This window comes from Rhipicephalus microplus, chromosome 3, assembly GCF_043290135.1.
Source record: "Rhipicephalus microplus isolate Deutch F79 chromosome 3, USDA_Rmic, whole genome shotgun sequence".
In the NCBI taxonomy this organism is placed as follows: domain Eukaryota; kingdom Metazoa; phylum Arthropoda; class Arachnida; order Ixodida; family Ixodidae; genus Rhipicephalus; species Rhipicephalus microplus.
Genome location: NC_134702.1, coordinates 121,663,470 through 121,807,648, shown reverse-complemented (window position 1 = coordinate 121,807,648; position 144,179 = coordinate 121,663,470). Strand labels below are relative to the sequence as shown.

The following is a 144,179-nucleotide window of genomic DNA, read 5'->3' as shown; positions in this document are numbered from 1 at the left end:
CATATACCTTTACACCCTGCAATGTTCGTTGGTAGGGAACCGCTTTTTTGTCATAAATCATTGTTAGCGTTTTTAAAAGAAATTAATAATTTTCATATCATACACCCGGGCATTCCGTAGCACGACCTCTCCGGAGAGGTTTTTGCTGCGGCGGTTACACAAGAAAGCAGTTGCCTCACGGCCCTTGGACGCAAGGGTATGAACGAGTGAGGCACTTGTGCTAATGCCATTCATATCCACCATCGTTTTTTATAATCACCAACTCTTGTCATCTATCCTCACCTCACACACCTTTCACGGCATGGTCATGATTTTATTACTTGTATGTTTTTACCCGCCTTACCGCGAGGAATTTTATGGCCTCTATACAGCCGCTTATCACAACCATTGTCCATATTCTTAGTAACATGAACTGGCGCTCTTTGGCCGTGAAATGGCCCTTGCGCCACAAAACTTCAAACATCATCATCAGCCTGTCGAAGTGCACTTAACCCAACAACCTGCTCATCAAAAAAGATCTCTTCGGTAAGCGACACCGATGTGATTTTGTTATAATAAGAGTGTCGGGCAATTACGTGAGCAAATGACCGCTCAAATATTTGCTCTTATTCCGGGACCTATTCATTCCTGTACTCAACATGAAAAAACCCTAAACGAATAAGTTATCCAGTGTCTGAATTCCTGAATGTTTACTTGCATATTTATTCCGGAACGCTTTTCTGTACGCCTGCTGCCTTATCTCTCATATATTCATTTACGTCGAAGACAAATACATCTCCATGTAGTGTGTTTTAGGTTGGCAAGCTATGTATTTTAATACCTGTATTCGGGAATACTTTTGGGAGTATGGTTGGCCAGCTTTGTCATCTGTATTGATATAAACTTCTACCACGTGTAAACTAGGAAAAGTCTTAAACTACGGGCAACTTGTGGTTTCTGAAAACTATGTATGTCATATAAAAATTGGCGCGCTACAACTTCGTAAGAAACACTTGTTCTCAAGTCAATAATTAAAAGGGTATTTAATAAATTATTAGGTATTTGCAACAGTGCAATTCTAACTGCAGCACTGTGTTCCCACCTGGACGTGGAAATCGTGTGCGAAAATGACAAGAGCTTCGCTGCGACATGATTTTCATTGATTGGTTTACTTACTCAAATTTCACTTATTCCCAGCAGTCTAACCATCTCGCTCTAGCAAAACTGTACCGACACCTGGGTGTTCTCATCAACAGCAAACTAACATAACTGATCATATCGCACAGCTTACGGCCGATGCATCCAAAACATTAGGTTTCAACGGAAGATCCCTGTCCTGCTCACCGGCGTCAGTTCATAAACTCGCCTACAAAACTTACGTCCGTAGTAAACTCGAGTATGTCTTTCCAATTTGGAAATCCACACCAATCTTATTTGTTAGACACCCTTGAAGCCAATCAAAATTGCGCGGCTCGTTTTATAACCTCCACTTACAATTTCCGCTCAAGTGTTACTACTATAAAATCATCACTGTCTCTCATCTCTCTTGATCTTAGACGAAAAATAACACGCCTTTGTTTCTTTCACTAACTGTATTTCAATTATTCTTACTTACATGGCTCCCTGCTTCTCCCACCAATTCGAACTTCGCGCCGTCTTTTCAATTGTCTGAGTGTCCAAAGTTTGAAAAATTCAACCAACGCTTTTAACAAATCTTTCCTCCCATTAAGAATTGAGGATTAGAATCGGCTTCCATATGCAATAGCTAACGAACGAAATACTGTGAAGTGTAAAACCTTATTCGAAACTCATTTTACAGCCGCCCCGTCGAAACTACTGTGTAGCCAGTTGCCTTTTTCACATTTTTTATTCATGCTATTAGTTGCATAACGAGTTTTGTTTTTATGATTTCCCTGAATTTCTAATTCTTGAGTTTTAACCTGCTTTATGTTCTTGGTCTGGAATCGCCATTGTATATACTTGTTCGACCCCCCCCCCCCATGTAACACCCCGTCAGGGGCCCTTAAGAGAAAATAAAAGGTGAAATGATGATGATGATGATTGATATGTGGGGTTTAACGTCCCAAAACCACCATAAGATTATGAGAGACGCCATAGCGGTGGGTTCCGGAAATTTAGACTACCTGATGATCTTTAACGTGCACCCAAATCTGAGCACACGGGACTACAGCATTTTCACCTCCACCGAAAATGCAGCAGCCGTAGCCGGGATTCGAGAGTACGCCACACTCGCCTCGATGGCTACAGCTGGCGCTGACTGATACTCCCACGTTTAAAATTCACATATAGAAAACCCAATAAAACAGTGGCTAGGGAAATAGCCGCCGTGGAAGCTCAGTGGTACAGCATCGAACGCGTTATTCGAAGGTCGTAGGTTCGGTTCCTGCCCATGGCAAGTTATATTTTCGCTCACTTTTCTCTCTTCAAGTTTACATTACAATTCGTGTAATACTTTCCCTTATACATTTCTTGGCAATATTATCTGTTAGATATCATTAGTATTGTGTCAAAACACGGACAAACGAGCCCTTAAGTTAAAGTATAAATTTCTTTCCCTTATATATATATATATATATATATATATAGGGAGTAATAATTCAATGGGCCAGTTAGTCTTCGTGAAGGTATGGGATATGGCACAACGGGAGCGTTGTCAACAAGGCTAAATATATTTATTTCCCAACAGTTTCGGGAGGGGTCCTCCCTTCATCAGGGAGGACCCCTCCCGTGATGAGCTTCCAAACTTCGTTGCTGAGCTTCCAAACTTCGTTGCTGCCGCGTCCCTCCCGCCTTGAAAGACGTTTGCTAAAGTGAGAGGGAACTAGAAAAAAAGGGGGGGGGGGAGAAAAAAGACGAAAAAAAAGAAAGAAAAGAAAGAAAGTAAAAAAGAGGAAGAACCACTGTCGACACTGAGAACTTTTTCTTTTTTCGTCTTTTTTCTCTCCCCCCTTTTTCTTCTAGTTCCCTCTCACTCTCGCAAACGTCTTTGAAGGCGAGAGGGACGCGCCAGCAACGAAGTTTGGAAGCTCATGTCAGTATAACTCATCCTCTGATGAAGGGAGGACCCCTCCCGAAACTGTTGGGAAATAAATATATTTATCCTTGTTGACAACGCTCCCGTTGTGCCATATCCCATACCTATATATATATATATATATATATATATATATATATATATATATATATATATATATATATATATATATATATATATATATATATATTGTGCTACGCGTGTATATCTGTTAGTGTATGGTGTGTGTGGACAAAGCTAACAGGGTGGGGGCTATACTCACGACAGATCTATGAGAGTTCCGCAAGCACACTGCCCGTTTTGTATATTCCTTTAACAATGCTTCCTTGTCTGGCAGTTGGTCGAATTCGGAGGATTGTATACCTTGTACATCAAACGCGTGCATAAGCTCGTGGCCGATGGTTTGCAATGAGAAGTAAATATTCATCAGAAGATCGACGACATCAATTTGCCCAGTGCCATGCCAAGAAAACCGACAATAGAAAAGGTTGTTGTCGCCTTTTTGGCCAGGCATTAGGTTTTGCAACTGTTTCCAGAATCTCACCCAAGATTTCTGTGTTGTTTCTTTTTTGTTTCTTGTGTGATCAGTGAAATTAATATCAAACACGCATAGCGATACTCTCACTTATGGGTGGGCTAGGTGCATACGGAAGCCTTAAACTGCTGTTGATATCACGGCTGCGCTGGAGCAGTAGCAGCGTTGTAAACACTACTACTGCACGCGGAAAACATGGTAGCGTTAGTATCACTGCAGTGCAGCTGTATCTCTGGCTCCTCATCATTCACACCAACTCGTGTGGTCAACCAGTGAGTTTCTTCTAATGCCTACTTTGACGATCTTCCGCTTCTCCTAATAATTTGATTATCGTTTCAACGCATTTGCTCAACTTCCATGAAATATAGTTGTAAAAACTTGGGTGCTTAGTGAACGATTCACGTGACTACTCTCCAAACAGAATAGTCCGGGTTAAACCCTTGACTGAGTAAGCAAACTTCTTATAGTTGAGTCTTTATTCACCTTCCATCTTTCCATAGCACGCTGCTTTATAAGATATGGTCTCTTTTTCTTTACTTTATAAGGGGGCTCTTGTATTGCCCCTTGTCAGGCTACGTGAGTCAACCAACGCCAATAAAACCGACAAAACGTACGCAAGAGCTCCTTTATTTTGTTATTGGTATGTGTAAATTTTATAACTCCCCTACAAGAGCGCTAATATTTTTGATCTAATAGATAGACAGATGAATAGATGGTTGTTTGTTTGTTTGTATGTATGTGTGTATGTATGTATGTATGTATGTATGTATGTATGTATGTACGGACGGATGGACCAATGGATGGATGGATGGATGGATGGATGGATGGACGTACGTACGTACGTACGTACGGACGGACCGATGGATGGATGAATGGACGTACGTACGTACGGACGGACGGACGGGTGGACGGACCGACGGATGGATGGGTGGATGGATTGATGGATGTACGTACGTACGTACGGACGGACGGACCGATGGATGGATGGATGGATGGATGTACAAATGGACGGACGGACGGATGGACGGACCGGTGGATGGATGGATGGATGTACGTACGTACGTACGGACGGACGGACCTATGGATGGATGGATGGATGTACGGACGGACGGATGGACGGATGGACGGACGGACGGATGGACGGATGGACGGACGGACGGACGGACCCATGGGTGGATGGATGGATGGATGGATGTACGGACGGACGGACGGACGGACCGATGGATGGATGGATGGATGGATGGATGTACGGACGGACGAACGGATGGATGGATGGATGTACGTACGTACGCATGGACGGACTGACGGACCGATGGATGAATGGATGGATGGATGTATGGATGTATGTACATACGTACCGATGGACCGACCGATGGATGGATGGACGTACGTACGTACGTACGGACGGACGGACGGACGGACCGACGGATGGATGGATGGATGGATGGATGTACGGACGGACGGATGGACGGAGGGACCGATGGATGGACTGATGGATGGATGGATGATTTTCTGTGGCGTTGGTTTATTGACTGAGCCTCGTTTTAAATGCGAAGGCTCAGAAAAGCAGTTGTTGCCCTGAGGAAGGCACGCCTCCTCTTCAATAGAGGCTGTGTCTGGCATCATTATATGTTCGGAAACTTGTGTTCATTTTGTTGAAGGCACTATTTGGATATAACACCATGCTTCTATTACATGCACGGCATCTAACAATTATCTGATCTTAAAACTTCGAACGCGTTGTTTGCCGGCAGTGTTCTCTAACCTTCATTTGGATTGCATATTTCAGTTATCGTACGAAAGCTACGCACTCCTGCTGTACCTGAACTTCTGCTTGGCTGTTGATGTATCCTCATGTTTTCTTTCTAGTTTTGAGCGTCAATAGCCTCTGCTCTAACTTGCACGGAAACTGCCACAATCCAGCCCCCCTCCCCCCCAAAGTTTAATATTCCTTTTGATATGTGGTTTGTACTGTCTGTAGTGAAGTTTTTTTTGTGAATCCTGAAAACAATCTTTCAGTCTCTTTTGATCCGATGACGAAGTTTCTCGTAGATAACTTACAATTTTGTAATCGATACATTCGCTCAATGTTGTTATCCGGTAATTACGCGGCACTGAGCTGCTGGAGGGATTGCGTGGAAGATATTTCTCAAGTTGAACAAGATTTTCATGCGAGCGTCCATGCATATGGGAAATGCAAGTAAAAAGTTTTACATACCATACCGACCCCAGCATAGTTGAGTGCGGTCGGCCCGATTGCATACACAAATGAACGAAGCATACCAACATTCACTATAGTGAAGTCATTGTGCGCACATGAACCGTAAGAGCTGTAAGTGTGCTCTCCGAAGAGTGGCGTAGTCTGGTCACTCCAAATGTAGTGTGACGATAAAGAGAGGGCCTTTATCCATGTCGGGAACAGTATGTCAAGTGGCGCATCGAGGCAAGGTTGTGTGGATGGCGATAAAGAATGTATTGTCACCCAATGATGGCTCTGTTGCTATATACACACTTGACAATAAATAAAGAGCCATGTTCGTCGCCTGTTGAAATGAATGATGACAACAACAAAAGTCGCAGAAGTTTTGAAACAGTTTGGCAGTTGAGGAAATTTAACTTGACTACACTCCCAGAACGACGTTAAAAGACGGCATTATGGAATGGTGAATGTACTATACAAAATAACAACAAGATTCTTGGATTGGTATGTAGAAAAGAGAAATAGACATCAATACCTAAGCAAGCATCTCAGGCAGAGTGTGCCTGCTTGAAGGCACTATTCGCTTCATCCTTGCACAACGTTGACATGACTCGCTTATTGCTGAACGCGGGTTATGAAGGTATTGTTTGCACACGGATCAACATTTCCAACGGTTCAGGATGTACGTCTTACGCAACTTAAGAGGCACTTAAGCAACCCTCGGGGTTTGCTGAAAAAAACACATTCTGCAGAAAGTATTGGCCGCGAGGGCCTCCACTAGAGAGGCCAGCACTGCGACCGTTTTGACGTCACAGATAAGTACAGTAACTGTGAAATACGGCAGCTTTGCTTTCGCGACACCACTTGCATCGTTACCCATGGCTGCGCTGGCTCTTATTCGCAGTTTTACGATGCAAATTAGACACGAGAGTGCCACCATGGGCATCGATTCACAGTTTGCTTGCCCCTATTATTAGTTCTTACCGCTTTATTAAGCACTGAGTTTCAAAACAAAAAGAAGCACAGGCGGTGTCCCCAGCAAAAGCGCAGAAAATGCGGTGTTCTAGCAGACAACACAACCCGGCATTCTATGAGTGACGTCATCACGTAGGTGGTGTCATTGTATGTCCTCGAGGCCAATAGGAAACCGAAGCTCAAGTTTTCCGAGCGACGATAACGCCGCGCCTGGCTCTGGCGGTGAGCTCCGGAACTCTTGAGGAGAGACGCGGGAGAGGTTGCGAGTCGGTGTGTTTCGCCGAAACGAGTACGCGTGCGACATGCGCGCAAAGCGTTTTGCAGTCGGTGCGGGTACCTTGGCATCGTGCCGTCAGCTCGCCGTGCTAAAACGAGACGCTCGCTGTGGGAAGTTTCCTTTGAAAGAAAAAGCGGCCCCACAAAAGCGTCAGTGAGGTCTGATGTATTGTTGTGTTGTGGGCTGCCACAGCAATCCAGACAACACCAATGAACGCCCTCCACGTGTAGAGCTGTATCAGTTTTTCAGCAAGTCAGAGCCGGTGAACACAGCCGCGTTCGCGAAAGATAGAGCAAGCATGACACGAGAGCCGAATAAAAAAAATGAGGCGAGCACTTCAACTTGACTTGTTGTGGTTAAACATCAGCTTGCTCGTTCGCGGTAATAATAACGGGTCATACTCCCATCGCACGGCGGACATATTTCTAAATTTTCTAAGAAATTTTAATGCTATGACCGTGTAAATTTATTTTTCTATTGTTTAGCACGGCGCAAACGTTTGCACATAAAAGTACATGGCTGCTACTGCTAAATACCACATCAAAAACACAATTATATAGTTTTGATTGATATTGATCGATATGTGGGTTTCAACGTCCCAAAACAGCCATATGATTGTGAGAGACGCCGTAGTGGAGGAAACAAATATATGGTTTCTATAAGCGTTGACACAGCACATCGATAGAGTGAGCGGCTTCATGTCGGCAGAATGAGACTTATCCCGAGGCATTCGACGTACACGGTATTATCCCGGAGGACCCGAGAAATATATTTCGCAGTGACATGAGTGTTCTAGTGTTCTGTCGTCTGCTCCAAACCAAACTTGACCAACGAGCTTTACTCCTTTTGTAGAATTCGCTTCTCGTAAGTGCCTCTCCAGTTGAGAGGTCATAATGAAGTCACACTGCAGGCGGTACATTGGGAGGTGACTCAAACGCAGCGCGCGTTCCCTGCACGAGCACGGAAACGAGCGGCAGCGCATTGGAGGGAAGTGAAAACGCTCGCTATACTATACATCCACTGGTTTCTACTTGCCTACCAAAGATGGCGCTGCCTGTTCACAGTCGCAGCGCCACCATGCGTTTCTTCGGCTTTCTATAGGCACAGTTATGAAATACTCAACCAAATATTGCAGTCGTGCACCCCACGTGATGGTTACATGTCGAGCACAAAGTTATGGTTTTGCTCCCGTGCCTAAATAAAGAGATGTTATTAATCTTGTCGTAGGCGGGCACCTGTCACTCGACGTCACGTTTCTGTTACTCTACGTCATTAAAGAGGTAACATTCTTATTGGCCTACACAATTGAAGAGAGGAGTTTGGTTCAGGTGCGCCTGTTCCCATTGACGCTGTCAATAGTATATACCCTCAACTCTTGAACATATTAATTGCATCCTTTCTTTTTATATTTGCCATTAGGCTACGCAGTATACAAAGGTTAGCTTTCGTGGAGTACATGCAGAAGCGAAGTAAGAAAGGGCTTGCTTGGCCTTCATAGCCTGCGTTGTGCTGCCACAAAAAGTTGTCGCCGAGTATACTCACTCTTCTTATTTAACTCTCATGGTTTAGGTCCACGGTCATCTGTACCAAGCAGGGTATTCCTCTACAAATGCCTGTCTCTCACGTATCGCAAATCGCAATTCTCTGCCTAAACTCTTGCACACTGCTTTAAACGTAAATGAAGGACGACGAAGTTAGCGATGGAAAGGTAAATGAGAGTTGTAATTTACAGTTTCAGGAGGAGAGTAGATAGGGCCACGGAAAAAACCGGGGTTTAGGACATCGGAGTTGAAAATAAGAAGAATGTAATTCACGTGGGCTGGGTAATTAGCGCATAGGGAGGAAAAACGGCCAGACGTGAGTGCATGTGCATATGTTTGTATGTTTGTGTTTGTGTGTGTGTGTGCCTGGCTCTACAGTGAATGTAGAGTGGAATACAATATATTGGTAACACTGCGCGAATCATTGTGCATCGTGCTTCTTAGTTTTCGTTTTCGGCTTTATTTTGCAACGCTGTTAGTATTTACTGTTTATGTTCTGTCAATACTGCAGTACAGGTGTATATGTGGTGGGAGGGCGCACTGTCAAGCCATGATCCAGGGACAATCTTTTTTTTTCCTGTTTTTGTGAGCAATCTACTCGAGCATGCATGCCAGGAACGGAAATTCAAACTGACATAGTACAGAAAGATGTATTAGCCCCGAACGATGTACTGTACTTGCAACAAAATGTGTAGAAGTATTTCTCCCAGGGGAGAGAATACAGAAGTTTTCATCGGATTTCATTTCAGTAGATACTGAAGAGCCGCATTTCTTTCACATTCCTATTCAATGTGGCTCGAAATCTTCTGTTGTCTTTTGTAAAAGTATCTGCAGTTAAACATGTTACCTGTAAAGTGGCAATCGATAATATAATACTTATAACGTTTGGGGTGATTAGAAACGTGATAGCGGACGGCTCTGGGAATTCCGACCATCTGGTATTATTGAACGTGCACCTAAATCTAAGTACACAGGTGTGAAGCACTTTCGCCTCCATAAAAATGTAAATGTCACGTCCAGAATTTGTTTCCATCACCTGCGGGTTGCAGCTCAATACTCTATCCACCAGATCACAGCGACGAGTGAATTGATTTTGAAATAACTGCGGAGACAAAGCACTAGTTTAATCTCTAGTTCGGACGCACACGTGGCGATCACCGGTGGTTTGTGTGGGATAGCCCCCTCAGCGAAGAGCGACATCGGCTTTGTTTCTCAGCGTGTTTTCTTGACACAGCTGGCATCTTGCGCACACCCGTGGACGCTACAATCATCGCAGCTCCACTAAATGACGCCACCACATCGGTGACGTCAGGCATCACCAGTATAAAAACCTGGTCATTCGCACATCTCGGCAGTGGGCAATGCAGCAGCAGTAGCAGCCTCGGCATGTTGCCTAAATGCATCTTCTTGTTTGCACAACTCCTGAATTTTATTGCCGGCCTCGCCGCTCGTGTCCCGTGCCCAGTAATTTCTAGTTCGGACGCACACGTGGTGATCACCGGTGGTTTGCTGTGAGATAGCCCCCTCAGCGAAGAGCGACATCGGCTTTGTTTCTCAGCGTGTTTGCTTAACACAGCTGGCATCTTGCGCACACCCGTGGACGCTACAATCATCGCAGCTCCGCTAAGTGACGCCACCACATCGGTGAAGTCGGGCATCACCAGTATAAAAGCCCAGTCATTCGCGCATGTCGGCAGTGGGCAATGCAGCAGCAACAGCAGCAGCAGCAGCAGCCTCGGCATTTTGCCGAAATGCATCTTGTTTGCACAGGTATGTTACCTCGACAACTCGTGCTGTATCCGGTCTGATGATCGATTCTTGCTGCTGCTGTGTTGCCCACATGGTTATTCGCGTATTGGTCTTTTGTGCTACTGTTCCCATGTCGTTGATTGCCTCAGTCGCCTACTCCTGTGCGGGGACGTTGAGCTTAACCCAGGCGCAAAGAAAGTGGCTGCTTCAAAATTGAGTAAACCTGACGAGTCACGTGAATATTCTCTAAGCGCTCTTGAGTCGTCGGTTGAGCTGGCAGTGTCAGTTTGTGATAACCCTTCCCTCGTGAAGGTTCTTTCCGATTTAGTTACTTGCCAGAAAAATTTATTGCAGGACATAAGCGAAATAAAAAATACTCTGAAGACACGTTTTGACGCCTTGGAACTGCGTGTGACTGCTCTCGAAAACACATGCTCCAAAGCTCTGACTGAGCAAGATTCCGAGCAGCTTCGTTCCGAACTTGTGTGCTTAAAACGCACAGTGGCTGACATAACGGCTAAGTTTGATGATCTTGAAAACCGTTCGCGAAAGAACAACATCATTATTCATGGTATACCAGAAGATAAGGATGAGAATCGTGACACACTGCATTTCAAGGTAGGGAACGTGTTCAACAGGCTTGCCGTTGATTGTCCACGTGTTGAACGTTCCCATAGGTTAGGTAGAACACGTCCTGGACGTTCTCGGCCTGTCATTTTGAAATTGCTAGATTTCAATGACAAACTATTACTGCTAAAGAATGCTTACAAGTTCAAAAATTTTGATATAAAACTGCCCGAAGACTTTTCCTCGAAAGTACGCGCCATACGTAAAAAGCTATGGGACGCTTCAGCTGAGCATCGTAATAACAGACCAATTGTCAAGATGAGGTTTGATAATTTATTTATTGATAACGTTCGGTATAATCGGGATGGCCCCTCAAACAGACTAATAATAGCTCGTGGTTCTGACAGCAATGCCAGAACGACTAACGCATCTGCATCACTGCCTTGACCGTCCTATCAACCCACCTCCGATCTTGCGTTTTTGAACGTTAATGCCAGAAGCATTACTAAGAAATTTCTCCAATTATTTTCGCTACTTCATTCATGTTCTCCTTATGTTATATGCATCACGGAAACATGGCTTCACGATGAAATTCACGATTCTGAATTCACGCCTCCTGGTTACCTTGCTCTCCGTTGTGATCGCCAGAATAGAAAAGGGGGTGGTGTCGCCTTGCTTTTACACTCAGATTTTAGTTTTAAGGCTCTTTCTGGTCCCCCTAACATTGAATCAGTTTGGTTCAAGCTAAAAATAAATTAGCAGAATTTAACCATATGTGGCATTTATCGCCCTCCTGATGGCCCTAACGATCTGTTTGACGATCTCTCACATTTCGTACATTAGCATCACCTGGATAGTTCGAAATTGATACTTCTAGGGGACTTCAACACCACCGGCATTCACTGGCCTTCACTTACGTATTCCACTTCTAGTACACCTGTCTGTAGGGATCTCGTTACATTTTCCTTGTCACATAACCTAATACAACTAGTTCATGAAAATACTCAGCAGAACTCCATTCTTGATTTAGTGTTTGTTAGTAACAGTCTTGCTCACTTAGGTGTCACATACGAGATCTTAGAAGATATCTCAGATCATAATGCAGTCCCCGTGCACATTAACTGTCCCATTCCACAAGAACGTTTCAGCTGTACGACATATGATTTTTCTAAAGCTGATGATACGGTTATTGTTGACGCCCTGGCAGATAATCTTGATCATTTTGTGTCGCTCAGTACCGAGTGTCATGTTGACGTGCTTGTCGATTACTTTGAGTCGCTAGTGAGGTCATGCATAACTAGCCACGTTCCAATGAAAACAAAAAAGATAAACAATAAGCTTCCTTGGATTAACCGCGATATCTTGCACCTATCCAGACGTGTTAGCAGGCTGCGTAAAATTAAACAATCTAATCCCGAGGCTCGCGTCTCCTTTGAAAAAGATAAGGATGAACTTCGCACTATTACTAAAAATGCTAAAGATTTCTATTTTTTCAATGCAACTTTCTCAACTTTTAAAATCAAATCCTTGAAAGTTCTGGACGTCAGTATCGCCCAGTACGACTGGCAGTACCTGTTTTAAGATTAACGATGCTATAACCAATGACCCTGATGTCATTTCGAATGCTTTCAACTCATACTTCCAATCTGTTTTCACCCTTAATAACCATGCAGTTCCGGAGTTAAGGTATGTTGCTCAGAATGATAAACTAGAAAATATCGCAATTAGTTGTGATGGTGTCTTAAATCTTATCCTGAAACTTGATACTAAAAATGTACCGGTGCTGATGGCATTCCTAATTCTTTTCTCTCACGATACTCTTTATGGACAGCAAAATACCTTACCTTAATTTTTCAGAAATCCTTGGACTCTGGTGTAGTACCACGATCATGGAAATCTGCCAAAGTACTTCCCTTCCATAAATCAGGTGATAAACTTCTTTCTAATTACAGACCAATATCTCTTACACCTTATTTTTGCAAGATCTTAGAACACATCATTCACAAACTTATAATCAAATTCCTTGACTCTAATAATATCCTAGTATCAGCTCAACAAGGTTTCCGTCGCGGATATAGTACTGTAACACAATTAGTCAATTTCATGCATGACGTTGCTTCTAACTTAGACCTAGGTAACCAAATAGATGCCATTTTCATTGATTTCTCCAAAAGTTTTGATTCCGTCATTCATTTTATGCTATTGTTAAAACTAAACCTCATTCTCGATAACCCTCGAACTGTTTCTTGGATAGAAACAATTCATTCGCGCTCACAATTTCTTCATTCGCGCTCACAATTTGTTTCTTTCAGCTCAACAGATTCATCTGCCATTGACGTCACATTCGGTGTTCCTCAGAGATTTGTTCTAGGCCCTTTATTATTTTTACTTTTAAGTAATGACTTACCTCATATCGTCTCATCTAAAATAAGACTCTACGCACACGATTGCGTCCTCTATGAAACTATTAACTCCATTGACGATCATTACCATCTCTCGCAATCACTCACGTCTTTCAGCAACTGGTGTGACACGTGGAAAATGAACGTTAACTGCACTAAAACAGTCGTAATGTCTTTTACCAATAGGTGCAACCCCTTCTCTTTTGACTATTTTCTAGGTGGCACCCAGCTCAATAGAGTTTCACAGTACAAATATTTAGGAGTAATTCTAACCGAACACCTTTCATGGACTAGCCAAATTGATCATGTAAAGCGCTAAAAAAATTAGGTTATTTGCGCCGCACTTTACCTAACGCCCCTCGAGATACTAAACTGCTTTTATATAAATCACTCATTTGCCCTGTTCTCAAATATGCATCCATAGTTTGGTTCCCTTACAAACACTGTGAAATAAGCTTGCTAGATAACATTCGGCGAAAATCTATCCGTTTCATTTTTCATATTTATAGCCGCAACTTCTCACCGACCACAGCCCTGCAATCATTAAACTTCCCATCACAACTATCGCGATATACCAAAACGAAGCTTTAAATTTTTTATACGGAATTATTAACTCTTTCTCCGGCCTTGGTCAAGGTAACCTCACTACAGTTACTGATGATAGTTGTACCCGCAGTTCCCACGCTTTGAATGTAACACCTTTCTTTGCTCGTACTAATACCTTTAAATACAGTTTTTTTCCGCGTGCAATAGAACTGTGGAATTCCCTTCCTGGTAGCATTCGCTCCTTACCACTAACCGACTTCATTGTTGCTGTCGATGAATATATTACTGACCCATAATTAACTTCATTTTTACTTTTGCTTTGTTACGAGTGTACTTGCTTCACAATTTGTATTATTTTTCTGTATTTTTTCTCTGTTGCCTAGTATTATATTGTCACGGGGTCGTGACGTGGCCGAAGACAGGAGACTTCGTGTTGGGATTTAACTGTTTATTTGGGCGAACCTGTGCCCGGTAAACGGAAAGTCCAATTACAGCAGCAGTCTCGCACAGATAGCAGTCTCGGACTGATACAAAGAAAAGTTTGTTAACTCCAAACTAAAAAAAAAACTATTTACATCATTTATTCATATAGTGCTCGTTTAGACACCCCTCTTGTGTACTATGGGGCATACAAACTCCATTATCCATAGAGGAAACTAGCGGCACATACACAGATCTATACATATATATATATATACATACATACATATATACACATATATACATACACATATACATATACACACACACACATATATATATATAAATATATATATATATATATATATATATATACATACACACACACATACATACACATACATGTACACATACATACATACAAGTTCGTGCTAAACTACGCATACATTCGTAAAGAAACCACAAATATATATTTACAATCACATATACATATATTTACAACAGATCGTGAACATGGGTAGGCATATTTACAATACTTCGACTGGCGCTATACATACACTTGTAACACAATGTTTTGGGGAGAAGGGGTTAGTAGGAGATTAGGGGGGTACGGAGTTTCGCACCTCTGACGAAAAAAAAAACTTTGTGTGCCAGCGGCGAAGGAACTGGTCCTCCCCGCCAGCTTCCAGTTGCTTGGCCAAGTACTGCACTATTTTCTGCCTGATCATGGCTAGTGCTGGATAGGCCGCTCTCACTGGAGTGTTCTTTACCTCAGCAAGGCACCGGCGTTTCCAAATAACAAAGAGTGTGATGGAAATCACCAGCCTTGCGAAGCAGCCCCTATTCCTTTCGAGGGCCGGGGGAGGGCGGATGCTGAAGCACCTCGCAACCAGGCGCCATACCCACTTGGCCGCCCCGCATTCTAACAACGCGTGGGAGATCGTTTCCTCAGCGCGGCAATCAGGACACTGGCTATTCGGCGTGATGCCGAAACGGTGCAGGCGATGTCTCGTGGGCAAAACTTGCCACTTGCGCTTCCACTCGAAGTCATGTACTTCGCGCGGTCGGTACTTATTGATATTTTGTTTGCACAGTCCTAGGCTTTTGATGTGCTCCTTTTCTTCTTCGGACAACTGGTTTTCTGTTATCGCTTCGACAATTCGGGCGCGTGGGTCCTTGTCAATGTCGCAGTTCGGGGCTTCTTTTTCTATGATCTTTGTCGTAGTTGCCGCCATCCTGTAAAAGTGTGAGGGCGCTTCCGCGCGCGGGCCAGTGTGTTTGTGGTTTTCCAGATAGTGCGTGATGGTGCTTGTCCAGTAGTTGATTAGATTCTTCCCAACGTAACTCGCTGCGTAATAAAGCATGCGGGTAATCTTGAGGGCCAGTATCTGGCTAGTCATTTGTACGTGTGGGAGGCCGAGGCCACCTTTGTCCTCGGGTAGTTGAAGGAGGTGTCGCTTGACTGGTGCTGGTTTCCCTTCCCATAGCAAATCGGTGATCACGGCATTCAGTTGGCTCGCGGTTTTCCTAGGGATCACCGCTACCCTACTGGCGTAGAACGCAAACGCGCAAACGGTGGTCCTTGCTGCCAGCGCTTTTTCACGTAACGTAAGGTTTAGGAGGCGAATGCGGGCAGCTGCCTGCTTTGCCCTCTCGAGGGCTCTCTGCCACGTGGCTGGTGCCACCCCTTCACTGGAGAAGTAGATTCCCAGTACTTTAACGATGGACACCACTTCGATGTTTCCTAGGGCTTCTCTAGGGAAAGTTCCAAATAGCATCGCCTTGCTCTTGTCCGCATTTATCGCCGCTCCGGATGCCTGCGCGTATCTTGTGAACGTCGCACTGAAGGCTTGAAGGCTGCTTTCATCCCGAACAAACAGGGAAATGTCGTCCGCGTATGCCAGCACTTTCACCTGCTCCTGGCCCGTCAGTGGGAAGCCCCGAATGCCTTCATGCGCAATAACACTTGTGATCAGCGGCTCGCACGACATGACAAAAAAGGTCGGGCCCAATGGGCATCCTTGCCTTATGCCTCTGCTATACTTGAATGCCGGCGTTGCGACTCCGTTTATCAGAACGGTGCAGGTTAGGTCCTCGTATAAAGTTTTTGCCAGTTTTATAAAACTTGCCGGTAAGCCAAACTCCTGCATCACGTCGAAGAGGTAATGGTGTCGTACCCTGTCAAAAGCTTTAGCTTGGTCTAGGGAAATGAAAACACCATTGAAACCTCTTGTCGTCGCGTATTCGAAAGAGTCACGGATCACTGTAAGGTTCGCCAAAAGCGACCTTCCTGGAATCGCGCACGTTTGGTACGGGCTAATGATGTCCGGTAACAGGAGCTTTAGCCTGTTGTTCAGTATAGTGGCTACCAGCTTGTAATCGGTGTTCAAAAGCGTGATTGGACGCCACGCCGTGGGCTCATTTGGTTGTGCACCCTCTTTGTGTAGTAGGACAATTTCACCCACTCCGAAGGAGTCGGGTTTCTTAAAGGACCTGAAGATCACATTTACCATCGCGAGCAAGGGTTCTTCGAGAACTTCGAGAAAAGTCACATAGAAGGCTGCAGTCAGGCCATCAGCGCCTGGGGCAGAATTGGGGGTCATGCTTCTTATGGCTTCGCGAAGCTCTGCAGGGGAGACTTCAGCGCTAAGGGTTGCTGGCTCCTCCTCCTCCTTAATTCGCTGCAGATGTTTGCAAAGTTCTTTGACATGGTCGGGTCCCCGATTGGTGTCTATTGGTTCGGTGTCTTGGAACTGTATGCTGAAGTACTCTCAGAAGATGTTCTCAATTTCTGCTGGGTCGTCGGTTACAGGTCTAAGCGCTTTGCCTCTGTAATTCGCAAACAGCCATTTCCACGTACTTCCCTCACATCAACTCCGGTCGCCGTGCCCAACAGTTCATGCTCCCTTCTGAGGAGTTGATTGTATTGCTCCTCGAGCGAGGTCAGGTACTCTGTTGTACATGAGGTCAACGTGTCGGCTGCCTTGATGATCTGCATTCGGCGAAGAAGTTCTTTCATCTTTTGTGTATGACGTCCTTTTCTGGCTTTGCCTTCTTTTTGTAACAGGGCCTTCCATTCTTCCTTAAGTTTATCCCACAGAGGGGGGGTAATATGTCCGGCATTTTCTTCTGATACGCTGATGGCAGCTTTCAAGTTTTCTACGCAAGCCTCATCTCTCAGCAGCTCTGCGTCTATTCTCCAGCTATTGTTATCAGAGTGCGGGCCGGGGGATCCCTTTACCATCGTGACAAGCGGGGCATGATCCGTCTTCTCTTTCAGGTTGGCCGGGAGCGTGAGTACTTCGCATCCTTCAACCAAAGGGAGGAGGAGGTCCGGAAAGTACATCCGGTCTATTCTACTTCCTGCTGATCTAGAGGTACGGGTTGCTACGAAGCGGTCTTTATAGAGGTGTACCCATATGTCCGAGAGGTTTAGGTGCCGAAGCGTTTTCACCAACTCTTTGCATTGTAGGTTGATCTTCCTTGGCTTGGTCCCCTCACGTCCCGGTTAGAATCTACCACGCAATTAAAATCACCGACCAGTACGTGGGGAATGGGCTCTAGGAGGAGTTCGTGCATCTCTTGAAAGAACTTATTCGTATGTTTTCTTGTCACGGGGGCATAGACGTTCACAATGCGAATCTTTTTGCCTTCGATGAAAATGTCAATCATTATGTACCGACCATTTGCCCCGAAAATACAATGGGATTTTGATCGAAATCTGCCTGATACAAATATTACTCCGACCCCGCATGCTCTCGTGGTCGCCAGAGAGAAAGGCGTCGGTCTGATGATCTCTGCGGAAATTCACCACATCCAGCGGCGTTCGGAAATTCGCCTCTTGAATAAAGAGGAGGTCTATGTTCTGGTTCCTAGCGAAACCTAGGATGGCTGCTTGTTTCGCCCTATCTCTAAACCCTCGGATATTCCACGTAGCCAATTTCAAAAAGGCCATCAAAAACCCTAAAAAGAAGAAAACAAAATGCGGGAAGTATCGAGGCTAGCAAGCAGCGTGGCCGTCATCCGCCGATTGGGCACGATGCCAAGCGCTGGAGGGGAGCAGGAAAGAGGGGTGAGCGAATGCACCGAGTAAGATAACCGACAGCCGCGTGCCGACAGAAAGGGGCGAGGAGGGCGCTGCACAAGAAGGAGAAGGAAAGGCAAGTGGGACATAGTGCGGCCAGAGCGAACGAGAGGAAGGGAAAAGGGCCGTGAAGCCGACAGGGCAGGCGCGCCGCTTCAGTGACTTGCGTCTCGGGGCTTGGGGGGTGGTTCCCCTTTGCCTACACAGTGTTTCTCGAGCTTCTGAGCCTTCGCGTGTGGTGGAGCGTCGCTATCACTGCTTTGGCCTGCTGGCCCGTGTCTACGCTGCCGGGCCTCCTTGCTGGCTGCCCTCTCACCCAGATACCGCTTATCGTCATCAGGGCGTATACGTGAGCGCGAGCGAGCTCTCTGCTCTAGCCCAGTGGCCATCTGTCCAGTTTTCGTGTCCGATTTCCGACTTGGGCGTGCCGAATGGGAGGCGGGGGAGGAAGTCAGTGCAGCATGGTCGCATTCGCTGTCGCCGGGTAGAAAGTAATACCCTTTACTTTTTATGGGGGCGTCGTCGCCGGCTGGGTCTCGGTTGCCGGCCTCCAAGGCCGGGCTGGTGACTGGGGCCCGGACGTTGACGGGTGTGTTTGATAAAGCAAGGAGGGCCTCTCCCTGCTCGTTGGACTAGGGGGTTGCTTCAGCCGCGGTCAGCGAATTCCCGCTGTCATCCCGGCTCGCCGACGGGGGAGGCGGCTTAGGGGGGGACGATTGCGCCGAACCCGTCTCGATATCGCTAGACTCTGTTTCAGTCGACCTGGTGGTAGCCTCGTCAAAACTCCCGGGCCTCTCCCCCTCACTGGCGGAAGGATCGCCCATGCCACTGCCTGAAGTCAGATCGGAGTCAAAGTCGCGGTCCCCGGAAGGGGATCCCCTCTCGGTTGTGCGGGATGCGGACCTGGACGTAAGGACCTGCATACGCGGCGAGTTATTTGCTCGGGCAGAGGCAGGGCCGCTCGACTGAGAGTGCGACGAAGCGGATTCAGATAGCGAGGGAAAGCCGCGGGTGGCCGAAGCGTATGAGCGCTTACGAAAGCAGTCGCGTGTTCCGTAGTGACCCCCGCAACGTTTACAGTCTGCCGAGCAGCCCTCAGTATCGTGGCCGAAGGTGCCGCACCGCTTACAGTACGCCGTGGTGCACGCAGTCGCCATATGCCCGACTTCACCACAACGCGCGCACACCCGGCGCATGCCTCTGTATTCGCACATGACTTTGTGCCCCGCAATAGTGATGAAGTTGGGGACTGGGCGGCACATCTCAATTTTAACCACACGTACCCCGTTTAACTTGGTCTGGCGAGTGGCTAGGGTGGCGAAGGAAATGCCCTTCACTTTACCAAACTGGGATAAGGCGTTGCTAAGGGCCTCGTCTGATAGAAAAGCGGGGTAACGGTAAACGTTCACATATGTAACCGGCGGCCCGACTGCCTCTACTGGCACCCTCGCCCCTTTCACTTCAAATCCTTCCGCCACCATTAGCTTCGTCGCCTGGCCAGCATTGCGGGTGCATACAAGAAATTTTGCGCCCCCCATATGTTGCAGTACTATTACGCTGTCGTCACCAGCTGTCTCTTCAATTGCGTCAATTAACTCATCGACGGAGATATCGCCCTCGGGCGCGGAAAACATGAAACAATTCTCCCTCACCGGGAGTTCAAATGGCGTGGCCATTCTGGTGGGTGTACCCCGCAAGCCGCTGGTTGGGCGTGGCTCGTGGGTGACTTGTAACGTGCAGTCGAGCTGCACTCTGGTAGGAAGCGGCTCAGCCGAGGCGAGTGCCGCGCAGGTCTTGGTGGTACCAGGTGGACCGCAGGGGGACTCCGGGATGGCGGGCGTGAACCGGGGACCTTGCACCTCCTCCTGGCATGGGGTACGCGGGCTCCACGCAGCAAGGCCCGAGACCCAGGGGCGGCGGTCGCGCGTACAAGACGCCGGTGCCGCGTAGACTTCTTTTGCCGACTTGAAACCCTGGGGTCGACGTCCGCGTGACGTGACCCCGGGTCTCGCTTGAGGACTCGAGAAGAGACAGCTAGACCGGCGAACGGAGCGTCGGCCTTCGATCAACAACTGACAAGCGGCGAACCGCGCCGGCATTTATACTCTTGCCGTCGAATGTTCTAGCGTTATCGCTGGCGTATAGGTTCCAGAACAATCTGTACCGTTCGCACAGTGGGCGTGATCTTATCGAAATGATCTACTATAGTCCAGAACCTTCTCGAAAACTGCAGGCGCGGTTTGCGCTGAGAATCGTGTGGCGTTTTGGAACGATAACAAAAACTTCGGAAATGGAACGTGGCATTGCCCCCCTCTGAAAAAAGGCATCGTCCCGATGCTTTAACTCAAGATGAAGGTACAACAATAATGCAAGAAAGTACAATGAATAAATTACGGTACAACAATATTACAAAAAAAAACATTGTTCCAGTTTGTTAACGCGCATAAAACGGCTTGAGGCGCGCGACATGGACGACTTCAGGTCGCGATCGGCGTCGTTGAGAGTTCATGATGCCGTCGGGGACAACCTCGTAATCAAGTGGGCCGAGACGTCGAACCACCCTGTACGGTCCGAAGTACCATCGCAGAAGCTTTTCACTTAGTCTACGTCGGCGTATCGGCGTCCACACCCAAACACGTTCACCGGGCTGGTATTCCACACAGCGTCGTCGAAGATTGTAACGGTGGCTGTCGGTCGTCTGTTGATTCTTGATACGGAGACGCGCAAGTTGTCGGGCTTCTTTGGCGCGTTGAAGGTACTCGCTCACATCGAGGGTTTCTTCGTCGGTGACGTTGGGTAACGTGGCATCGAGCGTCGTTGCCGGGCTCCTTCCGTAGACCAATTTGTATGGAGATATCTGCGTCGTCTCCTGCACCGCCATGTTGTATGCGAAGGTCACATACGGAAGAATGGCGTCCCATGTCTTGTGTTCGACATCGACGCACATTGACAGCATGTCGGTGATCGTCTTGTTAAGCCGCTCGGCGAGGCCGTTGGTCTGTGGGTGGTACGCTGTTTTGATGCATGACCATCGTGGGCTGGGACGCTGCGGTTGTCATTGTCGCTGCAGTCGCGATCATGGCCTTGGTCTTCCGCGCCTTGTCTTGTAGAAGCCCGTACTCCGGTGGTAGCCCTTGCTGTCGGCGGCTTGTTCGCTGCTCCTGGTTGGTGTCGGTGTCTTCTCCGCAACGTGTGCTGGGTTCACGGCTTGACGGGGGCGTCCGGTACATGAACGAAGCAGCACCTCCACCAGATGTCATGGGGTCGTGACGTGGCCGAAGACAGGAGACTTCGTGTTGGGATTTACCTGTTTATTTGGGCGTACCTGTGCCCGGTAAACGGAAAGTCCAATGACAGCAGCAGTCTCGCACAGATAGCAGTCTCGGACTGATAGCGGTGAACGGAGCGTCGGCCTTCGATCAACAACTGACAAGCGGCGAAGCGCGTCGGCATTTATACTCCTGCCGTCGAATGTTCTAGCGTTATCGCTGGCGGTGGCGTAGGTTCCAGAACAATCTGTACCGTTCGCACAGGGGGCGTGATCTTATCGAAATGATCTACTACAGTCCGGAACCTTCTCGAAAACTGCAGGCGCGGTTTGCGCTGAGAATCGTGTGGTGTTTTGGAACGATAACAAAAACTTGGGAAATGGAACATGGCAATATAACGTCCCATTCCTGCGATAGCCTTGAATAGGGCTGCAGCATGTATAAATAAATAAAATAATTAAATAAAGAAAGAAGTTGTGATCATATGCGTTGTTGCGCCGCACACGCTCAACAAGCTAAGCCATTTCCGTGCGTTGGCCATGTTATATATCAGTCCAAAAAGCTTTGGCGACAAAATACGTCGAGTCGTTTTTATATAAAAAAGACGTCTGTTGTTGTCACCAACATGTCGAGAAAGTTGAGTAGGCAAGCTGGCAAGAAAGTTACTGTAACGCGCTTACATGATCCATCACATGGGCAGTGTTGCTTGAAGTGTATCAACACGTTCAAGTTATTGCACCATCAATGTGCTGAATAAAACAATATGGGTAAAATATGTGTTCATAAACACTCGTAGACTTACATTACTTCAAGCCCAACGGATAGCGGGCGCGTATAAAGCCAGCCTGATCCGAACCTACTATTTTCCGGGTTACACAGCGTAATCGTAGCATGAAAGTACTACATAATAAGTGACTGTCGTTCTAATAAACCAGTGAAGCAACGTTTGAACTACTAGTCGAAATTTCCATTGTGCCCGTGTGCTCAGATTTGGGTGCACGTTAAAGAACCCCAGGTGGTCGAAATTTCCGGAGCCCTCCACTACGGCGTCTCTCATAATCATATGGTGGTTTTGGGACGTTAAACCCCACATATCAATCAATCAAATTTCCATTGTAGTTACAGTAATAACTAAAAACCTCTTTAGAATCAACATGACTGTTTAAATGATATAACAAATCAAAGCAGCTCAAAAAAAAATAACATAGGATCATTATATTGACACGCCCGTGTATTGCTTCTTTTTGATGCATTCTAATTTGAGCCTCGCAAAAAAAAATATAAACAACGCTTCGCGTAGACCAAAGCTCAATGTTTCTAACACTTCGCGTTTCTTTGAGCTCAGTCAGTGATGATTATACAGAGAAAGATAATTGTTGCGTTTATTTGAGTGGTCACGCGAGCACTAGAAACCATTATGTTTGGTCTGACGCCTTCTGTATTGAAGAGGCTGTGATGCACCGGTGATTAGATAACACAATGGCAGATCGTTGTTCTGGCTCTCGAGTGCGAGGCGCGTAGCGCTGGCATTTTGAGTTTTCCTTTTTAAATTTCCGTGCACTTGTTAACGCATATAAAGAGTTCCATAGATATAATTTTCGCTGCAGCCTTCGTGGGCATTACAACGAGGCAACAACTTTAGAAAGATGTGTCAAAACAATCGATACTGGTTGTGTTAAGTTTCATCTGCTACAATGTAAGAATAAAAATGATTCTGAGAAATGCATTTTGTTCGCTACAAATCTGACTCTAGCTACCACTTCTGAATTTCCAACAGCTGATTACATCAACAATTTCTTCGTGCGAAGTGTGAAGTAACATTTTCATCTGTCTTTTTTTGTACTACACAAAATCAAATAGGGTTTATGATTGCGTGGGCTATCTCTGGCCCCTAGCGTCCGAAGGAATCTTGAGGCATCGACAGCCATTCACTACGCGAGGCACGAGCGTAGTAAAAAATACTTACTGTAAACCGCTTCGACATACTCGGGGTCTAGTTGCTTGCCGGGGCTTCCTACGTAAGCTGTTATGTTGTTTAACTTGCCGCTTCACGAAAATCACGGCCAATCCAGGTTGAGGATTCGAAAGCTTTCTGGAATGTGCGACGAATATTGGACACCATATCCTCCGCTTTTCTTAGCAAGTCCAGTGGAATCTCCGTTCAGTTAATAATCATGTAGGCATTCTGTTTTAATGAAATCCATTTACAGCATACCGTTACAAAACACTACATAAAGATGATAAGGCAGTTTTTGCTGTCGTCTGTCGTCATTTGCGTATTTTGCGCGCTCAGGTGGTTTCAGCGTCCTTACTACAAAGTGTAGAGGAAAAACGTTTTATGACAATATAAGATTCAGTAGGGTTGAGAGCTGGGCTAGTTGGTGAGACATCATTTAACCATATGGTGTATTAGCGCAAATTCACGGGGACGAAAAGGACAAGAAAACGCGAGTGTCGTGTAGCGAGTGTCGTGTTTTCTTGTCCGTTTCGTCCCCGTGAATTTGCGCTACTACACCATATGGTTAGACAATATAAGAATGGCGTCATGATACCTTGAACAGCATAATTGGTTTTATTACCGTCATTATGTTAAGGCTAACGCAGAACCTGAGCATACGAAGTGTAACAGGTGCTACACGTTACTATAACCTCTTACTACAGTACCAGAAAAAAATCATTATTGTGGCAACATTTGTTGAATATGTATATATGTTTACATGTAATGTTCGTTAACTTTTCAGACAAATATGGGTTTGTGCATTTTTATGCGCGAATAAATAACTTCTTCCGTCATTCAAAATTGTTGGACGTGCGATATTTATCGCGTAAATTTTTCTGCGTGTGCGGTTTATCACTGTACTGTGCTTTTTGAAAAGTAGTAAAGAAGAGTACACAAAGTAGGAGTTATTTTTTATGTCTAGCTGGCAATAAACACTATCACACTTAAAACCAGAGATGCATCGCACATCCACAACACTCGGTAAGTAAAAACTAAAGTGAGAATGAAGTGATTGCAAAGCATCCAGGCTTGCGAGGTAGTCTAAAAAGATTTCGTTCAAACATTGTTTCATGCCCAACAATTACTATTGCTGTTGAATTCAGTGAGTTCGACTCTTTGGAAGATGGTGTTTGTAAATTTTAAATGTTATGTGTGAATTCAGGACCACATTGTAACCCCTCGCTCATTTCTGAACCAAAGTTTGGTATCTTTTTGCCGTTTCTTTTACAGTTGCGCTGCCGATGAAATAAAAAGAAAATGACCAAGTCGATGGCATTTAGCTAAAAAGACAAAAGAAACGGAGAAGGAAGAGAGCACACACATGCCGTTTTTTTCGCGCAAAACGTTGTGAACATTGAAATATTACCTCGCGCAACATTCGGTTTTTTAGAATGACCTGGCGGAAGAATGACGGCAGACAAATTTCCTTAATGAATGTTCTATTGAAACTAAACGATTGCGTCAGACACCCTATCTTATACATGCTGGGGCCAATGAATATTTCACTTACACCAACGGCTAAGTTCAGTTGTATCCGAAGTGCCTACGTACACGCGTGATTGTTATTAAAGTATCTGTTACGAGGAAACTGTGAAATGTCTCGCAAATAAATAATCTACCATCCCACAATGATGTGAATACAAAGAGTACAAAATGTACCGTTAGTACGTAAAACACATCACACCACTACGTCATGCGCTGAGGTCTTAAGAGGCAGGGATGGTTGCTTGCTGGGCAAGTTGGCTCATTTCGATGTATATGTAAGAGCGCGCAAAGCTAGAAAAGACGGTATGGAGAAGGTAAAGAGCGCAGACTTCCAACTGTTTTATTCCACTGATGATAGCAGGTATCAATACGTGCGGAGAGCTAGACGCTAAAAAGAAGAAATAAGGCAAGAGAAAAGCAATTAGCTTGTAGAGCACTGGGTGACATCGACAAGTCTTGATCACCAAGTTTCTAAAAGCCCTAGTTCATCCTTGGTTATTGCAAGTGGTGGTGTGCGCAGGAGATGGATGGTTCAGCATGCAACCACTTTTATTGACCGAAGATGAACTAAGGTTTTTAGAAACTTGGTGATCAAGACCTCTCGTTGTCACCCACTGCGTTACTTGCTCATTTATTTTTCTTTGCCTTATTTCTTTACTTTTGACATTGGCCCAGCACATGCATTCATACCTGGTATCAGCAGCACAATAAAACAATTGGAATCCTGCGCTATTTACTCTATGTATGTGCCGTCTTTTCTAGATTAACGCGCTATTACAAACGTTTTTCAGAAGCGCGATTTCGTGAAGTTGTCAGATGACGTTGTCGCGTTGCTAAAAGACGGCTAATCCAGGGAGGATGTGCGATAGCAATTAACGTGCCGAAGGATTCTTGGTGCGTGAGAAGGGAAATTGCAGTCGTCTAAAACTATGGCACCCGCACTGACCGAATATCTGCTCAACCTCAGATAAAGGAATCGCAACGTTTCTACTCTCAAAGCAACGATACAATGACTACGGGTTTCATAATACCATAGAATTTCTCATGGATACACTTACCAGACTGAAAGATGGGCTGGTGACTGCCAAATTCATGACTTTTTTGACGTGATCGTAACAGGCGTCGGTTGCAGTCCGACCACGAAGTAACATTTGTGGGTCAGTGAACTCGACTAGCTGCCTGTAGAGTATCCACGCGACTAGGTATTGTAGCCCTTTCCTGCCAACAGCCTTATTGTTGAACAGTTTCACGAGCGTCCTGGTAATATGCGGTTGATACAAGATTTGGTCCGATCCCCCATAGGTCCCGTTGGTGTACTTGGAAAAATAAGTCTCCTACTCATCTCGCGAAAACAGAGAAGCAGACAAGAACCGAAGTTACTATCCTCGCAATGCTACACTTCAGTATTCGATTTCGCGTGTGATAAACTACCTTAAGACGGGGAGATATATATAATTCATGTAAAAAGAGCACCCCTTCATTTCTTCAGCTACATAAACTCTTAATTTAGACATGTGTACCAGACGAAACAAATAAACGCCAGGCCTGCGCGGAAAACGCAGCACTGTCCATGCAAAATGTGGAAGAGCGGTCTTTCACAGCCGTTTTAACACTTTTTGTAGCTGCTGCAAGCACACTTGCAGGGTGCCCACAACACCATAAATCATTGTGAAGAATGCAATCATTCACTGCGTCATCATCCGTATTTCGTTGGAGAAGCGCAGTACCCACTGCTTATTTGCAAAAAAAAATTGCGCTTCCTTTTTTTGTGCTGTCGCTGACGACAATGAAGAATTACGCCAGAAGCTTTTGTAATCCACACAATGGATATGTGGCACAGTTAACAGGTGAACAAGATCAAGCTTTTGTAAAGGATTGAAGAATTTGACGACCCACTCATTTCGCAATTCGCATTAAGTGGCACCTGATTGTTCCTCTGTGGTTCTAAAACACTTTATTACTCAAATTACATGTAAGTATTTTCCCGACATCAAGCCTGCCTAAGCCAAGTTTGCAAAGGGGTTTCAGTTACAGGCATGACGCAGTGATTGAATTCTGGGCTGGCACGCAGGACACTCGTGTTTGAATCCCATTTTGTTATTAGTGATTTCATTTACTTTGTTTTTCTTATTTCATGCGATTGTGGTTACGGACATTGGCGGTGGCGGACAATTACGGCGAGCATGCGAATGTTAAATCTTTTGACCACATCTATCTATCTATCTATCTATCTATCTATCTATCTATCTATCTATCTATCTATCTATCTATCTATCTATCTATCTATCTATCTATCTATCTATCTATCTATCTATCTATCTATCTATCTATCTATCTATCTATCTATCTATCTATCTATCTGTCTATCTATCTATCTATCTATCTATCTATCTATCTATCTATCTATCTATCTATCTATCTATCTATCTATCTATCTATCTATCTATCTATCTATCTATCTATCTATCTATCTATCTATCTATCTATCTATCTATCTATCTATCTATCTGTCAATTTAGCCGCCTGTGTCTTGGTGTTCCCATAATCACCTCCCTCAATTAGGGCAGACAGAAATTTGTACAGAAGGGTAAAAGGGTTAAACGATTATGTATGTTTAGTCATGACAATAATAGTGTGGAAATCCCTTCACGTACGAAGTGAAAACTTTTCCTCTAGACACGCGTACACTTGTACACACGTTGACACATCGGTAATTCAGATGTTAGGGCGTAAGAAAAAGCGACTTCTGAGGTGCTGACCCAAAAAATGCAAGGAATATATTTTAAGCATTCAGAAGACCTCGACTATAAGATTCTGCGTGGTAATCAAGTATTCTCTCACAGAGCTATATTAGGTCAATGAACTCTTTTGGAAAAAGAGCGTATAATGGATTATGTTGGTGAAACATCATTTGCCGTGCCAGTGTTGCCCATCTAATTTTATGAGCATTGCATATGTTTCATAAGCTTTGCATATGTCGGGTTAGTATCAATTGTAGTAAAGTGCCTTCCTCTGAAGTTTGTCTACGAAGGACTATCCTGGGCTACTATCCCCGCTTGCACAAGCTCTACACTTCAGCTTACCTGTTCGGTGCTGGTAATGCCCATGTAGATCTTGGCATCATTACGCAAGCGAAGACAACTCGTTATATAACACGTATGCGACTTCTCAACGTACATGTTTCTGCGTATGATATTTGTACATATGTTCATCATGATTTCTTAATCTTTCGCTCAACAAAGAAAAAGACCACAGCCACATTCCCTCCGCGGAAATCGCGTGACATTGACTTGCAAGGTAAGCGGGATGTACATGTTTGAACATTGGAGTAGAGAGGCACAGTCACTGACTAAAGCAGCGCTAAAACACAAAGGCTGCAAACAAACCGCACAGGATAAGTGCTGTTTTACTTTCTGGCCATGCTCGCGTCAGTAATATTTACACGGCTGCACTTTTCAACTTCACTCTTGAATTGGTTGACTTGAACATTAAGAACGTCGTCGTATATGCCACCATCACGACGTAACTGTGACTTTCAGTAACATACAATTATTTCATCATGTCATAACAGCGCATCGTTCAATTGATTTGATTGAAATGTGGGGTTTACCGCCCCAAAACCACCATATGATTTTGAGAGACGCTGTAGTGGAGGGCTCCGGAAATTTCGACCACCTGGGGTTCTTTAACGTGCATCCAAATCTGAGCACACGGGCCTACAACATTTCCGCCTCCGTCGGAAATGCAGCCGCTGCAGCCGGGATTCGATCCCACGACCTGCTGGTCAGCCGCCGAGTACCTTAGCCACTAGACCACCGCGGCGGGGCAGCGCATCGTACCGTGATGATATGTTGTGAGAGCACGGAGACAGTGCAAAAGCACGGGAGATATAACTGGTGAGGGGGGCATTGCGAGACCACGCGGGTGCAGAGAACCTTTAAGGGTGGCTGGAGAAGGTCTCAGCATTGACTAAGAAGAAATAGAAGATGTCGTCCGCCAGCAGGTCATCTTATGCGAATAAATAAGAGACAATGCGAGATTTTCGTTCACTTTGGTCTGGAAGCCCGGATGTTCTTGTTTAATTTTTCGCAAATATACTAGCACGATTTCACATATTCAGTACAATCAATTATTACCATGTTCTAAGTGTTAGATTATTCTTCAACTATTTCTTACGTGCGAGTAGACAGACGCAGGCACTATGCGCGCAGAGCATGCCAGGTTGTAGTTACATAGAGGCCATACTGGCACAACGCTTCCGTTCCTGTCATCTAGCTTGACCTTCTAGAGGCAAGAAAAATTCTCGCACCATCATCGCGAAAGACCACCCTTACGTTAAACAACCGTGTAGTTTAAGGATGTTATAGGAAAGATAACGAAACAGGCACACATTCTTCTCATACATGCTGTAACGTATGGTGTTGTCTGTTCGCCAAGCTTAGATATAGGAATGAAAACCCGAAATTCACCGAAGGAAAATGAGGCTCTTTCAGTGTCATCCACTGCAGAAAAAACAGCAAGAAACAATATAATAAATCCCAGCAATCTTCAGTTGAACCATCAAATTTGTATGCAGACGACACAGAAAATTACATAACTAAAAGCATGGTAACCCTCCCCCTAAGAAGCTGTACAAACACGAAAGCGACACGTCTAAATACAGAAGTATATTATGGTCATTGTACATTGGTATAGGACCCCTTATAAAAGGTCTTACAGTGTTTGACAGCGAAAGCGCCTTGTATCGTAGATGCATCAACGTTGACGCTTAGGAATACATCTTCATTACGATATATAACGCTCATGAATAATGACTGATTATTCATTAGGCATCTCATTGTGGTCATAGATGTATGTGGTAGAAGTAGAAGTTAACGGGCAGAGCGGAGCCAAAGAAGTGGTGCGACGCCAAAAGAAAGCGTGACTGATTGCCCACCGTACTTGGGCCAAGGTCGTTTACTGACGATATGATAAATTTATTGAACGTCACAGCCCGATTAGAGGGAAAGGCGACGCGCTTTGTATCTTCTCTGTTGGCCGACCATGGTTTTCGGGGGGGGGGGGGGGCATAATTGGGGAAGGCGGAGTTACGTCCGTGGGATGCAGATGCGTTGAAGAGCCATTCTTTTTTTTTTTTCAAATTGGTGGATACTATGACCCACACCCACGATCTCGGGTAATGTCGCCACATGGCGATGTGTTAAGGCACTCACACAATAGCACTTTTTTCGTAAACACGCCGAATTAGACGGATGCTTAGAACTAAACAATGCGTTGCAGGAATTAGGTCAAGGTGCACTACGATACTTTTCCAACATCATTGTGAGGACAAAGTGGTACATTTAGAAAGACAATTTTACAGCCTACGAAACATTTGACAGTGGCGAAGTGGACAGCACACCTGGCACATGTCACAGGCCAAGAAGTCGCGGGCTGAACTCATGTTCACGAATCTCTCTTTGTGCTCAGATCGTGGGCATTTTTCCAACGTCATTTTAAATGCGAAGAATATCATAGCGACTTCGGCGACATTGATCGTATCTATCTATCTATCTATCTATCTATCTATCTATCTATCTATCTATCTATCTATCTATCTATCTATCTATCTATCTATCTATCTATCTATCTATCTATCTATCTATCTATCTATCTATCTATCTATCTATCTATCTATCTATCTATCTATCTATCTATCTAGCCGCCTACGACTTTTAGTTTTCCTGGCCGTTTCGATGACGGTATCGATACCAAACTTGGTATGACATAACATGACTCTATGAAGAACATGTTTGACTAGTCCTAACATGAAAATCATCACATGTATGTCATGAAAGTCAGGATTTACATTTTACGGTCTTGCAGCTCTTGCGGTGCTTTAGTTCATATGGCATGTTGCCAACCTGGCATGGTAAGACATGATTGCATGGCGAACACAAGCGACAGACCCTAACATGAAAATCATTACATGCGTATCATGTAACAACATGACTGTATGCCACGCGTATGATGCGCTCACGGCCATTTTGCTAGCGTTACATATATCAAACTTGCTATTACGGTACGTGAATGGATGACGAAGGTATGGACTGGTGCAAACATGATAATAATGAGATGCCGTGTCATGTAATAGCATGCCTACATGCTACGTTCGTGATGCGCTCGCGGCCGTTTCGCTAGCTTCACGTGTACAAAACTCGGTATTACAGGACGTCAATGGATGACGAAGGTATGCGATTTGTGCGAACATGATAACCATGAGATGCGTGTCAAGTGAGAACACGACTACAAGCCACAGTCAAGGCGCCAATACATTTCGACGTGAAGTGGTGCACGTGCTCACCGGCATTCATTTCAACGAGTCATGCCGGTTTTGCGACGCCAGAAGCCGGTTCTGCCATACATATAGTTTACTAAAATTACCTAGAGGGGACTCTGGCGCTGCGATCGTTCAGTGACCATGCAAATGACGGGTAGTTCACACATTTGCCTAGTCTTCGTACTTGCGGGCGGCGAATCGTACTTGTGACTTCATTTATTGCTGGTTAGCGTTTTGTTTTGAAGGAAAGACCGAACCCTTTTGAACTTTGTGACTTGATTTGAAACGGTAAGCCTAAAAGAATAAGATTGTGAAGCGCAAACGCTGAACCTTTGCTGATTTTTTTCGTGAAAAAACAGCTCCAAGCCACACGAACTCACACGGAGCCAGAAGCAGGTTAGAAGTACAAAAATTAGACAAATGTGTGCACTACCCATCATTCCCATGCTCGCTGAAGCGCCCTGCGTTGCAGCTCCCATAGACACTACTACTGACAAATGTTCCTTTTAGTGCATAGGAGGAGGAGGAAGAAACTTTATTCAGAAAAAAAAAATTTGAAATGCAGGCAGTTTGGTCGGGCCCTCAGTCCAGGGCTCCGCTGGCACGAGCGGCTCGCTGGACCTGGTCAAGCAAAGCTATTTGGCTCTGCTTGTCCTCGTCCGCAAGCCATGCCTCCCACTGCCTGTGAAGCATGTGTGGTTGCTTCGTGATGTGTGGGCTGTCGATGTGTGTGGGCCTCTGGGTGCACTCCCATGTTATGTGGCTGAGTGTTGGTACTTGTGAACACCACGGACAGGTGTCTTTATATCTTGCGGGATATATTCTACTTAGATGGTACAAATTGGGAAAGCTATTGGTTTGTATTCGTCTCCAATCCCTGCTTTGCTGGCTATCCAAGTCCTTATGTGGAAGCCCATATTCCTTTCGTTGTTTTCTTTGTTGGAGGAGGATGTCACGCGAATTGGAAAGAGGTTCAACGTCGTGGCCTGCCGTCGCTCGGTTGGTGATGCCTCGAGCTATACGGTCTGCCACGACGTTCCCCTCCAAACCTTCGTGAGCAGGACACCATACAATGTGATGGTCTCCTGTTATGGGTTTATTCAAAAATTTATACGCTATTTTAGGTAGCGTTCCTCGGAGAAACATTCGGCATGCCGCCTGTGAATCGGAGAGCACAACCACTGATTCTCCCCTGATTTCTGCGTTGGATATGGCTATGGCTATTGCTGCCGCCTCTGCCACTCGTGTGAAACAAGTTTTAACCGACGCCATTGTGGTGTGATTTTGTGCTACAATTGCCACTACATGTGACCCTCTGCTCGCTTTACTTACGTCTGTAAAGACGGCTTCTGAGCTATTCTGAAATGCTTTGCGTAAGGAGTCTGCTCTCGCTTTCCTCCTTCCTGCGTGATACGTCGGATGCATATTTCTGGGAATAGGCGCTACAGTTAAATGTGTGCGTTTTTCCGCATCTATTAGCACCGTTTCCTCGTCACAATATAACGGTCGCAATGTATATCCCATCTTTTCCAGAATTCTTCTCCCATGATAGCTTGAATTGAGCCTTTCCTTTTGAGATAAAAGCACCGCATTCGCATACTCCTCAAAGGTATTGTATATGCCCAATTTCTCTACCCTCTCGGTTTTGGCATTTTCCGGAATCCCCAATGCTGCTTTGAATGCTTTCCTTATTATTGTGTTTATTTGCTTTGTCTCCTGGTTTGTCATTGTCTGGTACGGTAGCGCGTACGTAACTCGGCTGATCACAAATGCATGAACGAGTGCAATGGTTTCTTTCTCCTCTAGTCCCATTTCGCTATTTGCTATCCGCCTGATCATCCGGGCCACATTCGCCGTGGTTCCCCGTAGCCTTTGTAGTGTGTGTGACGTTCCCGAATTTCCTTGTATCCACATGCCAAGCACGCGTATTACATCTACCTCCCTGATTTGTCTCCCATCCAGCAGTACTGCTACCGGTATTAAGTCCTTTTTCTTTGCGTATCTTGCCCTAATTCTAACCATTTCAGTTTTTTCCGGCGAGCATTGCATTCCTGCAGCTGTCACGAAAGCTTGTATTTTATCTACTGCCTCCTGGAGGGCGTTTTCTTTGTCCGCATAAGAGCCACCCTTTGTCCATAAGGTGACATCGTCTGCGTAAAGAGCTGCTCCTAGACCTTTTATATTTTCCAGCTCACATGCGAGCTTTCTCAGGCCGATATTAAATAGTATCGGGGATAGCATGGCTCCCTGGGGGGTGCCTCTATTTGGGTAGTCGAAGGTTTCAGATGTAACCGAGCCAAAAGAAATGGTAGCTTTCCTGCTTGTCAGAAATGACCGGACATACTCATATATTCGTTGGCCGCAGTTAATCGATTCGAGGCCTTCCATTATCACCTTGTGTGATATTGTATCGAATGCTTTCTTGATATCTAGTGCTAGTACGAATTCGTCGCTTGAACCTCTGTTTGGGTTCATGACGTCATTTTGCAACAGCAAGAAAACATCCTGGGCCGATACATGTGGTCGGAAACCGAACATATTCACCGGTAGCAGACCCTCTCTCTCTACATAGTCTGTCAATATAGTCAATATTGTTTTTTCAAAAAGCTTACCCAAGCATGAGGTAAGGGAGATTGGTCGGAGGTTCTTAATATCTCTTGGTTTCCCTGGTTTTGGTATTAACATGATGTTTGAGTCCTTCCATTCTACTGGAAGGTTTCCTCCATCTACCCATACCTTTTCATTAAAGAAATCCGTGATTCGTCGAAGGGCCGCATCACTCAAATTTCTAAGCATAGAGTTTGTTATTTTGTCTCGTCCTGGGGCGGTATTCTTTTTGAAAGACTGGGCCGCCGCATAAACCTCTTCAAATGTTATGGGAGCGTCTAACTCTGGTTGTTCTTTTCCTGCATATTTGCCATGTACCACTTCACATGCGTCTTGTCCGACATATAATTTCTTGACTTCGTAGATAAGTGCGTCATCGTTACCTTTAAATTCATTCTCCAGAATTCTTAAAGCCCTGTTCGTCATTGTTTTTGTTGCCCCTGGATCGATCATACTCCTCAGGATGTGCCAGGTCTTTTTGGTTCCTAACGTCCCTCTAAGTGAGTTACTAAATTGCCTCCAGTTACTTTTATTTAGTTGACGTGCGTAGTGATTGGCTTCCTGTGACAACTGAGCTATCCTTATCTTCAATTTGCGATTAAGCTTTTGCTTCCGCCATCGCTTTGTGAGGCTTCTCCGCGCGTCCCACAAATGTAGCAGGTGCTTGTCGACTGCTGGTATTTCCACGCTTGTTTCTATTTCCTTTGTCACTTTCCTGTGTGCCTCCTTTATCTGTGTCACCCAGTTACCTAGATCTATTATTTCCCCTTGGTCTCCTACGTTCTCCCTAAATTTGTTCCAATCAGATATTGTCGCTTTCCCCATTCTTCTTGTCGTGGCGGCATTAATAGTTATTCCGAGAATGTAGTGGTCGCTTCCCAAGTTTTCTCCGAGGTGCGCCCATGAGACGTTTCCTTCAGAATTTGTAAACGTTAAGTCCGGTGACGTGTCTCTTGTTAAGCTATTCCCGACCCGTGTCGGTAGGTCTGGTTGTGTAAGTTGGCAGAGATCATACCGTTCAACAAGGTCTACAAGGAGTTTGCCCTTAGGGCTGTCCTGCTTATATCCCCAATTTCTGTGTGGCGCATTAAAATCCCCCATGATAACTAACCTGTCTTTCTCTTTCAATAAACCCATCGCATGTGCTATAATGTTCTCAAAGTCGGTTCGTCTCTCCTTAGGTGGGCTATATATATTGACCCCCACTGTTTTTGGTCCTCCACGTTTTTTGGGCCACACTGTTATTATCTGGTGTTGCACTGCCTCATTGCTCACGTAGCTGACACTCAATGCGATATCTTTTTTGGTAAATGTCGCCACTTGTGGGTACTTTGGGTTAACATGTCTTATGTACCCTCTCAGATTTATCTGAAATTTGCCTACTTCCTGAAGGCAGATTATATCAGGAGGGATTGGAGATGCTCCAATAAATTGTTTGAAATTTTCAAGTTTTGTTCTCAATGAGCAGCAGTTCCACTGCCATATTTCCGTTTGCTCGGTCTTTTTATTGTTACGGTGTCTAGCCATGATTGGTATTCTCGGAATCTGTTATTCCACTTTCTTTAGGTTGTCTGGTGGGGGCACCCGGGCTCTGACAAGATCTCTTGCGAGGATTCTGCGCCTGACTCAAGTCGCTTATGGTGCGTTCCATCTGGCCTAGTTTGGCAAAAACAAGTTGAATTTGTTGAACTAGGAACGCTATCGGCGGTGTTTGTGGTGGTTGCGTTGCCACGGGCTGCGCAACGGGCTGCGAGACAACAGGTGTGCTCGCCGGGCTTTGTGTGTTGCTCGACTGGTTTAGTAGTGACTCCAGGCGCGCCATTCGAGACTTAACCTCCTGTAGTTCTGTTCTAAGTTGTCTGTTTTCAGCTACTACCCGCTTGTATTCTGGGTGTTCTGTGATCGTTGGTGTAACGGGTTTATGTTTGGTAGTGGGAGATACGGCTTGCGCATAGCTTACCGCGTCCGCCTGTGGGTTGCTATGTGCAGGACACGCCCCCGGTGGCTTGCTTCTCGGAAGGGCTTGCGCGTTCGGATTGTCCTGGGAGATTGCTCTCGGCGTCGAAGTCGACTTCGGATGCCGCTGTCCTGGTTGTCCTGTCTCCACGGCACGGTTTTTCGACGGCGTGCGGGTTCTGGAACGGCTCTTTCGGGTCCCGCCTCGTCCGTACTCCCATTCTGATTCCTCTTCCTCCGACTGAAACCAGCGAGGGGCTGGCTTGTGTGGTTTTTTGGGTGGTTTCGCTGCTTGCTTGCGAATAGGCTTGAGGCGTTTCAGACAACTGCGGTCTCCAGTGATATGGTTTCCCGTGCAAATTGCGCATGTCGGAGTGCAATTATGGTTTACTTCGGGGTTGCGCATTCCACAGGTATGGCACACGGGTGAGTCTGGCTGCGGACACACGTCGGTGCGGTGGCCAACCGCCCCACACGCTCGGCAGAATTGGACGGTGTTACGAAAAGGAATACACTCCTTCTCACCTCCTCTGTAGTAAACATATCTTGGTAGAATGTCCCCGAAGAAAGTCAAGACGGCACTCTGAGAGTCTCCCAACATCCGAGCGTCGACCAGCGTCACGCTCTGGGTGCGAAAACGGATGCTCGCTTTGATGGTCTCAGACGGGGTGTGCGGCTCTATACCGTGAATAACACCTTTTTTGGTTCCTTCACCTGCCGTAACGTAGACGTTGACCGGGTGTGGTCTTCCGTTGATATTCAAAGACGTGACGCCTCTCATCGCCATCGCGACGGTCGTGTCTGGAGTCGACGCTAGCGCAATGTTGGACCCCGGTCGGATGCGGAGAATAAACTGATCCCACCTGACTTTTCCTTGGCAAGCCTCCACTATAGCGTCGGAGATCGCTTGGGTGGTCACATTCTTCAGAAGCAGTCCCTGGTGAGGTCGGAAGACTACTTTCAGATCGTCCTTGGGTAGTGCTGGGGGCCTCCGTCTTGTAGGTCGACCCCGGCGCTTTGGCTGGTTGTCCGTCGTAGGTATGCTGCCTGCGGAGAAGTCCCCTCCTTGTTGAAATTTCCGCTCCTTCGCCTGTTTCTTCTTCGCTCTGAGCGATTGGGATATTTGCCATCCCTCCTCTGTGCGGTCGGTCTCCGTTGGGGCGGAAAAATCTGCGGCGGCGTGCGTGGACGCCGCGTTGCAGTTCCCAGGCAGTGCTGCTTCATCCCGGTTTTGCGCGGCAAAGTCCATGACTTCTTCACCCAAACCTGGTTCGGATTGTCGTACGGACGCTGTTTGCGACTCCCCAGTCGAGTCCATAGCCGTCAGCAACCGCGGCAACGCCGTGGTTGTCGTCTTCGGGCGAGCGTCTCCCGGCGTCGCGCCGCCGCTCCTCTACTGGACGCTAGAGGTAGCGAAGGCTCCACATGGGCGAACGAAGAAGTGGCCGTAAAAACAAGAAAAATGGTCCGATTTCAGTGAAACTGGAGTCCACCGATACCGCAGCATCTCCCCTACACGCCTGTGGCAATTTCTGGACGATTCAAGGGTTGAACCATACAGAAAAGACAAGAACATACGGAGCTCGATGTGCACGCGTCTGCACTCATCGGCATCCCAGCAGCGTCTCCTTTTAGTGCATAATAAAAACTCTATGCTGCCATATACTCTCAGGTGCGTTCCGCGCTGCGTTGCTTTGACGCATGCGCGTTTCAGCGCGTCCAGCGTCACTCCGTTAAGAAAATAGGGAGACGCAGCGTTGTCTGGGTAACACATCGGCGCAAAATGCAGCAAGTCGCATTTCTCGCAGGTTGTCGTGGGGCCGCGCCGACGGGCGCTGGTCACGCCGGTCCCACCTGGCGTCAAATTATAGAGTGTTCGTGTTTTGCTAACGTAATGTCGCTGTGCCCAGCGTGCGCGAGCGTCGGCACTACATATGAGTATATTGAGCCTTTATTGATGCGCTCGTGGCCATTTTGCTAGCTCTACATCTACGAAATTAGATGTTACGTGACGTCAATGAATGAAACAATATATGACAATGGTTGACAGCTATATGACAATGGATGACAAATATATATATATAGGCATTATTTACCTCCCCCTCCCTACGTTGCGCTGGTTTCAAAGTGATATATTAATGTTTCTCATTCGTGCTTCGCTTATCATCGATTCCCGCTGTACGTGGGATCTGCCAATTTTTTTTTTTTTTGTGGTGCAAATACGTCACCAGGGTATTTGTGGACCCTCGCATTAAATACTTTGTGTCAAAATTAACGCGAACGTATGCTGAACACGCCGAATAAAGCATCCCAAAATTGAAGCCGATAAAGTAGGGCATAATAGTATTGCGAGGTTATTACAAGACCTACCTTATAAACTGGGGCACCTATTACCTATCACTCATTGACAACCAAGCATCCCGAATTCCACTGTATATTTGGGCCTCAGGTTTATCTCACATACCGTTATGCGTTCCACAGTATTGCAGCCACGGTGTTAAAGCCACCTCTGCGCTGAAAGTACGGAATCCTAGTCGGCGTTCATTAATAACCTGATGCATTACTCGTGGCTTTATATATTGGCTTCGGCAAAGCATCGTCGCTCATACATGAAGAGTCATTTAAATCACACAGGAAAGGCGTCCTCAAAGAAAGCCAGAAGAGCATTACTGATTGGACACTGAGCTTCGGTCACGCTAACCGCGGCTTTCGTCAAGAATCTGACCCCAAGTATTTCTAAAGTAACAAAAAGGTCACATAATGAGGGTTCCAGAAATTGGGCGGGAAACGCAACGTGAGTCTTGTCGCCCGTCTATAGCAGACTAGCCTGACTGATATTTCGCATGGTACGAGTGGGGAACGTGCTGTGACAGCAAAGTGAGCGTCGCATGAATTGATCTCCAGAGCTAGGCTTTGCCTGAAGCTGCTTCCTCACGGCGTCTTGAAGCGGTAAAAAATTACACTTTTTTATGAAATGTGCCGACTGGGAGAACCGTATAGCAGTGGCACGCTTCCGCATATCTTGGCATTTCGGCACGTCGCCAATATGTGACGATGATACGCAGAGCATGCGAGATAAAAGCTGTGTTCATAAAGTTTCGTATGCTTTGACAGTGGTACCATGACTAAAGCGCCACCTTGTTCTCGTCACAACCCGGTAATTTGTGAGTTCAACTGCTTTCAACGGAACATTTTTTTTCTGTCATCTGATCGTGTATATTTTGCTGACGTACCTAGTGACTGAAACGCACCATAAAGCTCTTGGTGGACGTCCACATGAAACACTTTCAAGTTAAAAAAACACATGTCTTTTAGAGGTGGTCTAGAGTTTGCAAAGTTCAGAACGTCACCGCTGGGCACAAACATTGTCAAATGTACCATACCTCTTAAAAGAAACTCAAGCTGAGCAAAAGCGAGTTCATCTCACGTTGTTGTTCGTATGCTTTTATCTTCGAAGCCAGTTGCTCAGCCACAGGCACCCTCACACTATACATTGTCAACAAATTAGTGTAGTCTTGCACTCCGTGATTCTGGCCTCGCCATGTAATTTGTTCGTCACTGTAGCCTAACTGTAAAGGAATATGAAGGGATATTTAGTCGTGGATATTTTCAGGCCTCCAATAGATGTTCAGGCGCTTTTCATTTCTGCGGGTGTATCTAGAACATCACACAGCGCAAGCATGCAACGACGAAAAAGCGAACCAAATGAAGATTTTGTTCTATCATTTGCCAGCATATAACGGGAGATTTTTGTTTGTAGGTAGAATAAGACAAGTGTGCTTTCGAGCGATATTGTGAGGCAAGTGTTCTCAAATTGGGGGGATGACGGCCTTCGGCACAGAACACGGCCTTCAACTATGGTTCATCGTAGTTGAAAAATGGCAAAATTGTATTGAGTGGAAAGCAACATGACCCAGCATAAACTAGTGTGGAGGGACTGTAGGAGGTAGTTTATGCTGTGCATTGGGATTGTAATAGGTCATGAAAGGAACAATGGTGCATATGTTCTTGTGATAAGACGTGACATCCATCGGAAAAATGTTCATGAGAGTACTGCTATAGGGTTTCATAAACAATTTGTTATTGTTGGGTATGGCCTAGAACATCTAAAATTTGTTGCACGTAAATGAAGTAACCGAATTGGTTCAAGCACACAATCAGCGCACTGACGCCCACAAACGCTCATAACGACTCTGCAACACGCGTGCAGGAGAATGACAAAGTGTAGCATGAAGAGAGAAATTTTATGTTCAGTCACCGAAAGATTAGCAGTAGTTAGAGTAGCCTGAAAGTTCTCTGAAGAACACCAGCAGTTAATCAAGTCAATTCAGGTATAGAGGGTGCTAACTGTGTTGTTTTATGTGCATTCTAATAATTGCCACAGAGATCTTCAGAAAGTAATGTGGATGAAATACAACTTGCCACCGGAAGGAACTGAATCTTCTAAATTCGGGTAACGATGCCGATGCTTACTAACTTGGCTATGCTGGTGGCCATTACGCCGACCACTTATCGTGTTTTCGTTTACATATAAACCTAGGAGTGTTAGTCAACGGCACCCACAGCCATGACTAGGAGTCGCGGCTCCACTGCTTAAAGTGGCGCTGGCAACATATGACTTCGATCACATGCTGTATTCACTAAGATGTTCTATTTCGATTGTACCCATTCCAATTAGACCGTTTTCATTTCTTTCACGTTTTCTGATGAAGTATAGATGCGTACAGTTTAAAGTTTAAGTTGGCTGAACATTCTCAATAACCGTAAAATGGAGCTTTGGAAATAGTATACACACTTCAAATTGAACTGGATATTCTATATCTATCTACAAAGCTCTATGGTGGTCTTGGCTACCCACGTATAGCTATTAATAAATGCACTAGTACTGGTTGATGTTCTATTAGAGAAACAGAAATGAAGCATCTATTGCGCACTTATCAGTATTACTTGCTAAAACTAAAATTGTGAAGGAAGGAAGGAAATTACTCAAGAAGGAAGGAAGGAAAATAGAGGGAAAAGAAAGGCAGGGAGGTTAACCAGCCTATAGGAAGCCGGTTTGCTACCCACAAACCGACACAAGAAAATTACGTTTATAGTAATACACCATCAAACCTGCAAAAGACGAAAACAGTTTTGCTTGTAATTGCCACAAATCCTGATGTATTCTCATTACTTCAGCTATGTGGTGAGAAGGAAAAAGTATTTGTGCACCTGAATCAGCCTTTTTCTATTCCGAAAGTACTTTTCGGCGATAACGATTGAAATCAAGACGTGGACTCCGAGGTCAAGAGAACCGCGCACCATATTATCAACCGGGTCGACTGCCGCCGATTTTGTGCTGTTCATGAGGTCCAGGTTCAATGACCTCATCCACTTGACGAGGTACTGGGTCTGCAAAGAAATCATTTCAAGACATTAAAAAAACTTTGTAGTCGTGCATTTGTAGTCGGCTCAAGGAATCCCGACTATGGGCAAGTAACACTAATAAACGTAGAGAGGATTGATGAAGGATAACTTTTCTCTTTCATTAGGAATAATCGTCCGAATTACTGCGCATGCAGTATCAACTATGCGTTTCTGTACCAAGTAAATATGTGTTACTTTTACTAAATATGACAAGCTGGCGTCCTATGGTGTCGAATGACAAGCCTGTGCGAGCGCATTTCATTAAAAGATGCAAGCGTATTTAAAAGCATAAATGGTGATTCAAGTGGTTAAGTAATATACACTGTTACCGCCGACGTGCAACGGCGTTCAACGATGACAGCCAATTGGAATCACTTACGCTGTGAAGCTTTGTTAAGCAATTTTTCAGGGAGCTCTCAACTTTATTAGCGGTTATAACAATGCGTACACGATGTGGCAAGTATTGTTGCTCTATTTGCAGTAAACATATTTATTTACTCTGTTTTATTGTTCATCGACAAAAACTTGTATCTGGCTTTTTTCAGGCTAACAGCTCAATACTCCGTGATTTGCCTAGCTTTTCGCAGTTTTTCGTATTCATAACTGAAACACACCAGTAGACCTTAATGACTCTTAGTTCAAAACACCTAAAAAGCAATGCAATATGTAAAAAAGCAATATATCATATGCAATAACGCAATATCGAATATGCAAGATTAGCTATTAAGTATATGACGTCAGCAAACAGGACACACATCAGTTACTCAAAGTTGCCTAACTACGGTGTCATTAACTCGTGATATCCATCACTCTTGCGAAATTTTGTGATGAATATGACGAGTAACGCCCTTCATTGTCACACACCATCGCAAACGGTTGAAGCAAATGTCTTCTTATATTTATTCAACGTTTCACGTAGTCGACCATTTCCATATTAGTTTTTGGCCTGTGACTTTCAAAAGACGAACTATTTTATTGCGACAAAGTGTTTTCACTAAAACGCATTTCGTACTTGTACTTTAGGGCTTCGTTTTGTATAAACGGTGTTCAAAAACAGCCTGTCTAGAGAAATTTGTTTCGTGTCCAAGAAGGACTTGGCTATTTGCATCTATTGAGCAAACTTGCCGTCCAAATTAAGTTAGGTTGGACGTTCACCTCCGGTTCATGAGACGATGCAAAATTCAAACAGGCGTGGTACATCCCAGTTGCTTTCTGCCACGAAACTTGATTATATTCTGGTATAAACGGTACGAGGAGACGTAATTCGGAGAACAAGCGAACTACCTCATGAATCTGAAAAAAAAAAAACGAAACCTGATATAAGCAATTTACAGAGGCTTAGCTTCAAAATGAAACCATGCGTATTTACACATGTTTTTTTTTTAAGAAATCGATGATCCAATGCTGCTACATCAAAATTTTCAACATTCTATTCGCAAGAAAAAAAAAAAGATTGGTGCGAAAATGCACTTGGAAATCTTGCCTCGTGTTTAGAAAAAGAGTTTCAGCCACCCTTGTCAAGCTCCGCTGGAGGAAATGCATGTCAGTGTGATCTGTGAAATTTTCTAGAATGCAGTTGGTACAATTTAGTTGAGTTTGCTTCAAGGACTATTTGATAGTTTTGGCAAGATTGAAATTTGGGACTCTTTGTGGGAACAAGAGCTTGTAGACAGAGAGGACCAAGTAAAGATGATGCAACACAAGCGCTGACTCTCACCTCGTGAGTTATTAGAATTTTGTGATCACTCAAGTAGGCACGATAAATATCATGCACTAATGCAGAGAAACTGGTGAGGGATCGTAACAATACTTAGACAAAAACTTAAGTCTGAGAAATCTACGCAGGTGCGAGAAACGGTCAAGTCAGAGAGACACACTGCTGGATATATTTTCTTCTTTTTTATGCTATGAAACTGATTTTGGCCAATGCGTCGACCTCTTTTTTTTTTGATGTGAAAAGCTTGCAGAGTTTTCTGTCCTCTCATGTAGTTTCTAAAAAGCACTGTCTTAGGCAAACAATATTTTTTGGACGAAAAAGAAGAAAACTTTGCTGGTAGTTTGGGAAAATTATTTCAACTACAACTAAAGTAAAGTACGCCAGAATGCTTAAGAAGCCGACGCTTCGGAACCGACTTGATTCTTGCTTTGGGGGGGGGAAGGGGGGACTGTGGCTAAGTTGCAGTGGCGTTTCGTAGGCACTCGTGAGGTGGTTGATTACCCATCCGTTTTGAAGCAAAGCTTAGTCGATGTCCATACATCGGAGAAAAGTTTCCAAGAGAGTTTCCAGATACCTTACTTTGACTGGAGTTGAAATAGATTTCCCAGTTTACCTACCCAACCAGAGAGACATCTGTTGAGTGTTTATATTCTCCGGTATAGTATTTCTGTTTGACTTGATCTCTTGTCTAACTTGAGAAGTTTCCTCAGCTTCAGTTTTTTTATTAGCATCGTTTCCATTTCTTGCAAGTTCCTTAGCGCTTGTAAAATATTTTTCTCTCAAGTATTTAAACAGGCTGTGCATTCCTATGAATCCTAGGTTCTGTCAGTGCTTGCAATTTTTATGCTATTTTGTCTTTGTCCACTGAATTGCACAATGTTTTTGCCCATAAAGATTTGACAATAAAGCCTTATTCTTGTTTTCAAGAGACTTCGCACTTCCAGGCTTGCCAAATACTATGGAAATTGTGCCAGGAAAATGACAAGACTGCATACTTGCCCGTTTACGCTTACATAAGCTATAATAGTACGTACGCATACATGGTCAATTATGAATAAACAGTAACACAACAGCCACTCACTTTGCCCTCTCTTCAAAAGCATAAACCAAGCGGTTCTTGCTCACAAAATACAAATGAATCTCTTAGCTGGCATAGTGTAAAAATAAACGCTGGTGGTGTCCCTAAAAAGGCAGAGCATGAATTAACCTATTCATATTTTGCAGAAACTACTTTTCAAGTACGGTGAAATGCGTCAGAGTGAAAACAAAAATTAGGATGTACTCAGTTCTGTGGGTTATTGCTACCTTAACCATTCAACTTGTTTCTTCTCCCACCGCTGCAACATAAGACATGCATGAGCATGCTCACGCACGTACATTTGTCTTCGTATATGTCTTAAAGAATGCACTACCACCCCCAGTGTGCCAAAAAACAGGCATTGCTTTACATTTGCTGTGTAATATAATGAAACTGCTCTTCTGGTCTCTTCATTCTTATGATGAAAAGTTATCAATTGTATCTTGCTTCAATTGTTTAATTGCGATAGCAATTATATAAACAGTCTCCGCTGGATTTTGCCGCCGGCGTCGACGTCAAGATCGGCGCCGCCGTCACTCACTTCATATGTCTACGTATCGTTACATATGTGAGCCAGAAAAAAAACCTAATCGCGAAAAAGCTCCGGCACGTGGAATCGAACGTGGGACCTCTCAATCGTGAATGCGAGGTGGTAACCACTGCGTCATAGAGGAGCTTTTTTTTTTCCTTTGTTGCCTTCTTGACTACAGGTCAAGCTAATATGACAATCACTATCACACGTGTTTCATGCGTGATAACGCATCAAACAAATATATTACATCTTCAACACAGTCGGTAGTCTTATACACATCTCGCACTTTTATAACAGCTTCCACGAAACACTCATTAACGGATAGAACTCTCACATCACAGTGTCTGTACCATAGCATACTACGCCAAACCGAATGAAGACCAAGTAAAAATATAACATCCAAATTTTGCACAGAATTATCACAAGGCGAAAAAACGAATTCCATTTGAAGTAAGAGGTAAATCTTTTTTAAAGTCCTCTGTAAAATGTCCCAAAAGAAAATGGCGTTCTTACAATCAATAAACACATGTTCAATGGTCTCAGGTTTGTTGCACAGGAGACAGCTGCTTCCCCATGGTACATACATCCCTCTCTATTCAAGCCATGTTTTTACTGGCAAGGTTCCCGTATGACTGCGCCATGGAGGAGCACCTCCTTAAGTGTTTGAACTGCAAGCCATTTATATCTACCAATAACCGCTGTTGACGGGCGTCGCGGAGGAGGCCATTGTGTTTTCGGCATTATAAGCAAGATGGCTCAATGAGCGCGCGTCGCCACATCGTCACGACGCGGTGGAGCGAGCTCTTCGCGTAATTTGCTCCGTGGAGAGGAGAGGATGGACGCTTACTCTCGCGCCCTTATCTCGCGGTGGGGAAGGTCGTACGTCTTGGCTGTCTTCTGGCTTTCACTGAAACAATTATCTTGTAGTTACCGGGTGCACAAAATTCACTGCAATTGTTGCACATGCTCCGTTTCCAAAAAGGTAGTGATTCACAGACACAGCAAAGTAACAACCGAGACGCTTAATCGCGTTCTTGTGCAGTTGCGAGTACGTTTTGTGCGTAGTTTGTGCGTGAAAAATGTAGGGCACGTTTTGATCAGCTTGCCATTCTGCACGTGGCCTTTTAATTTGTTGCTATATCGCGTTCATTGCTTCGTCTTTGCGGCAAAGTTGCGATTTTTCTGAAATCAAGATTGAATTAACATTCATGGACTGATTCTGCCATGTTACTGGTGGTATTGCATTTGTTATTTCTTTGACAGTGCACTCTCTACAGAGAAAGGCAGATTTCGAAAGGTGTGCTCAGGGGCATTCAACTCGTGTTTGCATGGATTGTGAGAGAGACCTTGTTCTTTTCCTTTTAGGGAGATCGACAAAGACAAAGGGGTTGAGCTTAGCTACAAGTTTACATGTACCTGGCTTTTCTTTGTTATATCACTAGCAAAATGCTCGGTTATGCTACAATAATATTTGGTTTCCGTACACCTTTGTTTTTACACTTGTGAAACCTTGCACAATACAAAAATTGCTAAGCGCCTATCAATAAAATTGTAACAAGAAGAAAGCTAAAAAGCGCGATAACAACAGCTTTTTATGCTATGGTAGTGCTACGTAAAAAAAAACACATTGTTCGATGTACTCTGTAGCCATAATTGCTTTTTTGCAAAGATCATTTTGACATAGATGTTTTTTTATATATATTAACGGTGTTTCACTGACTAGAGGTGCTCCCTCTAACACCTGGTTGAAACCACGCTTTGTGATGCCTAGAAATGCAGTCTTGTTCACGTTTGTTCTAACCCGAAAATGCGTAACAGGCAAAGTGCAGTGCCTTCTAGACCACACACGATCGCTAACGATTGTTTTCGAATTTATCGTTTTTCAAATAAAGATATCTGACATGCTTGTGACAAACAACATAATATCGTTGTCGATGCCTGTTAGACTTGGAGGCCTTAGCGAACATGCTTGCCATTGTCAAAGTAGCGTCAGCACTGCTATTTCTAGTCACCGGTGCACAAAATAATCTGTTCAGTGTTACGTTTTTTTATTTCTGAGCTCTTTACTGTCAAATCTACGCGACAATATACAACCATGTCACAATAAAGGGCACACCAATCAACTCTTCTCCAATGAACGCCCGTGCTATTTTCCAAAGTATCCAACATTACAAATGACGCAGGTACAATTTTCCAAAGTGCAAGTAACTCAGCACCAAGCATTACCCTCATTAAATTGAGTCGTACTCGCAATAAAACTGCCAACTAAACGTGTCAAAACTTTCACACAATGACTAAACTAAAGGTACGAAAACTGCTGTTTCACCTTTCTCAAAACAATGTCAAACAACAGATTGAAAGTAGCTTTAACTATGCTCACGTACATGAGTAAACTCGTCCTTGCCTCTGAAGGTGCTGCAGACGTGCGGGTAGAAGTCCTTACACGGATCAACACTGTAGTCTAGTATGGCCGTTATCCATTGCCCTAATGAACGGCAGGAACAGCTTGTGCATTCATTGTTCATTGAAAGATAGGACGGAAGTATATGACGCATTCCGGGTGATGATGTCGTTGAGGTAATCACTCGAGGTCCTTGCGATGGCCATGTTACGCCGAGGTAGGAACCATTGGGAACATAAAGTGGCGGTAATGTGTCCACCTGGTTGCAATAGCAGAAAGCGAATGAATAGTCATAGGCCATCAATCTATTGTTGCAACACGCTGGACAGTCTTACCACAACTCTGAACATGCTCGCTAAATCGCATGCACTACCACATGAACGAGCTCCTTGTGACGGGAAATATACTTGAACGAAGCAAGGTTGTGTTTTCAACAGTTGGTTAAGATGATGACATCGTTACCGAAGGAGTATGTGTTTTTTTAGCATATTCGAGAAATCACATGGCTGCGTCAATGCTAAAAAGACGTTTATATTTTCCTTTCATTATGAAGGACAGGTCCTACATTGTTTTTTTAGAAACACACATAACATCACAACATCTCTTGTATCTCCAAAAACCCGCATAACGTCGCCGGATTGAATACTAGCTGTGGTGACGTTTTCGAGGAAGGCAAAGTCTTAAGGTCCGAGTATTTCGATTCAGGCGCGCGATGAAGTACACCGTATGACCAATATTTCCGTGACACGCCCCTAAGGAGTCTCTCATATTCATACCATTGCTAGGCGGTGTAAAAGCTCAATAATTACTATATACAGACCTCTTTGGTTATACAAGAACAATAATGTAATTTGGGGCGTTCATAGACATTTCGTACATAGATGGATATCTTCATTTAAAGGAGCAATGTGTTTCCTAATAATGCTTCTTTAGAGGTTTCTTAAGACGTTAAAGAAACGTTGTGATAACGCTGCAGTCTTTCCACCATCGTCATCACAAGTGTTTCCGTATGAAGCCAAAAGTGGGATAACATTGAGTTGGGCGTTCTATGTTCAATGTGTCATGTAGGAAAGCGAGCAAGCGCTGCTTGAAATTACGGCGCAAGTGCTGATGAAAGGCATCAACTGTCCTAGGGGAGGTGAATTCACAACCGAACTGGTTTAGGTGAGCGAGGGGGGTCGGTTGCATGGCTCTATCGAAAACGTAATTTCTTGAGAAGCTGGAAGCGGTTGCGCCTGCCTCAATCTTGACAGAAGTTGGAAGATGGCTCATGCGGTTGTGTCTGCTGTGCTTTAACAGCACAATTGGCGCTGTAGCAATAGCCACGTGAAGGCCGCTTTTCTAATTGCTGAGAGTCAGAAAGACTGATGTAAATAAAAAAGTGACAGTCATTCAACTCTCATTTTTTATAAGAAATGTTGGATTTCCACGTGCGTGGTTCTCCAGAGGTACGTTAACTGTCTAGAAAGATTATGGTACTCTCCTCGGAGAGTCGTCAGAAGCACAAAAGAGTAATGAGTATCTTAGATGAAAGTCATATAAGCGACAAATAAGGACTTACTGAAACTAGCTGAACATTAAATTTCACACCCTGCTGAAAAATCGCGTTACAACGCGGGTATCTTTTCTCACAGCTCCCGTAATTTGGTAAGTTTAATTTCAGGTTTCACCAGATTTCCACTTTGGTGATCAGTTTTGAAGCATTTAAAACCTTGCATGATGTAAATATTGACGCAAGGTAGGCTGGCAACTATAGTAGCCAGCCTCTGAAGAGGACAACGAAGTAGTTCTATGTGCGCGTGCTCTGGTGTTCGCATTTCTGGCCCTTGGGTTGCGAAGTAAACGCCCTATTTTGCACCTGCGTGCCTGTGTCTTTGTGACATCTTCTGGTGGAAGTGCTGGATACGGTAGATGATACAGTCCCCTGAGAGCACCCTTGACGCAAGTCCATCGAGTATCTCAGCCGAGCTTACCCCTGTGCACGTACGTTCCAGCCGTCGTCTCCAGGGACTTGAGCCACAGCACGGTTTGCTGCCTGAACGTCAGAGGACTATGAATCAAACACCGCCTAACGTCACCGCGCCAGCACCAGCGCACCTGGTTATCAACCAGCCCAAGACGCCGAAGACATTTCACGGAGCTGCTTTTGAAGATGCCGACGACTGGCTCGAGCATTTCAATCGGGTCGTCGTCATCAACGATTGGACCCCAAAGCGTACGCTACGCTATGTGTACTGCTTCCTAGAGGACTCCACGAAAACGTGGTTTGAGAACCATGAAGCAGCTCTTACGTCGTGGGATGAGTTTCAATGGCAGTTCTTCAAGGCATTTCCCCGAGAGGACAGGAAAGAGAAGTGACTAAGCGTCAAGTTCAAGAAATGCTGAATGATGACGTCATCCAACCCTCGACAAGTCCGTGGGCGTCACCTGTTGTCTTAGTAAAGAAAAAAGACAACACACTACGCTTCTGCGTCGACTATCGACGGCTTAACAAAGTCACGAAACGCGACGTTTACCCCCTGCCACGGATTGATGACGCCTTAGACCGTCAACGCCACGCCCAGTTCTTCACATCACTAGATCTCAAGTCAGGGTACTGGCAAATTGAAGTTGACGAGGGCGACCGTGAGAAAACCGCCTTCGTGACGCCTGAAGGGCTCTACGAATTTAAAGTGCTGCCTTTCGGTCTCTGTTCCGCTCCCGCCACGTTTCAACGCATGATGGATACTGTACTAGCTGGACTAAAGTGGCAGACGTGTCTAGTATACTTGGATGATGTCGTTGTGTTTTCAACCACATTTGACGAGCATCTTTCAAGGCTAAAAAGTGTCCTCACTGCAATAAGGAGAGCGAACCTTACCATCAAGCCCGAAAAGTGCTACTTCGGCTATGAGTAACTCAAGTTTCTCGGCCACGTGGTTAGCCCGGGAGGTGTTCGACCAGATCCGGAGAAGTTGGCTGCCGTTGCCGATTTCCCTCGTCCTGGAGACAAAAAGGCTGTTCAGCGATTCCTCGGACCCTGTGCGTACTACCGCCGTTTTGTCGAAGGATTTTCGAAAATTGCGGAACCTCTTATAAGACTGACACGGCCAGATCTACCTTTCGTATGGACGGAAGAACAACAACAAGCCTTCGTAGAGCAGCGCAATCGACTGCAGACAGCTCCAGTGCTGGCACATTTCGACGACACTGCCGACACCGAGATCCACACAGACGCCAGCAACGTGGGAATCGGAGCCATTCTAGTTCAATGGCAGAACGGCGCAGAGCGTGTGATCGCTTACGCGAGCCGCAGTCTCACAAAAAAAGCAGAGGCTAATTACTCTACCACCGAAAAAGAGTGCCTAGCAGTCGTTTGGGCCATTAGCAAGTTTCAACCCAACCTATACGGCCGGCCATTTCGAGCGGTAAGTGACCACCATTCGCTCTGTTGGCTTGCCAATCTACGGGATCCATTAGGCCGCCTCGCCCGCTGGTGCCTCCGCCTTCAAGAGTACGACATAACGGTGGTCCACCGATCAGGACATAAGCATACAGATGCTGACTGCCTGTCTCGTGCTCGTATTTCCCCGACGTCATCTGACACTGAACAAGATTTACCGTTTCTTGGTATTGTCGATGTGGTGCGGATGGCTGAGCTTCAACGTGAGGACACTGAGCTACTTCCTGTCATCCAGCATATTCAAGGAGAAGACGTTATCGTCCCACGCCGACTCTCGTGTGGTTTGACTACGTATTGCCTGCGGAACAATGTTCTCTACAAGAGAAATCTTGAGAGCAGCCAGGAAACTTTCCTCCTCGCCGTTACAATGGCACTGCGTGAGGAAGTTTTGCAGGCGTGCCAAGACGATCCTTCGGCCGGTCACTTAGGCTTTGCTAGGATATTAGCACGCATCCGACAGAAGTACTACTGGCCACAGATGTATTCGTCCGTTCAGCGCTATGTCCGCACCTGCCGTGACTGTCAGAGGCGTAAAGTTCCACCCGCAAAACCCGCCGGTTTCCTCCAACCTTTAGATCCACCTCGAGCACCATTTCAGCAAGTAGGAATGGATCTTCTTTGTCTCTTCCCTACGTCATCCTCAGAAAATAAGTGGATAATTGTCGCGACCGACTATCTGACTCGCTATGCAGAAACCAAAGCTGTGCCTAAGGGAACTGCAGTTGAAGTCGCCAGATTCTTTGTCCAAGACATTGTTCTGCGCCATGGTGCACCTGCTGTTCTCATAACTGATCACAGAGCAGCATTTACGGCAGAGTTATTGCAACAAGTCACCAAGCTGACGCACACCAACCACCGGAAAACAACAGCTTATCATCCCCAAACGAACGGCTTGACGGAGAGGTTAAACAAAACATTGGCCAACATGCTATCTATGTATGTTGATGTAGAGCACAAAACGTGGGATGAAATTTTGCCGTACGTCACGTTTGCTTATAACACCGCTGTGCAAGAGACCACAGACCTAACACCAATCGAGCTTGTTTATGGCCGTCGCGTCACAACACCGTTAGACACTATGCTCCCCGTAGACCAGGACAACAGCGGAAATGACAGCGTTGACGACTTCGTTGAGAAAGCCGAGGGAGCCCGCTAGCTTGCCTGGAACCAAATTCGCGCGCAGCAAGACATCGACGCTCGCCGTTACAACCAAGGCCGAAGGAGCGTCCACTATCAACCAGGTGACTATGTATGCGGTTATGAGCTTTCCTGAATATTTCAGTGACTTTTTTTCTATACTGCTCATAGCTATTTTTGCTTAAAAGCGCTCCGCTAAACAGTCCATAGCATTTTTTGTCTTCGGGGTAGCTGACCGTTAGAGGAAAACGCTGAAATATTTCGATGCCCACAGTTTCTGCTGTAAAAAAAAAAAAACATGTGCTGCGAGCCAAACATGCGGAGTGCCTTAGTTTCTTCCTGCCAGTGCCTAGCATGTGAGTTTTATGTGAATTCTGCGCAAAACTCTCATCACGCACAGCATCGGAAGGCAGTCCAAAATACTTATCCATCGCCTCTCAGCAAAAAAGTAAAAAAAAAGCAGGCTGCTGCAAAGGTTTGCTTGTTGCTCTACGGACGTATTGTGGGCTCTCTACTAAATTCACTAAAAGAATACTTGTGACCTAGTGATCACTTCTGAAATGTATTAAAATGTTATCCTATGGTAGTTAAGACGGGCAATGTTGTATACATTGTTGTGACTGGCGCCGAAGCTGCCGAAAGAGCGGCGCTCTTTGGATCTTCAATCAAGTAGCTGACCGGCCGGCTGCCTATGTTCGCCAGGCATTGTCCGTCCTAGATGGAGGGTGAGATGTCGTGTCGCCACGACGCCGTAAGCCATTCGAGAGAGGACAACAACTACAGCATCTTCCTTGGAAGCGACCGCCGCAGCCGCAAATCGGCCCGCTAATTAGGTGAGTGGTTCGGCGGACCCTTTGATGTATGCTGTCAGGATTTTGGGACCCCTCGACCAGCGGCACACACACGACGAGAAACAGCCCCGCTGGCGCCACCTTGGATTGCTGTGATCACGGCTCAATATTGGACGTTCACGTGGGCCGTGCATGCTCTTCACCCTAGCCGGCTGTGTGTGATCTGTGATTGGATAGTAACCACTGCACGTGTTCCCTGATCTAGGCATCTGGGGAGAACATACCCTTTATAACGAGCCACCCAGCTCACTCGAAGAAGTGCCATGTAGAGGAACGCCAGATTCGAGAGCTTGCCATGTAAGAAAGAGCTCGTCATGTACGAGAGCTCACCATGTACATAATATAAATAAACATTCAAGTCTCTCTTGCTCCTGCCTCGACAACTTCATCCTGGACCTCCGGCGCCTGCAAACCCTGGTCGCAACAACATGAACATTCGACTTCTTGCGCTACTGCTGATGCATCTACAGGGAACCAAACGAAGTCTAGTTATTTAGTAGGGAATGGGGCTCGTTTACATTATGGCGTTCTCTTTTCTAAGGCGAAGTTTAAGGGTAGTCCAAGTTTTTCATCTCTCAGTCTGAACTGATTCAATCCGCTTTTGTAGTTGATGATATAGGTTGCACAATCTGCCACGTGCGACCTCAGTGCTCTCAGACGACCGCAAGACCTCTCGTTTAGCCATTAACAGCGGCTTTTTTTGGCCATGGCCTCTAACCAGCTTCTACGCAGCTTTCTTTGTTGCACTTCAAACCGGAACTTTTCACATTGGTGCGTCGAAGCACTGCAATTTTTTCATGTGCATGTTAAATGACTTTGATGTGAAATGAGAATAAACACTTTAACTCAGTTTAAAATAGCTCACCTTTAAGTTCAAATCTAATCTATTGATCATATAGAACTACAAAACGAGTCACAACGAACCTGACCTCTACTTTTCAAATGACGAAAGTTACATGCTGTACAATATCTGAGTTGTCTGATGTTTTACCAGCCATTCTTTCTTACAACATGGTGTAAGATGAGGGTTTCTTTGGGAATTTGTGAGCGATAGAAATTCAGCAGTTACACAGGTGTGTTTAGTAATATTCTGTGCTTCTATGTTGCTTACCGTCGTAGGGACGTCTTGCGACTGAATGGACATCATAAATTTGGTTATCAATGAGCAGCAAATTACTCCCAGCACAACAGCAAACAAGGAGACCAAGTACAGGTTGATAGCGTGGCACAGCTGTCCCTTCTCAGTTTCATCTTCTTGTAGCTGCTCCTTGAGTACGATGTACCTTTCTGGATTCTAGATTGTTGGCGAAAGTGGCCAAAGATAGCTCGTTGTTGCATTCCAAAAAGTACTTATGTAGTTCTTAGGTGTTCGAAGTTTTCCTTTACTTCGAGAACAGACAGAGTGAAAACCGAGCGGATTAGTGTAGATCATACATGCAGTTAGGCACAAGGACGAGAATGATGGCCTTTGTGCTAATATTTATTCATTACGAATCACCATTATATACATTCTTCATTGCATTAATATCGATTTTAATATTTTCATCCGATGAACGCAAACACATATTTCAGAGGTATTACACTGAAGTAGGCGTAGAAGGTCTACAAAAGTACAAAGAGACGATACATTGTCAGCCCTACCACAAATCGAAAACAGTAGGCAATATAGGATTTATCTTACGTTTCCTTCTGATGTCTTATTTAGGCAACTGCGCTCAAGAAAAAGTAAACAAAACGGGGCTCATTTCTAAATGGCACGACTCAGTATAACATGAAAGTGAAACATGTCTTCGTGAAAGTATTTTTTATTGCGTGGCCATATGTGAACTCTTGCGCAAAATTTATTGATGGTTGGCCGCTACCGTTTGGCGTGAACATATCTAAGCATAGGCATAGTGGCACATCTCAATCGCAACGGCTAACATTCGTGATCACTACTGAACTTTTGTGGTAGCTAAAGTTGACAACATATGCCTGCAAAGAGCATATCGCTATCACTACGCAAATATGACATCAAAAAGTTGGTAGATCCCACGTACACTGGCAATCGTTGATATGCGAAGCACGAATGAGAAAGGTTAATATGTCATATTTAATTCAGCCCAAGGTTAAGAGGTGGAGGTAAATGATGCCGTACTTGACTTCCGTGTCACGATTATCTTGTTTGAATGTGTTGTTTATTTTCGTCATGCATTCACGCTGCCTGATAAAAATTTAGTATATGTGGAGCTAGCGAAACGACCACGCGCACGCTATGAGCATGGTAGGTTGTGTTCTTACATGACACGCATGTTTGGATTATCATGTTTGCACCAGTAATACGCTTTTTTCTTCCACTGACGTCACTTAACACAAAATTTGGTGTATATTGAGCTAGCAAAACGGCCGCGGGTGAATCATGAAGGACCCATTATAGTCCTATGTAGCTCATGACTTCCGTGTCACGATTATCTTGTTTGAATGTGTTGTTTATTTTCGTCATGTATTCACGCTGCGTGATAAAAATTTAGTATATGTGGAGCTAGCGAAAGACCGCAAGCACGCTATGAGCATGGTAGGTTGTGTTCTTACATGACACGCATGTTTGCATTATCATGTTTGCACCAGTAATACGCTTTTTTCTTCCACTGACGTCACTTAACACAAAATTTGGTGTATTTTGAGCTAGCAAAACGGCCGCGAGTGAATCATGAAGGACCCATTATAGTCCTATGTAGCGTTGACGCGCACACACGCTGGGCACAACGTCGCTACGTTAGCAGAACGCGCGCACTCCTGGCGCGACCGGCGCGACCAGCGTCCATCGGCGCGGCCCGACGGCAACCGGAATGAAATACAACATGCTGCGTTTCACGTCGATGCGTTACCCAGACAACGTTGCGTCTCCCTTTTTAGATGCGGAGCATCTAATACTCGAGGCTTGTAGTGTGGCGCCGTCCGCAAGCTTCCTCCTCCTTCTTCCACCATCTGTGCATCCCTTCCCCCTCTACACACCGCGTGCGCCTCACTCCTCCAACATCTGTGCACCCTTCCTCCTCTACACACCGCGTGCGCTTCTCCTCTTCACGAACATTCGCTAGCTGTATAATAAAGCGCGCATGCGCCGTCACGCTTCCAGAACATCGGCAGCTGACGCGCGCGCATGCGCCGTCGCGCTTCGAGAACATCGGCAGCTGACGCGCGCGCATGCGCCGTTGCGCTTCTCCCCCTTCTCGAACATTCGACAGCTGACAGTGCATGCGCTGTCGCGCTGTATATATACTCAAGGTCGGCTCTCGCTCGCTCAGTTGCCGCTCGTCGGTTGGTTTGTACGGCGCGTTGACGTCCAAGGTCGCGGTGAAATGAATTCCAACGAATCCACAAACACAATGATCGACGTCCCTTCGACCAGCGCCGCCCTTTCGCATACGTGTGTACGTGTTCACTCATTTAACACCCCCTCCTACAACCACGTTAACCAATTTAGCCATCGACCCAAGTAAGTCGCAATTTAACACCCCATTTCACAACCACGTTAACCAATTTAGCCATCGACACAAGTAAGTCGCACTTTAACACCCCGTTAACCAATTATATGCTCCGCATCCTCCTCAGTGTTCCCCCGAGGGAAGCTGCGGGCAATTTTTTTTTTCGTAATGAAGGGACACCGGACGCACTAAAACGCGCATGTGTCAAAGAAACGCAGCGTGGCGCCCACCTGCGAGAAACACCGGCGTGACGCGTTGAAATGAACGCCGGCGAGTACGTTAGTTAGCAAAACGCGAGAACTCTAAAGTCTCACGCCAGACGCGACCAGCGTCCTTTGGCGCGGCCCGATGGTAAACGGCAAGAAATGTAACATGCTGCATTTCGCGCCGATGCGTTACTCAGACACCACTGCGTCTCCCTCTTTTTGTGATGGAAGGACGCCGGATGCGCTGAAACGCGCATGCGTCAAAGTAACGCAGCGTTGCGCGCGCCTTCGAGTATATGGCAGGTACGGCGCCTTGCGGGGCAACGCCGGCGTGACGCGATGAAATGAACGCCCGCGAGCACGCGCACCGCGTCACGTTGAACTGTATTGGCACCTTGACTGTGGCATGCAGTCATGTTCTCACATGACTCACATCTGATAGTATCATGTTTGCAGCAGTCACATACCTTCGTCATCCATTGACGTCACGTAATACTAAATTTGGCATGTTTGAAGCTATCGAAACGGCCACAATAACATCTTGAGTGTGGCATGTAGTCATGTTGTTACATGATAAGCATGTCGTCATTATCATGTTTGTTTTTGTCATTTACCTATGTCATCCGTTCGCGTCCGCATAATACCGACTTTGGTACATGTGAAGCTAGCGCAACGGCAGGAGCGCATCATGAGCTTAGCATGTAGTCATGTTCTCTAATAACACGCATCTCATGATTATCTTGTTTGCACCAGTATCATGCCTGCGTCATCTGTTCTCCTCACGTAATACCAAATTTGGTATAGGTGAAGCTAGCGAAACGGCCGCGAGCGCATCATGAGCTTGGCATGTAGTCATGTTGTAACATGACACGCATGTCACGATTTTCATGTTATGGTATGTCACTTGTGTTTGCCATTCAATCATGTCATACCATACTAGTTTTGCAACATGCTATGTGAAAGAAACCACCGCAAGACCTGCAGGACCATGAAGTGTAAATCATGACATTCAAGACATCCAAGACATGATTTTCATGTTATGACTACTCAAATATGTTCTTCATACAGCCATCTTATGCCATACCACGTTTGGTATTGATACCATTATCGAAACGGCCAGGAAAGCTAAAAGTCGTCGGCAGCTAGATAGATAGTTAGTTAGATAGATAGATAGATAGATAGATAGATAGATAGATAGATAGATAGATAGATAGATAGATAGATAGATATATAGATAAATAGATAGATAGATAGATAGATAGATACGCTCAAAGTCGCTCTCGATAGATAGATAGATAGATAGATAGATAGATAGATAGATAGATAGATAGATAGATAGATAGATACGCTCAAAGTCGCCGAACTTCACTAAGAAATCCTTCGCATTTAAAAGCGCGCACGAAACACTGGTACTCGGGGTGCGCGCCTTTGAAGAGTTCTCAGTAAAGAGAAACGGCAGAATGTACTGTGCTGAGTAATACCATAGCCGCTGGATGTCGCCGTGGTATTAAAAAAGAATGGTAATAAAAAAGAATGTGGCCGTGACACTAGCTTGGTGAGGCACATCGGCAGCTTTCGGTTTTCTATGTTTTGCGTGTGCCGCGGGACGCTTCGAGTGGCTTGGACTTTGCCACACCTTTATCACACTATGAGTGCGGATGTCAACCGCTTTGTTCCCAAGAATGGTTCTAGCAGCAAAGAAGAACGGCTATTTGTGCTAGTTGGTTGAATTTTATGTTAGAACAATTGTAGGCAAAAAGGGACAACATGAGTGGTTGTGTTGCCTTTGTTTACATTCCATTCCCAGCTTTCCAAGATGTTTTGAGTCACCATTTTCGCGCTTGCGCTGCAACCTCTATTTAGTTCTGGAAGGTAGTCTTAGCAAAGTCTGTCTTGTATCTCAAAAGCGTAGTGTAGAACGAAAGAACGTGTCATCAAGCCGGCGCCTGAATAAATTACGCCGACTCTCGCAGATTAGAAAAAAAAACTATATAAAGCGTAATGTGTGCCCTCTGACAATTTGGAAGCGGCCATTGTTCCTTGCTAAGCCTACAACCACGAACAATTGATAGAGGCTCACAAAAGAATGTCAAAGCCATCATAATACTGTGTTGCCCATGCTTAGAGACATAGATCAAAAGTCAGTAGAAGGAAGGAAGGAAGGAAGGAAGGAAGGAAAGAAGGAAGGAAGGAAGGAAGGAAGGAAAGAAGGAAGGAAGGAAGGAAAATAGAGGGAAAAGAAAGGCAAGGAGGTTAACCAGCCTATAGGCAGCCGGTTTGCTACCCTGCGCATGGGAGAGGGATGGGGGAGATGAAAGAGAGCAGAGAGGGAAGATAGAAACAGCACATTCGGCAGCATAGTTGAAGCATCACTTTGGATCTCACAAGCTACAGAGCACACAGCGACTCTTTGATGAATTACAAATTGGCGAAGACTGCTTCCGGCAGTGTTTTCATGTTTTTCAGACCCAGTGCATGTGCCTCCACGCCGCTGCGGCGTGCATGGCTGTGCCGACTACATGTACAATTTTAAAAGATGTCTCACCGATAGTATTTTTGAAGTGAAAACTGAATGCATATTTGAGATAGTTGTGTTTTCTTCCATTTGCATGTTAGAGCACTAACAAATGAGAAGTCTTTCTGTTGTATCACAGAGTCACACAAATTGTTTCTATGCAAAATGGGGCAAAATTATCACTCAGATTGCATGCAGCAACGTACCGGGATCAGAACATGTATGCTACATGCTGATTTGGAAGAAATGTGCGCTCGAATACTGCGTAAATTTGCCTTCGCTACACGGAATCCTTGAAATAGAGTATAGTTAGCGGCGAAACACTATTGGTGCATGTGGAAGCTTCACCATTCCGCCAATGAGCTGTCACACGCTATCCCAAAGCTAAAAGCAAAGAAAATTGATGTGTCGGTGACTGGGTGATTCTCTCGTCACTAGGGTTTTTTACTGAATTCGAGAACGTCTAACAATGTCCTCTGAGATTTCACATCGACGTGAAATCTCGGACGCCATGCTTTAACTGCGTCGTTCAAAAATCGTTTTATTGCGATAACAATTATATGGACACTCTCAGCTGGATTTCACCACCTGTGTCGGCGTGGGCATCTCCGTCGGCTTCCATGTCATGCACCGTACTTGTATACGTACCTATATATATGAAAACGCAAGAAAGAAAAAAATCCAGAAAAAGATTCCCGCGCGCGGAATCGAATGCGGGACCTCCGCGTCGTGAATGCGAGGCGTCATTGTAATCACTGAGCCACCGAGGGGTACGTCTTTCAATCGTTCAAACAGCAAGCTATTTGTATCTGCCACTAGCCGCTGTAGGCGGGCATCTGGGGAAGGGAAAAGGTTACTATTGAGTTTTCAGCATTATCAGCAAGATAGGGTAGTGAGCGCGCAGCGGCTCTCATTTCTGACGCATAATTTGACCCGCGTAGAGAATAAGAAGGTGTATGCTCAATCGCGTGCTCTTATTTTGCAGTTGGGAGAATCGTACGTTTTCACTGGCCTTTGAGTTTCGTCGGAACGATTCTGCTGTAGTTACCGGGCGCACAAATATTAGTGCAATCGTTGCACAGCTGCCGTTATCGAAAAGACCACACTTTTCAGATACATCGAAGTAACAACTCAGACGTTTATTCACGTTATTTTATACCTGTGAGTACGCTTCGTACGTCCTTTGTATGTGACCAAGGCGGGGGACATTTCAATCTGCTTGCCATTCTGCGTATGACCTTCCAATTTGTTGTATCACGTTCATTCTATCGCCTTTGCAACAAAGCTGTAACTTTTTTTCTATAGGTGGTGGTAAGTACCACACTGCCCTAATATCTTCACCACTCACAGACAATGGAGCCACGCAGCCTCACAACGCAGAACGCGGTGCGAGACGGAATGAGTGAGAGATATGACATGTTTTCAAGGATACGCGTATCTAGACAGCAGTCTACGAGAGTGAACACAAACAGTGGGAGCCAACTAGTGGCTGCACATGCGAGACCATGTAGCCATGCGGAAGCTACAAGGGCATCTCTTGCAGCTCACTAAAAAGCACGCGTTCATTGACAATTAGGTAAACATTGGTTAAAATGTGACACAATTACCTTATCAGCACGAATACCTAGAAAAGAATGCAGTGTTGTCTTGTTTATATAAAAAAAGCGCCAGCAGGTAAGACTTCCCACATAAGACTGAAAGACCTGCTTTACTGTTTGCCTTCTTACACGAGCTGGCGACAGACGTGCTTAGTTTGCATGCCAAGTGGAGAGGGAAACCTTGCAAAGCAGTCAGCATAAGTGGGAGAATACTTATGTTCATAAGACGAGGCAGCATCGACCACTATGGATATCGCAGATTACTCCGTTGAGGAGATAGGGTGGTAACATCGGTTCTTTCACTCTCAGGATCACTCTGTAGAGATTTTCGGGTGGTAACATTTGTTCTCGCGCAGCCAGATAACCTGACAAGACATTATCTTAGCAAGGCCTATCAGAGAGTTATCGCACTTGAACCTGCGTGGTTATTATCACTGCGCTACACCAAACTGACGTGAATCTCTGTCATGAAGCTCCCGTATATTCAAGTTGGCGCATGACCATTTCAGTGTATAACGATCGCTATCCACAGGTCATGACAGAAGTGTCGCTACGCGATGGCATACTAATTGCCAGTGACCTGCACCTCAGAAGCGCATGCGTGTAGCGCATACCCATGGCAAGGGTCCCAGTTGATTCATTTCGTGTATCAACTCAAACTTTCAAAATGATAAAGCGATAGCGTGCAGAAGCTAGTGGCATCGTTGTCGATAATTGAAATATCTAAATAGAAGCAAATATAAAAATCACTGAGGCCGGAATAAAACCATAGCATCCTGCGAGTCAGAGAAGCTTTTCACTATGGAGCCACCCGGTGCTTCGCAAGAACAGTTCGCCTTACCGAATGAGCACTAATATGTGGCTTAGTAAAATGGTTACAAATTGATTGTTGTACGCGTTTTTGCGATAATGCAAGCAAAATGAGATCAGGATTCATTCTACAAGTCGTCTTACAGCATCCAGTCCTCTACCGAGTGGCTTTTCTTAGTGTGAATAACTTTGTCAGGAAACAATTCACATCACCATGCTTCAGCTTTGTCCGTGTGGACCATCCAGGAGCCAAGAAGGTGATCGCAGGTGCGTTGTCCTTCGTTGCCGCAAAGTCCAACGGCGTGTTTCCCTACAGTAGATCGACCATGAAACGAGGGAACAATGATGATGATGATGATGATGATGATGATGAAAGTGATGATGATGATGATGATGCTGCTGCTGATGGTGATGATGATTATATGTGTCTGTCTCAAACCCTAACTGACCAAGAAAGAAATAATTAGATAGAATGTATCACAAACAAACTGTATATCCAACGCAACATAAAGGGTTCGAATAAATTATTTTACTGAATTAGAGGTTTCCATTCAAAATTGTGCTGATTGAATTAAAAATCTTTCCACAGTGGAACCGGTGCTCCGGTGACGACGATCTATTGGGGAGGCTTCCATGCCAGAAAAAAATATTATAAACAACGAAATTCAATGTAACTTTTTTCAAGGACGCTTGAGGAATGTTTATTTCTCGGTAAGTTGGTGCAGTCACACGATAAAAGTATTGATTCGTTGCTTCATCCTGTGTGTTTAGAAAAAGTAGGTAACAATTTAGAGCACCGTGCCTATCTACCCCTAGCTCTGCAACGGGACAATTTCCGGCACCATCGACAATTTTTGGTTGTATGCCATTGATTATGGGTGTGGTCTTTCATTGTTTCACGCTGTTCGAGGTGCTTCATCCTTGTTAGAAAACTAGCAAAGTGTAAAGTAGCCGGAGTGGCTCTGTGGCGATATCTTGTTCTGGTCCACAATCTACCCTGGCTCAAACACACAGTGGGATTTAGCGGAGAATTGAGTAGTCTCGTGAAATATTGTGGAACATTAAATATGGTTGTTATAGATGCTCACTCAAATATAGAAAATATAGTGCTTTTATCATACTAACACATAATATTTTGAGTTGACGTATTAAATCATGTGACCAGGGGGGAGTGATTTAGCTTATGATGATGATTGTCCTACAATGTCACCGATACCCACTGGAAGAAGGGTCCCTTAAGAGGTCGCTAGTGTAGGAAGCAAATATTCAGAGTTATAACGCAATCGCGTGAGAGAGGCTGTTTCGCTTAAACCCTGTTGCTTGTGGGGGCGTTGCCACTGCAGGTTGTGATCGTAAAATCAGTTTTCATGAAAGAAAGCTCGAGATAGACTGAAATAAATAAATATTCTAAACATTACGTCGGAGTGAAGTATAGCTAAAACGTCATTTTCTGCTCGACGAAGCACGGCATGCATGATATACCTGAGCCATTTCATAGATCAGTGAATAGAGCAGCTGCTGCTACATTCCCGCTACCACAAGCCGACACCAGAAAATCTGTCAAATGATTGAGGCTATGACGCTGAAATAAAGAAATCTGCTTGTGTTGCTACATCTTAGCTCATAGCGGGTTACAAGATCACCCGATGGTCACAAAGGGATGCTTCTCCGCGGGAGACGTGCAAGTTTGAATCGTTTCAGCCCCAACTATAGCTTTCAGACAGATTTTTTTGGATTTATTTGACTTAATTACCAACTGAAGAGCCCGAAAATTGCGTTTATTGAGCAATTCGTCAGCAAAGCAATGCAGACGACACCATGTCTTACATACATGGCCTAAAGACAATAAAAAGTGAACACGGTCAATATAAACAGTTCTTTCTATATTTACTCTGTTAAACTGTGCAATCTCTGTGAAGCTAGCACGTATGAACCGTCTAATATTATGAGCATCTTGATGTTCGAAAGCAAGTGTTTTTCTTCGGGACACACCTATCTTCATGTCACTTCAATGTACATCTTCCAAATAATAAACACTTTTCAAGATTTAGCTTCATACATGCATGTTGGCCGAATCCTCGTTCACTGCAGCAAAGCATCCTTCACTCATGCTCCCCCTTCATTTCCTTTTATCTCCGTCGCACATCAATCATATAGTTCCAAAAAGTATTACAGTGCCTAAAAAAATCTCGTTCCTGGAGGCTTCTCACAGATGAGCTAAAAAATCGAGGCGGGTTTTCAGAGCATTGTAGCAAGGCGTGCGGCCCTTCGTTTCCCACATTTTCTTTTATCGCTGGTCTGGCGTGGACGTCCGCTGACGCTGTCCTTATTGCTGGCGTCTTCTTTTCTCGTGCTGGCTCGAATGCGCGGAGCAGCTGCGTACAACTGCTCCTTCTTTCCCGATGCGCTGACGGCTTGCCATAGGCACCCGACAGTGAACCAGAGAGCGCGACGAAGCTTTCTGGGCCGCCTGATCATTCTTGGTACGGACCGCGATGGATACCAAGAAAAGGAAACTCTCGCTGAACACATTGAGACGCTCAAGTTTCAGTGCCCTTTTTAGCACGTTTTCAAAGAACGCTTCTTAGGCGCTTACGTACTCCTCGAAACCCACTACCCAATTCTCTACACATTAATAGTAAGGAGCAGTGGGAGGCTGCTATGTGCAGCTCGGCGCCCGAAGTTCAGGACCAGATCTTGGATTGGGCCAAGAGGGTAGCGGAGACCTACGCTGGGTAGGCTCCTCTGGCACTCCACCACCGCACCTTTCCCTCTTGGAATGAATAAAGTTTTTCTCCTTCTCCTTACATACTCAGCCGTGAGCCGCCTGCTCACAACTAAAAAAAGAAAGTAAAATGCGGGGGCAAGCCTGGTTTTGCAGCGTCTACTCGCTAGGCTACGCATTGGAAGACTCGGTTTTGCTGCGCCAATTCGCTATCATCAAGTGTTTAGGCGCTACCATCAAGTTTGGAAAACTGCTTTACGGGATGCCTACAGGCTAATAACACGAAATAAGTAGCTGACTCCGATTATAGGTCTGTGGATTAGGGTGCAATGCATTCAGATATATGAGCCACTCAGTTAGAGAAACAGAGAAAGAGATAGCACGTGCACACACGGACACAAGAGGGAGGTCAGGACACCACCAAAGTTTGTGGTGTTCAAGTACGAAGTAAAGACTCGTCTCGCTCACTGTATTTTGTGTAGACTGGTTGTGTCCAAGCAATCTCCGACGACAGCACAGCTCTGGCTGACTGGGCTCCCCCTACGCCATCGCCTGCCGCCGACAAGAGCTCTCGCTGAGTGGTGCCCCGTCCTCGGACTCCTGCGACAGTTTCCATCTTTCCTGCCTCCTCTTTACTTCCGTCGCTCGTTGTCCCGGTGATTCACTCTCTCCTTCCTCTCCCTATGTATAAATTTTAATCCTATCCTTTTAATGCCTCCTTACTTCCATTCCGTGAGAGCTACTGTTGAGGTGTCACACTCTGATACAGACTGTTGCGGAGTTCACTTTTCTCTTTTTTTCTTTTAACAATCACATAAGAATTAAAGACTCTATAGTAGTTTTCGGTGTCCTGAATTTTTAGTCGTTAACGTGTTTGCATTACCTTTTTTAGAATAGTCTTGGTGCCAGGTATTTGGAACGTGAAGATAGCGCATAGCTTAGGGTGACACATGAATGGTAGGCAAGACCCACTTTGTAAATAATTAGTTGAAAGTTTTTGTTACGAAAAAAGTATGACAGCTGCCACGATAATATTTAGTCAGTAAAGTTGCATCAACTATATGGTGTCGGCGTTGTCTTTTTCTCATTTGCTATTTAATACAACTAAATATATTCGACCGACTAGCAGTTGTAAGGCACCAGCAATAGATAGATAGCCATGAACGACAAGGCCCTACGAGAGCCCAGAACGAACCGAGTCATTATGATTCGAACGTACCATTCACCAAATCCCAGACATGACTAACGACACTCGTGAGAAGAGCACCGCGCGAGGGCGCTGCTTTTCAGTTAATAACTAGAGTGCCTTGATTCTTATTAACTGCTGTGACAGCCATCTTGCTATGCACTTAGAAAAGCTCCGAGCTGCTCTATCTTAGATACTTCCCCCACTTCTCTGACAGTCTGAATTATTTCTGTCACAGCCTGTAGCTGCACTTCGTGTGTTTTTATAGGACCCGGGGGTCTAAGAGGTAAGATCCATCATTTATTACTGTCAAATCTGTTGCCCTGTTTGTGGTGTTGATTGGTTGATATGTGGGGTTTCACGTCGCAAATTCAGTATACCATTTTGGGATACGCTGTAGTAGAGGGCTCTGGAAATTTTGACTACCTGAATTCTTTAACAATCACCCAAATCTGAGGATTTAGAACTACAACATTTTCGCCTCTATCGAAACTGCAGCCGCCACAGCCGGGATTTGAATCCGCGACCTGCGGCTCAGCAGCCGTGTACCTTAGCGACTAAACCACCGCGGTGGGGCTGTTTGTGGTGAAGATGTGTGGCACTACAATCAAACGCAGTCATCATCTTTAAATGCTCGCGCTCTGCGTCGCGTGCGTTCCACTGTTCGTCGAATCTGGTCGGCTTGATAGGCTTCGTAATTTTGCATCGAGAAACCACATCGGTTTTCAGTCTGCGTGACCTCTCCTTCTGTACCACGCAGGTTGACGGGCAGTCTTGTAGAACATGGTGAGTTAATTTAATTTTTGCACTAACATTTGGCTGAAAAATAACGTCTCCAAACAACGCAGTCTCGATGAGCTCCACCGCAACAGATACTTTTTTTTATTCGCTCGGAACAACCGAAATTATGGAAAGGCCAGAGCACTTAAACCACATGAGTATGCACGATAAATTGCGGCGAAACCTTGAAAATGTTCGGATGATACACGTGCAGATCTGAAATGCACCGCTCTTAAATTTGGTAATTTAGGCTTCGCGAATTCTTCTGCATTTACTTGGTATAAATGCTCATATAACAAGTGTATTATAGCAGCCATGTGCTGCTTGCTGACCTATTCGTGACGCCGTTTCGTATAGTTGTACCTAGGTGCGCGAGGAAACGATGACTGTTGATCCCGTACCTGCTGCATAATAATGTCATCTTCGTCATATAATAGCCCTATGTACATCGTCGAGTCTTCACCACATATACAATATAGCTCCACAGTCGCCACCAAGAAGAGCAGTGGCACTGACTAGCAATTCATAATATTCAAGCGTATAAATACCCGATAAAATGGCGTGAGTGACAGGCGACGCCTAAACACAAAAACTCCCAAGCATTTCCCCGAGGTTGAACATGGTTAAGTGCGAATACACAGGGTGATGCTATGAGGGGTATTTATTAATTCGCACTATTATATTTATTAATCACACTATGGTGCCTTTATGGTGTAATGGTTCCTGGGAATCGCAATTTTATCACACGGGGGAGTTTACATTAACTCACTGGGGAATGCCAACGGATTTTAACTTTACTCCCCCTCACGACCCGCTCTCGACGGGAGACTGAGAAAGAAGGCGGGCGCGCGAGAGAGAGGGGTGCGCGCGCAGCTGCAGCGAGCGAGGAGAGCGGAGGAGCGAGCGAAGTGGGAGGGGGTATAAGGCGCGTTACTGACACCGATATCAGCGTCGCGTCCGTAGCTTATTCGGTAGAGCGTCGCGCTGCGGCCCGCCAAGTCCTCTTTCTTTTAAAGATAGAGAGAAGACTGCGGGCGCCGCCGACGGCGGTGGATGGTTTGGGGTCACTTATAAAGTGTATTCACACTTAAAAAGAAGGCGTCTGGTGCGCTATCCAAACGTTGCACGTTGGGTCCCTGCCGGCGGCAAGTTGTTTTAAATACGACGCATCTCTTGTTCGGCTTTAAATTCCGAGGCGGTGGCGGCGTCCGCACTCAAACTACGCATGCTCAACTCTCCTCCTTCTCTCTCTTCAACAGCTTTGTGTTACTTACTCTCTTCAGTTATCTCTTACCATCTGCTTGCGCTCACTGCCCCCTCTTTCCTCTAGGCAAACCACTCAGTGGCGCTAACACCCTCAATGCGCATGTACATCACCTCCCCTTTCCTCTCCTACACTTTCGTTCTCTCGCCTCCTAACACTGACGCAGCAAACGTCTGTTAACCCATGCTTACGCCCCCGTTTCTTCTAAGAATTCCTCACGGAACGTTCAACCTTCAAGCCACAAAGCGACGAAAACGCTGCTGAAATTTTCAGGGTCAACCAGACTCTGCTAAATTACTGTGACATTCCCATGCTTGAGTGTGTGGCGTTTCCAATTTTCTTTTCGTAACCACACCTTTGTCTCCTTTTTCCCACCTTACTTTTTCAGACACCTTTCCCTTTTCCCAGCGTAGGGTAGGAACAAGAAATGTTCTTCTGGTTATCACAGCTGTTTACTAAACCGCAATTTCTCCTACCTGCAGCGTTTACACCGTCATTGCGCATGCGCGCCCCCTACCCCTCTCTCTCCTCTCCTATGCTTCATTCTAAAGCCTCGCGACGCCGACACAGGCAGCGTCTGCTAGGGAGTTTTTTTAAATTAAAAATTCAAACGATATCTACGGAGAGAATGATGATGAGTGGGGCAAAACTTCGGAGGATTTTATCTTCAAACCATGAATCATCCGTACGCTGGCCACGTCCGTGCGTATGTCTGTCAGTTCTTTCGTCCATCCGGACGTCTGTCTGTGTTTCTGTCTGCCCGTCTGTTAATCTATCTGTCTGTTTCTTTGTCAATTTGTCTATCTGTATGTCTATCCGTCCGTCTGTTTATCTACTGAACACTAAATTTACCGCCATTTCAAAACTTTTCATCATATATTCATCATATACAAGCAGGCCATCAACAGAAATTTCAAGAACTAACCGACAGGTGGCAACCAAAGATATGTAAAAATCACAGCATATTCATGGAGTGAATAATAATGAGTGGGGCGAAGCATTAGGAGGTTTTATCTCTAAGCTGTGAAGCGTCCTTACGTCGTCTGTCTGTCTGTCTGCCTGTCTGTCTGCCTGTCTGCCTGTCTGTCTGTACACCTGGCTCTCCGTTCATCTGTGTGTATACCCGTCTGTCTGTACGAGTGTCCATCATCCGTCCATTTTGTGAACACTAAAAGTACCGCCATCTCGCATCATTAGTCATGTATTCATCAAATACAAGTGCCGCTATCCAGCGAGCATTCTAAGAACTAAGCGAGAGGTGGCTACTTACTATTACAACTGCATACATTGGGGCCGCACAACCCACGGTTTAAGGTGGTGGTGGTGAAAACATTTAATAACCATTAAATGGTTACAGAGAGGTGATTGGGTTGGGGCCTTATTGGCCTCCTACCTTCACAGAACTAAGTGAAACCCCTATTCCGGGGCTCCATTGGCAAGCAACGCCGCCCGCGCCCGTTGAACCAGAGCCTCTTGGGCCTTCAGGTCTTGACAGCTGTGCAGGGCCACCTCCCAGTCCTCTCTCGTGGGATTGGGGTTGGGGGGGATAGATGGATTAGACTGGCACGCCCAGACGATGTGAAAGGTGTCAGCCACCTCACCACAGAACTGGCACGTGCCATCAAAGGATGAATTGAAATGTTTTAGCACCGCCGGGCACAGTACAGTATTGGTAAACAGTTTTAAAAGGAGGCGCTCGTCAGCGCGATGCAGTCCCTTACAAGGGTCTGGATAGCGCCGGTGCTCCTCCTTGTAGTAATTGGTAATATCTTTGAATGAAAGGGCCGAATTGTCTGATTGCGAGTAGGCTTCCAAAGACAGGGAGATAGCCCGGGAAGAGAGTGCGCGGGCGGCCTGATCGGCCTGTTCGTTACCCCTGAGTCCTTGGTGACCGGGTGCCCAAACCAGATTTCGCGGAGTTGGATTAACGTATCGGCAGCTAGGTTCCAGTATGCGCTGAGCAAGCGGTGAAGCCCACCCTAGCTGATAGTTCCGACATGCCCCTCGTGAGTCGGTGATGATATGTTTAGAAGAGCAATAGGTGAGAGCCAGAGTGATGGCAATCTCCTCCGCGTGTGTTGCGCTGTAGGCTTTGAAAGTGAGCCCGTTTACGGTGTTTGCGTTGTGTATGACTGCGGCAGTATACCACCCCCCATGGTGCGGGCCAGCAACGTCCACGTAGCACACGTGTTCCTCTTGACCAAAGTGTCGCTGCAACGCTTCCGCGCGCGCCTGGCGGCGACCACTGTGGTTTTCTTTGGACATGTTGCGTGGAAGGGGTCGGACCCGGAGGGCGCGTCTCCAAGGTTCTGGCACTCTCACCCTTTCCTCAATATAGTAATCGTGTTTGATGTGTATTCGGTCCAAGAGGCGGCGACCGGAATGGGTCTGTGCAAGGCGCGTGTATTGGTTAACGAGGTGGGCTTCTCGAAGTTCCCGGTAGGCATTCACCACGCCTAGGGCCAGAAGTCTCTGGTTGGACGTAATGATAGGGAGGTCGAGAGCCCGCTTGATAACTTTACGGTGGATGACCTCGAGTTGATCATCCTCGTGTTTGCGTAGGTGCAAGTAGGGAGTCGAGTAGAGTATTCTACTCGTTACGAAAGCATGGGCAAGCCGCATTGCATACCTTTTTCGTAATCCGCCCCGCTTGTTGAAGACCCGGCGGACCATACGGCCCACCTGGTCTCCCACCGTGCGAAGTTTGGCTATTGTGGTGTCGGCCTTGCGTTGGTGGTGTATGAAGAGGCCAAGGACGCGGATCTCCTTGGCCTCACGGATCGGTCCCGAGGGAAGACTGATATGGAGCTGAGTTGTGTCCTGAGGGGAGGGACGTACGTGCACAAATTCTGACTTAGCCGGGGCACACTGGAGTCCGCAGTAGGTTCCGTAGTCGTCGACTACAGTCGCTGCTGCTTGCAGGCATGACTCCATGTGACCCAGGTTACCTTGCGTGGCCCAGATCGTGATATCATCCGCGTAAAGAGCGTGATGTATCCCTGGTAAAGAAGCCAATTTGGGGGGAAGATGAAGCATGGCTATATTAAATAGGAGGGGAGAGAGGACCGCGCCTTGAGGAGTTCCCCTCGAGCCGATGACGTAAGGCCCATGTTCCTCATCTTGTATGCGTATGTAGGCTTGATGGTCTGTAAGAAACTGTCTAACATAATTGAATGTTTTATAACCACAGTTGGTCTGACTGAGGTGGTCAAGGATTACCTCATGCTTCACGTTGTCGAATGCCCCTTTAAGATCCAAGGCCAGGACTACCTTGTCATTGTGGGGGCATTCAACAGGATCTAATATGTCATGGTGGAGCTGTAGAAGTATATCCTGGGCTGACTTCCGAGGGCGGAATCCAAACATGGTGTCCGCAAAAGTGTGCTGTGTTTCTAGAAACTCGGAGAGTCTGTCGCGCACCATCGTTTCCATCAGCTTGCCGACACAAGACGTGAGGGAGATGGGGCGAAGGTTCTCCACGTCAATAGGTTTACCTGCCTTCGGGAGGAAGGTCACGAGAGCTGATTTCCATTCAAGAGGGAGAGGAGTTTCTCCGTCCCAAATGCTATTGATGTATTTGAGGAGCGTGGCGTAGGCTGCGTCGGGAAGATTGGCCAACAGTTTGACCGTAACCTGGTCACGCCCTGGTGCAGTGCCACGCTTCATCTTGCGTAAGGCCGCCTGGAGGTCGTGGAGCTGGAACGGGGTGTCCAACTGCGTGTTCTTTTTGCCTGCGTAGGAGTATGCGGCCACCCGGGGGTCCTTGGTGGTGCACAGGTATCGGTCCCTGAGCGTGTTTGCCAGCTGTGTTGTTGTTCCTGTAAAGTTGTGCATGACCTTATGTAAGTGACGTTGAGTTTCCGTGCGTGTTTGTGTTGGATCGATGAGAGCGCGAAACAGGCGCCACGTGTTGCGACCAGACATCTGGCGTGCAGCCGTGTTGCACCTGTCCACCCAGTTAGTGTCGGCTAGCTGAGCAGCATATTCCGCAGCTTGCTCCGTGAGTTCTAGGATGCGTTTCTTGAGGCGTCTGTTATGTTTCTGTTTTTTTCCATCGTTTGGTGAGGCTGCGGTGGGCCTGCCAAAGATGGAGGAGGTGGTTGTCCACGTCCGTTTGAGTTTCCGTGAGCTGTATCAGCTGTTCGTGTTGTTTCAGTGTAGACGTCAGTGATTTAGACCAGGTGTCGTATCCCGACTCGAGAGGGTCTACAATAGGTAGAGTGGTTAATAGGTAGAGTGTTTAATACTGTACTGTGCTAGAAACAATAATACACAATGAGCTTACGTCCCACAGACTGGCAAAAATTTTACCTGGCTGTGGCATGTCTGGTTTTTCTGTTCGCGTGTCTGCCCGGTACGTTTTTCGCACAAAAACATCTAGATCCTCTTCCTTCAGTAAAATAGCCTATATTAGGCAGTGCTACGGCTTCTCAAAAGTTGTCGACTTTCTTTCAATAAGTGAGGGACGAGAGCAATGTTGACTACATGCTGAAAGTGATGTTTACGTCGATTTCTTTAAATAATTGTGATTCTTTCTGTTTTACTCAAGCGGATACGATGAACGATGAAAATAGTAAATAATAAAACGCCACGCAGTTTTTGATTTCTCAATTTCTTGTGAACAAGCCTAATTGAAAAAAAACTATCCCATCAAGGTGCCCATGTTTAGAAGAAATATGTCATGATAAAAATGCCAAGGTACTGCAATCTGCTGGTTCGCAACTGAGTATTTCTGTTACTTGCGCTGGTGACTCTAGGACACTGAGAGACGAGCTCTCTACAGGAAGAGTTTTCCCGAGGGCGGCACTGCGGAGGGCCGAGAAGGCCGTTGGAGCACCGGTCTCCTTACGAGCTTGGTCATTGTGTGCTTAGGACTGCTGTGCAGCATACTTGTAATCGCATATTTGGTATCCAGTGGATCATCGGAGCAAGACAGCACCACAGTGAGTACCATACCGTATAGTGCTCAAGTAGCTACTACCATAGCAATATTATGATTGCGTAAAGTCTTCAAACGTCATGTCTGTAACTTCCTGATAACCGTTTACGTGATAAGTGTCAACTATTTCCGGCAGACAGAAAGCAAATATCGTCACTAAAGATGAACACTCCGAGTATAAACGCACTCTGGAAGCTGCGTTTTTTGAAAAATAATTAACTAGTGCCGATCAAAATATGTAGAAAAATTCACATAGTATTCTACCTTGTTTTGGTCCTAAAAGCACAGCGTTTAAAGTTCCCACAGGGTTACTCTTTTTCGAAAGCGAAATAACGTAGAGCCAGTAAACAGACCTGACGAGATGCAGAGAATCAAGTTAAAACGGCAGTGGTGGTGGATAGCAGAGGGCGACAATAAAATGTATGCAATGATATTCTTCATGCGGTTTTATGTTTTTTTATTTTAATAGATGACACGCTTTTGACTCTGAGACAAATAACGTTGTCCTTATTTCTTGCGCAAAAAAGGATGCACCACTTACCAAAGCTTCAATGAGGAATTCAAAAATGAACTTCCTAGTATAAGTATAGTATACACCGAAAGTATAATTGATTATTGATAAAGAACAATAATTCTAAAAGTGAGTATTTCAAAGTTTAAAAGGTGATATATCGCTGCAATAGGAATTTTGAGACCATCTTAAGGTACGAAAGAGTAAACCCAACTTTACAGCGGACGTAATACATTGTACTCTTTTCAGGCGCAAGACACACGAACAAATTCAACATAGCTTTTTACTAAATGTACAAAGGGTGATTGCGTCCATTCTATTACATTTAAGTGCACCTGCACTTGCTCAAACGTTATCTGCGTGATCGAATGTTCATATTACACATTATTTGCTGCGAGTGGCACCGTGCTCTATCGATGATGCACTCTAAAGCAAAATTACCCGAAAAAGGAGTAACGGAGCCCAATAGACGCGCGCGATGAAGGGATAGACCGTGGAGCAGCAACCACAGAGGGAAGTGTGCCGCGCGAAACTACTTAGGCTCCAAACACGCTTCAAAGGAATGAACCGGCCGGGAATTGCAGGCAGCGCGAAAAGCGTTGCCAAGGTGACCAGCGCTCCTTCTCCACAGAACACATGAACTTCTCCTCCTCTGCTGGCTCAGTCTTTCCCCGTATTTTGCCGGCGACGTCACGTTGCGTCGCGCTCGGAGTGCTCGACCATGGCCGCCTGAATTCGACGATCTACGAATTACGACGTGGTGCTTGTGTGTACGCTTGAATGAGCGTGAACTGCTGCTTTAGCGTTTCACTGCACCCATGAAGTCTGGAGCAAGCCACGACAGGTCCCCACCGCGCTGTATATCTCTGGGCTCAAGATAGTCACGACCAACACACGACAGCAACAGTTGGGAAGGCCAATATGGCTGCCGAGAAGAACAGGCCTATCGGATATATACTTCAGTCTGACTCAGGGCAGAAAGAAGCGCTGGATTCTAAGGCAAGTAGGTTATCATTCTTTATTCTACTCTACTTGTCGCGTGTGCAATACGGATCGCGCTTGCTGGCAACGAGCTCGGTCGTGTTGTATATCGCACACGCGAAATGCATCGCGAAGGTCACCTTCGCCATCTGCACTTCACCTGTGCTTTGCAACCACCTGCAAATATGCCGCCATTGCCGTCGGCCTCCTGTAAGCTCGCTCATCGAGTGCTCGCCTGTCTTCGCCACCGCGATGAACTTCGGGCTGACAATATTGGGCTGAGACTTGATCACTGCGTTGAAAGTCATCGAAAACAGGTTGCGGGTTCTCGTAAAGAGCTTGGTTGTAATATGTCGCGCGCTGTAAGTGCACCAGCACGGGCTAGCGGGGCTTTCGCTAGCGTCGGAACTCACTGAAAATTGGTCGCCATTACAGTTGGCTTCCCGCCAGTCGGTCGCAAGCAGCTCAGGGCCGTCCGCTGGCCGCGGCAGCAGACTCACGTTTGCGCGCTGCACTCGCTCGAGTTAAAAGGACCGCATGACCGTCGATTTCTTCGGCGCTAGCTCCAAACTAGCTCGGCGCTGTTCGCGGCAGCGGCGAAGCTTATACGCTTGCTCTCCCTTTCGAAGTTCGCCGGCGGCAAACACACCGCGTGCAGCCCCGTGTTTGGCCTCGCGTTCGCTTGTTCGAGCTGAGCGACGTCGCTAACGACTCACCGACTTCTTAGTGGCACGGTGGTTCGCGGAGTTGTGGCTACAGCCGCCGCTCCTATGCTGTTTCGCTACAAGGATCGAAATGAGTCTTTGACGTTGTGTGACATGTCGGTGAAATTAGTAGCATGTCCTATCTCACGCATGTTTTCATTTCATCTTGCACGTATTTCTCATATGCATTTGTAGTCTTCCTCTGTCACGTGTGACTCACTATTTTACATACTTATTGTGCAGCCGTGGGCACATATCGTGCTAAAGACTGTGTGCGCTGGCGTCTGCGATGCCTGTCATCCATCTATTTCGTCAGAGCTCCTTCAGAAGGACTGTGCGAGATGTGAACGTAAAGTTATTTGTGTGTCATATTTTAACGCTTGTTTTTATATTAACGTGCACTTGTCATATGCGTGCATCTTCATCTTCTGTCACGTGTGTCTAACTATTTTTACTATGTTATTGTACGTGCAGCCGTGGGAACACAACAGGCAGAAGGCTGCGTGCACTGGCGTCTGCAATGCCTGTCATCTATCGCTTCCGCCGGAGGAGCTCCCCAAGGAGTGAACAAGATTTGACATCGAGACTGGACTTGTACACTTCACCATGAGTTCACTTAAAAGAATGGAGAAACTTCAATGTGAATGTAGAAAAATCAAAGATTTTGATGCTTCACTTTCGTCGTTTGTTGTTGCCGTGATTGCGAAAGCAGTTACACATAGGTGGCTAACTAATTTTTCGCGTGTTCTTTTCTGCGCAATTTGTTGCTCACTGCGCAGAAAAACAGGTGAAAAAAATATCAGGCTTGGCGGGAAATCAACAAAAAGAATGTTTGAACTTGGGACAAAAAGTTCATCCGATTGGAGTATTTGAGTGGACCAACCGTTCGTCCGGCAAGGAGCAACTGTGATGACTAACGGTTGCCCGGTAAGGTGTAAATGTGGGGATTAACAGTTGCCCTATAAGATGCAAGTGTGAGGATTGTTGTTAGTCTTTTGAGGTGAATTGTGGGACTAACGGTTACTCACTAAGGTGTAAATGTGAGGACCAAATGTTAGTTCTTAGAGCTCATCTGTGGGGACTAACTGTTAGACCCAGTGCCGCTAGTCCTTAAAGAGATTAGTGGTTGTGGTAGCCCCATTAGTCCCCAATTGGATGAACCACACACCCTTTTAACACCCTTTCGCCTTAGAGTGTGAGAGATATTGCACTTCGTGGTTAACACTTATACTGCGTTATTTTATTTTATGTTGAGAGTGGCAAGTTGGCGTTTAATCTGGTCGACCATCTGGATTGCTACATGCGAACCTCGAGCATTATTTATATATTTTAACTAAAAACTGTAAACGCTACGAAGAATTCAGTTACCTGATTAAGTAGAAAAAATAAATTTTAGGCACAACAGAATATGCGTTACTTACTATAACACGGTTATGAAGTGGTACATTCAAACGCTCGTCATCTGCCATAAAACAAAAGACCAAATGATCAATAAAATTATCACCATGCTAAAAATTTTGATACCAGGATGAGGGATAAATACTCCGAAATTACGGAGGAGTAATGAACATATATCGATCATTAGGCTATACGGTTGACTGCATTGCCACGTAAAGCGCCAACTCCGAAACTTTCGTAGGTATCTTTAACCGTTTTGTGCCGGCAATATTGACGAATATGAAGGGTGCGCAACTAGAATGCCATCTATTCTTAGGCAACAAGCTCTGCGCAGTGAAACAAGAGTTTCCAGAGAATAACAATATACGCAATGACCTGCAACTACATTATACGTTTTCTGCCTTTACTAACAGGCTGACAAAGTGACAACACTCGACATTCCGGAAACACCAACGATCAAGCTATCGTGGTCATCGGATGACAATCGAGAGCATGCCAGGAATACCTCGGAAAGCACACCTAGCGGACAGGCGCATGTCGTTCCGATTCCTCATTCAGACAGCAATGACTGCACGGGGCTTACGTGCCGCTTACTGGCAAATTGGTTGCGCGAAAGTATCGACTACACCATTTCTCCGTGCGATGACTTCTACAAGCACGTCTGTGGAAAATACCGAGGCTACAACACCTTCTTCGACGTACGTGAGCAATGATACCAACATTTTCCTTCTTTGATTGCATTACACCATTACCTTTGTCAGATGCTGCATTTAAAGATTACAGAGGCTTTAATTGCTCAACATATTTCAGTAATCCTTTTGTTTCATTTCACCGGCAAGCGAACGCCAACATGCCGGTTTGATGACAATAATAGTGGCCAGAATAGCTCGCCAGCCTTCACTACCGACGACAAACACATATATCAGTGTTTTCAACGGAAGTGAAATTTTTCTTAAGCATGTAGAACTGTGCCTAATCACTATATAACGATTGATTGATATGTGGGGTTTAACGTCCCAAAACCACTCTATGATTATGAGAGACGCCGTAGTGGAGGGCTCCGGAAATTTAGACCACCTGGGGTTCTTTAACGTGCACCCAAATCTGAGCACACGGGCCTGATCACTATATAAAGAGACTTGTTAGTATCTTCTATACAGTACATGCGCGAGTTTCTCTGTGAGACTAAGTATGCGCGTTGAACGCAGAATCCTACGACGACGCGATCAATAAAAGTCACACGTACGCGCGTCCTTCTGATAAGGATTTATATAGAGCTGGATTACATGTTTATGGGCGCAAGGAGCTGAGATACGCACAGACTTCATCTAGGAAAGATCTTTCCTTCTTCATGACCTAAAAAATAGATGAAGCTACGCATTAGTGGTGCGAACACTGAGAAAGTAGCTGAGCTGTTGGCTTTCTCCCCTTTTCCTTCTTACTACTCCCTATTGCTTCTCACCCTCCCCTCCTGCCCACACTCGCTTTTCTACCTCCTTGCCACAATATACCCTAACACGCTGCGCTAAGCTTTCTCTAGGCTTGAATTCTCTTCTAATTACGTTCACACACTTTATAAAATAACTTTTGTTTCCGACCCCCTAGCTAAACCATAATTTACATCACTGTGCTAACCTTCACTCCTACTCTTCCCCGCCTCAATCTTTCATCGCTTCACAATACCCTGACTCAATTTTCTTATACAAATACTTTACGATACACTGTAGGAATTGGCTGTGCATTAGCCTCTCCCCGTCCTCCATTTCTTTCTTCTCACCCTCAGTGAATCATCCTAACGCTCACTCCCATCTCCCAATACCTTTCTGTATGCATTCGTCTTCCATATTCTCTCTTCGTTTTGCTTTTACTGAGCCCTACATCACTTCTGAGCCCTCTATGTAAGCCTCCAGGTTTCCGCTCCGTAGGTAAGTACTGGCAAGATGGAACTTCTATATACCTTCCTCTTGAGGGATAGTGGTAATCTACCAGTCATGATTTGAGAGTGCATGGCAAATGTGCTCTGCCCCAAACTTATTCTTCTAGTTACTTCAATCTCGTGGTTTGGCTCCGCGCTTAGTACCTGCCCTAAGCATACATACTCTTTAACAACTTCCAGCACATCTCTACGTGTCACTAAGTGTTGTTTTTTGCCGAGATTGTTGCACATTACTTTAGTTTTGTGCATACTAATTTTCATAACTACTTTTCTGCGTTCCAAGTCGAGTTCAGAAATCACGAGTTGTAGTTAGTCTCCTGAGTTACTCATGAAGGCATTGTCATCAGAGAATCGCAGGTTACTAAGGTACTCTTCATTAACTTTTATCACTAACTCTTCCCAGTCTAGTGTCCTAAGCAGCGAGTGATGGAAATGAAAATGATAGGTGTAACTTTAAGAGACAAGAAGACAGCAAAGTGGGTCAGAGAAGAAACCGGGGTAAAGGATATCATGGTTGAAATCAAGAAAAAAAAGTGGACATGGGCCAGACACGTAGCACGCAGGCAGGATAACCAGTGGTATTTAAGGGTAACTGACTGGATTCCAAACGAAGGCAAACGCACGAATGGGAGACAGAGAATTAGGTGGGCCAATGAGATTAAAGAGCTTGCGGGTATAACATGGCAAAGGAAAACACAAGGCCGGATTCATTGGCGAATAATAGAAGAGGCTTTTGCCCTCCAGTGGGCGTTGTCAGGCTGTTGATGATGATGATGACATTATTCATCACCCTCACACTTCTCTTTTGCTGCCTATATATGCTTTGAATGCCCCCTTCACCCTTAATTCCCTTTATTACTCATTTGCTGTGTTATACTATGCTTCATTTTGACTTAGCGTGCGATGGCACAGCTAGGATGAGATATTGTCCGTTCAATTGGCTCTCCCTCACTCGACCAGACAATGTGGTATAGGCCGAATGGAACAGGCAGCAGTTTAAAAATTACATTATTATTCTCTTGTGGACTACCTAAGAATATATATATATATATATATATATATATATATATATATATATATATATATATATATATATATATATATATATATATATATATATATATATATATATATATATGTATATATATATATATGGGATATGGCACAACGGGAGCGTTGTCAACACGGATAAATATATTTATTTCCCAACAGTTTCGGGAGGGGTCCTCCCTTCGTCAGGGGATGAGTATAACTCATTCCCTGGTGAAGGGAGGACCCCTCGCGAAACTGTTGGGAAATAAATATATTTATCCTTGTTGACAACGCTCCCGTTGTGCCATATCCCATACCTTCACGAAGACTAACTGGCCCATTGATTTATTACTCCCACTATATATATATATATATATATATATATATATATATATATATATATATATATATATATATATATATATGTATATATATATGTATATATGTATATATATATATATATATATATATATATATATATGTGTGTGTGTGTGTGTGTGTGTGGTAGGAGAAACAATATTCTTTCGCGTATGCGCTTACGAGAGTTCTGCAATCGAAAGCACGAATGTGTGAGCCGGTTCCTACTAAGCGCCTTCTGAGAGCACTGACCGTTGGGCGTGTTGGTGTTTTATAGTGTTTTCACTCCATCCTGTCCAAAAGTCGATAAAGCATAAATCGCTGGGCATCCTCTGTGTCCGTTTATACGGGACTATTAAAAAAAGGGTTGATAGTACAGCTCTTGTTTCCGCAGTTGACTTTGTCTTTCGTGTATTCGCACTAGATTGAAACATGAATTCACATGAAATCGCTACCTTACTCTTGCTTGCTACACACGCAGTGTCATCAAGTGACGCGAATGCGGAGGTTTTTTTTTAGTGTAATCTTTATGATTTTATCCCCCACACTGTGGCGCTTGCTAGTTCTACGAATAATTCTATATTTTTTCATGTTATCGTACTTGCAAATCTCTCATGCAAGGTTGTGGTTGTTTGGCATCGATGAATATTGCTTGCCTAATATATCACAAAGTTAACGCATTGGAGTGGCTATCAGCGAAATACTATTTCCAAAGCAGAAAATACTGACACACAGTGTTAGTTTTATTATATATGAATGCAGGCTGCTTCGGACAAACTAATACAAACATCCCGATTTAACAATTTTGGTCCTTTCTGAATGTGAAATGCATACTGTTGATGAGTGCACTTATTTTATGATGTTAATATCTCACTAGCGACTAGACGTTTGCCACACGAGAATTTTCAGCGCACTGGAGAATGAATTTTCCCAATACATCGCCGCAGGACATATGAAACTCAAGACAACTACTACGAAAATATCCCTTAGACAAGCTCGATTTCGTGTGATGCAATCCACTTCCGCGATTCTTTTCAACTATAAAAAACAATTGCATAATCAAAACGTTTCGATGCAATTATTACAAAGCAGCCCAAGTAGCGCTCACAATCATAGGTCGTCAATGATCGTTGTGCAGTGAGCGCCACAAATCGTAGTTCTGTGAGTCTCAAAGGCATTCTTAAACATATATATTCGCAATATTGAATTCAGCCATTACGTGTTTTATCGGTGCATTCTCCTTAGCAAGCAAATGGCAGTTTGTGCCGAGACGGGCGTAACATTTTAAAGGCGTTCAATTCTCGACCACACCTACCACTAGTGAAGTAAATACAGCACTCAATATGTAACCCGCAGTTTACGGCATCGAATCCCACCCAGTTTTGGCAGCCATAATTTCTGAAAAAGGGAAAATATAGGTGTACGTTAATGAACCCTATCTTATTCACATTTCCAGAACGCTTGTTTATGCCTTCCAAGATAATCATGCCTTGTTATTAGAGATTTAAATAAAAAATAGCCCTATTGTTACTGCAAGCGGATACAAGTCCGGCATGTATTATGCCTCACACTGACTTCAGGAATGTGGTCGCTGTTGGGCTGACTCAGCGGCGGCGTAAAGAATGGTTAGATTTCGCAGGTCTATTGTCATTGATCTATTGATTAATATGTGAGGTTTAACGTTACGAAACCATCACAAGATTATGAGAGACGCCGTAATGGAGGACTCCGAAAATTTAGACAACCTGAGTTTTATAACCTGCACCCAAATCTCAGCACACGGGCCTGCAGCATTTTCGCCTCCATCAAAAATGCAGCCACCGCAGCCGGAATTCGATCCCGCAACCTGCGGGTCAGCAGCCGCGTACCTGAACCACGAGAGCACCGCGGCGGCGCTTGGCCACTTGGCAGCATGAACGGTATGGTCCTTTTTGTGGCAACAGACGCTTTTCCAACACGGAGCCCAACAACAGAAAGCCCAACGCGGAGAGCTGGAAACCAAAGAGTGACAAAAAATCTAGTAAAAATGTCGGAAAGCAGCTATCATAACGAAAAGTTTAGCCCGCTTGTGACTCTGTTATCCGAACGCACGGGACATGTCATGCAAGGTCGGTGTGGACAGTTTGCGGGTCAGTGAATGGAAGCATCATCGTGTTCTTACGCAAAGTAGGATTTCGGCCGAATAAGAGAGAGAGAAAAAAAGGCGGATAACCAGCTATCACGTGCGAGGCCGTCTCCTACACTAATGCGAAAATATAGCCAGTCTTTTTGTTCGGCCAACACATACTTTACAAGAGTATCGGGTAATATTTTGGTTGATTTGTTCCGTCAAATTCTTCGTCTGAGCAATGAAGGCATGGTTGGCTTATCTTCGGTCGACCAAGATGTGATTATGTAATTGATGATGTCAACTGAGGAGGCACTGCGGGCTTGTTGGTGTTCGATATTATGTCTCTCTGTTATGTGTATTCTTCTCTGTACCATCCTAGATGCAATAAACATCAGGTCATTGATGAACCTGAAAAAAAAAAAAAAACGCCAGGCCTGCGCGGAAGATGCAGCACAGTCACAGCGAAAGTTAGAAGAGTGGCCTTTCTGAGCCTTTCAAAACAATCATTAAGTAATGACTGCAAACACTTTTGCTTCATACCCACGAGGGCAATAATATTGAATTTTTCGGGGTAGTAGGCTGGCATTCGCTATGCTATTTTTCGTTATTCTACTAAATGACGAAAAGTTTGCCCTGTCAATCGCGCAGCGAGTTCGAATTGTGCGAGCAATCGCAAACATTGTAGCGTATTCTGTGACAACGGCGATTAATTCATTTCCCGAGACACACATCGGGAACTAACCGGGCAAGTTGTAGCCGATATGAAAAAACGGCTCATACTCGCTCATGTGAAACAGCTCACGTAAATGTTTTTTTTTCAGTTTTAGCCCTTTAGGTGCAAATTTGGATGAACTTCCGTAAATGCCAAAATTTTGCACAACATTCTAAGATACTCAAAATTACAATCAAAGAAAGTTTTTTTCAGGTGAGCTTCGTTATATATTCTTAATATATATATATATTTACATAATTACTCATTCTGACGTCAGTAATCTTCAACTTTGACCCCGCCACGGTGGTTTAGTGGCTAAGATACTCGGCTACTAACCCGAAGGTGGCGGGATTGAATCCCAGCTGCAGCGGCTGCATTTTCGATGGAGGCGAAATTTCTGTAGGGCCATGTGCTCAGATTTAGGTTGACGTTCAAGAACTCCAGGTGGTCTAAATTTTTGGAGTCCTCCACAACAGCGTCTCTCTTAATGATATGGGGGTTTTGGAACGTTACATTCTACATATAGATAAATCATCATCAATGTTCAATTTCGACACATAAAAAGACAAAACATAGGCTACTAATGCACGCGCAATTCGTTTCTAGCTGCCTTCATTTTGAGCAAAAAAAAATTATACTTATAAAGTTTGTCCTAAAAGGTGGCGCGTCGAGCGACACGCTGAACATTCCAGTGATTTCACTAAAATGATCAGTTACGGATTGACGCTGCACATGGGGGTTCAATGAAGACGCGTAGACCATGGAGAAGCTTCAATATTTTAGGCGCACTGTATATTGCTCTTTCTTTTTCACTGGTCTGAGGGACTGGCAAAGCAAGTTGCGTTCGCATAAGTAGACGCTGCGCCCAACGAAGAGTAAGGTTTTTTTTTTCTTAATAAATGACGCCGCACTGCGTTACTATAGATATGCATGACCAGGTTATGCGTAGGTCCTTGCAATGAGAAGCAGAATGATCTGAGGGAAATATACAGTAAAATAAGTGATGAAGTGTTGCGATACCAACAGGGCCCCTGATACAAATGCGGCGCATCAGTGACCAAGGCCTAACGGCTATTTCATGAATAAACGTGATATACTGGCAAGCCATCCGAGGTTCACTGTGCTTTTGTATGAGTGGTTTGCGGAAACACTCCCAAGTGAGTCTGGCTGCGGAGCACTTAACGTTACAAAACTGTCCAAAGAGGCAGTAATCAGACAGTTCACATGATCCCTGGTAAAGGAGAAGTTATTTGGCGTATGTACAGTACCTGGCGAAAAGCGAACAAGATAACACAGAAACGTGGTGAAGACTAGATAGTGAAGTCATGCATAGCATAAAAAGACCAAATAGAGTGCTGTAAAGAGCAAAAATAGGAGATGATATGGGTAGAATTGGTGCTCATAAAGATGTGGTCGTAAGATGACGTCAAGAGGTCAGGCAACCAGAACTGCAAAAACAACTGAGGTCTCGGACTAATCTAAGCTCACACACGCTGTATGCATTGTAAGAACGCAAGGTGTGCCGCCATCGATACACGAACGGGAGATAATGCTGGGGTAAGGAATTTCCCGAGACTGCGAGAAAAGTGTACGTTCATTACTAATCATTGCGTTTCAGCCTCTGTAAGCGCTCAAACAGGCACATCATCCACTTTTTTATCGAAACGTCTTTGTCATGTAGCCACAGCCATAAGATAATTTCCTGTTTTGTATGTCAGTGAAGTGTCGCCTTTGGGAGCTGCACTACTTAGTTTTCCTATGATGCACGGCGATTAATTGGCGAAGGTGAGCGACGGGTCAAATGCTACACAGAACATTGCTTGGTTCTGTAGTTTCGGCAAGCGGTAGTGTCGTGCAGCCGAGTTTAGCGCATCAAGGTTCACTGGGGCAGCGCGAGGATATGCCGCACAAATATACGATGTTGAATGATAGTGAAAAATAGCGGCGAATGCAACCTATTTCGTTACAGTTCAAGCATATAGACCTGTCATCACGTGTGCGCCAATGAATCACGTGTGGGCCAATGAATATTATGGTGCCCAAACTATAGGCCCCTTGTTGGCTGTACAATTGAACAGCGGATATCGCGGGAACGACGTAAAGCACACATTGGCTGAGTAGCAGCGTTGACCACTTCTTCAAAGAGTGGGCAATCTCTTATGGGGTCTTCAGTATTGCAGGATGCCTTGTAGATAAACAAATGGAAACCGTCACCAGAGACGCTTTATGAATGTGGCTTACAGTAAGGTTCCGTAGAGATTGGTGCGTGGTCCCAAATTTCCTTCTGGGTAGCTCATCGGCGTCCAATCGGCTTTCAGAAAATGTGTTTCAGTTTTAATGTTCATGCATCCCAGCTGGTCAAGATCTGCTTGTGCACATCAAACCACACACGCGCCGTTTTCCTGTACAGTGACTGATATTTTCAAGTATCAAATTTGAATCTCACAGCTTAGCCAAACTTGCGTGCTCTTAGTGAGGCAGCTCATTTTCGACGTGCACATTACCAATTTCACAGAAAGTAGCACAGTATAAGGGATGAGGGAAAACATCCTGGCTGGGTTTAGTTCTTCTTGCGGAGGCCTTATAAACAGGGCTGCCTGTCAACAAAATGCACTACAAAGCAGGCGCCTACTGCGAGTTCATTGATGTGTTTCGAATATATGCCCTGCTCCTCTATCGAATGAGGCTGAGGCGACAAAATAAAAATGCATTTAAAACAATTACTCTAGTGCAGCTAACGGGAGTAAATGAAAACCAAAGTGGAAAACCAGTAATAACCCGGTATCTCTGTACCGCACTAAATACGTGACACATTGTACGCTACAAACTTTCGCAGCTGATTTTTGAACACTTTTACAAGGGTACAACAAGTGAAAACCTTCGCTTGTTCTGGGATAAACGTGAAGAACCAGAAACTTCTTATGTTTTTAAATTACCAATAGGTTCTAGATCAGATTGCCGCTGGTTCACGCGAGACATAAAACGTGCGCTGAAGAAAAATAAAAGGATTTACAGACAAACAAGACGCTCGAACTGGCTTCTAGATTAGGAAACCTGTGAATATGTTTCAGCTGTAGCAAAAAGAATTATTCTTCAAACCAAATATATATTATTTAAAAAACGCTACCTAGCCTAATAATTACAGACACCATTTTTTTTTAAAACTCTGAACGCCAAAAACGACCACTCAACACCTGTATTGGTGAGAGAAGGCAGCACCTTATCTAAAGAACACCCTGCTGAGAAATTCAGTCACCGCTTCACTGAGGTATCAACTAACAAACTTGCACTGAATTATTCTCTCGTAATGCAACATATGCCAATTCAAAGTCCTTTTTCTGCAAACGTAATAACAGAGCATGGATTAGGTAGCGCTATCTACCGACTTTCCGTCAAAACCAATCGCGGCACCGACGACATCAGCGCGAAACTTCCTAATAAAACTCACCAACATACAGCCCACATGCTTGGGTATATTTTTAGCAATCCCATGCCTCTGGTAGTGAACGAGATGACTCAAACTCTGATAATGTGGTAGTTTAGGTCAGGTAACAGCAATAACCCCAAGAACCATAGGACAATTTCATTAACGTCCAATTCGCGCAAGTTACCAGAGCACATCACACCCTCCCAGGTCATTCGTCATCTCAATCGCAACAGTTTCTTTCTTCGCATACCAGGTGGTTTTAACAAAAAGTAATCATCTCATATTCAACTTTTTGAACTAGTGGCAGAGCGGCACATAGCTCTTTATATATCAATCTGTATCGATGTGATTTTAATAGACTTTCCCAGGGATAGCGGCAGCGTTCTTTATAACTGCCTGATGATAAAAAGAAGTCACCTCAGCCTTGACCATAAAACAATTACATATATTCAAGAATTTCTGAACAATAGGTTTCCGTCAGTAAAACTTTACTATATATCTCATCCAATATGAGTAACATCTGGTTTGTCATGAGGCCGTGTGCTGGGCCCTCTTCTCTTGAATCTGACATAGGTTTTTCAATTGGTCGCTATGCAGGTGATTGTAATTTTTACAGAAAAATACCTTGCACAGATGACACTTCAAAGCTACAAGCGAATCTCACGAGGCTAAAGGAATGGTGCAGCTTATGGCAGATGGAAACTACTGTAAAAGAAAATGAAAAACTTAATGCGCACTAACATCACTTCTGCACGGTTTAGCTCTTATATAAGCTTAGTAGAAAAAAACAAGCTATTTAGATATTTGGGCGTGATACTCGCTTTGCATGTAAGCTAGACTACACACATGCATCATATTTTTATTAAGGCTCTCAATAAAGGTGCTTGCATTTTACTCAGAGAAGTCCAAGACTGAATGCTTTTGATTCATTGATCCGGCCATCTTTGTATTACGCTTCATGCATATGGCGACCTTACCAACTCAGTCTTGCTAACATGCTCAATGTTTTACAGAATAAAGCTGCTCAGTTTATCTTGCCATTCTAGTCACGTTACATGAGTTTTCGTTACTAAAAGCAGAACTTAGCCGTATCAATCTTGCAATTTGCAGACATAATATTTGTATATAGTTCACTCGCTTTGTACCAGAAACCCATCCTGCGCCCGCCCCATCTCATGGTGTTTTTTTGACGTTTAACCTCACATATCAAATAATTAATCCCGTCTCATACCTTTGCAGCCCGTCATACCTGAACCCTCCTGTATCATGAACACAAGTTGGCCCTCTTTTTATCAAGGGCCAACAATTTTCTAAATTACGCATCATCATCAGGCATAATCAAGTGGAACCCGCTTGCATCAAAAATTACCGAAATGACAAATAATTTCATAGTTCACTTGATGCTGCCGGGCTATTTGTATGGCGAGGAACAATGAATCCCTGTCTGATTTGCCTCGCTTGATTTATTTACAGTTTTTGCTATATGTATTGTATTTCTTCCATGTATTTTCATACGTGCTGCTTTTGTTACTTTTTGTTCGTTTTTGTTTTGACAAATATCAAATTGAGTGATGTTAATACATGATTGTGTAATCATATTTACTCGCTGCTTCACTTTTTTTTTTGTTCTATTTGCTTTGTTCGCTGTTTATGTCGTTTTAAATGCATTTATTCAACTAAATACCTCCCTCCCCCATACAAGGTACAATTGCGTCTTGAGAGTATAGAAATAAATAAATGAATAAATAAATCAAAGACAAATGAATACACAAATAATTGAGGTTTTGTATGAAAAAGAAATACTGTACTATTTTGGGTCACTAAAAAAGTACCGTAGAAAAGTAATATACGCACTTACTTGCATTGGTACCTTGGAGCCTACTTCTACCCTTACTCTTACCAGTTACGTAATAGTGTCTGCGTCTGAATATGAGCTCTTTTTATCTTCATAAATGACCGGTTGATTCCAGCGCTAATATTTATCACTGCTCTTGATATTACGCACACGTTCAGGCACGACCGGATTCCAATTTATTCATTCATCCTTTGCAGGCACACTAACCTAGTGCTTCAAGTATTTGCATATTAAAAAAATGTTCACACGCAGTAGCATGTTTTAGGTTTACACAAAGCACACACAACATAATTTTCAGTGAAACAGAATATTGAAGTGTTGTTAGAGTGCCTCAGATTAGCGCAATAATCGCTTTGTAATTGACATTCGCGCAAGTATGAACGCTAATTCTGGAGCAATATCAGTGGGCGCTGCGGATGGGTTCCACCTTTTGGGGTATGGTTTGGTGTCGTTTGCGATACCGATAAGGGCGGACAAACAGACAGATGTGCAGATAGACAGACAGACAGACAGACAGACAGACAGACAGACAGACAGAGAGACAGACAGACAGACAGACAGACAGACAGACAGACAGACAGACAGACAGACAGACAGACAAACCAAAATTTCTGCGTCGTAGGTCCCCAAGAAAGACTATTTTCTTTAATAGAATTGTATTCCGTGCCACTTTGCTATAACGTTTGTCGGAATATTCACTGTATAGCAGCAACATTTTTTCGGCTATACGCTGCTCAGAAAAGTCCCACCCTCGCCTTAGAAATAACATATCGCTTCTGTACACGCGAAAATTTTTTGTAGAAGTGGTATAACAATGTACCGCGTAATTTCACAGGTACAAAGGGACTTGGACTTATCCATTCGATCCTACCTACTCATTTCGGAAATACCGAAGTCTAACCAACTTTCTTGGCAGAAGGCAGCCGCGATGTATCACGCCTGCATTTCTTACACGTCGTCGTATGAGCCAGAGGTAAGCTCAATTTTCGGGTCTCATCTTCATAGAAAGTTATAAATTTTTGTTTCTAACTGGCACATCGTTTAAAAGAAGGTCATAATGATAACAAAGTTTGTAGACACTTTCGATAATAATAGCTGCTGCTATAGCGAACTGAAAATGCCAGAGGGGAAACAAAAAAAGCCAGCGGCGCATTGTGGATCCTATTGCGAAACGAGGCGTCACTCGTCACTAGCGTCTACTGCCATGTTTGATTATGTGACCATTAAGACGCTGCTACTGGCACTCAATAGGCATTTTTCAGGGAGGCATACGGGAAAAATGCTTTACGTGTAAAGGTGAATGGCTGCAGGTCTTTAGGAGAATAAGGGCTCACTTACCATTCATGATTACTTAACAAAGAAACGATATAAAAAAAGCCGTATGAAGGAAAAGAAGCCCTCCGCTGTCAGGCCTCAAACGTCTGACATACGAACTCTATTTGACAGGCCGTAGGTTGAACCTTTATATAATGTGCATGCAGCGACCGAATCCAAGTTTCCGTGATCCGAGTCATCAGCTAAACAGCGTTACAAGGCCACGGGAGTCGCATTTTCGAACAGAAGCGATGTGATAACTAACTCTACTTAATGCTCTCAGGTTGGATAATCAATATATTTGGACTAAAAGGCAGCCTCGCTGGCATGCGCTAAACACTTCGAACACAATATCATCTTTAATCTGTCATAGAAGATATGTTTAGAGCAATCCTACATGTACGTGCTGCCAGATTCCTGTGACACACATGTACAGTTCGCAAAAGGCGCGGTAACAAAACGCTGTGGCTGTAATCTAAAAGCGGCATGTCTATAAAACCCACATCAATAGTTCAGCATCATGTGATTTTACATCAACTGAATTTGGAGAAAAAGAATTGTCAGTTCGATTCACGTTTTTGTTTTACACTTTTGTTCGCTTTTTCCCGATTAAACTGTGCATGTCTAAGAAGCGTGTATATCCGACCTGAAAATCAAATGCTGAACCGCAGCCCTCTCTTTCATTCCGCAGCCCTCTGAGAGTGCGAAACACAGATTTATGGCTTAATTTTATGCTTCTGAACTCTGATGTCTGCTTAACAGACAACTAAGCATGCTTCGGCACTTAACCACCCGTATATATATTGACATGCGTCTCAATCCCAGAACGGCTTTGGTCGCTTGTAGGGTAAGGACTACAAATTCTAAAGAACATACGCTACTTCGATGCACACGCTAAGTTTTTTGAGCAATTTTCTGCATTATCTTTGACGAATGGAGACTGAAACTCCGCACACACCATAGATGTATTGATATGGTGCTCTGATTTATGCTAGTCATGTGCCTGTACGAATAAATTCTGGTAACACTATGTTAATTGATGTTTTTGACCTGCTTCTTTTGTAGACGAAGTACCTCGTGCGGTGGATGGTTTCACTGAATCTGGATCTTCTTAACGATACAAGGTTGATGAATGTCAACCCAGTCGAAATGATGGTGCGTGGGTCCCTCGACTTTGGAGTGGAGGCTATTCTGTCCATTGTTTTGGAAGAAAAACAATTTGAGGACGGCAAGAGAGTGGTGACGGTGAGAAAATGATTTTTCGCCTTCGGATAAGCATAGATCACGAAAACGAATCGAATAGTATAGTGTGGCAGGAAAGACTGTATTACACCTGCGATGACTGACCGTTATCGTTCCCATGACATGATTTTGCGAGTGTGCATAGACGCCAAGGAAACGTCACCACTTACATACAGCAGCACAGTCTGAACCATACAGAGAATTAAAGCTGCTGTGTTTGCTCTCTCTCTCTCTCTCTCTCACACACACACACACACACAACCCCCCCTCACACACACAGATATATATATATATATATTTTTCGAACTTCATCAGAGGGTGTTGGTTGGGCTGGTTCACAAATCATTGCCTTTCCTTTCAACACAATTGTGAGGTTTATCCTGCGCGTAGCTGACAATGTGATGACATCATTGTTCATGCGGATGTTTGCAAGAATCTGAGCTATGTTTTCCACTCTTGTCAAGACAAATATTCTTGGTCTAAAAATACTTCGTACTGGTCACTTTGACACAGTTTCCTGTCTAGCAGAGTTATTTAGGACATTCACAAGGCTCTATTCTGAAAATACGTTGATTTTCCGGTGTTTTTTATAAACTACAATTCTTCTAAGGCGGAAATGTCAAAAGGAGCAGAGGCGATTATTTCTAGTTTTTCCTGGCTGGGCGGGGGCAGAAAGAGGCAAGAAGCGTCTTTATTGGTGGCGAGAAATTTAAGAGGGCTGTGACGCTGTGCTTACTGTAGAGTCTTAGGAAGGAAGTTCGTATAAACTGTTTGGTTCGGCTTAGATTGCTTTGCTTGCTGTGGTCAAGGCGTCAATTTGAAATAACGGCCGATTTCCTGGATACATTTGACTGACGTTTAAACACGGTTCAACTTAGGCATTCAGTGGCCTAATGGAAACTTTATAATCTGGAATACACCTATGCCCTCAGCTCCCCTTACGCCGTCAGACTTCTTAAATTTATCGATGCGATGAATGTCCATTTAGATGCACCAGGTAATTTTACCCCTAAGTGAAATTACGGTGCCTCATGCGTGCAATGTCGATAACATTGTCGGGCTGACATCAAAACTACAGCGAGAAACCGATGAGTACCTGATCCCATCTGATACGGAATCCCATCTCACCAGCACACCCGTTGAACTTGCAGTTGTCGTGACCCGAGATTTTGCAAGAGAGCTCCAATAAATGTAAAACAGGTCTGTTAAACTCAGGAATGCGGTCTACTAAACACGTACTTTGTCTCAATAGTTTTACTATACGCGCTAAAAAATCTGCATCTATGGAAGCTTCTATCTCAATGACCATAGCCAACGCCACCGTAAAAAGCGTTGAAGCTAGGGTCCTCAGCGTTTCTTCATCAAAACCCATTTTCTTTCTTGGGTGCCTGGACAATGCTTTCTACAGCGTAAGAAATCACATGTCACCAACTAACTTTGTTACCTTGATTTTATTTAAACAGGCATTTGGAACAGTTTTAATCGCGACAAAGACGAATCTTTCTCACTCCTTGATGTAAAAAAATGGCAGCATATCCACGGGGTGGATGATGGAGAGGGGTGCGAAGCATCCGTCCGTGTATTCGTTCTTGCTTCCGTCTGTCCATGCGTCCATCTATGCGTCCACCCATGCGCTCGTCCATGCATCCACCCTGCGTCCGCCCATGCGTCCATCCGTTCGTGCAGCTATCCGTGCGTCCGTCCATGCATCTGTCTGTGTGTTCATTCGTCCATCTATTCAACACTCCAAGTACAACAATCTCGCATCTTTTCTTTATATATTCCGCATATAGAAGCACCGCCATCCAGCAGACATTCCAAGGACTAAAAGAGAGGTGGCACACGCACACTTTCTTACGGCTGGCGCTTCGTGTCTACTTCCCACCTTTAACCACCTCGAGTTCATGGTATATACTAGTTCACTGTATTCATGGCACTGCGACCCAACGCTCGCTAAACCTTTCTGAAACAAAGGAGGTTACGTCCAGCAAGTATAATGTAGCAACCTTTTCTTGTCAGATACTGCCCAATGTACATGCCAATGGCTGCTAATGGGAAATGAGAGACATAAGAATTTGGCTTTTAGTTAACGCGAACGCTGCGATTTTGTTATTGTTCAACAACGCACAGGATAAATCTCCCACCGGCAACCCCTTGGAGGTCAAAGCGTAAGACGTGTTACGTACTGCGAGGGATGAACGGGTGCCGCTTTAAGAAGCTTCGCCCCTAAAACTGCGTACCTTAAAATACGCCTTCCAGACTTGAGCGCGATATCAATATCGTGTTCAACTTGTTCCTAGTGCGTATTGATTTCAAAGGGCTGTGTCAGTGAAGCTTTCGAATGGGGCTGCCATCTGTGGTAGTATGATTTATAACGGGCAATGGTGCACGAGAAGTCTTCTCTTTAAATCATGAAGTCCTCATAAACACTTGTTCTGGAATATACACTTCTAGCACAAAAAATATTTCTGCGGTAATACATAATGCATTGTGAAGCATGTACACAGGACGCGTTTTTTTGTAAATTGCAAGTTACTCCCACTGCTTCCAAGCCGAGCAAGCTATTTTCAACCTCATTCTCAACAGACTCGCTCGCAGCTATGTGGTCGAGCGCTTGCTTGCCATGCTTTAGACCAGGGTTCAGTTTTTATCTGGACCCAGAATTTATTGTTATTTATTTTATTCGCATCTTAATTTGTTTTAGTTCAGGTCACGCACAAGATAATTTTTCGCTAATAACTAACGACGCAGACACCGGAATTTCTGTGAAATGAGCTTTTTAACGCTACCACTATAATATTCGGGTGAATGACACATTTTGTAAGTATTCAGGTGAATAGAGTGAAGTCGATTCTCCACAGTAGTCCCCAGCCCATCACACTCAGGCAACTGCAGCCCTGCCCACCATGGTGGTCAAGTGACTAAGGTACTCGGCCACGAACCCACCGGTCGCGGGATCGAGCCCTGGCAGCTGTAGCCGCATTTTCAATAGAGGCTAAAATGCTTGAGGCTGGTGCAAGGTAAAAAGCCCCAGAAAAACAAAATTTCCGCACCCTTTTACTAAGGCGCCTCTCGTAAGCATGCGGTGGGTTTAGCAAGTTAAACCCCACCCATCATTGATATTAACTATAACCCCCTTAACACTCTCACCATGAAAGAATTACCTTCCCTCTTTGTTTTCCACTGGGGTATCAAAAGAAGTTGAAGTCTACACCTCGACCCCAGCGCTGCCACTCTCAGGAGCTAAATACGAAACGAGTTGAATACAAAATTGTGGAAAATAAACCGATTCCTGATGGTAGCCCTGTGAAAGTCGTCAAATACTGGGAATATATTACTCGGGAAATACAATTTCCTCACAACGCCTCCAGTTTTATTACTTCTGACATACAGTAGAAAATTACCAAAAGTAGAACGTGGAAAATGCGACTTCTTGTATTAGGTATTATCCCAGAGCGTACACTTTCAAGTCGTGAAGAAAGTGTTAAAATGTTTTTTATTGCTTGTTCTCTGGGGTTGATGTGGTACTGTCAACCTTGCAAAGCTACAGGACACTTCCCGGCAAATTAGTCTCTTACGGGCGTTCTATTTTTTTCTGTTCAATAATAGGTGGAGCGCAGCAATAAACTAGATAAGTGGCGATCTCATAATAGAGACATAGAGGAATACTACCCATTCGTGACGATGTATGGTGCGAAGCCGCCTTTCGACAAGCAACTCGCCTTGAAGATTCAGCGATACGAGAACCGACGTGAGATGAGTTCATTGTTATTATTTATTGATTATCTTTTAGCTTGCGCTAAATACCATGAAATGTGTGCAGGTTCCTTCGAGAAACATATTATGAAGTTTAATGCTATATGGTGACAGCGAATGACATCTCTAATCAATAAGGGCCTTGCGCTACCCACAATCCTGCGTCATCATGCTTCAGCCGCCTACATTATACACTAACTTAAATAAGGATACCAAAACGTTTTGCGCTAGAAGGAGTATTTATTATATATTTTAAATCAATGAAAAAATTCAAGTCATTTCTACTCAACCGTGTGTTGCACGCATTGTGTTTACCCTGGGCCACAAATGTCCAAATAACAAATATAAATACAAGAAAAATGTCCGGACAGCATCTGTTTGTGTGATAGCTCATGGACACTCAGCTCTGGCGTTCCCACACCTTGGCCTATTTAGTGATATATAATTTTTCTATGTATTCTTGTCTTACTAAAATGTCTTAATCTTTCTCGCCCTGCACATCCTGTACTCCGCATTCTATTACGATTCACATGTTTTTGTATAAATGCAGCGATATGCAACGCATACATACTTTATTGTATGTCAACTACATAACTATTTGTGTTGTGTTGCCCTACTGATTCTATTTCGATTGTTTTCAATAAAGAATGTAGCCTTCGTGAAAACTAAAAAGAAGCAATCGCTTATACCGCGCGTTTGTGCGTCCATCACGATTGAACAGTTACTGAAGGGAGGCAACTGCATGCTACTTGCAGCGTTTCCCTTACTGTAGTTGAGGTTGCTTAAGCATATTCAGAACAGTATTTATAGACATAAACATAACTGATTTACCTATGGGAAATGAGTGGTGGAAACGGGCCAAGTCCGTTCTTCGAATAGTTCAGTGCCACTTAGAAACTCCGCGTTTCGTGGCAGAGCCTTCCTCCCGCATGGCCTAGTATCCTCCTACACTGATGGGACAGAGCCAGTGTTGTCATTGACGGCATTTTCGAAGCGAATGGTACTGTAGCATTTAACTGGTGGTTTGTAGAGGAAGAGAGCAGATTATGCAGGTGTTGCACATATAACATTATTTTTATCTGACCAAGACTTATCGATATTGTAGGTTATGACGGGCAGTATTAAAGAACTTCATCATATGATAGACAGGACGTACACATTATTTGCAAACTATTTTTTAGAATGAAAGCTGCTTTGTCTCCGAGAGGTTCGTGGGCGCACGTTCGCCCTAAGCTGCTGAAGTAGCTCTTCTAAAAATGAGCCCGTAAAGATAACTCATGTGGGGATGCCTCGGTTCAAATTATTTAGGCTACACACATGACTCATGCTATGGGTAAAATAGCGGATCACTTAAAGCTCAGCTTTCTGGAGCCACTCTATGCGGTATAGCTTCTCTTTGCGTTGGCTGCTGTGCTAAAGTGGGTTCTAAAGTTATCGCTCGCAACGCTACCATAAATATACATTTAATTGGCTTGATCGTTTCATTTGCCTAACCGAGAGAGTTAGTTTTCTTCTTGCCCATGTCTCATTACAATGAAGGTGTTTGAGAAGCACCGTTTTACTTGCCAAACAAGATTCCGGTACGAGGCCTGCCGAAGTGTGAACTGTAGGATTAATTTTGACTGCATGGAATTCCGTAATGTGCACCTAAATCGCGCTTGGGTGTTTTTTGTGTTTCGTCACCATCGAAGTATGACCGCCGTGGCTGGGAATCCATAGACCGTTTTCCGCAGCGGCAAACGATCACTGCCTCGTTTTAACACGTGATCTAATGGGATTCTCCCTTTAACTTCCTCATCGTCACTAATGGCGGGCTGATTCGTCGTTACTCCCGCGTCAAAGGCCAGCAATGTGGGCACAGCGGTTTTAGGGTTAGGTGTTGACATGGAAGGCAGGGCGATGAGTGCCGGTGTTTCACATAGTTTCACATTGTCGCCCGGCAGCAGGCCGGGCTCAGCAAACTGCTAACGAGTTGGCGCTTAGCTGGGCCTTCGATACCAGAGACAGAAATAAGCGTCTTCTCATTTCTCTTTTCTTCATCCTAAAATAAAGAGCCACTTATATATAACCAGACGATATTCTTGCTACGCTCGCCCGCGCGCGCATAGTCTGCGCCATCTGTTTCTCACCGTAGGCGGCAGGGCAACGTCCGCCACACGCCAAATGGCGACCATGCCACCGAGGAGCACGCCATGGTGCTTTGATGTGGTGGTACCATCTAGTTTTGCTAAAAAAAAAAAACTATCTCCGGAAAACGCCTATATCGCGCCTTCAAGCACAGCAGCGCGACACCATACGTGTATTGCTGCAGCGGTGCTTTCTTTTATCAGCTTCCACATGCATGCATACCATGCATAGAACATAGATAACACGCCAGAAAGAAATTCACGTAGCTGCCCCTTGCCTCTATGTGCCCTACTGCACAAGAGAGTGGAGTGGTTGCAACGCAGCACATGCTTATCAATGGAAGGGCGTCAGCCTGCTTGACCGAACTTCGAGAAAGTAACCACTAAATGAGACAGCACTGTCTCTTCGACGCCAGCTGACCCAAAAGTCGCCTGTTTGATGCCAGCCATTCCGTTCGCATTTTGATGAATGCAAAATGGTAGAGGCCCGTGTACGACGTAATCTAAGTGCACGTCAAAGAACACCAGATTCTTGAACTTGGCGTCGTCATTCATTACAGTGTCTCGCAATCCTATTAAGGTGTCAGGAAGTGAAAATACATACAATACTGCATTCGATGCCAGAAACATATGTTAGCGCAGCCCGCTATTCTAAGGCTTCTCTCCGCTTTGCAATGACTTCCTCAGGGAGTACCATTCAATCTATGGAATGTTTTTCTGAACCCCAGTCAAGTATTACTGATGCAATGGCTGCTCGAACTATTCGCGCTGAAACTTAAAACGAAAACAGTTCACAGGCGTGCTTTTGCTGCGATACACTGTGGCCGCTTCTCTCTGTGTGAGAAGCTCAGTTGTGCCTCAACGTGCTGCAGGTTCCGGTTTGTCACAATGCAGCGCTGGTCTAGTACAGCGGGCGTTGTGACAGGCCCGACTGCGCGTGAATGAGATAGGGCGGTTGTTGCAAGTGCGCCATCGTCTCACAAGGATAGGTCTCATTCATGCGGGAGGACGCGAGGGACGGTGCGGCTCCTGTTATGCTTGATTGGAGGGCTGAAGTCAAGGCGTATGGATGACGTTAGCGTGCGCAGCAGGTGCACCCACGTCGAAGGAATGCATCCTGGCAAAGACTTCAGTGTATACACCAGAGCACAGCAAGCTCAATGTTTGCTGCCATATTGAAAAGCGCTTGGCGCCATCCAATGCAAGCGTGGCGGAACAACACCCTCAACTGCCACGCGAGCAGACGCTCTGCAAATCAAACGTGAAACTTCACTACCCGAGTGCGGCTGTAAGCATGTTCCGCGCTTTGCTGTGCTAAAATTTCATGCTGATTTCGTGTGACGCGTTGAGGAGATCTTTCTCGACAGTCCGGAATGTCTGCAGCACATAGAATGTGGAAGCAACTTCATTCGGTACGCATTATTCCACTGAAAGACACGCGAACAGCGTTAACTGCGGCGTGCCTTGCCTCTGACAAGGCAGAATTTGTGCTTTGCTGCATGCAATACCATGTTCGACGATTGTTCGACGTGACGCATTTCAAGACCAACGTGAAAAATATTTTTTTCGCTTGAAACAAATACAACCAAAAACTATCTGTGCATGAATTTCGGGTTTAACAGAGGGTTCTTGTTATGAAAGTACTGAAGCTGACTAGTGGCAGAATACTTAGATAATTAGTTGCCCTCTCATTAACTTGAATTTCCATAAGTAACATGGAAGAACGTTTTACTACATTTTCCTACTTTGAATGGTAAGCTGAGTGTCTTGGAAATATGCCACGCGAATTTGACGCTTTTCCGACAGCACATCATCATTCGTGACTGAAAGGGATATGGGCGATGGAACAGTTTAAAAGATGTGCTGCGTTAACAACAGCATCAGGAATCGAATGTCGAGCCAGCATTCAGTTTAATTCGGAGAGAGACACGCAGCCAGCAAGATAACTGCTTCTCACGTTCAAAGATCAAGCTTCGAACTCTGCCCCCTTAGATCTTTGACCACTGTGTAGTAGTGTATTATGAGCTTAGGTAACAATGATGTGAGAACTTTGGCCGCACAATTATTAGGAACGCACACGGTTTTCTTTTCCTTGACCGCGTATGCTTTGAAAGGGTACATTTTGATCACCACGTTTTTATGAAATTAGCTTTTTTATGCAAACCTTTCATGAGATTTACCGTATGCTGTATCAACGTCTAGTTCGGTGACATGCTTCCGGGGTGAATATAGGCTACCAAGTGCAAAAATCGGTGCATCAACGTGAGCAGTGATACACCGGCCGTACGCTACTACATATTTTGCGATTTGTCAAATATCAACGTAAAACTAAGAGTCAAGTACTTCAGTGAAGATGAGGTAATTGACAGGTAAACTGATTTCTACGGCACTGGCATTGACCATTGATTTCGTGATGGCACAGAACCACTCTCATATAGCGTTTGGCTCACTCCTAGAAAAAGAGAAAAGAATAAGGAAAAATGGTGTCTTTTCGTCCCACATTAATGATCCTCCGACTCGTCTTGGTTTACTTTTTTTGAAAACTAGGCGATAGCGACTTTCCTATCGAAAATGCTCTGTCACACTGATAACTCACTTGTAGGTCGGAACCGCGAACGGCCGGGTGCTCGACGAGAGTGCAAGAAAATTTCCGCGAGAATGATGACTAATATTGATGTGGGACAAAAAAACGCCCTTTTGACAAAATGATTTCTCAAGTGCTGTTTGTGCTCTCGAGTCTAAAGGAGCTGGAATAAGTGTGTGCAAGGCCCACGGATGTGGCAAAGCTTACGTGAAACAACTGAGCACCCACGTAAACTGAAGAAGGCCAAGCATAGCTGCAACCAGTTAACCACTTAAAAGAATTGGTAGAACATCGTTTTGGGCAATTTACTTAGAAAAAACTTAGAAATCACTTAGGACACCCAACCTGTGGGTAAATGGCATTATTACACGGACATTTATAGTGTTAGAGCCACATTTTCAGAACAGAAAGCATTGTATCATCTCTCTGAAAGGCACATGAGTAAAAAAACTTGCACTTATTTTCTTGTTCTCTGTCTTGTTTTTCTTTTGTAGTACAAGCCATCGAGGTAACTACCATCACACCGTTTGAGGACTTGACGTACACTCCTTTTGAAAAACTCGGTGAATCCACAAAACCGTACGTTACTGCAAGTAGGTGTATGTTTTTACTTCATTTTCAAAAACTGCCAAAGATTTTTATTTCAACAGTTTTTCGTTCCCAATTCACAACTTAAAAATAGCTATTATTCTATATTTAGTTGTTTTTTTATTATCATCTTCTCTAACCAGTTATGTTTTATCTGCATTCTTTATATATTTTACAGAGTATAGCGCCTACTAAATTTTAAGGCCAATACGATTTTGCTTTTTTTCTAAACAAATTGTGTTGTGCTTCTTGCATTCTCATATGCCACCCAGCTTCCTAAACACTTTTGAAAATCAGCGCTCACATGTTTAGGACATAGCGCGTTGCCATGCAGGATCGCCTGACCTAGAGCAATTCGGGATCTGTTCGAACTCTGACGAAACGCTTTTTGGGATGCGCTCACCAGTGCAAAAAAATTCAATCCACTCCTCAGCGCAATGCGTTCAATTGGTTACCATGCAACCTGTAATCGCGTCAAAGATGGTTGACGAAGTTGGGTTGTGTTTCCAAAGAAGTGGCACCTTCTTTAATTTGTTTGTCCTGTCAGTGAGTGAAAAAATGAGCCCATCGTATAAAAGAAGCCTTTTCAGGTGTTATTTTCCTGACAAGATCTGCGTAAATTCAATTTGAAGCTTTAAGGCCTGCACCAGGTCTGCTTTAGAATAATCAGTGCGGCTTCTGAGGTTCGTTGTAGTCGAGCACCTGACAACATCGTGATCCCAGCTAAACCTGAGGCTACGAGCTAATCATCGGTCCGCGCCCTTCAGTGACCTTAGTTCCTCTTTTTCAGTAATAAAAGAATTTATCATCATCATCTTGTAGCCATAGCCGCCGTAAATCGAATTCGGAGTGAACTCGTCTGCCCGAGAAGCTGGGGCCATCCTGCATAGCGCCCTAGTACCTTGAATTTCATTTATGCATATGTTATGACTGCAGTGACGCTAATCGACATTTCTTTGTCTTACCAGATGAGTGGATCACCTTTTTTTACAAGTACACCAATGGCACCTATACGGAATACGATTCTGTTATGAGCCGTCCATACGCAATCGCCATCATCGTAAAGCTCTTCCAATCCATGAGTGTGGGCCTAAAAGGGCTGCGATACCTGGTCGCCTGGACCTTCTACAGGCAGCTACTGGAAGTCACTGATCAGTATTATTTCTTACGCGGCAAGCCAGCCAGTGACGTTTGCTACCAGCATGTGAAAGACGTCATGAATCTGGCAATTTTAACCCACTACTTTCATACTGGTATGTATATGCACATACTTTATCCCGCTCAGATTGCCTATGAAATGATGCCACACGTGAGCTGGCTGACAGAACAACTGTAAGGAGAGGGCCGAGCCAGAATATGAACATCAACAGTTCAATAGTTACAAACGTGATGCATATCAAAAAGACCAGAGACTAGTACTAGCCCCCCAAAATATAGGTATTTAATTTTTAGTGTATAATACCTTCAGTTGGGTATCTGAAAGATTTCCCTCTGACCCTTTATTATGAGATTTGGGGATTTTACGCGCTGAATGCTTCTTTCACAAAAGGCTCTTTGAGCAGGATTTAGAAAGCGTTGACAATAGTTCTGATGTGAAGGAGCTTTAACACCCTAGCTTCTGTAGATCCACGGCCGTTACTGCCAATGGGGCCACTAGACAGAGAACATCTACAAGAGTCACTATTATGGGCACCCTGCGAACGCCTTCACACAATGGTGAAAAAATTATGGTCGCTAGTCATCGCTGGGCAACCTTCTGAATTACGGTAAATAATTAAAGGCAGAGGTTGAAGAAACAGTCGTAGCTATGTCTAACCTGTACAATAATAGCATGTGCAGCGATTACGCGCGTATTTAGGTCGATTATACAGTGCCTGTCGTACCAGATGCAATAGCACTCGTTATTACTTTACCATGGTGGTCATTGCTGATGGCATTCACCCAAGCTTATTATGCAACCCTAGCGACGATGAATTTGGTTCTGTAAATACGAATAGTCGAAGAAGTGCTCTGACGACTTGTTTTTTTTTTTCTAGTCTTCAACATCTCAAAATGTTCGCATCGCCTTGCCCACGAGTATTTTGTTACAACCTGTACGGGGCGTGACCGACGATGAATAAAAACAAGTTCTACAGCTGTGCACAATTTTACCCTGTAGATGAGGGCCTGTTTATCGAAAGGGGGTCCGCGTGGAGACCGTTAATCTCCTGTGGCTGTGCGAACGCTGTCTTTTTTATGCATTTCATTTATGTCTGATTTCGAAGCTTTCAAATTTGGACACCCATATGAAATATTGAGAATAGTGAAATGTGTGAAGAAATGTTGCTCAAACGAGCGTAGGCAATATCTTAAGCGGTGACATAAATGTTGTGTAGAATAAGCCTCTATGCCTGAATCAAAAGCAGTCACAAACAGCCAATTTGCATTGAATTTTTCCTAAACAACATACACAAAATTGTCACTGTATGCTGTCTTTTTTTTCAAATTTCTATACCTAATGTGATAGATGCCCTTGCAAATAATGGAGATTCATGGTGAGCAGAGCAGACTATTAAAAAAATTGAACTGATTACTAACCTTTGGTATACATATTGATAGTTAATTAGTTAAAGTTCTTGCCTCGACCAATAATTAATTCGTTCGTAAATTTGAATTTTGACTGCATTAGTGTACAGTGTATGTTGGTGTATCCGCATGCATGTTGTGTACCACAGGTTTTGAATATTTAGCCAATTTCGCTTGATTGCGTCTCTTCGAAAGTGACCTTCAATTCTTCGAGTGTGTTATGTAAACTTTTAAATTTGTTTGTGTGTAAATCTTGTGTGTACACTAGTAGGCTGTTTGTTCAGAATTTTTTTGAATTCAATGTATTGATTCTTCTTTTTTTTTCTATGCTCATGTCAAAGCTTAGGGCGAACTAAGTAGGGACAGCGGCCTTTACTTCGATGTTTGCCGGGAGCCCTTGACTCTGCGGTGAGCTCTGTATTGTGCTCAATGTAAAGTATCAGCATGAGCCTGAATACGCCCACTGCAGGATAAAGCGCTCTTCTATGATCCTCCAATCAATCCGATCTCGTGCTTTCTGCGGCCACGTTATACCTGGGAAATGATTATTTCATCTTCCTACCTAACTCTTCAGCTCCCCTTCATGCGTTTGCCTTCTCAAGGAATTCAGTCCGTTACTTTAATGACCAGCGGTTATCCTGCCTACGTGCAACGTGCCCGGCCCGTGTTAATTTCTTCTTCTTGATTTTATCAATGATATCTTAAACCCTGGTTTGTTCCCTGACCCACTCTACCATTTCCTGTCTCTTGAAGTTACACCTACAATTTTTGATAACGCTCGCTGCGTCGTCCTCAATTTAAGTTGAACCCTCTTTGTAAGGCTCCACGTTTCTGCATCGTAGGTAAGTACCAGCAAGATGCAGCTATTATATGCCTTTCTCTTTATGGACGGGTCAGTTTGCCATTCTTATGTATGAAATTCTCGCTAAATGTGACCCTTCCCATCTTTATCCTTCAAGTTATTTTGCTCTCATGGTTAGGTTCCGTGGCTACAGATAATGTTAGACATACTTCTTAACAACTTCTACTGTCTCTCCACCTAGCGAAAAGTACTATTTTCTGCCAATACTTTTGCACATTAATTTAGTTTTGTGCATAATATTTTCAAACCTACTGTTCTCCTTTCTGTGTTCAGTTCCGTAGTTGTGAGCGGTGATTCATCACCTGAACAACTCATCAAGGCCATGTCAACAGTGAATTGCAGGTTAAGATAATCTTCATTAACTCTTATTCCCAACTGTTCGCAATCTAGGGTTCTGAAAACCTGCTGTAAACACGTGGTGAATAGCATTAAAGAGATTGTGCCTCCCTGCCTTACATTCTTCTTTATTGGCATTTTGTCGCTTTTCTTATAGAGAGTTATGGTTGCTGTGTCTGCACTGTAGATTTCTTCCAGTATGTTTATGTAGGGTTCATCGATGACTTCATTCCGTAGCGCCTACAATACTGCTGATGCCTCGAGTTATTCAATAGTCTTTTCGTAATCTATGGAAGCTTAGTTTCTTTTAGCGGGACGGCTCAGTGCTCTCCCATAGTTGAATACGAAGTACTCAAAATTGTTAGATTTTTTTCTAAACACTTGAAAGCTATGTATTTGGGCTGGTTGTATTCCGCGGACTACTGTATTACCTTATTTATAGTGAATATGGTCCGTTGATGAGTAGCCGGTGTGAAATTCTGTTTGGTATTTTGCATGAGTTAACTCCAATATCGCTCTAATTGAATTAGCTGTTATTTTTGTAAATAGTTTGTAGAGAGCGGACACTAAGCTAATCAGCTTGTAGTTTTTCAAGCCCATGGCGTCTGCTTTCGCATAGATTAAAATAACGTTGGCATGCTTCCGAGATTCTGGTACCCTTCCCTTCAAGAGACAATTCGTGTATAAGATGACCAGTGTTTCTTACACATTTTGTCCACCATCATTTAGCTGGTTAGTTGTTGACTTATCGTCACCAACGGCTTTGCCTATATGGATTGCTTATTCACCCTGTTGTTACTTGCAGAATGTCGAATTCATCTGGGCTATTATTGCTTCTTATGATATTATCCTGGTAGTTTTGGCATTTGTACAGCTCTCTGTGGAACTCCTCTACCACCTCAACTTTCCTATCTATCTTGGTTTTGATATTGTTGTTTTTGTTAACGCATACCTTTGTGATTTTTTCCTATGCACAAATTTGCTTTCGCAGCTTTTAGGCTTCTGTCGGTTTTTACACCTCTCTCGGTTCTCTTCATGTTATACGTTCTGGTTTCGGCTAGCTCGCGCCATTTGATTAACGTTGAAAGCGGCAATAGCTTCATATAGTCGGTTGCGTTTGAAGCTCTTACGGTTTGCTGTTCCTTGATAAAATATTTGCCTCCTCAGATTGTTTTCCAGTGTCGTGTCTAGTGACTGATACTCCTACTTCCATGGCACACGCTTCGATGATACTAGTATGTTTATTGTTCGTTGTGTCAACGCTAACGTCGGTTACCTCGTTTAGAGCCTCAAATCTGTTCTGAAGCAAAACTGCGAATTTATGTAGTTTTCCTTTGAGCACATTGATTGGCTTCTTGCGCAAGAGTTTATGCTTTTACTCTTTTAGCTCATGGTGAATACGTGCAATTATCAATCTACCGTCACTGCATCGGATCTTGCCAACTACTTCTGCTTCCTTTACGATGCCTGGGTGTACACACTTTATGAAATCTGTTTCATTTTTAATCTTGTCATTAGGGCTTCGCCATGTTCACCTACTGTTAGCCCTTCTCCTGAAGAAGGTATTCAATATCCGTAAATTATTACGTTTTGTGAGCTCTGCTAATACCTACCCTCTGTCATTTCCAGAGTCGATGCCATAATCCCCACTGCACAGTCTCCGGCCTTTTTATTGCCTACCTTGGCATTAAAGTCGCTCATAAGAATAGTATACTGCGTATTTGCTTTATTAATGCCTCACTCTACGTCTTCATAGAAGCATTCAACCGAATGATCATCATGTTTCGACTTAGACGCATAGGCCTTTACTATTTCGAGCTTGCACCTCAAGTATGAAACTCAAGTATGATACTTGCCACCCTCTTACTGATCCTATAGCATTCCTCTGTGTGACCAGCAGTATTTTTCTGTATAAAAAAAACCCGCCCCTACGGTATAATTCTCACTTTTCCTTCTACATTTCTTGAGCCCTTATTAAATCCTATTTAACACTGTAATTCTTCGAATAGCACAGTGTGACTAGTGTCAATAGAGAGCGTTCTAGAGCTGAACGTAACCAATTTCAGATTCCAATGATTGCCGTTCCGTACCCAGATTCTCAACACCCTCCGCTGCGTGGCAGGTCTGACCACCACCTTTGACAGTTGCTTCGCAGCCGCTGCGGACTTAGGGCCAAGGGCTAATTGCTGTAGTCATGTAGGTAGTGACCAACAACTTCACCAGGGTGCAATACCCTGCTATGGTGAGGAAGTGTATACCACAGCAGGTGGTCGCCAGGGAGGCCAAACCGCAGACCTCTTCTTTTTATTCTATTTAACGATTTATTTATCACGCTTTTTTGGTAAAGATACGGTTGGGATTACTCCAGCATCTCCATTTGAATCGAAAGTTCTCATTTTATGCTAGGCTGCTGTGCTATCTCTAACTTGGGCTAGTTGATATGGCATGACGATAGTTATAGCGCGAGAACAAAACAACGACACAGAGACAAGAAGGACACGAAAGACACGAGTGCTCGTGTCTTTCGTGTCCTTCTTGTCTCTGTGTCGTCGTTTTGTTCTCGCGCTATAACTATCGTCATGCTAGCTCTAAGTAGAGAGTTTTGTTGCACATTCTCAGCACTGTACAATACTTCTTGACTGCTTATCAGCGATCAATTTATCATGGATCGTAGCTCGCCTGGTCTTTCCTCTACTGTTTGAAAGTCCATAATTCCATTTTGATGGCTAAGACCCCCAAATGACCCTCTTTCTCACGCTTTTATTCTCTCCGAACTTCTTCCTTTCACCCTCAATTTTGACATTGTTGGCGTCCAAGTGTCCGTAGTGCCAGAGGTTTGCTAATTTCAAGTGGTCACACACCTGCTTTGACGTTTACTCTAAACTGATAAGTTGCACCCTCCTGTGTTGCGAACTTATCGGCTATTTCTATGCGTTTGTTACGTTGAGCGTATACGTCGCGGGAGGTCGGCGTGAAAGAAAAGCAAACGGAAATAGTTTCTAATTGCTAGAGAATATATTGGCGCTGCATTGAGGCTGTAACATAATACATTGGTCTTTTGAAGTAGTATTCACAACTCTGGTGAATAAATATGGTGGTGGTTCTCTCGGGAGTCACATATAATGACTAGTATTTACGGATACGGCCAGCCTAATAACATAAAATAGAGGATAAGGCATGAAAATTCGCGCGAAAATAATGACGTATTTGCATCACTCAGCGAACAGCATCAGCTTTAATTGATAAACCCCGACGACTTTCGATACCACACGAATACACAACGACAACTTTAAGTGACACGTTCAGCTTCTACAGCTCATCTTCTAAATACAGTACTAATACGATTACTTTTTTGTCGACCGCCTCTCTTTTCAACGGTGGCGTATTCACTTGCAAATGATATGCGGTAAAAAAAACTGTTTAGGAGAAGAATACTTCATTGAAAGCTTTTGTAATGTTTTTGCGATAACAGCATAGTCTTCTTGCACTGGAATGCTCGGCCCTCAGTTTAGGGAAGTGTTGTGTGGGCAACCAATGCTTGACACTTCAGTAGATATTTGAAAACAGCTGCTGCAGCATGTTGCGCTTACACGACATTTTGAAGCAATGTAGGAGACAAGTGCCGGCTGTGCGTCAGTTGTTCTGCCGACGCATTCGTGTCGTGGTGATCACGCGGACACAGTGGCACTCAGTTAAGGGGCGATGCCTTGCAAGGAATACCACCCACCTGCCATCACCGGGCTATCAGACAAATACTAACCGCATTGAAATTATTCGTCACTTTATTTCTGTAAGTCGCCATAAGTACGAGATGTGTCAAGTCATATTCATGAGTTTATTGGTGAGCATGGTGGACGCACGGTGGTTAGCGTTATTGCCTCTCCGACATGAAGAGAGATCTTTGCGTATATGCGGCCACTTTACACCCTAGAACCGGAACTCCTCAAGATGAGGTCATTCTCGTTTATGTAGCCCTAAAGTGGTAAAAGGTAAAACCTATAATGCAGCTGATATCTCAAACTTCATACTCCATTTAGAAGACACCCTTTTTTCTTTCTGCGATGACAACGTCAACACATTATGGACTAAACTCAAAAGATGCTGTCAGCACTGCATTGAAACTCTTATCCCAGATAAAATGAAAAGAATCGGTCGAGATAAACCATAAATAACTAGAGAAATTATTCTATTAAAAATAAATAAAACGTTATAGAAAACAAAACTACGGCAGGACTGTTATATCTAATTTGACTCTCGATCTAAACCTGAAGCTACAAGAATCGAGATAGCGCTACTTTACTGTTAAGCTCGGTCGTTTTGCGACTGAAAATCTCGCAAATTTTGGCAGTTTTTTCCCAAAAGGATTCTCGCAAAAGTTCTTATCGATAAAAAAAATAGCAAAGTCATTCAAGATTTTTTTTTTTCAAAGCGTTTTTACGAAACCATGCTCTTCGATGACACAGTCGCTTTCCGAAGATTTCCAGGATAATGAAAATAACACCGTTAGTATATCTACTGAAGGCGTGATTGAGCATCCCCTGCACTTCGGCATTAGAAAATCTGCAGAACTGGATAACATTCCAAACGCGTTCCTTAAAAGATATGCAGTACAGGTTGTTCCTCTTTTGGCAATACTTTTTCAGAAGTTTATCGATACGGACACGTTACCTGACGACTGGCGCGTCGCAAAAGGGGTTGCAGTTTTTAAAAACGTTCTTTGTCCTATCTCCCTGACTTCGTGTTCGTGTAAGATGCTTGAGCATATATTAGCAAAATACATAAATGATCTTTTTAGCACAAAAAATGTAATACCTGAGGAAAAACACGGTTCAGGCATGGATATTCCACAGTGACTCAAATATTCACAACAGTTAATGAATTTATTAAGGTGTTTGACAAATGTGGTCAGATTGATTTAATACTTTAATACACTTCCAAGGCGTTTGACAGAGGGGTGTATTCAAAGTTATTAATAAAAAAATTGGCCCCGTATCTGCATGTTACACTGCGAATGTCGTCGGAAGGTGACAGCCTTGCACCTGAAGAGAGTAAACAAAACGTTTATTTGATGCTCTGCACAAGAAAACCGGTGAATGGTATTCTGGAGGCGCTGCGTTAGAGTGCCTCGAGCGCATCAAGTCACGTCACACGTGAAACATGAGCGCTATCTGGCAGTTATCTTGGAAAACGAAGCGCGCATGCTCTGCGCACGTGTCTTAGAGGTGATAAGGTGTACAACGCATGGCGGCGGGTAGGTGCCACCACCGTGTCGTCTTAGCAAAGCGTTGCAAGCACTTGCCTTTTCGTGCAAGCGTTGCCTAGTCAGCGCAACGTGATAAACTCTATGGTCCTTATAATTTTGTATGCTTTTTCCAGTACGAGACACATACAGAATATTGACGTGTATTTATGGTGCCTCAGATATGCGCAATAATTGCTTTTTAATTGACAATCACACAAGTATGAATGTTGAATGTAGAGAAATATTCGTGGGCGCTGCGAATGGGCTCGGCCATTCGGAGTATCGTTTCGCCACTTTGGTGCCGTTTAGTGTACCGGTAATGGCAGACAGACAGACAAATATGCAGACAGACAGACCATAATTTCTGCATCGAAGGTCCCCAAATAGGCTATTATCTTTAAAATTAGAGCAACTGGATTACCTTCGCGCATTATTCACTTGGTTAATACATACCTTACCAATAGAAAACAGTACGTAAACATAGACGAGTCCAGTTCGCGATTTTTAGATGTGTACTCAGGAGATCCGAAGGGGACCGTCCTGGGCTCACTCCTGTTGAACATCTTTAATTATGTCATTCAACACGTACCGGTCCAATCAGTTCATTTGAATTTATTCGCAGATGACTGCGTTATGTTTACATCTGTAAATTCTGTCTTTAATCCAATCACCTTTACCAGCAATTTAAATAAATTGGCAGAATTGCGCAACAAATGAATAATAGTAATAAACCTTCAGAAAACTGTCCACATGAACATCACTAACAAATTGAACAAACGTTAACTTACTTACTGTCTACAAGATAACCCCCTGCCCCGCCGCGGTGGTCTAGTGGCTAAGGTACTCGGCTGCTGACCCGCAGGTCGCGGGTTCGAATCCCGGCTGTGGCGGCTGCATTTCCGATGGAGGCGGAAATGTTGTAGGCCCGTGTGCTCAGATTTGGGTGCACGTTAAAGAACCCCAGGTGGTCAAAATTTTCGGAGCCCTCCACTACGGCGTCTCTTATAATCATATGGTGGTTTTGGGACGTTAAACCCCACAAATCAATCAATCAACAAGATAACCCCCTCGCAGAAGTTCAGGCATCCAAATAATTATGAATCACGTTAACTTCTCGTCTTAACTGATCAAGCCATATAAATAATATATGCTCTACAGCCCCCCCCCCCCCCCCAAAAAAAAAAAGGCTTGCTGAAACTCAAGTTGAGCGAATCCTTCCTTTTCTTTTAGGTTGATGACATACAAAACAATTATTAGACCTTCTTAGAATACGGCAGTGCTGTTTGGGTTCCTTATACACAAATCAACATAGAAAGACTCTGAGAAAGATCAAAGGTTAGCAGTGTAGTACATTTACAAACATTTCAGACGCCTTTATTCATCATCACATATGCTACAGTTTGCTGAATTAGAGCAACTATATGAAATAAGAAAACAGGCACGCTTATACTTCTTATCTTCAGTATATATTAATAGGCTCGGAATAAACTCTGACGATTACTTTCCAATACTCATCGGTCGAGGCTCACGTCACAAGCACAGCCATTGAGTCAAACCTGCATTCGCAAAAACTAATTAATATAAATATTCATTCTTCCCTCGACCGATCACAGCGTGGAATTCATTACCATCTTCGTCAGCTTTGCTACGCAGAAAGTCTTGATATTTTTTTTTTGTGTCTGTGCATGTGCATCCCCCCCGCCTTGGACTACTGTCTGCAGTATTGTATAAAACCAAATCAGTAAACAAAATAATGATATGAACAGATACTAACGCTAGGTGTTTTCTAACAGTCAAAAGAAGATACCTGCCACGGAGATGGGTTGCTGTTGAATGCTGCTGGCTTTAGACTCAGTTCAAGGTAGCAACCGTTAGCTGACAAATCTGGTACTCAATTTCTCATCCTGGAGTAGCGGATGGCTTAGGCCTCATAAATTGTGTGCTCGGTGAGGCACAAAATAGCAGGCTCTCCATCTCCTCCAAAGTCACAGCCATATGCCTAATTAGGACAAAAACATAACAAGGTATGGCGGATTGTCCTAAAAGTGTTGAACCTTCCTATATTTCGCTACTATTTATTCCGAGAATATTATTCTAAAATATGCAATGCACTATTGGTCGACAAGGCTTGAGTAAGCATGTGCCCTGATGTTTTTCTTTTTAACAGTGGTTTCACCTCGCATGGTGTACCAGACGAAGCGCATGGTGTCCAGAATTCGCAACGCCTTCGTGAATCAGTTGAACTCGTCAAGCTGGGTCAGCCGCGAGATTGCAGCCGACGCTATCGACACGTTGAACGGTATCACGGCATACGTAGGAAGTGCAGGACGACGATTGGATGGAGAGTTCGTCGAAGCGATCTACAGTCAGTGTTCATCTTTATTTACCCGCTTGATCTGGCCTGCATGGAACGTGTGTGGCGTCCGTTAGCACTTTTATATACAAATGGTTTTCGGCGTTGTGGAAACGTAACTACGATGTATTGGTGCAGGAACGGCAGCGCTGCGATTTTGCTCAGAATATAAGCGTCTGTGAGCCTGCGTGCTCTGCCGAGCCATTTATACACAAACTCTTGAAGAATGCTTCTGTCATGTACGGGTGTCGCTGTGTAGGATTCATGATCTGCTCCGGCAGAGCCGCTGCGCTGTCATCAAAGAGTCCCCATTCGCAGGAATTGTCTATGATAAGTACCGTTAAGTGCTGAAACCATTTCAATCTTGAATCATTGTCTGTACTACGTTCTTACTTGAGGCTTTTTAATTAGGTTTACTTTAGTCAATTCATTAGTTAATTGCAGATAAGTAACATTAAAAAAATGAGAGAGCAGCACAGTTAAAGCCGCTTGCTCGTCGTGATGTGTTCCGTCCTAACCGACATTTCATCTTATTTCGATTACAATGCTCCAGTAATAACGTCTTCGTTTGCAATCGGGTGCCTATGACTGCCACAAGCTATGGAGATGACCTCGGTAAAGCCACTGGCGTGAATACAACAACTGATGAACAGTGCTCGCAGACTAAAGTGCGACATCAAAATTTTAAGGATATGGACTGATACTTGCTGTTTCACTGATTTACAAGGCTGCGAAGCTGACTGCTATATGTAAGGCATGCCCTCCTGTGAATTTTCTTGCCAAAATTCTATCCTTTGACAAGAACTGTAAAGCCTGTTTCACATGCAAGCGATTGTGTTCCAAGAGCGGAGCAGTAGCCGCCACGCGAGCCTAACACAGGTTTCTACAGCGGCGACTGGACGCTGTAGTAAATATCGGCAGAGTTGGAAAATTTCGCTCGTGGAAGACGCGGCAGAGTGACAAGTGACGCGGATGACACGTCACGCCAGGGGCGGAGTCGAGGAGTGGACGCGCGCGCTGCGAGGAACTGGCTCCACAGAACAACTTGCTCTGACTGAGTAGCAGACGACACCCATTCACTCTCCGGTTCAAAAATGTCTCGCGCTGCCTTCGACGAGTTGCCCGCTGCAGAAGGAGTGAAACGTCTTTTCTTTTGGGACGTCCAGAGGAAGCATTCATGCATAAGGCATAAAAGTAATCTTTCTGAAGAAATCACCTAGCTCCATAAGAATTCGCACACTTCAATAAATAAAAGTCGTCGCTTGAACTACCGATATTCACTAGTGAAGTCGAAATGCCGCTGTTTTACTTTCGTTGGCTTCGACAACAAAGTTTCCACCGAAATCGCAATATTGTGCACGCGCCTTTATTATTATACTTTAATATCTTTTTTTGTTTTTTTATCGCATGCTAACTCCCACGTGGAGGAGCCACATGGTACGCCATACTTCTCTGTCACCACGAATGATGGTGGTTTAACAAAAGACGAAACTTGGTGACACGCTGCATAGCTGATAGGGTTGACACGTACGAGAGAGCAAGGCCGGGCTCTACGGTAGTCGACTTGAGAAGTAGCATTCCACGCATGCAGGTCACCGAAGAAGAATTTTGTGATGTGACTCAACAAGGAGGGGGTGCGAAGCGTGCTGTCATGGTTCGGGGAAAGAAGGCATCCACCAGGGGCCTTTGTTTTCATTCTCCCTTTCAACAACAGCTCTATTGCTCCCTAAAACCCGTCCTCACTTGTCCACGTGCCCTGCAGCGCTGCACAGCGCTTAAGTTTTCAGGCTGTCGGTGAGTCCTGCCCCACTGGCCTTCTGCTCTTCGTGACACTCAGTGCCGGAATGCGTGGCTGGCTGAGCGAAAATAGATGTTTGGTCACGAGCACAACACACACTGCACGGATAACGAAGAAGAGCTGTTGATTACAGGCACCAGTGCAGCAACTAAATGCATGCAACTAACTAGATGCATGCAACTAAAATACTTGGCCAGAGGCTACAAATTGGATGTCACTGTGTTCTGACGGCAAAGATGTGCTGTGTGAAATCATGTTATACTTCGGGTTTCCTGCTCACCACCGCAGCATTTATAGACGATAACTCCCGTTAAAACAAGAATTGCAGCGAAGTCCCCGAAATGGGCCACGCAAAGTTTGTAGAGTAGCCAACTAACTGGAACAACCAGTGTATAACGTGTACCATGCTACCTGCTGTTGGTGAAACTCTGTCTGAGGTGGTTTATTGAATCATTGAAAAACCCAAGAGCCTTACTATTTATGCTAGAAACATACAAATGCGAGTGCCAAAAGAGATGTAGACCATTCGCAAATTTCCGATAAAGTGGGTACTCGCTCACACCACAGGGTGACTAAAAACACGACTGAAGCTCACCACTGAGGCTTTTTGAGTAAACTTTTATTGTGACTCGAGCGAACAGGGAGAAAGTTTTATGTATAAATTTTGCGAAGTGTATATACTCCGCGTCCTAAAAATCAATCGCTGAAAGCAAAAGCAATGAATCGGAGAAACACAGGAAGTGCTGCCTAAAACACGCTCGCAGTTCTTAAGCCTTCAGCTAGCTGGAAAAGCTGTCTCATAATACCATACCAGCAAACTCTTGCTTTTACTTCTCTGGACTTTTGCTGATTCTCTGGACTTTTCCTGAATAAGAGCCTTTCGGAAGTTTCCCGCTTCGGCATGTCTCATAGTCGCAGCGTGAATTAGACAATGAAAAGGTCATTAAGTAAGCTTCAAAGTTTTTTTCGCACGAATATTTGCTTGATATGCTGCATGAGTTGAGCGTATACTGCGCCGCGTCATCACAAACATAGGGTCGTGATGAAGGCGACTAAAGGTTCTAAGTGATTGTGCTTACTGCGAATGCCTGATGGAAGCAATTTCGTTACAAAAACAGCGATATTGTCTTAGGCGAAAGCATTTGTTATACGGTATTTAGTTCAAAGTCCTGTGTGTTATTTCAGGTCGATGACACGAAGGATATTGGTGTCTTACGCGTCAAACCACTATGCAGCACGCTTTGATGTAGGGCTCCGAAAACTGCGACCATGTGGTTTTCTTCAGCGTGCATTGACTCCGCCAGGCACGCGAGCATCTAGAATTTATGCTTCGTTGTAATGTCACTGCAGCTTACGGGATCAAACCCACAAGATTAGGAACTGCAGCCGAGTACACTGAGCACTACATCACCTTGTTGAACGTTTCGTTCACGTTGACGAATCATTAACAATACAGTGAAGTGCTGATTGAGGAAAATCAGTTCGTTAGACCCACGAATTCTTGAATTTGGTCTTCACGCCGTATAAGGAGTAAACGTTACACAAATAGACGGTGTGCGATCTACCGGTTTCTATCAAGAAGGGGCAAAAAGTATATTTTGGGCGTCTCGTAGATGAAAGACGCGTGTGTACTTTACTTCAAGATCTCTTGCATACCTTCGTAAAAAGCTCTCGTCACTCGTTCGCGTCAGTGTCGTGTAATGGTCGATGAACCTCCTGATTTCTGGTATGGTAGCCGACCTACGTTCTCGATGGATGTTAAAGCGCAAACTACCACTAGGTTTCATTGTACCTAGACTACCATTCATATTTCTTGGCAACGAGAAAACTCTCACAACGATGACATATCAGATCCGCCACGCACTGAACCAGATCACTCGCGAGAACAGGAAACAATAATCGCTGTTTTCCAACTACCAGCCAGTATATTCGTCACTTAATGCCAGAGCATGTCCCCAATAGCTTGACCGGATAGAGTTTACTACATATAATAGCTCCTTCTTGTGCTGTGAAACCTTTGATATCAGTTTTCCCACTGCATTAATATTTCTTACGAGACAGCAATCACCAATTTTTATGCAATATGTGTGCCATGGCTGGACGTGTATCTTACCAAAGTAATCGTTTATCGTTCGCCGCAGAACCGTACTCCAATGTGCCACTGGATAGATATTTCCCAACGTGGATAAAGGCCCTCTCTCACTCAGCTCACTATTTTTGGATCGACAAGGCGACTCCATTGTACAGAGAAGACGAGGTGAACGCTTATTACACGCCAGAGGAGGAAACACTTACAGTACCAACAGGAATTATGTGTGGTCCTGTCCTATATCCTTTTGTGCCACTAGCAATCAATTATGGTGGCCTTGGAATGGTAAGGGCGCATATTTTTTGTGACACTACCTTAAGAAAGCAGTATGCTTTACTCGGCCAATTTTGTCTCGCTGTGTACCGAGTTCTAAGAGCAGTGCGGTGCACGCACCAGGCTGGAAAGCACAATAGCGCATACGGATTACTATTATTTTGAACTAAAATGCTGCTAAGAAAAGCATGGGGTATTTTATTCGAATGTTGGAAGTAATTGTAATGTATTAAGAATAACGAAAGGCGGACGAAAAGATACCCTCCCGTGGGTAGGGACCAAACCTGCAACTTTGGAATAACACGTCCAATAATCGACCAGCTGAGCTATGATAATAAGGGTTGCAGCGCGAGCACGAATGGGCTAGAAGAAACAGACGAAAGTCGGGGTACGGAAGGCAAAGAGGACAACACGAGCGCTCGTGTTGTCCTCTTTGCCTTCCGTACCTCGACTTTCGTCTGTTTCTTCTAGCGCATTCGTGCTCGCGCTGCAACCATTATTATCATGAATTCAAACCAACTAGCCCAAATCGCCATTCTTCTTCAGCTGAGCTACCATGGCGGCTATCTCCCCGTCCACTCTGTATGGTATATGTGTGCATTGAAAGGCGGAAGAGTCAGTCAGCACCAACTATTGCCATTATGGCAAGTGTGAGAGACTCCTTTACCACAAGACTGTTTTATTTTATGCCGGTGCTCACTATGGCTCCACTGATGTATATCCGTCTCGGATATGAAGTCGCAATGTGTGTTAATACAGATTATACAGAAAGTACGAGAAGAAATTTTCCTGAAAAGAGGCGCCGAAGCAGCAACTTCGCGCTCATCAGCGCGCAACGCTAACCACTAAGCCCAGAGCGAACCTTCGCAAACCACTCAACGGTGAGCCATATCTACGAATCATGTGCAGCTGGGAGTCATCAGAGCTCAGTAACTTGAGCGCGTTTTCGTCATCAGTAGCGAGATGTCATTACGGGCACACAGAAGGCACTCGCGCTTCAATGGTAGTCCTGCCGCGCAACACGCGCGTGTCTATGCGCGCCTACCTCCACATGGAGTGGTCACAGGGCGTGCAGGTGCTCTCTAGGTGGCTCACTCGCACGCACGCCTATGTCAAGATTCGGGTGCTTTGTACTTCCTGTGCTTTCACCGCAAGTTTGCTTCGAAGTTGCAGTGATTAAAAATGGCATGAAAGTCATTTCGCCTCCTGCCACCGCCCACGCTTACGAAAAAAGCGTGCTGCTCAAACACCAAACAATAAAAATTGTGACAGTTGTTCGCAATCGTCCTGCGTAAACTGCGCATTCACTTCGTGCGTACTTCTTTCCATTTGAACAGCGAGCTTAAAGTGTCGAGCTGGGACAGTAGTTTGTGCGCGTTTGTCTTGAAGTGTGTATGCTAAATTCAGGCGTGCTTTCTGCTTGATGTGGGCACTGCAAGTTTCGAGCTGCTTATCGTTCTTTGCATGACATCGCAATTCGTTGGTGTAGCATTTTATTTCTTTGCCCTTACGGTGAAATAATGCTCTATGAACACACTGTGCGAAAAGACGTTTTACTTTCGTGTTACGCCAATTCCTAAAAAAGCGTGAAACGTGATAAGGCACGTTTTATATTTTGCCTATTGGCGTCACGTATAGAATGTGATATTACTACGATCTGGCGGCTGACTAAGTATTCCTCTTATACTGTCTCAAGGCACCAAGTCTGCCAGATCCAGACCCTCGCTACAAATGAAGGGAGCAAATCCACGCTTAAGGGCTTGTTTTGGAGAGAAGCATAAATATTGAGAACTCACAGACAGTGATAATAATGAAGGTATAGGAAATAATATTGAAGTATTGGAAGTAATTGAAATTAAATTATGAAGAAAAAAAAGTGAACAAAAATATAACATGCACTGGGCAGGGGCTGAATCTGCGATCTTCGGATAACGCGTGGTCTGCTCTACCACCTGAACTACTGTGGTGGCTATCCCCCCTGTCGACTTTTTAATGTGTAAACGTGCATATAAACACGGGAGCATCAGTCAGCGCCGCCAGCAGTTATTGAACGGGAGCAGGTGCGTAGCCAGAAGTTGTTTCGAGAGTGGGAGGAGGAACACCTTCATTTTTGGGAGGGCACCTCCTCAAAACGGCAATTTTTTGCTCTTTATGCCATTGCTAAAGAATTGGCGGGGGGGGGGGGGGGGGCACGGGCCTCGTGCGCCCCTCCTTGCCCTGGCTACGCCCCTGACCAGATGTTGTCCACCGTGGTCATGATGGCAACAGGCGGTGCCTACTAACTTTCCCACTTTTATAGGCATATATTTATTTACCCTATAATATGGACCTAGGGATGGCTACCATGATAGCTCAGTTGGTAGAGCATCGGACGTGCTCTTTCAAGGTCGCAGGTTTGACCCCTGCCCCAGGCAAGTCATTTTAATGTGCAGTTTTCTTTCTTCATATTTATATTACATATACTTCGAATATTTCAGTATTATCCGCTATACTTTCCTTAGCATCATTGTGTGTTAGCTCTTTTTATTATGATGTTTCACAAACAAAACCAACTCTTAAACGTACACCTCCTTCTTTTATGCGGAACAGTGTAGCACAAATACAAGACGCATAGCTCAAGCACTTCAATGCAAGTAGAGGAAAAGTCACTTGATTTGATGATTACCTATGGTGGAAATGAGTTAGAATTTACAGTTGCGCAATCGTACATCAAAGTCTTAACGGTATTTTCGCGCTAATTTTTATAATCTGCGTAGCTACTTGTAGCTCGTATAAAGTAATATTGCAAATGTCGCTAGCATTTAAAAACATTGCAATACAGGCTATGAAGCGACTGGCTATGAAGGTCACAGGATCAATAGTTTAAGCATTTCAAATGCCGCCATAGTTAACGACTTCAGCAAATGTCCCAGTTGATATATTTACGTTTTCATGCTTGTAGAACACACGAAGCTTCATTGAAATGGAAATTATGCCAATGAAACAGGAACCCATTCAACGATCCTACTGGACTTGTGTAATGGATTATGATGCTTTAAACTGCGTTCTCTTAGTTTATGATCACTATGGTGGGCAAATTTCTACCTGTCGTGATTAACGTAAGCTGGGAATATAGCAACTGTTTAGAAGGCTTGTTTGACAGAGTGTTTGCACGGAAGAGTGTTACCAGTTCGTGGCTCAGTCTTCAATAGCGCGTGACTTGCATCCACTAATTTTCATTACCTGTCGGTTTTTGTTGCGCACGTATGGTCTGCGCTCGCCAATATGACATGCAGTCATGCTGTGCTGCCTATATGCTCCGATTGTTATGTAAAAAACGTTACATGTTCATTACTATGACTCTGCCACCAGCACTCTAATCTTTGCGGCTATGCGCAGTAAGGCGCCAAAGATGTTTACTTAAGGTTCGGACGTCGCTGTGCATTGCATACATTCCTGCCAAAGCAAATTTACATGCACTTGCAAGCGGAGTATTAGCTAGCATACAAGCGTGATGGTGTAGTTGGCGTTCAGAGTAAATTCGTGTCATCATCACTACAATTATGGTTACTCATGCACTTTTGTTTCCTTCGCCATATCTTGGTATAGGTCGTATAATGTGGGATGTAATGTTCTAAAACCACCATATGAGTATAGGAGACGCCGTAGTGAAGGGCTGTGCAAATTACGACCTCTTGGGGTTCTTGTACGTGAACTCAAATAACTTGGTATAAGTTGTATTGTGAGCGAAAGCTATTACTTTGCTGACTGGTCCACGTATCGTGAACACATTACATTCTATGTGCCGCTATTGATGTGCACTGACACTTTCTTGTTATTATTACAGGTGATTGGCCACGAGTTTATGCGTGCATTTGATCTTAATAACATTAAGATTAGTTATTGGACGGAAGACTTCAGAAAGGACTACACGGAAAAAGCACTCTGCTTGCGAAGGTCGCATAAATCTGTTGTGAGTAGATGACTCTTCTGATGTTGAGAATTGGGATCCTTATTCATACCCTAAACTATCTCAACTGTACTATCGTAAGCAATATCAGTTCGAACACTCGAACACGCGTCGAATAGCCTCGAACCCTACATTGGCTGATTTGCATCAGCTGCTGTCAGAAACAAAGTGGAAAGGTCTCCGCGCTTTCGCTAGTTGTTGTCTCACTCCCACCTGGATATCGTTGCTGCAAAGAGGGAGCTTGTCAGTGACCGCTAGCCGAGATACGATTTCACTTCAAAGCACCCTGCCTGACGCAGTTACTCATCAAAATATGTAGCAGCCGAGATGTCACCTGTGACGTACCCTGCCATTAAGCACAGGCCTTGCTTGAACGACAATGACAATATATATAGGTGATGCTCACTGGAAATTTTAATACGCCAGGCAAATTCTTATTTTGTATTCGTGGAAATTCTTTTGTATGTCGTTATCATTCTTCGCAGCCAATGACACGCATTCGGCAGCCGTTTCGCGGCAACATTAGCGAAACGAGAGTGCTGACAGTAAGCGGAGGAGCGCCCTTCTTTTCCCTCATCTTTCGTCAGCGCCATCCACGTATAACGCTGTCTTGGTTTAGAGGCTATTAGCCATGTGGTTGCGTGTTCGAAGTCACATTGCAAACGATAGTACATACTGGTCGTCGCTACTTAGAGCCTTGTGCGCAGGCTTACAACTTGGTGTTCACCAGGATAGAGATTGCCTGTTGAAAGGTTGGGTGAGCATGTCTACACATTCACGACCGTAAAAACAACGCAGTGAGCACCCGAATATAACTCTATGAGCATTACCTTACATTCGAGAGCAGACAATTTTCTTGTGAGCAGCTGGGACGGCTGCCACTCCTCCATTAGCTGATGTCAATCATGTGGTCGTCCCTGTTTGTCCTAGGATTTCCACCTGAGTAGTGTGCGCACCCAACAGTTAACGCAAACTTTGTGCCAGGAAGCGCAAATACCGACGTGCCGTTGCCACTGTGAATTGCCCAAGTCGATTAGTTTTGCAGCCTCGCGACTTTAAGACATGACAATTTCAGTCCAAGGTGTGGCCATTACGTGCGCACACAAGAACTTCACTTAGCGAAGGCGTCATCTATGCACTTCCTAGCAACATGTGGAAGCAAGCAAAGCAGATGACAAGTGAAACGAAGGATCAGAAGAGATAATAAATGTGAAGCATTTCTTAGCGAACTTCGGTGACTTAGCGCGTATCTATCTATCTATCTATCTATCTATCTATCTATCTATCTATCTATCTATCTATCTATCTATCTATCTATCTATCTATCTATCTATCTATCTATCTATCTATCTATCTATCTATCTATCTATCTATCTATCTATCTATCTATCTATCTATCTATCTATCTATCTATCTATCTATCTATCTATCTATCTATCTATTTGCCTACGAATTCTAGCTCTCCTGGCCGTTTCGATAATGGTGTCTATACCAAACTTGGTATGGCATAAGTGTCATGTAGCAAGATGACTACATGCCACGCTCATGATGTGCTGGCTGCCGTCTCGCTAGCTCCACATGTACCATATTTGGTATCACAGTATGTAATTAGATGACGAAGGTATGTGACTGGTGCAAACATTGTAATCATGAGGTGCGTGTCATGTAACATCATGACTACATGCCACACTCATGATGCGCTGGCAGCCGTTTTGCTAACTTCACTTAGACCAAGTTTGGTATTACGGGAGGTGAATGGATGACGAAGGTATGATACTGGTGCAAAAATTCTAAACATGACATGCGTGTCATGCAACAACATGACTGCATACTACGCTCACGATGCGCTCGTGGCCGTTTTACAAGCATCACATGTACCAAACTTGATATTACGCGACGCGCCTTGATATTACGCGACGAACGACATGGGTAAATGACACAAGCAAACATGACAATCACGACATGCCTGTCACGTAACAACATGACTACATGCAGCACTGATTAAGCGCTCGCGGCCGTTTCACCAGCTCCACATATGTCAAATTTGGTATTATGTGACGCTAATGGATGACGAAGGTATGGGACTGGTGCAAGCAAGCATAATCATGATATGCGTGCCATGTGAGAACATGACTACATGCCACAGTGAAGGCAGCAATATATTTCGGCCTGATTCGGTGCGCGTGCGCGCCGGCGCTGCCACGCCAGGGGTCGGTCCTGCCTCAAACTCGCAGGTGCGCGCCGCGCTGCCTTGCTTTGACACATGTGCGTTTCAGCGCTCCCAGCGTCACTCCGTGAAGAAAGAGGGAGACGCGGTGTTGTCTGGGTAACGCATTGGCGCAAAATGTAGCATGTTGCATTTCGTGCCCGTTGCCGTCAAGCCGCGCGGACAGACGCTGGTCGTGGCTGGCGTCAGACTAAAGAGTGTTCGAGTTTGCTAAAGTAGCGTCGCTGTGCCCAGCGTGCGCGCAAGTCGACGCTACATTGGAGTGTATAGGGCCTTTCATAATGCGCTCGCGGCTGTTTCGCCAGCTCCACATATACCAAGTTTAAGGTTACTTGACTTCAATGGATGACAAAATATATGACTGGTGCAAACATGATAATACTGACACGCGTGTCATGCAAGAATATGACAACATACCCCGCTTATAGCGGGCTCATGGCCGTTTCGCTAGCTCCACATGAATTTGTCACACGTGACTTGAATAGATGACGAAGGTAACCGACACCTCCGAACATGTTAGTCATGATGAGGAAGTCATGTACGGCATAACTTACTTCCACCTCGTAACGTTGTGCTAATTTTTGTGTGATGTATAACAACATTTCCAGCAACATATCAATATATCATCGATTCCCAACAACATAACAACATATCATCGATTCTCACTGCACGTGGGATCTGCCAATTTTCTCTTGTTTCTTACAGACGACTAACTTTGCGCAGTTTACAGTGATGAGTGTTCTTAAAGGCAATGCACTTGCTGTTTATTTCCCTCCCAAATATAGATATGTGTTACTGTAAAGCACCGCTATATACTACCGCCAAACAGCCATGTTAATTTGTTTGGGATTGCTATTGAAGCGGTTCCCATGGAAAGCGGGTAACGTGATGGGAGTTTAAATGTTCGACTTTGCCTGATAAGTGTTTCAGTGGATAGTATTTTTGCTGTCGATCACGCCCTATTTGTCCGTGTCTTATTTCGCGGTCAAATGCTTTTAATCCGCTTTTGGCACTTATCCTCTGGTGATTCATTACACAAACAGCTTTTTATAGAAATTGATGCTGATTATAAAACTGTTATATGGAAGTGTCTGAGTACCACCACAATGCACTTGCTACCTTTTGAGCTTTCAAGCTTGAACGACTCAATTAGATGTGTAGCAGTAGACGCATACGCATGAAAACACTTGGGTTGGAGCATACGGTGTTTCATGGATTTAAAAATTTACATTGCGATACAGAAACACTAGAAAACTCCGAGCTAAGAGCCCATGATGGCAGCGATCACTTGTCTTACGGCCAATAGTCTAAAGCATTAGGATCTTAAATGTCATCTAATGATTCCTACGCAACGAGGATGGCTACGTCTAGGCAGTTAAAATCAACAAAACGCATCAGAATAAATGTAAAATGCAGTTAGAAAGTAAAAAAATTATCCCGCCTAACTGTACCGATGCTCTCCTAATTAAGTAAAATTGGCAGTTGTTTCCTTACAGTTCGTTAGTTCGTTTATATACTTAAATCAGCATTCGCGCTACCGATTTTAATCAATACCCGGCCATCTTTCGCAGCTGACTACAACTCAGCAAAATGTTTTAGACGACACAGTGGACTCCGAAAACATAGCTGACTTTGTTGGAACCAGGACAGCGTACGAGGCGTTTGCTTCATTGCCCGAGAAGTACAAAAGTGTCAAGCTGGTGGGTTTCAACATGACGTCGGATCAACTGTTCTTCATCAACCACTGTGTGAAGTGGTGCACTTCACATGGCATCATAGGCAAACACTATGAACGATTCCGTTCTCGCTGCATCGTACCTCTGAGGAACATGCCTGAATTCTCGGAGGCATTTAATTGCAGTGAAGACACACGCATGAATCCGCCTCAGAAATGCAATTTTTGGTAGGCAGCAGTTATCGCTGTTCTGCTGTTGTTCACATATGAGCCAAGAGTGCGTGTTTAAGGTCCTCAGACAGAATAAACAAACATGACAACAACGTTACAAAAATATGTTGTTCATCTTTATCCGACTTCTTTCATTTCGATGATTGAGAGACGTGCGCTAATCTGAGTGGCTCGTATTCCTTTCACACAAAACAATGTATATCCAATCCACAAATTTGTCGGAAAAAAACAGGGTGAATATTATGTTTTGTAACAGCGCCACGTAAACTGAACTGAATTAAATTTTACGAAATCGCCCCATTTTGCCAGTCTGACTGAAAAGTTAGCACTTTATTTATTTTGATACTTTTGTTATTTGGAGTAAAAGGGCTCGGGAAAATTTTTTTCATGCTTTTACGATTTACATTTCGAGAAGTTTCGCATAATTAAAAATAACAGATTTTCCCAACATCCGAGAACGTTCAGAAAATTTGTGAACCACGTGGAGAGCCGTCAGACGGAGCACCATCACATGCAATCGAGGTAAAACTTGTACAGCGTACCATCTTCGGTATGTTTTGTTTCCCTGCAAACAGAGTCTGGTGAAATGTTGGCGCCTGCAAACACAAAAAAAAATGATTTTGCCTTAATCAGTTGAATACTGATAACGAAGCACAACATAACGGCACTCCACTACTCGAAAGTGTTCTTTTTCAGGAATTTCCGCTCCCTAACAATTCTGGTTTGGTCGCATTACCTTTGGCTAGATTTAATACTTCTCTGCAAGCTGGAAAATTTCTTTAACAAGACGCAAGCAAGCGCATTTAATTTCTTTAACAAGAGCATTTAATACGCGGCAGGTCAGCTGGCCTAGAATGCCTTCTCGGGTGTCTCTTGTGTCAGGGTCACAGCTCGCAGAGAACTGCTGCGACATCCGCCGGAGAGCTTGTAAATCACCTTTCACTGTTGCCATGCGGGTATGCGCATAAGATATATCAATTGTATTTGTATAAATAAGCACAACAGCGTTACATGTGTTGACATCTCTCGAGGCAGTCCGTGTTGGCCAGCAAATTATGGTCTCTTGGAGTGCACTTGGAGCTACGTCGAACGATACCTGGTTTAAGGTTTCTGTTATGGTAGCATGCATTGTGCTGGTGACTGGTATGGGTAGTATAACGAAACAAAAAGATCATGGTAGTATTTGGAGATATACCAAATTTCTTTATGAAGATAGATTTCAAAATTATATTTGTATATCAAAAGTGAAATCAATTTAAATTGCCAGGAATATATTGCCTTGCTGTGCTGAACGCGGCGTCTTGATTTTTTTTTTGCTGGGAAATTATCACACACCTTCGCAAAGGAGATATAAATAATGTTCTCTGCTAAGCAAAGCAAAATTGGGCCACTATTCGATCAAACAGGGAGTATGAGAACACGCCCCCTGCACGCACAATATGACCCGTGAGGTCAGGTGCCTGATGCCACCTTCGACGTCCTTGTATCAATCTCGATAGTTTCCTCGCATATACACATGAACGAACCTTTCAAGGTTTGCAGGTTTGTTTAGGAAAGTGGATAGGAGCCGTATGTGCTTATGACTTCTGCGTTATTATGTGATGAGAGTATGTAATGCTTAATATTTTGCGCCACAATGGCTTGGGTAAAGTGGCTCGCCGTTCCTTCAAATTTTCCACAACCAGCCATTCCACGTGCCCACAACGTAAGGGAATGATGTCAAAGTAGGAGAGTAAAACGGCAGTGGCAGTCGATAAAACAAACACCACACATGCAGGATTCAACGAAGGGACAAAACAGCACGGAATAGATAAGAGGGTAGCTGCCTGCAAACTATTTTTATTGGCGCTAATATGTCGCCTCAAAGTCATACTTGAGCTTGCGTCAAGGGATCGCTGTCACTGATTGTCCACCACAATAAAGCGAAAAATAGAGTCTTTACCGTATCTGAGCTTGTTGCATGCTTCGATATCATAAATGTGTGCAGCCTTGTGACCATACAAGAGTCGAGAACCAATAGAGAACCCCAGCTTGCAGCCCCTACCTTACGTTTTTCTAGGACGTCTTGCGTCCCTCATGCTCTTGGCCGTGAAGTAGCTGATGCTACCCTAAAAAAAAATTCGCAATAGTGGTGGATGGTAAAGTATGTCGGCTATTTGTGACCGAACGTTTTGCTTTGGCTTAATAAGGGTATCTTCAAAGTGAGGTCAATAGATCACGTGAACACTGAGAAACGAGAAAGAAATGTTTTCACCTGTAAAATGCAGATGCTTGCCTGAAAATAACTTGTATTTATCTAGCCAGTATATCTAATAGTGGTGTCCCAGTATTTCAACAAGAGCAGATTCTGTGTACTGCATCTGCATAATGCATCGGTAATGCCTGCAATTACAACGCCACCTGTACCTTGAAAGAGTAGCCTGCGTATCCTGTGTCTATCTCATGGGCTAACCGTTAAAATAGTGTTTTGCTGTCATGAGCAACTGCAAGAGCATGTACGCTAAATGTGTATTATGAAATACTAATATGCCCATCGCCTCCCCAAGTAACGCTCATTTGGCAAGCATGAGTTGCTGCTCCCCAAACTAAAGCAATTCTTGTTCAAGGCGCCAGTTAAACCAATGCATAGCTAATCTGTCATAAGCAGCAGCAGTATTTTTTATAATTTTTTTGAGCAGCAGGCACTCAAAGTTTCTTAATTTTACTTCATGCCTGATAAATGATGCAACAAAGAAAGCTAATAACGAAAGCATTAGTGAGTTTCAACACGAGCCATTTCCAAGATGCACCACCGATAAAATGTTACTTGGCAATAACAATAAGTTGCAAGCCACAATGAACTCACACCAAAACACCTATTTTTTCAACGTCGTTCTAAGCACCTGTTTATAATATGTGGCACTGTATGTTTAGAATGTCATTGAAAACCACGCAAAACTACCCCCTGTAGTAAACGACCTGGTGCGTCTAGGGGGCCACAGTAGGAGTGCGGTAGAGCTTGAGCCTCGATACCTTGACAAGGCCATGAGTTAGCAGAGGCGTCGAGGCTGTGGAGTTTGTCGACATGGTTTCGTACGTAACGTCTCTTACTTTCAAATCACGTGGTTTGAGCCCGAGAAACTAGACGGTGGCTTCTTAGAAAGGCGACACGTCGCGTTGGGGACCAGAGAAGAACGAGGCAATTCGCTCAAAATCGTTCTTCGCAGTGTCGCTTGTTTTAATGGTGCTTTTGTGTTTTTATTACCATACCAATTACATAAACACTCTCGGCTGGATTTTGTCGCCGGCCGCGGCGTCGACGTCAGCATCGCTGTTCCTCAACGTATATATTTACGTATCAATATATATAAAAATGCAAGGATGAAAAAAAAAACGCTCAATAAAGAATCGAACTTGAATCCTCTGAAACGTGAGTACAAGGCATTGACCACTGAGACATTGAGAAGAATTTTTTCTTTATTGCTGTCGATACAGTTTTATGATTATGCCACACATGACCGAACAGCGTGCGAAAGCTGGCTGTATTTACCTATGCACTTTTAACGCTTTCAATGCCTATTATACTAGGCATTCATACTAGCCCTTCTCTTAGCTTCGTTACCTGTTCAACAAAATGGCGTTAACCGATGGCGCTTAAAGGTCAGCATTTCGTACATCCATACGTGACATCCATATGATATTGCCACTAGGACAAGTTCTGAAAGTATTATTTCCACAGATGCTGGCATGCTTGTATGTGCCGCTGTTCAGAAGAGGACAAGGATGCGCGTGCAGAGAAAAACAATAGTCGTACTGCCGTTGTTCGAATCAGTTGGACGTCCTTGTGTGCCATTATCTACAGGTTACAGTTACGGTGTAACGTGACACTGGTAGAGGTGCTGGGTAATAGTCTATGCACTGTTACCACGAGGAAGATCTCGGCCCCAACATCGACGCCTTGGTAGAAACAGCTAACCTTCGACGCAGTCGGCAGCAACTAGGCCTACCACCCCAATTCGGCCCTCTTCCGGAACGCTCCATAACCATGGCAAGTGCGACAACTGCAAGCCAGACTGAACAGACCACGACTCCGCCAGTGCCATTGCCACCAGCCCCTCGAACTCCAAAGCCCTTCCATGAGGAGCCCTACGAAGACGTTGAAGACTGGCTGGACCAATGCGATCGCGTCGCCGTCGCCAACGAGTGGGACGAGCACCGGAAAATGCGGTATGTCTATATCTACCTGGAGGATTCGGCGCGTATTTGGTTCGAGAACCACGAGGCCGCCCTGACAACCTGGCCGCTATTTTGCACTCAGCTGCGGAACACGTAAGGGAGCGCCGACCGGAAAGAACAAGCTGAACGTCTCCTCAATTCTCGCAATCAAAGACCGAACGAAAGCGTGGTCATGTTCGTTGAGGCGATGTCTCGTCTGGTCCGTCGAGTGGATTCTGCAATGACAGAAGACAAAAAGCTACGCATTCTTATGCGGGGTGTCAAGGAGCAGATGCTTGCAGGACTTGTACGAAACCCACCAGCTACCGTAGCGGAATTTCTCCGTGAAGCCACGACAATGGAGCGAATGCTAAGACAGCGGTCTTAGCAGTATGAGCCGTCCGACAACCTCGCATGTCTGTCAGCACCCTTGGTAACACCCGATGTCACGAGCGTGAGAGACCTTTCTGAGCTAGTTCGTAGCATTGTACGCGACGAGCTGCAAAAGCTTCACGCAGTGCCTTCACAGACTCAAGTGGCTGCAATGACCGACGTAGTCCGTGAAGAGGTGCGGCAGCTGGTACGATCATTAGTGCCACCTCCAACCGAAGCTCCTCTGCTAACGTATGCGGAAGCTGTACGTACTCCTGCACCAGCAGCCAGCTATTTCCCCCGAACGACTAGCCTGCAGACGCCACAGCACTTCTCAGGCGGGCCACGCTATGAAAACAAACGACCGACCAGCCAGCCGACGCCGCAGCACTTCTCGGGCCTGCCGCACTACGAAAACCAATGACCGACTTGCCTGCAGATGCCGCAGTACTTCTCGGGCCCACCACACTGTGAGAATCCGCGACCTAATTTGCGGAAATCTAGCGTGTGGCGCGCTTCCGACAATCGGCCACTATGCTACCACTGTGGTGAGCCAGGTCACTTGTACTGGGAGTGCTCGTACAGACAGATGGGCCTACCTGGATTTCGGAAAGGCGCTCGTCGGCCCAGGGACGGCGAACGACCCCGCGCCATTGCAGAATACTTGGCAACTCTACCGTCTCCGAATCTTCAGCGACGCCAATCACACTCTCCGTCTCCTCGACGCTCTACGTCGGCGAATCAGTACTCCGCTTTCGCCGAGGTTGCGGGACGATCCGCTAGGTCCCCAAGACCACGCCGGAGAAACTAGAATCAGTGGCCTCCGTGGGTGGGACCGCTGTTAAGCTATTGTCAAAACAGCCTCCTCCGACCCATCCGCTGACCTTCGACGATTCCTTTCAGCCGACACCTCACATCGCTGACGAACCCGTTTCTGCTGACATTGCCGTTCGCGTCGACCACCATCCAGTGACTGCTCTGGTCGACACCGGTGCCGACTACTCCGTTATCAGCGCTGAACTTGTTGCTAAACTCAGGAAAGTCATGACTCCTTGGGGGCATGGACCAAACCTTCAGACAGCCGGTGGTTATCTCTTGACACCAATCGTGAGATGCACCGCAAGGCTGCAAATCTCTGAGTCGACGTTCATTGCTTCTTTTGTTGTGCTTCCCAAATGCTCCCGGAAAGTTATCCTTGGCATGGATTTCCTTCGTGAGCACGGTGCTGTTATAAATCTCCGAGACTGCCTCGTAAAGTTTGCTGACGACTATGGCCCGAAGCCTGGAGATACCAATCCGCAGAAGACTGCGCTTCGCATTGTCGACGACACCATCACACTTCCGCAACGCACCAGTATGTTCGTTACTGTACAGGGCGACATAGACCATGACAGTAGTGGTATCACTGAAGCCAACCTTTCAGTGCTCTTGTCTCAGCGAATCTGCGTTGCCCGCGACATAATTCAATTTCAACGTGGGATGATTGAGTTATTGGTCACCAATTTTAGTGGAGCATACCAACAATTGGCCAAGCGACCAACTATCGCTCATTTCGAATCCATTGATGAAGCGTGTACGACGATAGCCCCAATTTCTGCAGCCGTTGAAAGTGATACTACGGTAGCCGATGCAGTCGATGTCAATCCGAAGCTGTCATGTGCGCAGAAAGAGCAAATCCGCTGTATCCTCCGCATGTTTAGCGAATGTTTCGCGTCTACATCCAAGATAAAACAAACGCGAACCGTAAAGCACCGCATTGTCACTGACCATGCTGAGCGACCCAAACGCCAGCATGCCTACCGAGTATCACAAAACGAGCAAGAGGCTATACGTTCTCAAGTGAAGCAGATGCTCGAAGATGACGTAATACAACCCTCGAACAATCCATGGTCGTGCCCCGTCGTACTAGTAAAAAAGAAGGATGGCACTCTCCGATTTTGCGTCGATTACCGCAAACTCAACAAAGTAACAAAGAAAGACATTTATCCGCTTCCGCGCATCGACGACTCACTAGACCACCTCCGACGCGCCTGATACGTCTCCTCTATGGATAAGCTGACGAACGCGACCAAGAGAAAACAGCATTCATAACGCCTGATGGTCTGTACGAATTCAAGGTGCTGCCCTTCGGTCTGTGTTCTGCCCCTGCAACATTCCAGAGGATGATGGATGCAGTGCTCTTCGGTCTCAAGTGGGAAGCATACCTGGTTTACTCAGACGACGTCGTTGTCTTCTCCCAAACGTTTAAGCAGCATTTGCAGCGACTTAGATCTGTGTTTGCTGCAATTCGCACGGCAGGCCTATCACTGAAACCAGAAAAAATGTCAGTTTGATTACAACGAATTACAGTTCCTCGGCCACCTTGTTAGCCCTGATGGTATTCGGCCGGACCCAGACAAAACAATGGCTGTCGCAGATTTTCCCCCACCTACCAACAAACGTGATGTGCGTCGATTTTTAGGCCTCTGCGCATACTACAGACGCTTTGTGCAAAATTTCGCAAACATTGCCGAACCCCTCACTCGTCTAACAAAAGACGTCGTTCCCTTCGTGTGGGGCCTTGAGCAAACACGCGCTTTCTCCGAGCTCCAGCAGCGTCTCCAGTCTGAGCCCTTACTCGGACACTACGACGAATATGCCGACAATGAACTACACACAGACGCCAGTAACATTGGCCTTGGTGCAGTTCTCCTCCAGTTGCAAGGCAGCGTCGAACGCCCTATTGCTTATGCGAGCCGGATTTTATCATCTGTGGAGGCGAATTACACAACAACTGAAAAGGAGTGCCCAGCTGTTGCCTGGGCAATAGCTTATTTCAGACCGTACCTGTATGGTCGCCTGTTCAGAGTTGTTACCGATCATCATGCGCTGTGCTGGTTGGCGAACCTTAAAGACTCGTCCGGATGTCTGGCCAGGTGGAGCTTACGTCTTCAGGAGTTCGATTTGACAGTCGTGTACAAGTCTGGCCGGAAGCATACTGACGCGGAATGCCTTTCCCGAGCTCCTCTTAATACAGCGTCAGGTGATCAAGATATCGACGGCCATTTTCTCTGCGCCATTAGTGTATCCGACTTGGCTGAACAGCAGAAGAACAATTCTGAGCTTTACAATTCATCGAATATCTCGAAGGCCGTACGCCGCATCCACCACCAGCATTCGCCCGCTCGTCATCATCGTTATGCGTCCGCAGAAATATTCTCTATAAAAGAAACTTCGACCCTTACGCGACTGAGTACCTGCTCGTCGTCCCGCCAGCGTTACGAGCCGATGTCTTGTCCGCCTGTCACGATGAGCCTCCCTCAGGCCACTTGGGATTCACACGTACCTTTGCCCGGATTCGCCAACACTACTACTGGCCTAAGCTCAATCAAGACGTGAAGCATTACGTGAAGGCGTGTCACGAGTGCCATTGCCGTAAAGCACCACATCAGCGCCCAGCCGGATTTTTGAAGCCCGTCGCTCCTCCGACACAACCATTCCAACAAATTGGCATGGATCTACTCGGACCTTTTCCCAAGTCTCGTGACGGCAACCGCTGGAGTTGAGTCGCTACTGATTACATGACGCGCTACTGTGAAACGAAGGCATTACAACGTGGAACCGCCATTGAGACTGCCCACTTTTTCATGAAAAACATCGTCCTCCGACATGGAGCACCAGCAGTTGTCATAACTGATCGTGGCACAGCTTTTACCGCCCGGATGATACAAGACGTCATGCAGCTTAGCGGCACAGTACATCGAAATACCACCCACAAAGCAACGGCCTTACATAACGACTAAACAAGACGATCGCCGACATGCTATCCATGTACGTTGATCAAGACCACAAAAACTGGGATGACATCCTCCCTTACGTCACGTTCGCTTACAACACTGCTGTGCAAGAAACAACTGGATTCACATCATTTCGGTTGCTTCAGGGCAGGGAGGTCACCACAATGCTGGATGTCATGCTTCTACCAGGCAGACACCAGATTAGTGTCAAGACGAACGAATTTATCCAACTGGCAGACGCGGCTCGTAAGCTTGCAGTCGAACGAATCCATAAGCAACAATGCATCGACTCACTGCGGTACAACGCTCGTCATGGCGATGTCTCTTACCAACCCCGCGAACGAGTATGGTTGTATACTCCCATTCGACAACAGGGCCGGTCGGAAAAGTTGCTACGCCGCTATTTTGGTCTCTATAGAGTTCTCCGTTGTCTCAGCGAAGTGAACTACGAGGTTCTTGACGAAGACATGGCTCGTCAATCCTGCTGTTCACAACAGCCACACGTCGTCCATGTTTTGAGGATCAAACCATTTTACCAACGCTAACTAATCGTCACAGTCCCTTGAGTAGACTTACAGTGATTGTGAACACCCCCTTGTGTACTGTTTATCGTACGTGTTTTCTTTTCATCTGGTAATTATGTTATGACATCGGGACGATGTCCTTTGGGAAGGGTGGTAATGCCACTAGTACAAGTTCTGAAAGTAATATTTCCGCAGATGCTGGCATGCTTGTATGTGCCGCTATTCAGAAGAAGACAAGGATGCGTGTGCAGAGAAAAACAATAGTCGTACTGCCGTTGTTCGAATCAGTTTGACGTCCTTGTGTGCCATTATCTACAGGTTACAGTTACGGTGTAACGTGACACCTATAACATGAAGACCTATAAGCATGAAGAGGTCATACGGGAGACAATTTCCTTGAACAGGCAGAAAACGAATACCGTAGGCGTCAATTGGTAGCTCCTTCTTCAAAGTTCTCTGCAGGATATCCCAAATGAAACACAGCATCCCAGCAGTGAACGAAAACTTGTTTTACAGCTTTTGCTTTGTTGCATGAAATACAGTTCACTCCCCGCGGCACAAACATACCTCCTTCTTGAAGCCATGTTTTCACAGGTAGTGTACCTGTGTGTAGTTTGAAGAAAAACTTTAAACTCACCAGAAACTAACATCTTTTTGACGCGTATCAGGACATTGCTACCCAATGCCGCCCTATAAACTGTTCTGTAAAGCAGAGTTGGAAAAACTGTGTCTACCTGGTCTTTTTTGTGGGCGCTCTTTGGACACGCTGCTTAGGTATTCCATAGAAAATCTATTACGAACCTATAGGAAGAGACCACCTTGCATAGCAAGCGGGATACGTTATACGGACCGTTCTTTATGGTAGATACAACAAATTCTGGTATATCTCCCGGTAACATAACCTGAATTATTGCACGACCTAAACGATTTTGCTAACCTCGTAAGCAGTTCCACTCAGTTTAAACAAGCTTACGTCACCTCAGATCTAGCATCCAGTTGCTGAAACTACATTGTGAAAGAAATATAGTACTGATCATAGTTCGGTCATGTTCGATATAGGGTCAAGACAAACTAGAAACTAGAATGGGAGCTTCAAAAGTTTATTGAAGCCTGTTAGGCAATAAGAATTTAAGTGAACTTTTAAAGAGCATAATCAGACATTTGGTAGCTCAAGCGGAGCAGGAACATGTTCGAAAAATTGGGAAAGCTTCAATAGATGCATTAAATTCAAACCAACAGAAAGAGCAGGCCAATTAAAGTTTCAGAGGCGTAAAAAACAAACTTGCTTGCGATTCCACCTATACATATTAATACTTGAAGAAACAAGTAGCCCTGGGTTGTCGACAAACGAAATGAGGGAAACCAATGCAAATTTGGAAGCTATAGAACACAAAAATACAAAGGAGCAAAATTTCGGCTCGATCTAAAAAATTTTTTCTAGGAGAGGTGCCAAACAAACTTGCCCTCTTAGACGAGAAGACTGATGTGCGTAGCACTGAAACAGGTGAAATAGAGTATGTGGGTGCTGTAGTGAGGAACCATAATGCAATTAAACTAGCGTTCCAGATTACTGAATACCCTTTCACTGTTTACAAACAGAGACCCTTGATGACTTCCGATTTCGTGCACCTGATTGATATGTGGGGTTTAACGTCCCAAAACCACTTTATGATTATAAGAGACGCCGTAAAGGAGGGCTCCGGAAATTTCGACCACCTGGGGTTGCTTAACGTGCACCCAAATCTGAGCACATGGGCCTACAACATTTCTGCCTCCATCTGGAATGCAGCCGCCACAGCCGGGATTGAACCCGCAACCTACGGGTCAGCAGCCGAGTACCTTAGCCACTAGACCACCAGGACAGTGCGATTTCGTCCACAGATGTGCAAGGATATCAAAGGTGGGGACTAAGAGAGTGAGAGAATAGCCCACTGATTTTCTACACTTCCCTTCTATCATATTGAAACAGTATATTCAAATAAATGTTCTTTTGGGCTATATAAAAACTACAATAGATTGCTTTGAACAATACGCACGTTCAATTTATCTGAAAAACTAATAAGAGTGTTTGCTTACCCTTGAAAAAACGCGAAAACGTCCTTTCAGTTTTGACATTGCGAGCTGGTAAATGAGGTGACCGGAAGTTTTTTGGGGGCACAGAGCTTGCAGTCTTGAAACCTCCTATAGAAAGCTTTTCGCTTTGCGCAAACACTGAAATACAAATTTTCGGTAAAATTTCTCACCTTAAGTACCATAACTGCAAAGAGTACAAATAACCCCGCCGCGGTGGTCTAGTGGCTAAGGTACTCGGCTGCTGACCCGCAGGTCGCGGGTTCGATTCCCGGCTGCGGCGGCTGCATTTCCGAGGGAGGCGGAAATGTTGTAGGCCCGTGTACTCAGATTTGGGTGCACGTTAAAGAACCCCAGGTGGTCAAAATTTCCGGAGCCCTCCACTACGGCGTCTCTCATAATCAAAGGTGGTTTTGGGACGTTAAACCCCACAAATCAATCAAAGAGTACAAATAGATTTGTTAGAAAGAGAAATTACGGTGAATGAAGCGGAGAAAGCTGTAGACGAACTGAAACCCGGGAAGTCTCCCGGTTCGGACGGCTCAACAGCTGCCTTTTATAAGGCATTTGATCCCCACTATGCTCTAATTCTGCAACAATTATCTGTTAAAGCTTCTTGAAGAGGGCGCTTACCACCCTCTTTTTCGTGCGCACACACGGTGCGGATTCCGAAGTCTACTGATGAAACACAGCGTAAAACTACGAAAGGATATAAACCTATACCGTTACCAAATTGGGTATATGACATTTTTATGAAGGTCTTGGCTAGTAGGATGCAAAGTGTAAATAAGCATTTAGTAGGGTCACACCAGACCCCTGGAATCAAAGTTAGAAGTGTATTTTCAAATATACATGTAGCGAGGAGTATTCTAGATTGCTGCGATTCCCGTTCAGGAAAAACATCGATGGTACGAGTAGATTTCTAAAAGCCTTAAAATATGGTAATGTCACACTTTTTAATATACTATAACATACTGGCCTCGGTTCTATTTTATGTAAAGGGGTTCGAATGGCATATCAAACTGTCACACCAGTTTGGTTGTAAATAGGAAACTCGCACAACGCATTCATGTTAAATCAGGGATGGCCTATGTAACCACTGCTGTTCTCTTTGTTTTTAGAGCCCCTGCGTAGGAAAAATAATGTATTGATCAAGTAGGAGGTTTCCAGTAGCAATCCTGTGAAATACGAGTGCTTTACTATGCTGATGATGTTGCATTTTAATGTGCTGACAAGGAAAGTGTGAGAACAACACTGGAGATCACGCAGAGTTTTTATGATAAAACTGAAAGTTTATTGAATAGAAACAAAAGATTTGGATTATGGCATAGTTACTGGAGGCACACACCTACTCTCTTTGAGAAACTGCAGTAGAGCGCTGAACTCAATGAATACCTAAAGGTACCACTAGAAAGATGTATGAAAATTACGCACTTTTTGACAGACCACGCGAATGAAATGGCATCGAAACCTTCATGCTGGGGTGTTTGGAATTTTTCAATATTCGCTACATTATTCGTTACATACAATATTCGTGTGTAACGTTTTTGTGGCACCTCGAATTTGGTACGTTTTCCAGGTTCTGTACTGCACAAGAAATAATAGTCAGCCGTTTGATAGGATTTTTGCAAAATTTTCTGGAATTCTACATGAGCCACTGAGGAGCACGTCCTCCAACGTTTAAACGGCAAGGTATCTATATCTACCACGTACCGCTGCACACGGGCATCTCGGGGGGGGGGGGGGGGTATTATCGTGTTTTCAGCATTACCAGCAAAGAGGCACAATGAGTGCGCGTAGCAGCATTGTCACGACGTGGCGGCCGCGCTCTCATCTCCAACGGAGGTCGACACTTCTCACGCGTCCTTATCTCATGGTAGATAGGATCGTACGTCTTGGCTGGCCTTAGGCTTTGATCGGAACGATTCTGTTTTAGTTACCGGTCGCGTATAAGCCGTCACCGCGATTGTTGCACAGTCTACGTTTGCGAAAAGGGCGCGCTTTCAGATACAGCGAAGTAGCAGCTTTGAGGCCTATTCTCGTGTATCAGTACCTCAAAGTACGTTTCGTGGGTCATTTGTGCGTGAGAAACGTGGGGCACGTTTAGATCTGCTGGCCATTCTGCGCGTGACTCTGCAAATTGTTGCTATTATGTTCATTCCTTCCCCTTTGCGGCAAAAGCTGCGACTTTTTTTGCGAAGCGTCAATATGATGCGGGTAAGCTGATGGGCGTGGTCAGAGCGAGCAGTAGTATCGCGGGTGTATTCGGTAGGCGACTCTGCGGTAGGCGGAAAAAGCATATTCAGTGGCAACGTTGGTTCGTGCCAAAATGAAAGGTAGAAAATTTAGTAACCAGCAATGTTGTGCCGGGAGGAGTTGCACGTTAAGGTCACGTATGTCAATGCAAGGTCCCAATCATGATGATCTGTTGACACGTATTTCAAAAACATGTCTGCGAACTTAGCTCCCCGTAAGCCTCTTGGTGTGTGTGTGGGGGGGGGGGGGGGGTTCGAGGTCATCAGCTTATGTTTGGTGGAGCAGAAAGGTATGACCTTGGTCTGTCAGCTGTTGCCATGGGGCACCGCACACTAGAATAAGGTCTCAAAGCAAAAAATTAGCGACGTCCATAGCACATATGGTTGGCAGGGCTCGGTTCATTGAATAGCGGATGGCGTAATCAGTGCGCAATGGTGCCCCATTTCTTGCCTGTAGTGGATGTTGGAGAGAGACCAAGAAGATGCAAAACAACTCGAAAGTAATGCTCCGATGGAATGTCGACAGGCTGAAGATAGTCCGCAGGACATCTCAGTGGCTTTTTACGGCGCTTCTAAACTGAGGCGAGGTAGCTGGGAAAGGAAAAGTATGCAGTCAATGGAGTCAGTGCTCGCTGAGTCTCCGTAAGCTATAGGGTAGCACGGTACAAAATCAGCGCATTGGTGCAGTTTTCCACTCATGTACACTGCAATGTAGGTATGCTCCTGCAGGTAGAGTGCCCAGCGAGCGAGACGACCAGGCGGATCTTTCAAAGAGGTGAGCCAGGAAAATCCGTAGTGGTCGGCTGTTATAGTAAGGGGGAAGTTTCGCACGTGTCCACGCCATAGGCAGGAGCTCACGCTCCGTGATGAAATAATTGCACTCCGACACGGACAGCAGCCTGCTCGCATAAGCAGTCACGATATTTCGCCCACATTGTCACTGTGCCAGCATAGCACCAATTTCATGACCACTGGCGTCAATACGAACTTCCGTTGGTGCTGCAAGATGACATCGCCCAGAATGTCACGCTGACATCGCCGACCACGTCAACCATCTGGTCAACCCGACTCGACAGCTGTCACACTTGGGTGCACGTTAAAGAACCTCAGGTGGTCGAAATTTTCGGAGCCCTCCACTTCGGCGTCCCTCTCAATCATGTGGTGGTTTTGGGACGTTAAACCCCACGTATCAATCGATCAAACTCGACAGCTGAGCAGTCAGTTTCCAGTACGTGATGGCTAAGTGACTTACTAAAGCAGTTTTGGAAGTTGTCACTACGGTCGACGGTTCTGGTTTAAGTCAATATGTTGTCCGACATTTCGGTTTTGCTGGCAACTTTAGTGGTGACGGTAGAATTTCAGCTTACCAGTGGCTTGAAGAACTGGAGGGCACCTGAGGACTGGCGTCGTGAACACCGTCTACTCTCCTTGCCGTAGCGCTTGCTAAGCTCCATGGTCCCGCTGCAGATCGGAAGTGGCAGGAAACAATTTCGACACGTGGAAAAACTTGTAGATTGCATTCGGGAGTCATGATCTAGTTTGAGCAGCAAAATTTTATTTTGTCCGTCATGTGTCGTGGACACATAGCTTTATTCTTCATGGAAACTGAGCTAGGTGAGCCAAAATCACGTGATGTGGCTACTCTAGATAAAAAAAAACATCAGCAGGTGCCATCTGATTAAAAACAATTTTTTCAGATGAGGTTCATTACTGGCTAAAGGCACAAGTTGGTGTTTGAAGGGTATGTGTGCAAACATGGAAAACCACAAAAACAAATTATTTGTACTTTGTTTCTACTATAGCTATATATTCTGATAGGACATTTGCCCATCCAGCGAGGTCTTGTTTTACGACACTCCTTCAAATGACCATCACTATGCCTCAATATGATGCGGTGGACAGTGTGGTGAAGTGCCAAATTCTGAAAGAAATACAAAAATTCAAGCTTGCTGACAATGCGTTATACAATAAGGTCGGAGTTGATTATACAACGTCTAATTCATGTTTACATGGTACACTGAAGGTCACTGTGCATTTCTCAATTTATAACCAATGTTGAATAACCTTTGCTATGCATACGCCGAACACAGAGGCAAAGTATGAAATGCTTTTGAAAGATACACGCTACGCTTTGTTACCTACATTGTGGTTGCCATTATGAAATCATTACACTACACGAGATGTAATCTATCAGCATATCCAATGCTATATATAAATGATTTTAGGACTTGTGAACCTGATGTCATTGTTAGAAATACGAGGTCTGCTCGTATGGCCACAAACTGTGGGAAGCGTTGGCAACAGCTGAAATATTGTCACTGGGGACTTCAGGGCTTGGCACACCACATGAATGACTGTGCAGATGCACCCAAAGATTTTAGGCTTCTAGAAGCTATACAGCGGTATAAATACACACTCCTTTTGACGCCGGGAACTGAGACTCTTACACAAAACGGCGCCTACTGGCCCACCACATGCGACCTAATCATAACCAACAACGCCACAGTAGTGTACTTGAGTGCACTGGATGACAGTCTGGGCAGTGATCACAATATTGTGCAAATATTATACTAAAACAGCTCAACTGGTACGCCCAGTAGGGAAAGCCCAACTGTCTCACTGGACCTAGTATTTAAAGCAATATTAGGCCGCGAGAATGTCTGGAAATGATTAAGAAGAAAAATCTACTGTACGCGAAATTCGTGAAAACAAGACACCATAACGATCTTTTGGTATTCAAGCGGTATAGAAATTTTGTAACGAAGCACCTGAGAAAAACTAAGAATGCGTACTATGAAGCTGTCTTCAAGAGGGTTAGCACACGTGTCGACGTGCTTTGGCGAGAAATAAATAAGCTTCTAAATAGAAGTTGCTCTAGAGACAACGCACTTGCGTTAAACACAGATAACAAGACAGTAAAAGGTGAAAAACTTGCTAATAAATTTAATGTGTACTTTAGAACACTGGTGTTCTCTGATTTATCAAACCCTTTTAGTGCCTGTAATAGAGATTACAGGGACTTTCTAGGTGTGCCAAAGATGAGCACTGCATTCTTTTTAAACACCATTCTTGAAGAAGTATTGTTTCTGTTTATGTTACTAAAAACACTACTGCTCGGGACATAGATGGTCTACAAATTACGCCTATTAAAGCAGCACTTGATCTTTTGTTACCTTTTCTTACCCATCTGTTTAATATCTGCTTGTCTATGGGAGTTTTCCCAGAAAGAATGAAGCATGCGAGAGTTAGTGTCTTATACGAATCTGGTGACCGAAATATCTTTTCTAATTATCTGTCCGATCTCCATACTTCCTGTTATATATAAAGGGCTAGAGAAAATTATATATCAATGTGTCATGTCTTTTTGTGAAAGTACTCTATATATTATCACCGCATCAATTTGGCTTCCGACGGGGCATGTCCTTGGAACTGACTCTCCTCACACAAAAAGAACTCATACCTAACTCATTTGAAAAGAAACTGTTAACAGTGGGTGTTTTTATTGACTATTCCAAAGCATTCGACAGAATCAACCACGAAGTACTCTGTGCGAAATTGCGTCATTATGGTTTTCGCGGAACCCCACTTTGCTTTCTCAAATCTTATTTATCACAAGAAAAGCAATCTGTAGTTATAAATGACAGCCAATTCTTCCTTCTAACCGTAACGTCAGGTGTACCTCAGGGCAGCATATTAGGGCCCCTACTGTTTAATATTTATATAAACGACATAACAAGTGTCAGCAAATATGTGGACTTTATAATTTATGCAGATGACACTAGTATATTTTTTATGGTAATGATTTAGATAAGCTTGCAGACTCAGCCAACAACATTCTTAACGATATCTTCACATGGAGCACTGCAAATTATTTAATAATCAACACAAAAAAATCCAAAGCTGTGGTATTCGCACCGATTCAGAAAGCTGTCTGTCGTGGTTTGAATATATACCTAGGGCCCGAAAAAGTTGAGGCTGTCAAAGAAGTTCCATCATTAGGAGTAATTTTAATGAAAATCTTAATTGGGACGAGCACGTTAATAAAGTAACAAGAAATATAGCTAGGACGTGTGGTGCTCTGTCTAAACTTCGAAAGATACTTCCAGCAAACATTAAATTTTTACTCTATAATACGCTGTTTTCATCTCACATAAACTAAAGTAGTCTAGTGTGAGCAGACACATCTGAAACAAATCGGAACAAAATATTTTTACTGCAGAAAAAAGCGATTCGTCATATTGCAAACGTACCATACGACGCACATATAAGTCATTTATTCAGAGAAAATAACATTTTACCGATCGATCACATACACAGCTTCAACCTTATTATGAAATACAAACAAAGCTTGCTGTCAAACAACGCTTGTTTTCTTAAACTGTGTAACCTCAGAAAAAATACACAATCCCATTATGACATTCGGAAAAGGCCTTCCTGGTTCGTTCCTTATTCGCGAACTCATCATGGTTTGAGAAGACTTGAACACTGTATTTCTGCTTCTTTAAACATGTTTGAAAATAAAAACATCGACATCTTTGATGTACATAAAAAACAACTTAAGAAATTTCTCATCTAGAATGGCGTCGTGTAGTTTAGCTTCTTCTAATTGTCCGGCTAAAATACTATATGTAAGATAAACACCCTATAATAGTGCTCGTGTGTAACATGGCATCCTATGATATTTGTTTTCTTTGACATTTTTTTCGTTGCTTTTTTTGCGAGTAAAACATGTAACATCTCACTCGTCAGTGTTTTCCTTGGGCATCAAAACTTGTGCTTTTAGCATACCCAGTGTTGTAAACGTCGTATAATCATTTAGTAATACTTTGGTAGCCTTTTAGCGACGTGTGCATTGTTTCATGATTGACCGTACGCTGTTTTCTGTTTTCATTTGTTGTTTTTCTCTTTTGTGGTTTGCTTATTTTATGTAAACCTGAAACTGATGTATTTTGATGCATTTTTGTATTTGCTAATTTTTTGAAGTTTTGAAAATTGACGTCAAATTGTTCTTTCACGTTTGTGCTCTGCGGATTTTGTAATGCCAAGTGAAAAGGGGTAGGAGCCTCGTCAAGCTGCTAACATAGCAGCTTTTTCCTCTTATCCTTGCGTTTTCTTCTTCGCAACTCTGTGAAGAAAATGCTCAATAAACTGAAACCATGCTTTCTAACATTAAAATAAAGTTTATCTTTATCTGCCACGAGTCTGTGATTAGTGTTACAGGAGCACCATGTGACAATGTTTTGAAGTTAGCAATGTCCAGAGCGAGAGCTACCTCTTCGTTCGAATCACTGTTCATAGTGTGAAAGTTGGCAGGTGCCACAAGGATGTCTTTGTCTTTTATCACGTGTACGCACATCGCTAGCTTTCCTGGTTAGCGTGAAATTCTACATAGAGGATTTGCACGCCTGTGGTGCCATCAACAAGACGCTTCTCATTGACTGAATTCGGTACGTCAACTATCAGCGTGGCTTTGGGGATGTTGCGCGGAACCACAGCCACTTGCATTAGAGCTCGAAGAAAAGGGACAACTTTGTGTCGTGGTGCGTGAGTAGGTTCTTTAGGAGTGGACAAGCCAAGACGAAAAAGAATTGCCTAGCCCTAATGGGTTTTCTCACTTTTTCTGGGCCTAGAGAGGTACACTTACAGCGTTGTGAACACCACGTAGATAAAGCTGTTGTGCTAGTGCGTGTGGACGCAAGGTGATAACCAGCCTAAACTCCATACATAAAAGGATCTTAATGTTTTAAATGCGAAGCATTTCTTAGTCACTTCGGCGACATTGAGTCTGTCTATCTATCTATCTATCTATCTATCTATCTATCTATCTATCTATCTATCTATCTATCTATCTATCTATCTATCTATCTATCTATCTATCTATCTATCTATCTATCTATCTATCTATCTATCTATCTATCTATCTATCTATCTATCTATCTATCTATCTATCTATCCGCCTACGCCTTTTAGCTCTCCTGTCCGTTTCGATAATGGTATCGATACCAAACTTGGTATGACATAACACGACTCTATGAAAAGCATACTTCACTGGTCATACCATGAAAATTATTATATGTATGTCATGTGATGATTTCCGTTTCATGGTCTTGCAGCTCTTGTGGTAGTATCGTTCACATGGCATGTTTTAAACCTGGTATGGCATTACATGATTACATGCCGAACACAAGCGACAGACCCTAACATGAAAATCATGACATGCGTGTCATGTAACAACATGACTACATGTCACGCTTGTGATCCGCTAATGGCCATTTCGCTAGCGTCACATATACCAAATTTAGTATTACAGTACGCGAATAGAAGACAGAGGTAAATGACACATCCGAACGTATTAATCACGACATGCGTGTGATGTAACAACATGACTACATGCCACACTGATGATGCGCTTGCGGCCGTTTCGCTAGCTTCAAATGTACCAAGCTCGGTTTTACGGGACGCGAACGAACGACATAGGTAAATGACACTTTCAAACATGATATTGAGGACATGCGTGCCATTTAACAACATGACGACATGGCGCACTGATGATGCGCTCGCAGGCGTTTCGCTAGCTTCACATATGCCAAATTTGGTATTACGTGACGCCAATGGATTGCGAAGGTATGTGACTGGTGCTAACATGATAATCATGAGATGCGTGTCATGTGAGAACATGACTACATGCCACAGTCAAGGCGCCAATACATTTCAACGTGACGCGATGCACGTGCTCGCGGGCGTTCATTTCGTAGCGTCACGCCGGCGTAGCCCCGCTAGGCGCCGGTCCTGCCATATACTCGAAGGCGCGCGCCACGCTGCGTTACTTTGACGCATGTGCGTTTCAGCGCATCCCGCGTCCCTCCATCACAAAAAGAGGGAGAGGCTGTGGTGTCTGAGTAACGCATCGGTACGAAAAGCAGCATGTTACATTTCGTGACGTTTGCCATCGGGCCGCACCAAAAGACGCTGGTCGCGTCTGGCATCAGACTTCAAAGTGCTCGCGTTTTGCTAACGTAGCGTCGCTGTGCCCAGCGTGCGTCATGTTACATTGGAGTAAATTGGGCACTTCATGATGCACTTGCGGCCGTTATGCTAGCTCCACATAAACCAAATTTGGTGTTACGTGACGTCAATGGATGACGAAAGTATATGACTGGTGCAAACATGATAATCCTGACACGCGTGTTCTGTAAGAACATGACAACAAACCACGCTCATAGCGTGCTCGTGGCCATTTCGCTAGATCCACAAATACTAAATTTAGTATGACGTGATGTGAATAGATGACGAAGGTTAACAACACGTCCAAACATAATATTCATGCCACGGAAGTCATGTAGGGCATTATTTACCTCTACCTCGTAACGTTGTTCTGATTTTAAAGTGACATATCTACCTTTCTCATTCGTGCTTCGCTTATCATCGATTTCCACTGTACGTGAAATCTTCCAATTTTCAGTTGAAGCAAGTGAAACTATTAAAGGAAAGATGCTAGGTGAGCTGACAACTGATAGTTCCCCCTGAACGAACGAGACCTTTCTGACTGATACATTTAATGATTAGTGATGTAGTGAAGCGTGTGCGTGATTTCTGTGTTCGGCTGAGTGAAGGTATGCGGTATGCGCAGCCTGGTGTACGTCCTTTCGAAGCTACCTCGTGAGCTTGGTTAACTGGGCCCCATTTTATCATAGCTCATCTGATTGAAAGGTAATCGGACTCTAGTACGCAGACGCACCCCACGACAGCTACATGGGGATGCATTCGGTGCATTTTAGGGCCTTGTGTCTGGCTTTTGGAATGCTTTGAAGCCCAGTCCATATTGTCTTCAACATAAAATGCATATCCGAACGTGAAAATGTTTTCAAGGAGTAAGACAATTTTTATATTTAGAGAGCTGAAAAGCTTTCGGGGTACGTTCTTTGCACATTACAATGGCTAACGAAGTTCCTTTTAGTTTTGTCATAACGACATGTCGCGGATATCTTGTCAGCACAACCATTCAGAAAACTGTAAATGACGCTTCAACATCCATCTCAGGGCACGAATATGCATGTGCGGCTGCGGCTAGTTATTTATTAAATGCCGAATTGATTTTTTAGTTTCTCTTCGTTGCAAGGCAACAGTACAAACCCGGGGTAGAGGTGCATTAAGTTTGAGCGAATAACTTTGATCACGTCAAGCGTGTCGTCTTAGTTGTAATCCGAGTAGCGTTTTTCTAAACAACCTAATCCACAATGCGAATGTTTTTGCTGCTGTTTTCGCAGCTGTTCGACGTGGAAAACCTTGCTGACTTGGAGGGAGCCAAGCTTGCATATGAGGCCTACGACTTCTTGCCTGAAGAAGATGAGAGGGTTAAACTTGCCGGCTTTAGCGCGTCACCTGAGCAACTATTCTTCATCAACTATTGCGTCGGATGGTGTGTCTGGCATGCCAGTATGACGGAACAGCAAGCACCATACTGGTCATGGTGTATAGTACCCCGAAAATATATACCTGAATTTTCCCGTGCATTGAGTTGTGCGACAGGGACACTCATGAATCCGGATGAAAAGTGATCTTTTTGTAGTACACGAGAGCTGAAGACATGCCTCTGTGTAGATAAATAAGATCAAAAGAGTGAATGAGGTCATAAATTTTAGTAATTTCTATTGCCTGGACAATTTTTGCATATCATCTGTTGGACAGACAGCCATTGCTGTTTGTGGAGTGGATGTTTTTTTGCTTGTGTTGTAT

At 44.6% G+C, this 144,179-nt stretch overlaps 1 protein-coding gene across 1 annotated transcript; it reads left to right on the top strand.

The window, feature by feature from the left end:
* The first annotated feature begins 71,865 nt into the window (after window positions 1–71,865).
* On the top strand, window positions 71,866–119,487 carry LOC142803906 (neprilysin-4-like). Its single transcript, XM_075890195.1, has 10 exons — window positions 71,866–72,023; window positions 76,027–76,311; window positions 87,878–88,015; window positions 89,422–89,601; window positions 93,208–93,349; window positions 98,559–98,657; window positions 99,621–99,905; window positions 109,825–110,022; window positions 113,950–114,182; window positions 117,997–119,487. Exons 3-10 carry the CDS (start codon window positions 87,971–87,973, stop codon window positions 118,132–118,134), a joined length of 1,320 nt encoding a protein of 439 aa, XP_075746310.1. The 5' UTR covers window positions 71,866–72,023; window positions 76,027–76,311; window positions 87,878–87,970; the 3' UTR covers window positions 118,135–119,487.
* The last annotated feature ends 24,692 nt before the right edge of the window (window positions 119,488–144,179 follow it).

Excerpts from the sequence above, each read along its gene's own strand:
- LOC142803906 (XM_075890195.1), top strand. The coding sequence starts at position 87,971 with ATGTATCACGCCTGCATTTCTTACACGTCGTCGTATGAGCCAGAG. Across the intron at positions 93,350-98,558 it reads TCAGCGATACGAGAACCGAC|TACAAGCCATCGAGGTAACT; the intron begins GTGAGATGAGTT and ends TTTCTTTTGTAG. Across the intron at positions 114,183-117,996 it reads ATTATGGTGGCCTTGGAATG|GTGATTGGCCACGAGTTTAT; the intron begins GTAAGGGCGCAT and ends TTATTATTACAG.